This window comes from Delphinus delphis, chromosome 10 (genome assembly GCF_949987515.2).
Source record: "Delphinus delphis chromosome 10, mDelDel1.2, whole genome shotgun sequence".
In the NCBI taxonomy this organism is placed as follows: domain Eukaryota; kingdom Metazoa; phylum Chordata; class Mammalia; order Artiodactyla; family Delphinidae; genus Delphinus; species Delphinus delphis.
The window spans coordinates 62,384,628-62,498,760 of NC_082692.2; the positions used below are offsets into that span (position 1 = coordinate 62,384,628).

Here is a 114,133-nt window from a genome sequence, read left to right on the forward strand (position 1 = left end):
GTAATGGGTAGGAATCTCCTACCAGTTTTGTCTCCTCCTCAGGCCCTTGCAAAAAAGCCATGAATAGATGCCCACTTACCTGGTATTTTAAACTTTCTATAAATTATTAGCCAAATAGAGCTATAATGGGGTTGTATTTATAGGCATGTAGAAAGAACACACAAGCACTTCGTAGACCAGGATGAATAAGTTTGTTTTAAAAGGTAGAGCAGATAGCCTTGAGTTCCCTAGATGACTCGTGGACTTTAGATAAACAAGAATTATGGCCTGATTCCAGATGCCAAAGCCAGCCTCCAGCCTTCTCCCTTGCCTCACTTTGCCCTCTAGTTTTTTCTTGTCATTTTTCCCCCCCAGCCAGGGTCATTCAAAAACGGCCTGAGTGATCTGAGAAAAGCCAGGAATGCAGTTTGGCCTGTCATAGCAGGATCCTCTCTCTCTGACATTATCCTCCCCTCTGTGGTTGAGTAGAGAGTGATTCGTTCATTTTTCACACAGAAGGGCATTGAGTCCTGTTGGGTCATTGCCTGCACGTGGCGGCAGGACTTTCCATTTCTCCGTGGTTAGTGCTTGAGCGAAAGCCTCTTTCAGCTGAGTCCACTGAGGTTGTGCCACTGAGTCCTGGGTGGCCGGTGGGATTACCAAGGAGTTCTGATTGCTTTCAAGTGCTGCCATCACCTTGTTTCCGTGGACTTGAGTTACCCAAGATGAAAAACAGAAATGTTAGAATTTGAGAGAATGATCTGGAATTCATAGTCCTTTGCAGGCTGTTTTTGTGTGCCGTTTCCCACGTGTGTGAAAGTATGAGAGCTATGATGGCTGCTAGTGCCCTTGCGAAGAATGTGTGCAAGACTTGACCCCAAACCATTGTTGCTTGATGCACTTGTTAAAACTGTCGACCAGGAAACCAAGTGCTTTGTATTCTCCTTTGTGCCAGGAATGAGTCCTAATTTCCCAGTTACTATTGGAAGTAACTTTTAAAAGCAGTAGGAAAAAGATGAGGAAGATGTGTTAGCTATCAATTGTTCTGAGCCAGAACTGGACAGATATGGGAAATTTCTACATAGTGTATGAAAATTTCACTCTGCAGGGAAATTATTTCCCCCTGTGTCTCTTCTTTTACTTTAATTGATTCAAAATATTGTTCCTGTAAAATTATTCAAAATTTTACTGTTACTATAAAATTATTCAGAATATTGTTACCATAAAATTATTCAAAATATTGTTAACTATAAAATTATTCAAAAATTTACTGTTACTATAAAATTATTCCAAATATCATGACAATAAAACTGCCTTAATTTGTAGACTATTAAAGTGATCTCCAACATAATCATGTTTACTGGGTCTGCTTTTGTGTGTATGGAGTAAGCAGATGGGGCTTTTTGCTAACGGGATTTGGTCTTTTAGAGCTCTCGATTCTTTTTTTTTCTTTCTTTCTTTTCCATTATGGTTGATCACAGGACATTGAATATAGTTCCCTGTGCTATACAGTAGGACCTTGTTGTTTATCCATTCTGTATGTAATAGTTTGCATCTGCTAATCCCAAACTCCCAGCACAACTCTCCCCCGCCCCTTTGCCCCTTGGCAACCACAAGTCTGTTCACTATGTCTGTGAGTCTGCTTCTGTTTCGTAGATAAGTTCATTTGTGTCATATTTTAGATTCCACTTAAAAGTGATATCATATGATATTTGTCATTTCTGCCTTACTTCACTTAGTATGATAATCTCTAGGTCCATCCATGTAGCTGCAAATGGCGTTATTTCATTCTTTTTTATGTCTGAGAGCTCTGGATTCTTAAAGAAATATTCGGGCGTTGAAACTGTGTAGGGTCTCAGATTTTATCCTACTGGCAAGCTAATAAGCTAGCATGCCATGGTTTTGTGGATCCTGGCAGAAGTTATAAGACTCCTGGGTCAGAGACAAAGGACACTTTATTACTCACAGTAGCAGCAGTAGCGTTTCACACTGTAAGCCTTTGCACTAGTTGCCTGAGCTCCAGTTCCTACAGGGCCCCGTGAAGAGGGCCAGGTGATACCTGCATATGCGGTGGGCTGTGTTACAAGAGGAAACCCAAGCTTAGAGAACCACAATATTTTATAAATGGGCAGTAAACCTGCCTGACTTTTGCTCCAGAGAGAGATGCTATCTCTTGCATCCAAGTCTGTTTATTACTCAAACATCCTTAAAAAGGTAGTCTGGAAGTAAGGCAGTGCCTCCCTCACAAGGTGTGTAGGAATGTGAGAGACGCTTAGAGAATCGTCTTTCAGTCTTTCAAGCATCCAGTTTCTTCACCTGGGACCTTATTATTGAGACTTTTCAGGTCATGCTCAAAACGGTGGTCATTTTGTCTCCTTCCCTTTTGTGTATGTTACTGTTTTTTCTAATGAGGTTATGACCAAAGAATTCCAGAGGTGAGTGACCCTCTAGATTTAAGGCAACCACATACAGGAAGGCAGGACTTGCAGACGGAAGGGGCAAGCAATGAGAGAGTGGCTATTCCGATCTTACAAATGCAGGCTGCTGCTTTTCTATGACCCTGATGCTACAAGGGATGAAGATGTAGTCAGGGGAAATGTCGTCTGGGCCAGGGTGTGCCCAGGACTAGAGACGAGGTCTCCCGATTGCTAACTAGCATGGGAGAAGGGGTGAGGAGCCAAGGTATGTGATTGCCATCTATACCCAGACAGGGAATAGCCCTGAGTCGACTCATGTGGTCAACCCTCTGGTGCACAATAAGCCCTCGGGCGGGGTGGCTTTGGGGTCAAAAGCCTGGATTCAAGTTGTAACTCAGGCTCCACCACCAAACTGCTCAATGAACGTAAGCAAATTTAGTTCCCTCATCTGTAAAAATGGGGATAACAACTGAACTTACCTTACAGGACTATTGTGGAATTGACTGAATTAGTCCAAGTAACGAGCTTAGAGCTCTTAATTTTTCAATAATAGTCACAGGTTTTAAGACTTACTTGATCTTTCCATTGGGACAACTAACAAAATAAATTACAAATGGGTTAAAGTACATGGACAAAACGATACAAACACAATTTGAAAAGAGCAACAGAAGAAACCATAGGGTAAATATTGGTAAACTGGAATATATAAAAGTGAAAATTACTTGAGGTTCAAAAATATTATAAGGAAAAGGAAAATATAAAAGATAAGCTAAAAATTGCAATGCGTTCAATAGCTGAAGAATTAATATCCTTAATATACTTAAAAGTTTAACAAATCTATAAGAAGAAAATGAGTACATATATCAAGAGAAAATATATACATCAAGTAATACAAGTAAAAGGAAGTTCCGTTTTTCAGTTAAGAAAAGTGCAAAAAAATCATAATGAAATTTATAATACTCAGTGTTAGCATGCAAGGAAACTGATGCTATTGATGGAAATGTGTATTTGTTTAAATTTTTTGGCAGGCAACTTGAAAATATATACCAAAGTCTTAAAAAGTCCATGAAATGGACCTTAAAAATGTCTCTCTGATCATTCAACATCTAAAAATTTATAAGATATCAGAAATAATTCAACATAGCATTATTTTTAAAAAAGTGTTAAACTGACAACAACCCAGATTCCCAACAAAGAGGGTAATGTTTAAAATATCTAGTTTTTTTTATGGGTTATCTTCAAAGAATGTTTAATGAGCATAAATCTCAGACCCAAAGCTAAGGGGACAAAATGAGAACACAAAGACATTTGTGACAAAACCCCAAATTTGGAAAAAATACGTGTGTAGGTTTATATTAAAAAGTGTGGAAGAAAAGTAAAGTCCATAAGGAAAAAAAATTATGACGTTAATAGTAATGACGGCGGGGGCGGGGATTATGACGTTAATAATAATTATCTCGGGATGGGAATTTGCGTTTTTTTGATTCCCAGTACTTTTCTGTATTTTACAAGTTTCCTGTAATTTGTTCAGGAGGAAAAAACGTTATATTGGAGAGATTAATTGATCGATTGAATGATTAGTTATGGGCAGTGTCGGATGTTTCCGCCACTCTTCAGGTTTGACTCTCCTTTCCGCCACAGACCTTTCGGTCCTTCTCAGGTCTTCCACCCAGGCGCCAATAGAATGAGGGGTAATATATAATACTAGATTACCTGGGGTCTTCGTACTGCAAAAACACCCATGTGCTAAGGTTTCCCGATTCACTGGGGACCAGGAGCTCTCAAGGGACAGGGCTGCAGACTCCGATCACTTTGCGGACCCCCTCTAACGCGCGCAGCCGCACTGCAGCGTTCGCGTCTCCGGGACAGGTTACAGCCAGAGCTCACCAGATCCTGGTAAACTGGGACTGTGCCGCTTTTTACGTCACCGTAGGGGTTCTGCTCCACGGGAAAAAGGGCCAGAACTGCTGCCTTAAATGCGCTTTTGTGTCATCCGCTAGCTAACCTCGGGCCACAGCACGCCCCCCTACTGCAAACTACCACCATTCTAGGTGTGTTTTCCCACATGTAACCCATTTACAGAGTCTCCTCGTGTGCATCATTAACTAGGACGCTTTGCAGTTTACAAACCACCTCACACAACTCCGGCTTCCAAGCACAGCTTAAAAGATGACATTTCGGGCACAGTAGCGTTAAAATTCAAGATATTTAACCTTCACACCAGAGTCCTAAGGACGTCCTGTAACATCAAACCCAGTTGTGGCTAAAAAGCACGCCTCGAGCCAGCCAGGAGTCGAACCTAGAATCTTCTGATCCGTAGTCAGACGCGTTATCCATTGCGCCACTGGCCCCGCACTGACAAAAACACTACTGTAGCATAGATCACGCCTTACGCATCTACGACAGGCTCCCCGACACTAGCGCTGCGCTTCGCCCCTGCGCCGGGCGTCACGGCGCTAGTCCACAGCTCCCAAGGCTCCGCCTTTCCCCCACCATGCGCTCCGCCAATCCGCAGCGGTGACGTCACGGCGCTCTTCGGCGCACTCCCATCCACCGCATCGGACTGCGCCTTTAGCGTTCTATAGCGCGCGCGCTAAGTTTGTCCACGGCCGCCTCCCGTTCGGGAGCAGCCCGGCCGAGCAGGGAGAGGAGGTGGGACGAGGCGGGGCGTTGCGGCCGCCGTGCCAGGGTGACCGGTTTCGCTGTATTCGAGGTGGCGGGGCGGGCGGAAAGAGCAGGGAGGAGGCCGTGGTGCAGGATGGCGGCAACAACCTACGAGCGGCTGAAGCTGTGAGTTCCGCGGGCCGGAAGCTGTTGCCCGAAAGGGTCTGCGGGGCGGCGGGTGGGGCGGCAGGTGTGGGCCGCCGGCAGCGGGGAGGCTTCCTGAGTTCCGGGGCGGCGGGCCGGGTGTGGGAACCCCGCGCGCTCCCCGCCTTACTCGCCGGGCGCGGCCGCTCGCGGCGCCGCGCCCGAGTCGCCACAGGCCCGGGAGCGGCTGTCCCGCCAGCTTTTCTCCACTCAACTCGGCCTCAGAGGCCACGGCGGGGGACCGAAGCTGCGCACCGTCTTCCGGCGAGCCCGGCTCGCCGTTTGGATGCAGCCCTTCGGGGCACGCTCCTCCCCACTTTATTTTATTTTTTATTGTTTGGAGAGGTGGCGGCTAAATTTATCCTTATCGCTTAGGAGAGAAAACGAGAAGTTTTTTTCTTATTTCATGGACCCATAGCAGCACGGATAGCAGCATGTTAGAGGCCACACACAAATGGATAAACCTTTATCTGGGCATTGAAGCCTTCGTGACCGGTCTTGAGGATGCATGAAAAATTTAAAGTACAGTCAATACTCTTAAGGTCCTAAAAGGTGTACTTGGCTTTAAATATTATACCGCCCAAGCATAAAGCAGATTGTTAGGTCCACGTGGACAGCCAGGGGCTACTGTAGAGAATTTTGGCCCTGTAAATTGACTTTTCGGTAAAGCCAAGCTCTTGAGGCTCTGAGAAATAGGCTCTGGTTGTTAGAGTTGTAAATTAGGTATTTGTAGGGTTTGGGGTTCGTCCTGGGTTTAAAACAAAAGCAAAAACATGATTTCCCTTAGCATTACTATCAGCCCCTATGCTTTTCTTGTCTGTGAATAACTTGGTTCTACTCACTTTGTGTTTAATGCTTTACCTCTAGACTGAAAATCCAGTGACCACATCTCAGAAAGTCTTTGGCAACAGAAGCAGATGTGATTATTGAGAAGCTTATCTATCCCTAAATAAGTTAAAACATCTTGGGACTTAGGCACAGGTATCGCATTTCCTATACAAGGATATGAGGACATCAAGATGTGGTTTGGGCACTTCCTATGCTCCCCAGAACCTCAAGCTCACTTAACTTTCTGGAAGGTTCAGTTAAAAGTTAGGGCTGCAGAATTGGAAGTGAGGCCATCTCGACATCAGATGTTTTGCATAAAAGAAGATTACTTTTTCCTCAGTCCACCCCCCCCCCCTTACCACTTATCTTCACTGTAATTCCCTTGAAAACCCCCAGCTGCACCCTTCCCTCCACATTTTCCTTGTTAGGTTTCCTTATTCTCTCCCGGTTCCCCATCACAAGGTGATCACCTTGTTGGTGAATGAGTCTAGGAAAGTGTCTTTGACTGAGGTACTGGCGGGGCCAGTGTCACGTGTGCTGTGTTGGCTAATTAGGTTATTGTTGTCTACCTGATAGTCACTAAAGGGTTTTAATGTGATCCTACACCAGGTCTCAGTTGTGTTTAAGAAATATGGAGCCTTGGCTTGATTGCCGCTCAGCGTTAGGTTACGAAACGCAATCGAATTTTCCTGTGGCAAAGATTGAATGGGATGGAGAACTTGAGAGTTATGATGATAACTGCCAAGGAGGCAATAAATGCACCAGTCCAGACCTTAAAAAAAAAAAAAAAACTCTGTATCCATAAAAGAGAAAGGAAATTTGGCACTGAAGTGGTGACGCTGATGCTTTTGTATTGATTTTTGTGAGAAGTGGAAACTATAAATTTGTTTGGGGGAAAAAGTAAATCTGGGGTTATATGAAAGTCATTCTCTAATTTTTCAGTGCTTAACTTTTTTCCCTGAAAAAAAATAGTTCTAAATGCGTCTGTAAATGAAGATACAACTTTTTTACAACTTTGTTTTTCTTTGCCAAGGAGTTTGTGAGTTGGAGTCTCTGCTCATTTCTTTTGTTTGGCCCTTGCTGCTCTGAGGCGTGGTTTTAAAATGTGGCCTCCGACCTAAGGTGTATTCTTTTTTAGATGCATTGGAGGTGGAAGTGGTTTCTGATCCATATAAGAATTATAGGACATAATGGCCATTTTTAAAAGTGCCTAGAGATATGTTTTAAGGAAGATCCGTACAAGAGATAGTTTGATTATTGTATTATGAAAGTATTGTTATTGGGTTCATTTAAATATCGAAGTGCTTGGGATTTTAAAAATTTGTTCTGTGTTATGCCATACATTTTTTCCCGTCCATCTCTGTCCTGTGGTGTTCACCTTCCTAATGCCCTAAGTTTCATCCTCTACTCTCCCGCTTACAATCTCCAGTTCCATTTTATTGACTTACAGGAATAAGCCCACATTTCTTAGCCACCTGTATTCTAGCCTCTTCACAGTCTATCCCCTAACCTTATTTCCCATAACTGCCCAGTGCTTTTTTTCCTTCCTTTTTTTCCCTTTCACCAGACTTGGACACCCTCTTTTTGCTTCAAGCTTGGGCTTATTTTGATCTTTCTATCCAGAATGTTTTCTTCCTCTCTTCCCCTCTTTACATGCTGATCACATCTATGGTAGAGCCGAGACAACTCTGGTTTTTTAAGTCAGAACAGACTTAGATTTATTTAGACTTAGATTCACCTGCTATTTGCTTTGTGTCCTGACCATGTTACTTAATCTCTCTGAATGGGGTTTTCATCTGTAAAATGGGAACGTTTCTACTTCACAGTATTACAAGGACTGAAAGAACGTAGATGAAACCAGCATACTTAACAGATACTCCTCGTCTCTGCGAAGCCTTTTTTCCAATGTCTTTTCCTTCACTGAGCTCCCATAACAGTCTACTGTCACAGGAACTAGACACCAAACGTCTATATGAGTTTTCACATTGTCTCTTACGATTCATTAGCAGTGTACTTACTGTCTGATGGACACGAGGACTGAAAGAATGATCGAGCCATAGCACTGTTTGAACCACTCACTTTGCTGCCTAGAAATGATGAAGTCATTAATAAATACTTTGTTTCTCCAACTAGGTTACAAGTATGTAGAACATATTAGAAACACCTTAACATTGATTTCTTCTCTAGTCCTCAGTTCCTAACGTAAAGCCTGGTGCATTGCAGGTCCTCAGTGGATCACCTAAGTAAATGAAAAGAACTTTCCTCGGACATGGTATAGAAATGAGTTACTTAACAACTGAAAATAATTGACATGTTCATTATGGATTTTTGATGTAGAAAACAATATTGATTTGTTCAGAATTTAAAATTTATACTATTTAAACATCCAGGCAGTTCTTAATATTCCTATTTTGCAACTCCTTTTTTCATTTAAAATCATTTGTGTAAGCCTTTGTAATGTCAAACAGTGATAAGTTTGAAATTGCAAGACAATTAACAGAAATCCATGATTGGAAACCTTTAAAGCATTTTTTTTCCTTTTAAAGGTCAGGTGAAAAAAGTGTAAGGCAGAAAGTGAATCAGGTTGCAGCTTCTATCTGAAGAAACATTGTTTCCTCAGTTAAGAAGTGGACTTTCTTTTTAAAACATTGTCATAGCTGTGAGGTCAGCCAAGGGAGAGGTGATAGAATCCTGAGGACAGATGTAAACTAAGCAATTCTGTGATGAAGATATATGTAGTTTATACAGTCCAGTGAACATTCAGATTACTCACACATCTCTCTTCTTGACTGCCTTCATCCAATTCCACCTCTCCCGTCCACCCCCCCCTCCCGCCCATCTCTGATAACCACAAATCTTATCTCTTTTCTTTGAGTTTGTTTTTGAAGTGTAATTGACCTACAATGCTATGTTAATTCTTGGTACACAAGATAGTGATTTGGTATTTTTGTACATTTAAAAATGGTCACCATGATAAGTCTTGTTATGATATGTCATCATACGAAGATATTACATAGTTATTGACTGTATCTCCACAGTGTACATTTCATACCCTTGACTCATTTACTATGTTTTATAACTGGAAGTTTGTACCTTTTAATCTCCCTCACCTATTCCTTTCCTTTCCCTACCTACCTCCACTCCGGCGACCTCTGTTCTCTGTAACTCTAACTCTGCTTCTGTTTTGTTTGTTCGCTTGTTTTTTAGATTCCATGTATAGGTAAAATCATACAGTGTTTGTCTTTCTCTTTCTGACTTATTTTACTTAGCATAATACCCTGTCGGTCCATTGGTTGTTGCAAATGGCAAGATTTCATTGTTTTGTTATGGCTGAGTAATATTCTGTTGTGTGTGTGTGTATATATATGTATATATATTTCATACATGTTTTTTATCCATTCATCTATTGATGGGCACTTGGGTTGCTTCCATATCTTGGCTTTTGTAAACAGTGTTGCATTGAACATAAGGGTACGTATATCTTTTCTAATTAGTGTTTCGTTTTCTATAGATAATTACTCAGGAATGGAATTGCTGGATCATATGGTAGTTCCATTTTTAATTTTTTGAGGAAGTGCCATACTCTTTTCCATAGTGGCTGCCCTAATTTACCAACAGTGCAGTGTTCCCTTTTCTTGACATTGTCGCCAACACTTATTGTATTTGTTGTCTTTTTGATAATAGCCATTCTGACAGGTGAGAGGTGGCTTTGATTTGCATTTCCTTCATGATTAGTGGTGTTGAGCATCTTTTCATGTGCCTATTGGCCATCTGAATATCTTCTTTGGAAAAATGTCTGTTCAGATCCTCTGCCCATGTTTTACTCAGGTTGTTCATTTTTTTCTAAACTTTATTTATTTATTTTTTAATTTATTTTTGGCTGCTTTGGGTCTTCACTGCTGCGCCCGGGCTTTCTCTAGTTGCTGCACGTGTACTTCTCATTGCAGTGGCTTCTTTTTGTTGCGGAGCACAGGCTCTAGGCACGCGGGCTTCAGTGGTTGTGGCACGAGAGCTCAGTAGTTGTGGCTCGCAGGCTCTAGAGCTCAGGCTCAATAGTTGTGGTGCACGGGCTTAGTTGCTCTGCAGCATGTGGGACCAGGGCTCGAACCCATGTCCCCTGAATTGGCAGGCGGATTCTTAACCACTGCACCACCAGGGAAGTCCCTGTTCATTTTTTTTTGGATCTTGAGTTGTTTGAGTTCTTTCAATATTTTGGATATTAACCCCTTATCAGATGTATCATTTGAAAATATCTTCTCCCAGTCAGTAGGCTGCCTTTTTGTTTTATTGATAGTTTCCTTCACTGTGCAAAAGCTTTTTAGTTTGATGTAGTTACTTTTGTTTATTTTTGCTTTTGTTTCCCTTGCCTGAGGAGACATATCCAAAAAAAATATTACTAAGACTGATGTCAGAAAGCATCCTGCCTCTGTTTTCTTCTAGAGGTTTTATGGTTTCAGGTCTTATGTTTAAGTCTTTAATCCATTTTGAATTTACTTTTGTGCATAGTGTGAGAGAGTAGTCCATTTTGATTATTTTGCGTGTAGCAATCTCGTTTTCCAAGCACGCTGTCCTGGAGAATGTTCCATGTGCACTTGAAAGAAGTTCTTTCTTTTTGTTTATGTGTATATCTGTTATAGATTTTTGGTTTGTGGTTACAGTGCGGTTTATATATAGCAGTCTGTCTGTCTGTGATTATTTTAAGCTGCTGATCTCTTACGTCAGACACATTTTAACAACCCTGCATTTTTGCTCCTCTCCTCCTCCTTGCCCCGCATGCTTACTCTTTTGATATCATCTTTTATATCTTTTTGTTTCGTGTATCCCTTAACTACTTATTGTGGATGTAGGTGATTTTACTGGCTATATCCACTGGCTGCAGAGCTCATGGTGTCCCAGAGCTCGTGTTGGCCTGCTGGTGGGCAGAGCCCGGGCCCAGGGGGCTGGGCTCGGTCCTGATATGGCAGGCTGTGGGGCTGCGGTGGTCCTGGGGCTGTTGTCTGTCCACTGGTGTGTGGGGCGGGGACCTTGGGCATCCCAGGGGTGGTGCCTACACATTAGTGGGTGAGGCTGGTCCTAGGGCTAGTGCCAGACCACTGGTGGGCTGAGCTGGGTCCCAGGGTCTCTGGTGGCAGGGTCCTGGGGATCCTGGGGCTAGTACTGGGACCCTGGTGTCTAGGGGTGGTCCTGCGCCCTTTGGTGGACAGGGCTGGGTCTTGGGGCATAAGAGAGCATGTCTGCTGGTGGGTAGGTAGGGCTGTGTCTCTGCCTGGCTAGTTGATTGGCCTGAGGTGTCCCTGGTACTGATGCTGATGGAGCCAGTGTAGGCAGTGGGTGGGGCCAGGTCCTTGTGCTAGTAAGCTAGAAGGAGGACTCCAAAATGGCACGTGCCACCCCCAGTGTCCTTGTGGTAGAGTGAGCTTCTAAAGATGGCTGCCACCATCTTTGTCCCCAGGGGTGAGCCGGTTGCCTCCTGCCTCTCCAGGATCAGCAGGTGAATCTGACCCAGGCTCCTTTCATATTTTTGCTTCTGTCCTGGGTCCTGGAGCATGTGAGATTTTGTGTGTGTCCTTTAAGAGTGGAGTCTCTTATTTCCCACAGCCCTTTGGCTCTTCTGAAAGTAAGTTCCACTGGCCTTCAAAGCCAAACGTTCTAGGGGCTCATCTTTCTGATGTAGGAACCCCGAGCTGGAGAGCCCGATGTGAGGCTGGACCCCTCGCCCCTTGAGGAGAGCCTCTGCAGTTGTAATTATCCTCCCATTTGTGGGTCGCCCCCACTGTGGTATAGGTCTTGGTTACACTGGCTCTCCTCCCCTCCTACCCGTTTTGTTGTTCCTTTCTTATATCTTTAGTTGTAGAAGATCTCTTCTGCTAGTCTTCCAGTTTTTCTCATCAGTAGTTGCTCTGTAAAGAGCTGTAATTTGGTGTGCCTGTGGGAAGAGGTGAGGTCAAGGTCTTCCTGCTCTGCCATCTTGGCCACACATCTCCATGGGCCTTTATTTTCAAAGCTTAATAGGCTTTGAAGTCCATGGTCTCTGGGATCAAGAAGAGAGAGTGCAAGCTCATGCCTATTTTGATATATCTTCCAAAATATGTGTCATCTTAACAGAAACTAGGACTCTGGGTTGATATCAAATCCCCTGTCTTGAAAGAAACTAGGTAGTATTCCTGTTCTGTTAGTTAATAGTCGATACCTATTGGATTCTGATAACCTCACCAGTTTATTTTAGTATACAGTATTACTTTGAACTTTAGAGATTTGATATCAACAGCATAGTTAATGACCAGATAATCTTCTTGGAGGGAATTTCTTTAACTTCTAAGATCTATTTCATAAATAAGTAATGTGAGAGAGTTTTACTGAAATGAGAAACATCACACCAGTTGAGGGCCATTCTTTTTGCAACAGGGAGAAGATTTTGCCTAGATATTTGTTCATCACTGAGTCTTCTGTCTTGGTTTCCATGTACTTATTACATTGAGAACTTAGCAGAGCCTGTTGACTGGTTAATTTTGGAAAAACTCCAGGCAGAACTTGGTGTTAAGTGATACTTTATAGACTTTCTATTTAGAGAACACCCTGCTTCCTCTTTCTCTTCTTATAAGTTACAGTATAACTTCAAATCCAGTTAAAATTTGACCTCTCATGATCTTTCCTTAGCTAAGAGAAAAGAAACAAATTTTAAAATTCCGTTTATTCTGTCACTGAGCCAAAGAAAACATTAGTTAAGGGCCATATAGAAATAACAACTTAATGTATGTGTTTTCTGACTAATTATGTTCTATTCTCTAAGAAAATTGAGCTTTTACTATCTTGTGTGAGAATACCAATGGGAATGGATAAGCTTAGAGTCCTTGTCTGCAGAGGCTTGGTAGCCTGTTTGGTGAAGATTTTTTTTTTAATAAATAAATAAATAAATAAATTTATTTATTTATGGCTGCATTGGGTCTTTGTTGTTGGGTCTTCATTGCTGTGTGCAGGCTTTCTCTAGTTAAGGCGAGTGGGGTCTACTCTTTGTTGTGGTGCGCGGGCTTCTCATTGTGGTGGCTTGTTGCAGAGCTCGGGCTGTAGGTGCACGGGCTTCAGTAGTTGTGTCACGCAGGGTCAGTAGTTGTGGTGCATGGGCTTAGTTGCTCTGCGGCATGTGGGATCTTCCCAGACCAGGGTTCGAACCCATGTCCCCTGCATTGGCAGGCGGATTCTTAACCACTGCGCCACCAGGGAAGTCCCTGGTGAAGATTTAAAAACAAAAATAACAATAAAACCATAACCCCAGCAAAAATTATACCCTGAATGTTTACTCAGGTGTTTCTGACTGTAAGTGCTAGAGAGTTAAAGTTAATTTCATGAGCTTTTGAAATGAAACCTGGGAGCATAAAGCTTACAGAATAAAATTTATTACATAAAACACACTTCAGATCAGTATTAAGGCCAATTAAACAGTGGTGGGAAATGGAAGGAGGGAAAGGAGAAGAGGAAGGCAGCAAAGGCATATGTAGATAGCTGAGTTGGGATGACACTTGCTGTTATTAGTTGGATGAATTAGAGCGATTACTTGTAATTAGTCTTCTTAGAAATGTTGATTAGCTGGCAGTCACTGTTCATATCTCCAATTCTTGCTCCAATTCTTAAGCCATTTTCAATAACATTTATCAGAGCAGCCTGGTGGCAGCACCAGCAACTTAGATTCTAGCAACATCTCTCTGAGAGGTAAGATCCAGCAAAGGTCCCAGAGCCCTTAGGCTAGATAGAACTCTTTACGTTGATCCACAATTACTCTTATTTTTGTTCTTTTAACACCTTTTTAAGCTTAATTTTTATTATCTAATACGAGTATATGGTTTAAAGCTAAGTAACACAAAGCTTATATATTAAAAGAGCACTTTTCAGCACTCCCAACTCCCACTGTCCCAGAGGCATCTATCAATACTTTCATTTTTTTACAATGTTTATTTATTTAGGTTGTGCTGGGTCTTAGTTGCGGCATGCAAACTCGTAGTTGTGGCATGTGAACTCTTCGTTGCAGCATGCGGGATATAGTTCCCTGACAAGTGATTGAACCCGGGCCCCCTGCATTGGGAGCGTGGAGTCTTACCCACTGGATCATCAGGGAAGTCCCAGTATTTTCATGTTTTTAAGCAGTTTCTTCTGGTATTTTGCTTTACACTTCTAAACAACATGCTTATACTGCTATTTCCTGATTTGTTTTTCAGTTTCAGTCATATGATGACTTTTTACTTCAGAAGATGAGAATTTAGCTTTCATACCTCTCTTCCTTTCCTCTCCTCTCAGTGTGGTTATATTAAGATATTCAGTGTTCACATTATTATGGTTGTGTAGGTATGACTCAAAGGAAGTCAGTAATGTATTATAGTTACATTTCCTTATAAAAATGCTTTGTTTTTCCTTGAATTAAAAAGTTTGCTTGACTTTTCTTTAATGTACCTGTTGCTAATTAATCTTCAGTCTCTGGGACAGCAGTAAAACTCGTCTGCTGATGGTAACTGTCAATTCATCTTCTTCTGTGAGGCTTACCTCCAGGAGCCCTATCCCCTCTGCTTTAATCTGGACTGGCTGTTCTTTAGGCCTGTTGCATTGTCCTGGAACTTCCCTTTACCATCATCATGAGAATTTCTTTTACCTCTCTCCTGTTTTGGATTCCAAGTCTAACTCTTGATTTACTCCATGTCGATGAAACAGCTTTTCCTTCTTTCCAAGAAAGAGTGAAAGAGAAGTATCTTTTGAGATATTGCACATCTGAAAATGCTTTCATTCTGTCCTCACGTTTATTTGTTAGTGTGACTAAGTAGAGAATTCTCAGAAATTATTATCCTTCAGAATTTTAAAGACCTTGCTGTTGAATAGTCCAATGTGTTGCTGTTGAATAATCCAATAGTGTGGCTGTTGAATATTTCAGCACTTCTTTCTCTTAGTTTTTTTTTTTTCTGGAAACTTTAGGATTGTATCTCTATGGTATTTTGAGTTTTACACTTAATGTGCCTCTGTGTGTGTGTGTGTGTGTGTGTGTGTTTCATATATTTGGTGGGCCTTTTACATCTGGAAACTTGTCCTTTGGCTTGAGGTTTCTTCTTCGTTTTTGCACTATTTGATAAATTGTTTTCTTGTGTACTCTCCTGGAATTCCTGCTAAGTGGATGTTGAACATCCTGGATTGTGCCCCTCTCTTTCTTCCTGTCTTCTCTCCCCCTCCTGTCTCTTTCCATCTCCCCCTTTCTTCCTTCCTATGCTTTTCTGTTTTACAGCTCTTATCTTTTTATTCTGTTCTCAAGGAGAGTTCTTCAGTTTTATTTTCCAGTCCTTCTACTGAATATTCAAATTATTATTTCTGCCGTCAGTCCAAAAACATATTCTTGCTTGCTGAATCTCCTTCTCCCCCCCCCCCTTCTTTTTGGTATTTTTGTTTCATGAATGCAATGTCTTCTCTCTCAGGCTACCAGTTATAAATGTGTTTTGAAGTTTTATTCTGTTCTCAGCATAGTTTGTTTACCCAAAGTTATTTTTCTCTTTGTTTTGTTCTGTGTCTTCTGTGATGGAAGCTTAGCTCAAATATCTGGTGATCCTTGGTTGTCATTTCATGTTTAAGAATGAGGCACTAAAAAATGGATTGGAAGGGTCTGTTTGTGGGTCAGGATTTGTCAATTGGTGGCCTTCACTAGAGTGATTGTGCAGGAACTCAACTGTTTCTTTGGGGGAGGTGCCCTAAATATCAGCATTTGCAGGTCTTTTCTTTTGGGCCAGTAAGTTTCTTCAGAGACAGTATTCATAGCTCTTTCGGGAGTTGGGGGAGTGGGATGCTTGGCTTTTAGCCTTCTGGGAACCTGCCAGAGGAAGAGGGTGGATGATTTTCCCAATCTGTAAGCAGACCTTCTCTGTGTCTCCAGACTTTACTTGACTCACTGTGGTCCTCAGCTGTGCCTGGTTTCTGGAGTTCAGGTCTTCTCTTGTTGAACTGCTCTAAGCATTAAATCATATGGTTAGGGAGGTACCTGGACTCTAGGTTTGGGTAGGGATCTGATTGTTCCTTACACAGACTTTGAACCACCTTACTCTTACCCCCAACCCTGCAGTTAATCTCACTGCCCCACCTCATCCCCTACCCAAGTTCTTAGTTCTTGAGGCTTTTCAGCACTCTACAGCTGGAGTCTGCTTACTTTGTTGGCTCTCACCCCATAGGCAGTTAGATTCTGTAGTAACTTAATTAGCCCATTTCCAAGCACTTTTCTTCTTCCAGACCTGCATTTGAATGACTAGTATCTGCCCTACAGCCTGCACCCACCTCTTGGTAGTACCCAGATTCCATCTTCTGAAAGAATATCAAGGCTTTTTCTCTGGAGGGTTTTCACTCTTGGAAATTCATTTCATTCTACTTCGATTGAGAAGCTAATTTGTTGATCTTCTCATTTCACATGTACCTAGCCAGACTGGAAGTGTTATATATAGTATATTTCACCTTCATATAAAAGAAATTTTCATTTCTGACTTTGTAATTTTAAGGATTTTGAACACATAGTGAGGTTATTAACTTTGACTGCGATTATTAGGAATGTAACAATTAGTAAAGGCCTATTTCTGTGGCTGTATATTTTTTGTATATGATTTAAAGTCTTAATTCAAGATGTATATATATATTAAAAAAAATAAGTTGATTTGCAGCTGCATTGGGTCTTCATTGCAGTGTGTGGGCTTTCTCTAGTTGTGGCGGGCAGGGGCTACTCTTCGTTGTGGTGCATTGGCTTCTCATTGCGGTGGCTTCTTGTCGTGGAGCACGAGCTCTAGGTGTGCGGGCTCAGTCATTATGGCTCATGGGCTTAGTTGCTCCGCGGCATGTGGGATCTTCCCAGACCAGGGCTCGAACCTGTGTCCCCTGCATTGGCAGGTGTATGCTTAACCACTGCGCAGCCAGGGAAGTCCCCAAGATGTATGTATTTTTTCAGTGTTCCACACCCTTCCAGATCAGTTTTAAGTTTAAATGTCAAGTTGGGAAAAATTTTTTAATTGCTTATATTAGGGATACTTTTTGTTCCATGTATATTTTGAAATATATTTATTTGTGTATTTATATATATATTTTACATAATTATACATATTAAAATTTTAATAGGAGATTTTTCTGCTCCTATAAATATTTGATTTTATAATAAATTTCACTGACTAAAAGGTATCTGTTAGGTAACACACCAAAACTTGTATCTGGAAACAAGTATGATTTTTTTTTAATTCATTGACTTCATTCAAATAATTTATTTTTATGGTAGAAGTTTTGCAGGTGAGAAGCTTAAATACATTGGTTTTAGGGCCCTGTCAGTTACCAAAATTCAAGGATGCTCAAGTTCCGTATATAAGTGGCGTAGTGTTTACATATAACCTATGTACATCCTCCTGTATATTTGAAATCATCTCTATATTATAATACCTAATACAATGTAAATGTTATGTAAATAGTTGCAAATACAATGTAAATGTTATGCAAATAGTTGCTGGTGTTCAGCAAATTCTAGTTTTGCTTTTTTGGAACTTTCTGGAATTTTTTTTTCTTGAGTATTTTCAATCCACTGTTGGTTGAATCCACCCTTGTGGAACCCATGGATAAGGAGGGCCTACTGTATATAGATAAAAGAAGTCAAAGTATAAGAGGGTGGAGCTATTGAGGGAACACAGTATGCATTTCTCTACTGGCTGTTCATTTAGATGCAAGCTTTGTGTTTTTGTCCACTGTATTGAAAAAGTGGAAGAATTTGATTTCTGAGATTGTATGTTGATAATCATCTCTTATATTAAGAATAACGTTAGTTATTAAAGAAGTAACACCATTTGTGTGAAGTAAACTGTGGTAGCTTCCCCCCCCCCCCCCCCCCAAATACAGCTGTGAATTTAGAAGAGCTTAGGGCCCTGAGCAATATGAAGAAGATGGATATAATAAAACCCAGGGACTTCACTCGTGGTCAGAACTGTGTAGCATTCATCAGCCTTTGTCTCAAATGTAAAACTAAAGCAGCTGAGTAGGAGCAGTGGTGATGGCTTTGTCAAGAGACTGAGACAGCAGAAGAGAAAACTAAAGCTCAGTGGTCTGAGGTCATTTAGTAAAAAAAAAAAAATGATGCCACCATTTCGTGGAGTCTCTTCTTAGTGCCAGGCGTGTCACACATATTCTCTCATTTACCCTCACCGATCACTTACCACTTTTTTAATAGAGAGAAAGCTGAGCTGGGAAGTTCAGTGATTTGTTCAGGGACTCATGACAAGTAAGCATGGAGTTGGAATTCAAACCAGGTTTGTAAGAGCTTAAAACCTGTAACTTTTTCACCATACTGTGTTACTAGAATTTGAAGGCATCATCTTTTGGTAGGATGGCCCAGAAATTGATGTGTTCAAGATCCTAGTCAGTCAGGAAAACATTGACTTATACTTAGGTTAAGACATAAGGAAAAAACCTTGGTTTAATAAAATATAAATTAAAGACACTCCATTAAAAATGGTTTTTAAAATGTTTTATCACTTAGAAACTCACACACCAGGTATCAAACTCAATTGAAGGAAACATCTCTTTGTTTTGTTCCAGGAAGATAAAGTGTTTTTGTGTTTTGGCCAGGGGTTAATGTGGAGATTATTTCATTCCAGGAGGGATTTGATCACTGTAGTAGTTTTCTATTGCTGCTGTACCAAATTACCATAAGCTTAGAAACTTTAAACAATACAAATGTATTATCTCTTAGTTACTGTCGTTCAGAAGTCCAATATGAATCTCACTGGGCTAAAATCACGTTTCATAGTGGAGGCTCTGAGGAAGAATCCAGCTCATTCAGGGTGTTGACCAAATCCATTTTCTTGTGGTTGTTGGACTAAGGTCCCTGTTTTCTTGCTGGCTGTTAGCCTGAGGCCACTCTCCTGTCCCTGCACGTGACCTCAACGTCTCAGGAACTACCAACAACTTGTCACATCCTTCTCATGATTGAAATCTTCATTGTAGGAAAGCATTTCCCATTGTAGGAAAGTATTTCACATGACTCTTTCAGATCCTGAGCCTTTTTAAGACCTGGAAATGCAGTGGGACATCTGATGCACAGGCATTTAAACAGCATTTAAAAGATTGGGGGTTGTTAGGGTGTGGAGGGATTCTAAAGAGTGAGGCTTATAAAATGCCCTCTGATTTAGAGACAGAATTTTTTCCAAAGGCTTTTATAAAGAAGTCTTGTTTTTCAGGTCTACTTTTTGTTTAAACTTTTTGTTTCTATTTGGTACTTGTTTTTTTATTTATCACCTACCTCCTTGTCCCTAGTACTTGTGTAATGCTTAGCACATGGTAGCTTTTCAATAAATTTATTGACTTACTCCTGGAGTGCAACTTACCCTTGCACAAAACATCTTCTGCAGGTATGGACTGATGTGTTGGATTTTTTTTTTTTTAATGATTTGAGACTGGAGGTAACTATCCTATGACTAGATTGTCTGGAAGTTTTTTTATACTTCCTTTAGTTTGTTTCAGGACCTCTCACTTTGCTTTCTTTTTATAGGTTTATTGAAGCATAGTTGACATATAATAAACTGCACATATCTAAAGCATGCGCTTTGATACATTTTGATATATTTTACACCTGTGAAACCATCACCAGTATCAAATGAATACAGTCATTACCCTTAAAAGTTTCCTTGTCTGTAATTACTCCCGTTTTCCCTTCTTTGTGCAAGTTATACATACAACTACGATATGACCCAGCCATTCCACTTCTAAGTAGTCATCCAAGAGAAATGATGCATATGTCTGCCTTAAGACTTGTACTAGAATGTTCATAGAAGCTTTATTCATAATATCCTAAACTGGAAATGGCACAAATGTCCATCAGCAAGTGAATGAATAAACAAACTGTGATATATCCATACAGTGGACTACTATTCAGGAATAAAAAGGAACATATATTTAGTTTGAATTGAAGACTGCCATATTTGAAGCAGATTTGTTTCCTTTGTTGCATTTCTTATTTTGTATTAAAATTGACTTTCATTTCCTTGGCATACCCCATTCCCACCCCATGGAGGAAATATTAAGAAGTTAGTTATAGATGAACCATAAAAGGATGTAAGTTATATTTGGATAATTAAGGGTTGATTATTCCTCAAAAACTTACAAGTCAAAAATGGTCAGTATAGTTTGTTCTGCTACAGGACTTGTTTCTGTAACACCAAATAGCTTATACATGGTCAGTAAGTAAGAAATGATGGGGCTTCCCTGGTGGCGCAGTGGTTGAGAGTCCGCCTGCCGATGCAGGGGATACGGGTTCGTGCCCCGGTCCGGGAAGATCCCACATGCCGCGGAGCGGCTGGGCCCATGAGCCTTGGCCGCTGAGCCTGCGCATCCGGAGCATGTGCTCCGCAACGGGAGAGGCCACAACAGTGAGAGGCCCACATATCGGGGGGAAAAAAAAAAAAAAAGAAGTGATGTCAGTGATGGTGTGTGGGTTTATTATGTAAGATTTTTCATTGGCAAGAAGAGTAGAATAGAGGGAGTAGAATTTAAAAGGAAAGGAAAAAGCCCTCAGATTGGCTGCTGCACAGACAGATGTTCTTTTAAGTGTGGTTTAAGAACAGCAGAGATTAGTCCCTGGAAAAACGAACAAGCTAGTTCTCCCCCCAGCTCTGGTCAGCTCCTGGAGGCCCTCCATACCTGCCGGTTCCGTACCTGCAGGTTCCAACTTGGTTGAATCCACGGTTGCAGAGGGCTGACTGTACTGCACCATTTAATATGAGGGACTTGAGCATCCACAGATTTTGGTATCTGGAACCAATCCCCGGCAGATACCTGTACTTACTCCTGTGCCCACCTTAACAACAGCCTCAGTCTCCATTTTTTTAGTGCCTGCAAATCTTTATTTTAACTTTATTTAGTTTTTGTTGATTGTCATTTCCTGAGGCAGTCCCCAGCCATGCTGAATTGCTTGCCTGGAGTTATCCGTTGTACCTCGTGAGGAGCCAACTGTTAATTTTTGTTGGACTCAGGTTACAAAGTTGCATAAATTCTGAGTACTCTGCTAATTGTACCCCCTTTATTTTTTACTTTGCAGGATGAGGTTTTTTTTTCAAGAACACATCAGTGGCATTCAAACAAAATACAAAAATGTTAAAGTAGTTTATTTTAAACAATTTCCTGGAAATGTGTTTCTTAGTGTTTTTAGCTAATACTTAAATCTTGGTTACTATGTGTCAAGTGTTCTAAGTGCTTATCAAAGAGTATCTCATTTTATCCTCACAACAATGCAATTTAATGAGTCTGGTATTATCCTTATTTTATGGATAAGGGAACTGAGGAACACAGGGGAGGAGTAACGTGCCCAAGTTCACACAGCACAGTCTGGTTACATAGAATGTGCTCCTGACTACTGAGCTACATTGCCTTCTGCACCATGTTGAGTATAAATTAGATTTTAGTATGATTTTCTTACGTAAGTCAGAGTGGTAGTTTTACAGCGAATTAAAACCTTATCAGCATTAAATTAGGTGAAAAGAGTTGCAGTGAACACATAAGGACAGCATAATAGCTTTATCTATTCACTGTTGTGACCTCTCCCGTTGCGGAGCACAGGCTCCGGACGCGCAGGCTCAGCGGCCATGGCTCACGGGCCCAGCCGCTCCGCGGCATGTAGGGTTCTCCTGGACCGGGGCACGAATCCGTGTCCCCTGCATCGTCAGGCGGACTCTCAACCAGTGCGCCACCAGGGAAGCCCAATGATGTCAAATTTAAACACTGTTCAATTGTTATAACAGGTTTTTTTGGAAGTCTTCATTTCACTTCGTTATTTATGGTTTTAAATTTCTTCTTAGGCATATCACACCTGAAAAATTTTATGTGGAAGCTTGTGATGATGGAACAGATGATGTACTTATCATCGACCGTGTGTCCACAGAAGTTACACTCTCAGGTATTTCATGGCCAGATTTAGAAGTGTCTAGAAAGATTTTACACTTAAGTTGCAATAGTTAAATTAATGAGATCCATGTGAGTGTGTGGATATCTGAGTGTCTTCTTAGAAAATTTTAATTCTTGCTACCTCATTTGATTTTTATGCATTAATTTTATACTTTTTCCTTTTCATGAAAAGGAGAAATGATCTTGAAAATTTTAGGTAGCATTTTACTATTCATAAGGATTTAAAAACTTTCTTTATTTGTTCCCTTATCAGTACCGTAACAGGATTGGTTTTGTTGGTATGTTAGGTTCCTTTCTAGCTGTAAGATTTGAATTATTTGAGTGTGAGAAAGTTGTTTTAGCATTAAGTGTGTGGAATGTTAACAGCTGATTTGGTTTCGAAAATATTCATGACTATGAGGATAATTTAATAAATGAAAAATAATATATACATCACTGGGTAAAACTTGTGTTTTAGGCAGAATGATTTTCCTAAGCTTTATCTATCTATCTTATCTATCAATCCAGTTATAATTTAGCTTTGCTTCTCTGGGGTGTGAAAAGCAACTTGTTTTTCAATTGTGTGGAACACTGATTTCTGACTAGATTAATGTGAAGTAATTTTGGTAACGAATTAATGTATCATGTGATACCACATTTAGAATTTCATGTTTAAAAATTTACCTCTAGATAGTGTTCTGTATTAATTTTTTTCTGAAGGGCAGTATTTGAGTAACCATAGAGTAGGCATTCGGTAAATGGTAAATATCCTTTGAACGGATTAAGTGAAACATGAAAATATTTTGCATAGGATACTAAAGTGTAAGAAAGGTAGGACTATAAATCTCCATTTCCTTGGTTGTCTGCTTTTTCCGGTAAGCTTTTCCTTTGACCAAATAAAGTAAGAGCTGTTTTAGCTTGATAATTTGGCATTTCCTGTGACTGTTGCTTGGTAACTGCGCTCTCAGAATAGCTGGCTGATGTTGACCACCCTTAGTGTACTTCTGAAGTTTAGTCCCACTACTTCTTTATAACATATTGATTCAACCCAGTGTCTTTTTTATTTTTTTGGAGGGGAGACGGGCTGGGGGTGGTGGGCCTTGCCACGAGGATCTTAGTTCCCCGACCAGGGATCCATCCCGTGCCTCCGGCAGTGGAAGCTCGGAGTCCTAACCACTGGACCACCAGAGAATTCCCTACCACCTAGTGTCTCATAAAAGCTTTAGTATGGATGTATTTTCAATTATTTTTTGTCCTTTCAGTGACATTTTATTTGTAAGTAGAGAATGCAGACCCATTTGAGTGGACAAAGCTAAAGGTTTTGAATAGTTTGGATGTAAAAATGATAACCGAACAGTCATTGGTAGACACATGAAGAGATACTTTGACCTGAAGCTAGTGATGATGAGGGGCTGTCGATCACAGTTTCTCTGGTAGTTTCCTTTTACCATTGGGAATACAAACCATTGCCACCGAAAGAGGAATTTTTTTTCTTCCCTGAAAAACCAACATAGTCTTAGGAATTATCATAGTGTTATTGCTGTTACGCTCCAGTTAATGTAACTTACAGCTGTATCAGTAGTACATTTATGTTTATCAATGATCTCAGTATATTCAGAATCTTCTCTGAGCTTTAAACTGCACTGGTATTTCCATTTTTCATGGTAATTAATTATGGCATAGTATTGCTAAGTAAATTGAATTATTGAGAGAAACAAGTGAATTTTAGACCTTATTCAGAATTAGTTTATTTAGAAAAACAGGGCTGCCTTTAAGAAACAGGACTGGAGTTTACAGCAGTGTTTCAAAATGGGTCCCAGGCTGATAATTAAACTGTGACTGAAAGAAAAATTTTATAGCCACATAGGTTTGGAAAACTTTGAATTAAACAGTGGAACAGCTTTCGTTTACTGTAGGCCTTCTCAGAGCCTTTAATTTCCTACTGTGCATTGTGACTCTGGGAGAAGGAGTAGAGTTAGTATGGATATAGCAAAATAAGTTTCTTTGACTGGGAGACCCTACCTCCCCCCTTTTTGGGCATTATTCCCTAAACTAGAGTTGTACAAAATATGTTTTGTGAAACACATTGGCTTAAAGTTTAACAACTGTGAAATGAACCTTGTAATGTAAGGTAGTCTTTATTAATAACGGCATTATTGATAAAATCGCAGCTAATGGTATTGCCTCCCTGGATACCTGTATCAGTTTCTTTTAGACGTGAACAGGAGGCTTTTCCTTCCTCCTCCCCTCTTGAATCTTGGCCTCCATGTCTCACATTCTTATTAGGGAATTAGGCGAGTCTTTTTTTTGCATTCCATTTGTTGCATGTTGAGATTAAAATCTTGTTTCAACTTCCATTTACTTTCTAATTCTCTTAAAGGGGTAAAGATTTGGTTTCTGACAAGAGATTGAATAAATTTGGTTGAAAATTGGCATTGGAAATAACCCTTAATTTACGTCGTGAGGTTGCTGAAGCATGTTACTTTTGGCACCATATTCTAGACAGGCAGAGACCTTTATATGTAACATGGACATCTTTGTTTTATATTCTGCCAAAGTGGAGGTCTAACACTAATGAAGGAATATTGTTTTCTTAGAACAAAGCGTGCATATTGAAGTAACCATTGAAATGAAACTACATTTCTCTTTCAGTTGGTGAGCTTTTTCTAAGTGATTTTTCTTTACTTTCTTCCTTAAAGTCAAGAAAGATATTCCTCCTTCAGCTGTCACAAGACCAATATTTGGTATACTGGGCACAATTCATCTGGTGGCAGGTAAGAAAAATGAGCTAAGATGGACAAGAAGGTAATTAAATCGATGCTATTAGAGTATAAGATGAAGGCACACTTTATATCTTGCTTTAGGCAATAAATCTGTAGGTGTTTGTCATTAATTTATACCCCAAATAGCAAGTGGTTAAATTTGTAAGCCTGAGGTTCTATTTTTTTTTAATTAATTAATTAATTTATTTATTTTTGGCTGTGTTGGGTCTTGGTTGCTATGCGCGTGCTTTCTCTAGTTGCGACGAGCGGGGGCTACTCTTCATTGTGGTGCACAGGCTTCTCATTGCGGTGGCTTCTCTTGTTGCAGAGCACGGGCTCTAGGCACACGGGCTTCAGTAGTTGGGGCTCGTGGGCTCCAGAGCACAGATTCAGTAGATGTGGCACACGGGCTTAGTTGCTCCACGGCATGTGGGATCTTCCCGGATCAGGGCTCGAACCCATATCCTCTGCATTGGCAGGCGGATTCTTCACCACTGTGCCACCAGGGAAGTCCTGGACCAGAGTATTCTAAACCTTCAACTCCGTGGCTCTGTGTTATTAGGAAAGTGATGGTTTTTAATCTAAATTTTATTTCATTGAACTTTTGAAAAGTTCCTATCGTATCAGGCACAGTGCTGGATGTTATTTATAAAAGATGCAAGTCCCTTTTGTCCTGTAGCTTACAGTTGAGTGAGAGAGGCATTTAAATAGTAAATTACTGCAGAACAATGTAACAAGTTCTAGGAGAGAGATGTACATAGGAAAACTTTCAGGGAGGGCACTTGTGGTTAGAGCCTTGAACAGATGTGAATAATTAATCTAGTGGTAAAGGCTTACCCTGGTTTATTTGTGGGAGGAGGAGGTGGCCAGGATCAGGGTTGGTGTATTAATGCATGGTGCTGGGATCGCTTCTTGATTCCTGACCACTCATCTTCGGAATGTTGCAGTAGCCAGTTAGTTATACTGCCCCAGCACATTTCTCTACCATTTAGAATGACATGAAGGACATGGGAGGTGTAGATATCTGCAGTGGCCAGATATTATGACCTATGATGCTTTAAGCTACACATCGGGAAATGCATTAGCAGAGGCCCGTATGCTTTGGGGATGACAGGAGAGTGAGAGAGAAGCGTTTTCTGTCTGTACTTTCCATCTGCTAGGATCACTGCTCTGGTTACCAAAAGCTTTTACTTTTATCTTTCTGAGAAAAAATTTGATCTTTCAGTAAAAATTTGTCTAAATAATATGCTGGTCTTTCTATTCATAAATTATAAGATTGCTTTTCAAAAAGTATGGGTCCTTTATCTATTTAGCACAGCTCTCGCCTTTATTTATTTTGGCTGCGCCTCAAGGCTTGCAGGACCTTAGTTCCGTGACCCGAGATCAAACTTGCACCCTCGGCAGTGAAAGCGCGGAGTCCTAACCACTGGACTGCCAGGGAATTCCCGTAACTCTTGCCTTTAAAGAATAAGGACTGCTATTTCTGGCTTTACAGTTGCCTTATTTCTATTTATGTGTACTTGGCTCTGCTTTTTTGCAGGTAATTATCTAATTGTCATTACCAAAAAGAAAAAAATAGGTGAATTTTTCAATCATGTAATCTGGAAAGCAATAGATTTTGATGTCCTTTCTTATAAGAAGACAATGTTGCACTTAACTGATATTCAGGTAAGAACTGGAAGCACTTACTAATTGCAAAATCCAAAGAAGTCCCGTGGGGTGGATGGGGAAGGGAGGTGGAACACAAAGAATGTTTGATGGATTTCTTTTAAACCTAATTATTTAGACAATGCATAGAGCATGGTCACTCTACATACCTAGCCCTAAAGTGTATTTTTTTAAAAAACTGTTCATATATTTTATTGCACTTGGGTTTTTTTTAACTGACTCAATTCTTAGATATGAAATTTCATACGAGAGAAAAGGACAGACTGAAAATGCACGTGTAGTCAACACGTAGATTTAACTTCATATCATTTTTGTGAAGAAATAAAATATTAAATGTCTTTCCACCATTGAAAGCAGTTATACTCCAATAAAGATGTTAAAAGAGATAAAAATAAAAGGGATGCTCCTATATATTACTAAAAAAAAAAAATTATCTTTGAAGTTCCACTCATCCCGTTTCATTCCCTCTTTCCCTAGGGAGAAAGCTTTCTTCAGTTTTGCCACATGGGAATATAAGTGTGTGTGCATGTGTACACGTTCAAGCAGTCCTCTTTTTGCACAGTTCCTATATGCATGGATTTCAGTTACCACAGTTTAGTTAACACCAGTTCCCGACAACACAGTTTAAATTTCAGTTACCATGATATATTGACTAAAGAATTAGCTCACCAAAGATGAAAGTGCAATGAAACAAAAAATGACGACTCTAGAAGTGAAATTCAAACTGAACATGAATAGAGTATAGAAGAAATAGCTGATGGTGGGAATAAGAGACTCTGGATACGCAGCCAGAGGTCTCAGTGAAGGTGATGTTATCGACATGAATGGTCAAGTGGTTGTGATGAAAAGGTTGAACATGTCCCAGAGCAAGTGATGCCGGTAACAAACTTCACGTTAAAGGAACTCACAGAAGTGTTTCATGATGTTAATAGTACGAAGGATTAAGTGTTAGAAGCTAGTTCAGGCTTAGATGTACGACAGTTCATCAGGGTGTAGAAAAGATGGTATCATAAGTTACATGATGAGAAGAATGCAAGCACTGTTCAGGCTACTCTTGATAAATTTTGACCAGAAGTAAAATACTTTTAATTATCAGTGTTTCAAATGACAGTATACTAAACAACGTTTTACTATTTTTTCATTTCCCTATACATTTATAACTTACAGTAGGAGAGTTTTTAATGTGTTGATTAAAAAAATTTTAAGTCATGAAATGATCCTAACTTTCCTATTGATTATTAAGATAGTTTAAGATTATTAAGATTAAGATAACATCGTCATTTTTATAGTCCCACCCTATCATGCAAAGTGAAGATTGCCTGTATTCATATTCAAACAATATCTGTTTTTGCTTGCAGTATATTTTAAAACTTACATGAATGGCATTAACCCTGTTCTAGTTTTTGAAAATTACTTTTTTAAGTCAACATTATGTTTAGAGATTTACATCTGTTGAGTACTTGTTTTCTAAATGTACTTTATTTATAGTATTTGCTTTTTAAAAATTTTAAGCTGTATTTTTATTCCCAGGATTACAAAGTTTGTTTTTAAAAGAAAGCTAATTATTCTAAAATATGTATCCTACCTATGATAAACATTAAAAAAAAAATCAGTCCTAGCACTATTGTCTTATTGACTAAGTAAAGCTGTAGAGTATGGTTTTTATACTTTAAACTTAAAATTTCTTTCTTACTGTATATATATCTATCAATATATTAATAAATTAATTCTCTATGAGACATGATAATTTAAGGCAATAAAAATGGTTGTTTTCATTTAATAGCCTAGTAATATTTACTTGAACAGTTTCTTCTTTATTGCTATAGTTTGTTTTCAGGCTATGTAACTAATTTTAGCATTCCTTGCTGTATATGCTTTGCTTACTTATACCTTTTGTTTTTTTACAAAAATGGTGAGGCCAAATTAAAAATTTTGTATGTAGATTCGTAACATGAATTAACATGTTAATCATCTGCTAAACATTAAACGGTAACAAACATTAAAAAATATTTTTTGAAACAAGGATAAAAACAAATGTCAATCTTGGTATTCATTGGGAAAGCCAGCTAAAATGATTATCAGAAAATAAATAGATATACTGCTTTTACTGGATCTTCCTTTATTGCTTATTGAAGTATAATTGACTTACAATATTATATTAGTTTCAGGTGTACAACATGGTAATTCAGTATTTTTATGCATTTTAAAATGATCACCATGAGAAGTCAAGTTACCATCTGTCACCATACAAAGTTACTAAAATATTATTGACTGTATTCTGTATGTTGCATATTATATCCCCATGACTTACTTATTTTATAAATGGAAGTTAGTATCTCTTAATCTGCCTTACCTATTTCATTCATCCTTCCTACCCCTCCCTCCCCACTGGCAACCACCAGTTTGTTCTCTGTCTATGGGTCTGTTTGTATCATTTTTTTCCTCTTTTTAAATTTTTTTTATTGGAGTAAAATTGCTTTACAATGTTGTATTAGTTTCTGCGGTACAATGAAGTGAGTCAGCTATACCTATATCCCCTCCCTCTTGGACCTCACTCCCACCACCCGCCCCTATCCCACCCATCTAGGTCATCACAGAGCACTGAGCTGAGCTCCCTGTGCTATACAGCAGGTTCCCACTAGCTAGCTATTTTACACATGGTAGTGTATTTATGTCATACCTAATCTCCCAGTTCGTCCCACCCTCCTCTCCCCCCTGCTGCCCGTGTCCACATGTCTGTTCTCTATGTTTACATCTCTAATCCTGCCCTACAAATAGGTTTATCTGTACCATTTTTCTGGATTCCACATACATGCGTTAATATACGGTACTTGTTTTTCTCTTTGTGGCTTACTTCACTCTCTATGACAGACTCTAGGTCCATCCACATCTCTACAAATGACCCAATTTCATTCCTTTTTATGGCTGACTAATATTCCATTGTATATATGTACCACATCTTCTTTATCCATTCGTCTACCGTTGGACGTTTAGGTTGTTTCCATGTCCTGGCTATTGTAAATAGTGCTGCAGTGAACATTGGGGTGCGTGTATCCTTTTGAATTATGGTTTTCTTGTCAGTGTCTTACAGTTTTCTAATGAGAGGTCTTTTACCGCCTTGGTTAGATTTATTCCTAGGTATTTTATTCTTTTTCATGCAGTTGTAAATGGGATTGTCTTCTCAATTTCTCTTCCTGTTAGTTCATTGTTACTGCATAGAAATGCAACAGACTTCTGTATTTTTAAAATTTATTTATTTTATTTTTGGCTGCATTGGGTCTTCGTTGCTGCATGTGGGCTTTCTCTAGTTGCGGCAAGTGTGGGCTACTCTCTGTTGTGGTGTGCAGGCTTCTCATTGGAGTGGCTTCTCTTGTGCGGAACGTGGGCTTTAGACATGCGAGCTTTAGTAGTTGTGGCACGTGGGCTCAGTAGTTGTGGCTTGCAGGCTCTAGAGCGCAGGCTCAGTAGTTGTGGCGTGTGGGCTTAGTTGCTCCACAGCACGTGGGATCTTCCCGGACCAGGGCTTGAACCTGTGTCCCCGGCATTGGCAGGCAGATTCCTAACCACTGCGCCAGCAGGGAAGTCCTATTCTACTAGTTTTTTGGTGGCATCTTTACTTTGGGGTTTTCTATAGTATCATGTCATCTGCAAACAGTGACAATTTTACTTCTTTTCAATTTGGGTTCCTTTGATTTCTTTTTCTTGTCTAATTGCTGTAGCTAGGACATCTAATAATATGTTGAGTAGAAGTAGTGAGAATGGGCATCCTTGTTTTATTCCTGATCTTAGAGGAAATGCTTTCAGCTTTTCACTGTTGAGCTTGATGTTGGCTGTAGGTTTGTCATATATGGTCTTTTTTTTTTTTGGCCCCGTCACGTGGTTTGTGGGACTTTAGTTCTCCGACCAGGGATTGAACCTGGGCCCTCAGCAGGGAGAGCACGGAGTCCTAACCACTTGACCGCCAGGGAATTCCCTGGTCTTTATTAATAATGTTAAGGTATGTTCCTTGTATACCCACTTTGTTGAGAGGTTTTATCATAAATGGATATTGGATTTTGTAAAAAGCTTTTTCTGCATCTATTGAGATGATCATATGATTTTTATTCTTCAGTTTGTTAGTGTGGTGTATCATATTGATTGATTGGTGGATATTAAACTGTCCTTCTGTTCTTGGGATCAGTACCACTTGATCATGGTGTGTGATCTTTTAAATGTACTGTTGAATTTGGTTTGCTAATGTTTTGCTGAGGATTTTTGCATTTGTGTTCATCAGTAATGTTGACCTATAATTGTCTTTATCTGCTTTTGGTATCAGGGTAATGCTAGCCTCATGGAATGAGTTTGGAAGCATTCCTTCCTCCTCAATTATTTGGAATAGTTTGAGAAGGATAGGCGTTAACTCTTCTGTCAACGTTTGGTAGATTCACCTGAGAAGCCATCTGATCCTGGACTTCGTTGGTAGTTTTTTGATTACTGATTCAATTTCGTTACTGGTAATAAATCTGTTCATATTTTCTGTTTCTCCCCGATTCAGTCTTGGGAGATTGTACGTTTCTAGACATTTATCCATTTCTTTTCGGTTGTCCATTTTATTGGTGTACAATTATTTGTAATAATCTCTTATGATCCTTTGTATTTCTGTGGTGTTGGTTGTAATTTGTCCTCTTTCATTTCTGATTTTAGTTAGGCCCTACGTCCTTTTTTCTTAATGAGTCTGGCTAAAGGTTTATCAATTTCTATTTATCTTTTCAGAAAAACAGGTCTTAGTTTCATTGTTCTTTTCTGTTGTTTGCCCTGGGGTGTCCCGGCACTGGTGCCGGCCTGCCGGTGGGCAGGTAAGCCCCTGCACTAGTAGGCCAGAAGGAGGACTCCAAAAGGGCACTTGCTAGCACCAGTGTCCTCGTGGTAGAACAAACTCCCTGAGACAGCTGCTGCCAACATCTGCATCCCCAGTAGCAGTCCCAGTTGCCTCCTGCCTCTCCAGGAGGCTCGCAAAGATCACTAAGTGGGTCTGACTTAGACTCCTTTTAAATGCCTCCATGCTATAGGACTTGGAGCATGTGAGATTTTGTATGGGCCCTTTAAGAGTGGAGTCTCTGTTTCCTACAGTTGTTCTGCTCTCCTGCACACAAACCCTTCTGGCCTTCAAAGCCAGACATTCTGGGGGCTTGTCTTCTTGGTGCAAGATCGTTGGCCTCAGTAGCTGATGTGGAGCTCAGACCCCTTGCTCACTGGGGAGAACCTCAGCAATTGTGATTATTCTCCCCATTTGTGGGTCACCTACCTGAGAGTGTGGGTCTTGACTATACCAGGTCTCCACCCCTCCTACCCATATCATGGTTTCTTCTTTATATCTTTAGCTGTGAAAAATCTGTTCCACTAGTCTTCAGGTTTCTCTCATAGATAGTTGTTCTGTGAATAGTTGTAGTTTTGGTGCACCTGTGGGAGGAGGTGAGCTCAGGGTCTTCCTACGCTACCATCTTGGCCACTTCTCTCTCTCCTGGACTTTTCTTTTCAGTCTTTGCTTTTTTTTTTTTGGTAAAGAATTCCATTTTACTTCCCAACTAGCCCAAACCAGTAAAGTTTCTTAGGAATGAGGATGGTATTGTTCTCTCATTATTGACTCTCTGTTACTGGGCCCCTCATGAATTTATGTTTTTCTTCTGTCAAATGAGGATAATTAATGCTAAACTAGCAAGGGGTTGCTGTGAAGATAAAGGAGAATCTCTGTAAAGTGTCTGGGACGCAGTAGGTCATAACGTAAGGTGGTGATGTTGTGTTAAAGTAACTCTTCTGCCCTTTAAAGTAAAAATTGTGAAGGATACCAATGGGAAAGGAGGTCTCCCTAATCAGTTAATATAATACCCTATGGTGTGGAGCATTGTCCATATATCAGGAACTGTCCCAGGTCCTGGGGAAATGGTGAGCATCCTGCCCAGTCTTTGAGCCAGTGGCATTTAACAGGGCTGAACTTTCAGGTTTTTATTTTCACTCTTTTGTCATGTTGATAGATTCCTTTTCAAGTACAAGATAGACTGATTATTTGCTCTCCTTTGTTTACAGTTACAAGATAACAAAACTTTCCTAGCAATGATAAACCATGTCTTGAGTGTGGATGGATTTTATTTTTCAACGACATATGATTTGACCCATACTTTGCAGCGGCTGTCTAACACTAGTCCAGAATTCCAGGAAATGAGTCTCTTGGAAAGGGTAAGCTTAATCTTCAGTTATTATTACTTTTTTTTAATTTTAAGGAGCTTTTCTCTATTTCATCCATAAAATACATATTGATTTTTCTCAGTCCTGGCTCTATCAGGATCATGTATGGGGCTTTGAAAGTATACCATGTTTCAAATAGACATCTCATTTCCAAATTCAGGACCCCAGAATCTGTGTATGTTACACAGACAGGATTGAGAACCACAGGGGTCCATTTTTAGAAATCTAGCTTAAACATGAATGTTGGTAATTTCCTAGCTCTCTGTGTTCTGTGTTGTAACGGTTATTAGCATTAGCAACATAATTGTACTTGTAAAATTAATGTTCTAATGGATGATGTTCTTTCTGCAGTGGTGCTTTTTATGGTTTTTACAAGTAGAAAAGTAAAAACTTAAGAACTTGAAAAATATGCTTTTGTTTAGGGTGGGGTTTTTGGTTATTTTATTGACTTAAGTGTTTCTTTAAAACTGGACCTCAGGTGATTTCAACATAAAATTTCTGCTGTTCAGGAACCTAGATAATTGCTGCCTTGATTTTTTGTTAGCAAAAGTAGATACGTTTAGGGGACAGACAGCAGTTAAAAGGCTGCTGTCAAAAAAAAAAAGTCAGTTATCTGTTAGTTTGGACCATACGAAATTGCGACTAATTGACCATATTTGACCAATAAAAATGATCATTTTATATAGCTCAACCTATATCTTTTTTTTTTTTTTTTTTTTTTTTTTTGGCTGCATTGGGTCTTTGTTGCTGCGTGTGGGCTTTCTCTAGTTGCGGCGAGCAGGGGCTACTCTTCATTGCAGTGCACAGGCTTCTCATTGCGGTGGCTTCTCTTGTTGCGGAGCACGGGCTCTAGGCGCGCGGGCTTCAGTAGTTGTGGTTCGTGGGGTCTAGAGCACAGGCTCAGTAATCGCAGCGCACGGGCTTAGTTGCTCCGCGACATGTGGCATCTTCCCGGACCAGGGATCAAACCCGTGTCCCCTGCATTGGCAGGTGGATTCTTAACCACTGTGCCACCAGGGAAGTCCTAAATCGATATTTTAGTTGACTGGCTTTTTAAAGACTTTATAGTCTATAATTTTGTAAGATTATATGTAGGCTTCAATGTAAGTTTAGACGTAGGCTAAGCAATGAAGAAATTTGGCTTTTAACTGCAAAGAGACTCTTGCTTTTTTGCTACAGTCTCCATTCGGTATGAAATGTCTCTCAGATGCCTGCCATGTACCAGGCACTATACTAGCCACCGGCCACACAGGATGAAAAGACATGCCCCTGCCTCTCGGGAGCCTGCAGTCTACTGGGGAAGTGGAAGTCCAGGCAATCACAGAACAAGGGACAATTGCTGTCACAGAGATAGGTACCCAAGTGTGGTAGGATCCTGAAGGAAGGCGGGACTCACTCTGTCTGGGGGAGTCAGGGACGACTGTACAGAGGAAGGTGATTTTTGAGCCGAGACTTAATGATGAATAGGCCTTATTGATGAGGCGGCAGTGGGAGAAGGAGGGTTCCAGTCAGAGGCAGTGGCAGTATTAGGCTAAACTGAAGAAGAAGCCATCTCATCTGTTGGGATGGGAGGGAATTTTTTGTCAGCTAATCAGAAGAGTCAAAGTTACCATAACTTGGGGAATCACAAAAGTGATCAGTGAATCATATATACTATAAACATTTTATCTCAACTTAAAACATAAAATTTTACATTGGTCAATTTTTTGATGTAGGATCATAAGCTTTTCTTTGTTTTTGGTTCCTTGATTCCTAATTGTCTTTCCTGTATAAATTATATCCATAATGCTTTCCAGTTTGAGTCTCTTTAAAGATTTTGACACTTACAGAGCAGTCTGTTTGCAGAATACCATATATTTTTACTATGTTTCTCCAGTCTTTTATAGTTGCCATTTTTACTCCTAATTCAACAGAAGTTTTGTTTTTGGCAACTTGCCTTTTATCAAGTTCTGTTGTAAATCATTCAACTTTATAGAAAGATCAGTTTATTTTTAAGTCATATTTCATTGATTTATAAAATAGTTAAATTATGTTATGAATAATAAGAAAAACTGGCACAAACTGATTGGGAACACACAGTCTGAATCTCAGGAAGTGTACCGTTCAACTGGTTATGCCTGAGTGCAAGAGCCACTCCTCGTGACTTTCTGCTGGGGACGGGGGACAGGGGAGTGTCCGTTGCTGTGTTTTATAAAGAGAATGAAGAGAATTGGTTAGTCTACTGAGTTGTTGAGGGAGTTTCTTCTGTATAGTTTGAAAGTCAGAGTGGCCAAAGATGAGAGCAGAGAGTTAAGTAGGGGTTGCCAGATTCCAGGACTGGTTAGGCCATGTGAAGATTTGGTTCTTTAGATGACTGTGAACCAGTGAAGAATTTCCAGCAGACAGGAGACGTGTCATGTTAGACAACTGTTGGCAGCATGTGGAGGAAGGGTGTGAAGGGCCAGGCTAAGGCTTGAGGCTAGGGAGGCTGTTTTAGTAGTTGGGATGCAATCAGGTGTTAGCCAGGGGTGGTGAGAATAGATATGTAGAAGAGGAAATGGATCTGGAAGGGGATTTAGGACTCGGTGGTTGATTAAATATAAGAGAAAGAGCCTGTGGGGACTGTCAGGTTTCTGTATGGGCCAGCAGCACTGGCTTGAGGCAACGAGACAGGGATACCCGAAGTGTTCTTTTTGCAGCATGTCAAAGAGACCTGCTCCTAGCCACCAGGTGGAGACATTGATTGTTATACTTTTCTTTCTGTAGAAACTCAAATTGGCAGGAGATACTGAATACTAATTTTAAAACTTCTCTCTTAGGCAGACCAGCGGTTTGTATGGAATGGTCATCTTCTAAGAGAACTTTCTGCTCAGCCAGAGGTAATGTACACTAAATAAAACCAGCTTATTTGTTACAGTTCAAGTTTTAATTGAATACATGTTATAAAATGGCTACCTAATCGCCAAGGATTTTGGTAAAGAATTCTAATTTAACTCTGTTTATAACTTACGGACTTTGATCCGATCTACCCTCCCACATCATTGTAGGTTGAAGAAGCCTAATTATTTTACTCAGATCTTCTATAGAAGCCTTAAATAAAGAAAAAAATACCTCAGTATAAATACATTGCTTTCTATAAGTGAGAGAGAGAGAATGGGTCTTGGTAGATGAATAATGTTAGAAATCGGGCCAGAGCTAATTCCCCAGGCAGTGGAGAGCTTTGCATTTGTCTTCCTATGGGAACCTGACTCCCTTCAGTCACCCAGGATAGACATGCATAGGTGTCACCTTCCTCTGTTCTTGGTTTATACAAATGAGATGTAAACAAGGAGGCCACCTAGGAAGCATAATGTATTGAATCTAGGTAAACAGATTTGCCTAATGGCATTATCCCTTGGCATTTGCTTTGCTTTTTGGGAAAAGTAGTTTAAACTGCAAACCATTAATGTGGAGATATCTTTTCCCTGGAGCAGTGAACTTGTTGCGGGCAAAGACTGAAAAGGAGGGAGATAAACATTCTGCAACTTCATGTAGTTTTATTAGTGTTCCAAAATCTGGAAATGTTCAAGCCAAATGATTGTAGCACATACTTAATTTTTTTTAATTAAAAAGACAATGTTACACTAGAGAAATGTCTTTAAAATTAAAAGTTACCCATAAGCTTACTACTTTGTTTTATTTGTATATTACCTCCCCATCTGTAAATATATTTTATATAGTGCTTCTTTTTGTTTATTATTTTTGAAGTATATTTATTCCTAAACATAACATACATCTTCATTTCAGGTCCATCGGTTTGCTCTTCCGGTATTATATGGCTGTATCCTTACATATTACTCTTTAGTTTTCTAGCAGCCTTTATTTAAATATTATTAGAATTTAGATTTAAAGACAGTCTCAAATATTACATGAGGAGAGTATTTTAGAATTAGTAGAAATCTCTTTTGATAATAATATCAAACCATTAACATAAAATCTTAGAATACTGGTTGGAAATGACCTTTTTCTTTTAATAGAATAAACTCTTTAGACTGACTAATGCTCTCTGGGGCTGGTGTTTTAAAAGAAGAAATATGTCCACTGTGTTTTGGCTTTATTAGACTTTGTATCAATAAACAAGAATAGTTTTAGCCTATTGAAAATTTTCCTTAGCAATTAAAAAAGTTAGACTTAGGAACTAGGGTAACCAGCAAGTTGGAGAGGAGAATTACAATTAAAAATTATATTTTTCATTTGAAATAGCCACAGAAAAATGAAAATACATGGTGTACAAAGAATGATGCTTGGGGTGAGGTGTAGTACAAATACAAAATGAGTAATGGTTATCTAATTGTAAGTTCATTTTTAAAGCTAATCTTTATCATAGACATCATAATAAAAATAGGGAAGCAAAGTGAGCTGGCTGTTAAAGGGTAAGCACAATGGGCTGATGAGTGCCTATAGTCAGGACTCTGCCCTGCAGAAACTGAGGGGATCTTTCTATCACATACCCACAAAGAAGCTTATTAACTAACACACAGTCTGTGATTTATTTGTTCATTATGTTAGTATGATTTCCTTAAATTATTATGCTTGTTATACTTAAAAACAGAAAAGTAATGCAGGAAACATTTTCCACAGTTGCGGGGGAATAAAAAGCAGAAAATGTCAGGATAAAAGCTCCTGTTTATTCTGGTTTTTGTTTTTGTTTTTCCCTGGAGCTCTCTAAGTTCTCCTAAGGATAAAATAATAACAAGTGTACTATTTAGGTAGTGCTTTAAGGGTTTGGGCCAGTTGTGTGTATGTGTTTTTTTAATTCCAAAATGAGATTGTGAATGGGCAAATAATAACAAATGAGATTATAGAACACTTTTTCTAGGTGATTTTAGAAAGTTTATCTATTTAGCTTTAAATCTGAAGTTTTACATTGGCTTTTGTTTAGTGTAGCTTTTTGACTAGACCTGTCCTCAGATGTTTCCTGTACTTAGAGATCGGCAAGAAAAAAGGGCCCAAGGCGGGAGTGTGACTGGAGCAGAGAATGGACAGGGAGTAGGAGCTGTGTTCAGAGAGGCTGCTGGACCCACATTATGCAGGGCCTTAGAGGCTTTGTCTTTTACTTTAACTGTTAAGGGAAACTATTGGGATTTGAGTAGAGGATTGTCATGGTAAGACAGGATCACTCGGACAGTGATGTAGAGAATATGCCAAAGGTGAGCAGGGGAGGATGCAAGGAATAGCTAGGAGCAGTTGTAGTAATCAGGATGGAGGTGATGTTGCCTGGGACCAGGGCGGTAGCTGATGGTGATGAAAAATGGTCAGGTTCTAGATATGTTTTGAAAGTGCAGCTAAAAGGATTTTCTGACAAATTATACATGGGGAATGAAGGAGGGTTGAGTATGAGTCTTAAGATTTTTGGCCAGAGTAAGTGGAAGGAAGCCATGCATTGTGGTGGGGAAGAGCCGAGTTGGAAGGCAGGCCAGAGTATCTGGACTTCTATTTGGACATGTTGAGCTTGAGATTTCTGTAAATATCCAAGTAGAGATTGTCAAGAAGACATAGATTAATGGAACTGGAGTTTAGGAGAGAAGTCCATGTTGGAGACGTAAATTTTTTTTTTTTTTTTTTTTTTTTTGGAGACATAAATTTGAAAGTCCTCAGGGTATAGATGGCATTTAAAGCCATGAAGTGGGATGAGATCATCAAAGGAAGAAATGTATATGGAGAAGAAAAAGGTGTAGAGAAAGAAGACAGCCTGAAGGGGGTTCTAGATAGTGAATAAATGCTAGAGCCACGGACTACAGGCCTCAGGACAAAGGACTTCTGAAGTGGGGGAACCAAAGTAAGTGAACTAAAAGGACGAGTCATATAGAGTTACTCTAAGATTTGAAGTTGGAAAAATGAACCAGCAAAGGCAAGTGAGGAAGAGAAGAACCAACCAATTGAGAGTAGTGTCCCAGAAGCAAATGAAAATAAGGTTTCCAAGCAGAGAGTCTCATCAGCTGATATGCTGCTGGTTGTTTAAAAATGACCATTAGATTGAGAGTCCGCCTACCGATGCAGGGGACACGGGTTCGTGCCCCGGTCTGGGAAGATCCCACATGCCGTGGAGTGGCTGGGCCCGTGAGCCATGGCCGCTGGGCCTGCGCGTCCGGAGCCTGTGCTCTGCAACGGGAGGGGCCGCAACAGTGAGAGGCCCGCATACTGCAAAAAAAAAAAAAAAAAGACCATTAGGGAGGTTATGTTCCTGTTTCCCCCACTTCTCCCCAAATGGGGGCTGTTACCAGATGCTGGGAAGAAAGATTTTGGAGAAGGTGGGAGCACAGCCACATGCTGGAGCAATGTCCTTGAGTGTGTGAGGGGGTGGGGTCTAGTACACAGGTCGAAGGCCTGACATAGACAGCTTGTCCACCATCCAGCTCATCCGCCCTAGTAGAAAGGAAGCAGCTATGGTGGACGTGGAGGCTAGTAGGTAGATAGATGTGGTGGGAGCATGTGGATGGCTTTTATTTTCACAGTGAAATTGGAAGCAGTGCCATTAGCTGTGAGTAGTAGCTGGAGGTTGAAGAGAAAGTGTGAAATGGGCATCCCCAAGTGGGAGTGCATGGCCCTGAGAGTCACTAATTGATAAAAGATTAGAAGTAAATACATCGACATTTTAAAAGTTGTGTCATGGTGGTGGGATTCTGCATGATTTTTCTTTTTCTTTCGTTCCTTACATGCTTTTGGATGGATATTCATCTTGTAATCAGAAGAAAATGATTCATAAAACAGACATATTCCATGCTATACTCAGTTCTCTTAGAGGCAGATCCATGTCTGATTCATCTTTGTGCCCTGCTCCAAATGAATGAATGAGTAAATACGGCTTTGGAGTCTTCTCTAGTACTGTGGTTTTAAAGGTTTGTGAATTGGGAGCTCAAGATGACTCATTATTAAGTCTGATGATACCAGGTGATAGAGAGGGATGAATCACAAGAAATTCATATTGCTAGTATCATTTGGTACCACTATTTTGAAAATTATTTGGCATTTCCTTATGGATTTACCAGGCCTTCCCCTCTACATACACAATACATTTATACAGGAGGTTTTTCAAAAATGTTTACGGCACCACTGTTAGAGCAAACTCTGAGCACCACGAGTTCCATCAGCAGAAGAATTAGGGCTGTTGTGACATGGTTCTTATAGATTGCACACAACAATGAAGAGGACCAAACTACTGCTTCATGCAGTGCAAGGATGACTCTTAGGTACTTACTGGGGGCATAAACAAGGACTTGAAGTTTTTTAAGAGTGTTGTGCCATTTTTATAAAACTCAAAAGCAAGCTGTGTGTTTTCACGTCATGGTTGCATATAATGAAACTAAGAAGGCAGGGGGATCGTCTCCACAGGGCTTCTGGGGAAGAAGGCAGTTGGATGGGATGAAGAAGGAACAGATACTAGATTCAGGGCTTTGATACTTTTCGCAAGTCGGAGGTAGGTTTATAGATATTTATTTTATTATGCTCTTAATGCTTTATAATGGATGAATCAAATTACATTAAGCAAAATGTTATGTATAGGAAATAACCATAGGGCAAACCCAAACCTATGAGGAAGAGAGAGATACATTCTGTTTCTGAATAATCTTTAATTTACAGTTTGATCTGTAAATCTTTATATACTTAGCAACTGTTATTGGTAATTATAATTATGCATATAATATCAACTTCAGTAGCTTAGTCTTTTTCCCCCTTTTTTTCCATTTCTTATTGGAAGGTTAATCTATTTTAAATGTATAAGTCTTTCATTCAAAGATTTTTTTGTGATGTGGTTAATATTTAATTCTTTACTTTCAGAAAGTGGTTGAGACTATCTGGGAAAGGAAATCATATTATTTAAATAGAAACACTGTAATGAGCCACTTAAACACACTGACTGTATGTCATTATAGGGTTACTGACTTGACAAAACTTCACAATCAGTACTAAAGGGTTGTGAATATTCATGAGGAACCAAAAATTTGCATATTCTCCTTTTTATTTTCTAAAGGCAGAGACATTCTTACTAGGGTAGATAGATTCAAATTTCATTTGAAAATAATACATATGATTTTGCAATATGTTATATTTTTCTTAATGTAGTTAAGTTATTACTATGCACTCATGTTCTATTAATGGAAAATACTTTGATTGGATTCTCATCTCGAGGAGGAGTTGTTTCAGAGCTGGTGTCCGCTATTATGTAAGAGGTGAGATTAATTTTGTCAGCACGATTTGGTACTGGGTTATATCTATCTCTAATTAATGTTTGGCTCATGGTAACATGAATGTAACCTTTTGTATTTTATTTGTTTCATTATCATTTGATAGCCTTGCTAAATATTTATCTCCTGCTTCATTATGATAATTAGGTAGGTCTTCTGTACTTTACTCCAGCTACTGTAGTTACATTGCAGATGTTAATGAGACACTGTAGGCTGCTTCTTACTGCTTTAAGAGGAATTGATCATGTTATTTGCTGGATGTCTGAGAGCATAGCTGAACTCACTATAGCTTTCAATAACCTAAACTCATATGAGAAAGTATTTTCTTATATTGCTGTTGGTTTCTTTGCATGTATAAAGCTAGACATTTGACCTTATGCCTTCAACTTTGAAGATTTACATTTGAGCATTTATTCTTTAGGCTTTGTGCTAGCAACACGCTAATTTGCTTAAACGAAGCTTTTAAAATCTGTATTAGAGGTTACTGTCATTATGAAAATGAGTTTCCCGAACTCTGTTTTTTTTTTTTAAGCCAGAGTATATCAGAATAGAATCCTATGGACCCTTAGGTAAATCATAGAAGTTTTGGGCCAGGAAGTTTTAAAAGTCATTTGGTTAATCTCCTTTAGTATAGGTGATATAGCAGAGGAAGAAAGACATTTAGTTAGTGACCTGGCCAAGATCACACAACCAGGATTAGAGTTAGCAATGCCCTTGTATCTGGATTTTCTTGGATGGAGTCATATTTTTTAATTAAAAGTTTTGAATTGGTAATGCAGTCACATAGATCAGGCATCAAAGGTATAAAAAGATAGGCAGTTAAAAAATATTTCTCATTTCTGACTTCATCTGCTGCATCTTAACCTCCCGACCAGCTGATCTGTTGTTAGTTTACTTATCCTTCAGATAATTTTTATGCTATTCCAAGTATGTTCTCCTTCTTTTGCAGACAGTGGTTGTATACTGTGTACATTTTCTGGCACCTTGGGTTTTTTTTAACTTAATATATATTGGAAATCGCTTCATAAAGATGTCTCGTACACTCACTTGCTCTCACACACACACAATCTCACTCTTATTCTCAATCTCACTTTTTAAAATAACTACTTTAAAATAACTAAAATATTTTATTTATTTAAAATAATAAAATATTATTCCTTAATGGGAATTCTGGACAGAACCAAGTATAGCCCATGCTTCTGACAAGTAATTTTAGAACGTACTGAGAAGGCATTTTATTGCTGATTTGACTATAATTTTTTTCCCTTCTGTTAATATGTTAACAGAAACACTGATGTTATATGTTACACCTCAAAATGTTATATGTTTTAGAAGTACGTCAGATAGAAAGAATGTTAAGAAATATTTGAGATCATTAAAAATCTGTTGGGTTTTTTTTTTTTTGTCCTAATTGAGTCAGGGACTCGCTTGAAAGTTGCCTTTGCTTAGCAAGCTTTTCTTATGTAAACAAGATAGTAAGGTAATGCTTCAAACGTTTGAAAGAACTAACCAAATCAAGGCTAAATATTTAAGAGCAGTGCTTTTCAAATTAGTTCTTTTGGGTATATTCATGGAGTTGTAGAAATTGTAGGATCATATAGAGTTTTTGTGCTTTCATTTTGGTAATTAAAATTATACGCATCTGCTGGACCATTTGCATCGTTATAACAAAATACTGTTAACGTAATGGCCCACGTTTGCATTTAATATTGTGTTTAATGGTTTTAACTTCCAAAATTGGGATCTATGGGTATACTGTCAGAGGTTTTTGAGAACTTGTTTTGAGAAACACTGTTTTAGAGGGATTGTGTATATAAACAATTGATACATTAAACAGCAGCCAACATTACTTGTTTGTTACTAGGTCGTTAATACTACCTTTAAGCCTGTTTAAGTGAGTGAGCTTTGTGAGCTTTCTGATGGTGGACTATGCATTTGTTTGAAATTTAGTTTTATAAGTACTTTTCCACTAATTTGAACTGACTTAATTCTCTTCAAGTTAGAGTGAATTAGTGAGTTTCTGATGTTTTTCTTATGTAATAAATATAGTTAATTTTTTTCCAATTCAGGAATTGATTCTGAAGGCCATGCAGCTAACTTTGTAGAAACAGAACAAATTGTGCACTACAATGGGAGCAGAGCTTCATTTGTACAGGCAAGTTAACGTGTCTGTTAGGCAGCCAGCCAGTTGGTCTCTTCTACTTGGATTGTAATTTCCTGACATATTGTTGAAATTTCTCTCCTTTTTAAAGTAATATCATTGTCTACAATATGGAAAGAGTTCACCCCAAACAAGGATATTCCATTAATACCTGGCACTCAGTTGCCGACGTTTTCTGCCCTTGAATTAAATCCCTAAAGGAGAGGGTAGGGTAGGAGGTGCAAGGGTTATGGAAATGGAGCCACTGGTCTGCTTAACCCCTTAGACTTCTTCAGGGCAGTGATGACAGGACAAGCAGCTGGCTTATGACTGACTTTACCTGCCTTGCATTCATTGTGACATAATATCTGGGTTGTGGATCACTTACTGCTCCGGAGTATTAATGGCTAAAAATATTTTTAAGTTCATAAACATATTCTTTTGAGAATGAATAAAGCAATTTCTAGTTTTATTATAATGCCAAATTATATACCAGATGTAACTTGGTAATTTTTACTTGTAGATAAAAATTGATTTATTTTAGAATTTAGGAGAAACACAACTGTCTACTACACAAGTGCATGTATATAAAATCAGAAAAAGTCCTTTCCAAATGCATGCCCCAAAATACGAATTTTAGGAGCCAGTATGCATGGATTTCTTTCATAGTTAGTAGATTGCATTTTTATTTTTTCTTTTGCGGTCATTGATATTGTATATACCGCTGACAATAAGGTGAGAAAAACAAGTTTGTGCGTATGTTTCTTTTTACATATCTTTTCTTTTCTTTTAGACTCGAGGATCAATACCACTTTACTGGTCTCAAAGACCAAATCTCAAGTACAAACCACTGCCACTGATCAACAAAGTAGCAAATCATGTGTGTATCTTCCATGCTTTTTTCATTGGCTATAAATAGAAGCTTAGTGGCATTATAGTTTGCGTATAGAGCATGTATTTATTTCTTATAAGTCAGACTTCAACATCTTTGAGGCCTTTCTCCTTGGTTCTGGCACTTAGCGACCTTATAAACCAAAGGGCTGTGTATGTGGCATGTTAGAAATGTGGAAAAACAAACTGACACGGTAAATTTAGATTTTAGAGATCTCAGTAAGATTTTCAGTCTTACACTGTTTAGAATATTTAGTGTATTCTGTTTGACATGCTCAGAAATAAAATAGTAATTTTATTTTATTTATTGTAGCTCAGAGTAGAATGGCTTATAGTTACTACTCACTACATGGTATTTAGAATATCTAGAAGACATAGTCCATCTTAATGTCATTCTTTTGAATATAGAGATAGGACATTTAAGGAGACACTTTTTAACATCTTATAAGTATTCTTATAATGTAATCTGGTAAAGTATATAACTCTTTTTTTCCCCCTCTCTAGATGGATGGTTTCCAAAGGCATTTTGATTCACAAATAATTATTTATGGAAAACAAGTCATAATCAATCTGGTATGTTTCTTACATTTTGGGGGGAATAAAACCTTAGCATCCTTTTTTTTTAACAAAATTTATCATTTTAACATTTTTAAGTGTGCAACTCAGTGGCATTAAATATTTTACAGTGTTGTGCAACCGTCACCACTGACCATTTCCAGAACTTTTCGTCATACCAGACAGAAACTCAGTATCCATTAAACAGTAACTTCCTATTATCCCTCTTACCTCAGCCCCTGGTAACTCCATTCTACTTTCTGTCTCTATAAATTTGTCTATTCTGGGTATCCCATATAAATTGTATTGTGTAATATTTGTTCCTTTGCATCTTATTTCCCTTAGCAGAATGTTTTTGTTTATGTGGCTCCAAGTTACTTTGTAGTGTCCTTTCATTTTAACTTGAAGAACTCTCTGTAGCATTTCTGGTAGGGCAGGTCTAGGGATAATGAACTCCCTTAACTTTTGTTTATCCAAGAATGTCTTAATTTCTGTCTCATTTTTGAAGGACAGTTTTGCCAGATACAGAATTACTGGTTGACAGTTCTTTTCTTTCAGTACTTTAAATATATCATCCCATTGCCTTCTAGCCTCCAAGGTTTCTGAAGAGAAATTGGCATATAATTCTATTCAGAATCCCTTGTATGTGATGAGTCCTTTCTCTCTTGCTGCTTTCAAGATCCTCTCTTTGTCATTAAGTAGTTTGATTATAATGTGTTTGGTGTGTTTCCTTGGGTTCGTCATATCTGGGGATTGGGCACTTCTTGGATTTGAAGATCTATATCGTTCATCAAATTTGGGAAGGTTTTTTGACATTTTCTCTTTAAATAATCTCTCTGCCCCTTTCTCTCTCTTGTCTTTCTGGGACTCCCATAATGAATATGTTGTCTGTTAGATGGTATCCCAGAAGTTCCCCAGGCTCCATTCAATTTTCCGATTCTTTTTTCTTTCTGCTGCTTCAACTTGATTATTTCTTTTGTCCTATACCAGTTTGCTGATTCTTCTTTCTTCCTGCTCAAATGTGCTGTTGAACTCCTCTAGTGAATTTTTAATTTCCATTTTGTACTTCTCAGCTCCAGACTTACTGTGTGGTTCCTTTGAATACTTTGTTTCTTTGTTGATACTCTTATTTTTTTCATATATGGTTTTCCTGATTTCCTTTAGTTCTTCGTCCATGCTTTCTTTTAGCTCTGAGCGTATTTAAGACAGTTATTGTGAAAGCTTTTTGTTATTTATTTATTTAAAAATTTTAAAACATTTATTTATTTATTTATTTTTGGCTGCATTGGGACTTTGTTGCTGGGTGCCGGCTTTCTTTAGTTGCAGCGAGCGGGAGCTGCTCTTCATTGTGGTGCATGGGCTTCTCACTGTAGTGGCTTTTCTTGTTGTAGAGCGTGGGCTCTAGGCACGCAGGCTCAGTAGTTGTGACTCGAGGGCTCTAGAGCACAGGCTCAGTAGTTGTGGCGCATGGGCTTAGTTGCTCCAAGGCATGTGGGATCTTCCTGGACCAGGGCTCGAACCCGTGTCCCCTGCATTGGCAGGCAGATTCTTAACCACTGCGTCACCAGGGAAGTCCTATTTATTATTATTTTTTAACTGAGCCACGCCATACGGCCTTCAGGATCTTAGTTCCCCAACGAGGGATGGAACCCAGGCTGCGCCAAGTCCTAACCACTGGACCACCAGGGAATTCCCTGAAAGCTTTTTATAAATAAGGCTTCTGCAGGGATGGTTTCTATCAATTTATCCTTTTCCATTGAATAAGCTAAGCCTTGTTTTCCTGTGTTTTTTTGTATGCCTTATGATTTTGTTGTTGTTCTTGAAAACTGGGTATTGGATGTTTATAATGTAGTAACTCTGGAAGTTAGATTCTTCTTTCTCAGGGGTTTGCTATTGTTTTATTTTGTTTTTGTTTTGATTATTGAATGCTGTAGTAATCTATTTGTTTTGAGACTTTTCCAAACTATTTTTGCAAAGACTGTTCCTTGTTATGTATGCTCACTGAAGTCTCCGTTCTTTTAGCTTGTTTTCAGCTAATGTTTTGACAGAAATTTCCTTGAATACAAGGAACTGAAATAGACAAAGGAAAAAACAAAAAAGAGAGAACAACCCCATTCTCCTAATCTCTGCAGACTGCTTCTGTGTTGGAGCAGTCCTTCGCTTATTTAGTTAGGCTTGCTCTGAACGTAGGGATTAGCCTGAGGTGAAGGCTTAAGGTCTTTTCAGGACTTTTCTGAGCATGCATCTTGCTTGGGTATGCATACGGCTGTCTAAAACTCTCCGTATACATGGCTGCTTTTGAGTATCCTAATTTCTCAAAGAGTGTCACCCCAGCCGCTTCTGCAGGCTTTAGATGGTCTATTTTATGTCTCCACTTGAAATATCTTGCCCTAGGCGTCTTGGTTTATAGTCCTCTTGTAGCTTATATGAGCAGTGTGCAAATAAGGTCTGGTCTGCTCCGATTTGTGGAGGGGGGCTGAGAACTGTGTTGCTGCTGCTTAAGCTAAGATCGTCATTGCACTGGGGAAAGGATGAGATAAGGGCAAGAAAAGTGCTACAGAATTGTCCTACTATTTTGAGGATGGCTTTATCTTGATTGGACATTTGTCTGGTTGCTATAAACCTTTGACTTTTCTAGAGCTCCTACGAAGTTGGCTTAGACAGCTTCTCTTTTTTCTGATGTTTTTGTGAGGGTATAAGAGCTTAAAGCTTCCTAGTCTGCCATTTTGCTGATGTCACTCTGTCCTTCTAATTAAACTTAAAAGAAAGCTGTGGTGGGACTTCCCTGGTGGCACAGTGGTTAAGAATCTGCCTGCCAATGCAGGGGACATGGGTTTGAGCCCTGGTCCGGGAAGATCCCATATGCCGCGGAGCAGCTAAGCCCGTGTGCCACAACTACTGAGCCTGTGCTCTAGAGCCCGCGAGCCACAACTACTGAGCCCACGTGCCACAGCTACTGAAGCCCAGGTGCCTAGAGCCCGTGCTCCACAACAAGAGAAGCCACCTCAACGAGAAGCCCGCGCATTGTAATGAAGACTAGCCCCTGCTCGCTGCAGCTAGAGAAAGCCCGCGTGCAGCAATGAAGACCCAACACAGCCATAAATAAATAAATAAATAAACAAACAAACAAATATTTTTTTAAAAAGCAGGCTGTGGTGTTTTTAATTTTTTACAGGTTAATCAGAAGGGCTCAGAGAAGCCACTTGAACAGGCGTTTGCAACAATGGTGTCTTCCTTGGCAAATGGAATGATCAGGTACCTCACTAGAAATCTGTTGTAGGTATTTTCACAGTAGATGTGCAGTGCATATATACGTAAGTACATAGATCTCTCTAGATGTATTTCAGTTTGTTGTTTTCAAAGCATGATTTTGTTAGCTTGAAATTTTCTCTGGCATAATTCATGTTGCAGAATAACTTCTTAACAGTTGAATTTTAATTTGAATTTTGTAAAAGTTTAGCCCTTGATTAAAATCCTCTCCTTGAGGCTTTGTGTCGCTCTGCCCATTGGGTCTTGAATTTCAGTTACTCATGCTTGTTTGGTGTGGTCTGCCTGGTCCTGACCTCCACACGAGCTGGAGCAATTTACTGTTGCATGGCGGCCTTGTCTGGAGCAGCAGCTTGCCCTCCTGTAAGGCAGCAGGCAATAGTTACAAATTCTGTGTGGCCTTGTCAAAAGAGGGGGGATCCTAAAACATAAACAGTTGCCCTGTGGAAATGTGCAGGGTAATGAGTCAGCCCATTTGGAGCTTCTGCATTAGGAAACCGGGGTAGGAGGTGGGGGTATACTGTGGTAGGAAGTGGTCACAGGCATTGGGGGAAGACTTTAAAAGAAATGGTACTCGGTTATTTGGGGAGAATTTTTTTAACCTCTGGAAATTTTTAGACATACACAAAAATAGAATGATATAATGAACCTTTGAGGAAGAATTTAAGCCTATTGTCCAACTCAAAAACTCTAGCAAATTTATCAGACCCTTACTCCATGCCCATTTCTGCCTTCTCATAGTGGAACCTGCCCAAACACACTTGGATGAGTCAGAGAAGTGATTCCTATCCAGGATGTGCCTCAAAATCCTCAGAGGAATTACTCAGAATATACCTAAGACCTGAAAAATCAGCATCACTGGGTTTAGAGTCCAACATGTCTATTCTGGAAAAAGTCTATCTGCTGCCTCCTTTGTACACCCCTGGTTAAGCCCCTGTCTGTGCTTCAGAGGGTTTCTGTAGGTATACTCATCTCCAGAGTTGCCTCTAGTGCTTGTAGCAGCAGCTAACTTTGAGAACTTGAGGCATAAGTCAGAGTCTAAAGTTATGCCCTTGGTGTTCCAGGGCACTTGGAGGTTACATACTGCTAAGGAATAAACACCCTAAAGCTATTGTTACCAAAATATAGTGATGTAAGACATTCTTAGAAGATACAAATGTAATTTTAGAAGGATACAAGCTTAAGAATCCAAGTGCATTTATGTGCTAGTGAGCCACTTAAATTTTTCAGGCAAGTCTAGAGCTATGGTCAGAGCACTCCAAAAATAACTATCACACCACCACTTCTAATGGAGCTGCCTTTGAAAATGCTTCCCCCCACTCCCAGTCTTCCCAAAGTCTGGCGTCACAGTTGGCTAACTTCTGTTTTTATACTAATTTCTAAGTACCCCATTCTCCCCTGAGATAACCATTGAGGTGATAGAAGCCCCTCTCTTGACCTGCTGGAAGCCCTCCCTACATTGATGTCCCTTCGGCCATTGGAGCCAAGGCTCCATGAGAGCAGACACCTAATCTGAATTTAACTCTGTAGATGAGAGTGTAATGTTCTTCTAGTCCTCCTCCTTTATGACTTGACTTGATCCCTGAATAGGAAGTTGGGTAGAAGTGGAATGTGTGAGAATCTTCATGTACCCTGGTGCCCAGGTTCTCTTCATTCTTTCTTCCTCTCTTGACTTTTGGGAGTTGGTTAATGATGTTTCCCCCTCTCAAGGGGCAGGGGCAACATTTTCCAGCTCATAGTAGGGCACCTTCACTGTTAGATATGTTCTAACTTTGAGATTTATACCTCTTAAATATTAGATAACTGAAAACAGCCCATTACAGATTGATGGACAAGAAAATTCTCTCTACCACATGTATGTGTGATGTATGGATAGTGATAATGAATATTTTGGTAGGATGAACAGTAACTAACCAGAATGGGGACCATCCTGCTTCTGTTCTTCTCACAGCCCCTAATACACAACAGGCAGTCCAGTCCTCCTTGGACTGAATCGCATTTGACCATTTTGAACATCTTAATTGATTTGAAAATCAAAATAAGACCCTATTCTTTGCACATGGGGGTAGAGAATAAATATACAGTAGATATTCAGTTGGACAAGGCTACTTTATATTAACATGCCTGACTGCTGTTCCTGAGCTCACTTCTGTAGCATTTCGCTGGGCTTCTTTACTCCTATCTCAGGGCCTCTAGAAAAACATGTGAAGATAGAAAAGAGTGTGTGTGTATTTTTTTCCTTCAGTAGATATGAGCATGAGAAGGTGGGTGTGTCTGTGCATGCCTGCATGCATGTGTATATGTATAGTGGTAAACCCAGAGTGAAGGAGGCTCTCCTGTTCCCAGGCGATGCGTATGTAGAGAGGAGGATCAGCTTATGAAGGTATTATTAACAGAAAGAAAATGAATAATCTTTAGTCACTTTCTGAATATCTTTTCTTTTGGTAGATATATTGCCTTTGACTTCCATAAGGAATGTAAAAATATGAGATGGGATCGACTAAGTATTTTATTGGATCAAGTAGCAGAAATGCAAGATGAATTAAGGTAAGCTATGTTATTTCCCTACAGAGGTTGAGGGATGAGGTAGGTGCATATGTTAATCATGTATATTATGCATTATCTAACAGACTTACAGATATAGTTCACTAGGTTGATAGCACTTGTCTATACCCTCATTTGTAGTTTTTTTTTTTCCCCTGAAAGATGAGACTTGGTAATTTTTAAATATTTAAAAATTCTTAAAAATGACCCAAGCCCAGGTATTTTCATATTTTTATGTATTATCTTCTACGCATTTACAAATTTTTATATAATTGAAGTTAGATTGGTACTGTTTTATGTTCAGTTATTTTCACTAAACATTTTATCACATTTTGTCATTAGCCTACCAGGTCTTTGTAATGATAGCATTTAATGGCTTTTCTGTGTTCCATTTTGTCATAGTACAGTTTCAGTTAAATGCTTTTCTTTGCATCGGGCATCTGGTTTGTTTCCTTTTCTCTACCATGAAAGATTGTGCTGCAGTGAATCACTCTGGGTATAAATATATTTTTACTTCTGTTAAACTGTTTCCTGAAATAAATTCTTGAGGGTAGGATAATGGATCAAAGGGTCTGAATATCTTCATGGTACTTCTCATATGTGTTTACAGTGTTACTTACTGTGTGGGTTCATATATTCGCTGTGCTCTATGCACATGTCAGTCTTTACCTATTTTTAAAGCCAGAAGTAGGAATCTGGAAACCAGTCTCATTTTGTTCTGCCTGTGTAGTTCTAATGCACTGTGTAATTTCAGTTACACAGTAACATAGTAAAACTTCTGTAGACATTTGCTCAGCTTTTTTTTTTTTTTTTTTTTTTTTGCGGTATGCGGGCCTCTCACTGTTGTGGCCTCTCCCGTTGCGGAGCACAGGCTGCGGACGCGCAGGCTCAGCGGCCATGGCTCACGGGCCCAGCCACTCCGTGGCATGTGGGATCTTCCTGGATCGGGGCACGAACCCGTGTCCCCTGCATCAGCAGGCGGACTGTCAACCACTGCGCCACCAGGGAAGCCCTTCAGCTTTTAAAAAAATATTTTTATACATATTGTCATCAGCTATAGTTAATTAAATCTGCTTTTTTTTTTTTTTCTCTTCTATGAGGTTTTGTTTTGAGCATAGCTAGTGAAGGGGGGTTGACCTATATGATTATTGGGGTAGAGAAACCTTGTCAGAGGGGTTACTTCCCTGGGTTTATCTGTTAATTATTGCCCCACAGAGTGTAAGAAAGAAGGGAGCATTGACACCAGAATCTTTGTCCCTTGCTCTCACTATGTTCCACAGGGACAGTAGACGTTTCACCTGTGACTTTCAGATGACCTCTCTGCACATTTGTTTCCAGGGATTTGGGGGGAAGTGGAAAGAATGTGGGCTTTGGGGTCCTACACAATAAGTTTGAAATCTCAGTTTGCCTCGTATTAGCCATGTGACCAAGGAGCAAGTTAGTTATCTTCAAATCTTGATTTCTCCATCTGTAAAGTGGAGATAATAATACTTATCTCTTAGACTTGTATAGTTTAAGAAATAATATTTATAAAACATGTAGTATTTAGTTTATAAGTACTAATGGGGTGCCAACACTCACATGCACTCTATATATACATACTCTAATCGAACTTCACCAGTTTGGCATGAACCTCATGTAGAGTTTTAGTCTAAACACATTCTTATAAGCCGCCTTTTTTTTTCTCTGCCACACCTCACGGCATGTGGGAACTTAGTTCCCTGACCAGGGATCGAACCCATGCCCCCTGTATTAGAAGCATGGAGTCTTAACCACTGGACTGCCAGGGAAGTCCCTTAAGCCCTTAATTTTAAGGTCATGATTTTTAGCCCTTGGTGAATCTATTGTGTTTCTCCCTCACTTTTTGATTTTGGGGAGTAATTGCAATAAAATTAATATTATCTAGTATTCATTGTATTCTCTGTCCCATACACTCTGGCTAAGCACTTTATATGCATTTTACATTATCTCATTTAAACCTAAGAGCGGCCTAATGGTGATGCTGTCATCTCCATTTCGTGGGTGAAAAAAATTTAGGCTCTGAGAGATGAGGTTAATTACTTAAAGTTACACAGCTAGTAACTTGCCTGAGGAGCTAAGGGTAGCAAACCAGTTGTTTGCTGCCAAAGTCCATGCTCTTTACTGCCACACTGTGTCAACATTGTCAAATTTTTGAGTTCATAGAATAATCTGAACAGATTGTTAAAAATGACAGAAACACAGGAACTGGTAACCATGGTTGGCTCCAGTGCAGATATCTGGGTGGTTCAGGGGAGAAAGGAAAATGGATTTTTCAAATAATACCCTATTATACCTTATAAATTTAGTACTATTTGCATATATTACCCTTCTTTTTTAAATTAATTCATTTATCTATTTATTTTATTTTTGACTGCGTTGAGTCTTCATTGCTGTACATGGGCTTTTCCAGTTGCAGCAAGCGGGGGCTACTCTTCATTGCAGTGCATGGTCTCATCACGGTGGCTTCTCTTGTGGAGCGCGAGCTGTAGGCACGCGGGCTTCAGTAGTTGTGGCTCGTGGGCTCTAGAGCGCAGGCTCAGTAGTTGTGGCTCCCGGGCTTAGTTGCTCCGCGGCATGTGGGATCTTCCCGGACCAAGGCACGAACCTGTGTCCCCTACATTGGCATTCTTAACCACTGCACCACCAGGGAAGCCCTATTACCCATTTTAAGAAGGGATTTTTAAATATTTTTAATGCACAATATCCAGCCCTTGCTTCAGAGAGTCTTACTCAGTTTATTTCAAGGCCAAGCATCCTCATTTTTAACAAACACATCAGGGAATTCTGATACAGATAGCACAGGGGGCTGTGCTTCAAGAAATCCCGATGTAGGGGGCATAGGTGCAATAATTATGTCAAAGGAAGACCTCTTCTGGCCTTAGGGAAACACGGTGATGACCATAGCCGTCTTTACAGTACTCCCAACTGTCCCTTTTCACATCTCTTGGGTGAAGTGACCTTGATGCTACAGTTGTTTTGAGATAGGGCCTGTCTTGCCTCTTCTGTTCAAACTTCCTTTTGGTCTTTGGTAATCAAATATACCTGAGCTGTACCTTTCCCATGTGACCTTTTAATTTAGGTTTAATTCAGTTTTAATAACGTCTCTGACATGGACCTGTGTTATAAGAGGTCTGTCCTTAGTAGGCTTGGCTGACTTTGGTATGAGAGTGTTTATATAAATATGTTTTAGTTATTTTCTAGTGGACTCTGACGGCAAGGTGGTGACTAACCAGGAAGGCGTGTTCCGCAGCAATTGCATGGATTGTCTGGACAGAACTAATGTGATCCAGAGTCTGTTAGCGCGTCGTTCGCTTCAGGCCCAGCTTCAGGTACAAATGCTTTTTTTCTTTTATCAGATAAACAATATAGCAAAAAGAAACTTCATCTCTAAAAACCAATAACAAGAAACATTCACATGCCCCCATCCTAACCCAATTCTTTTTGGTTTTGTGTCTTGCCATCCATGGATGTACACTTTGTCCATAACCATGGTCAGTGTGTGTACAGTTTTAAATTTTGCCTTTTTACTCTAGCATTATATGTGATCATAGTTTTTTTTTTTTTTTTTTGCGGTACGCGGGCCTCTCACTGCTGTGGCCTCTCCCGCCGCGGAGCACAGGCTCCGGACGCGCAGGCCCAGCGGCCACGGCTCACGGGCCCAGCCGCTCCGCGGCATGTGGGTTCCTCCCGGACCGGGCCACGAACCCGTGTCCCCTGCATCGGCAGGCGGACCCTCAACCACTGCGCCACCAGGGAAGCCCATGATCATAGTTTTTAAGAGGTGCATTGTTGTGCTATAATTTACTAAGCCATTTAGGTTTCTATATTTTTGGCTTATAAATAAGGCTATAGAGAATATACCTATGTATATTATCATTAGCTTGAATTATTTCCTTTGGGTTAACTCCTGGGTTAAAGAGAATATATACTTTCCAAGAGGGTTATACCAGTTACCCTTAAGACTAGCCAGCAGTGAAAAGTGAATCTTGCCAGCATTAAATATTTTTATTTAGAAAGGTTTTATTTCTTCTTTAGTAGTACAGAATAGTACCTCAAAAGTTGTTTTCGTTTGCACCTCTTTTATTGTTTGGCAAGGGATATTAACTCCCAGGTATAAAGTTTCTCACACAGCTTTGCTTTACCAGTAAGACTGTGTTGTTGAGAAAGAATAGGTATAAATATTTTCTTCTCTTTATATTTGGAATTAAAAATATGTATATCCCAAATTTCCAGATCACATTGGCATTTGATGTAGGGAGCAAACAAAATGCATCCCAAGTGGTTTCCTGCCTAAATAATTCGTAAACATTCAACTTTGTTTATGACAATTTTATGGGACTCAGGGCAGAATTATGGAGGGAAAATACCTCCCCAAGTCCTCAAGTAGGACACACCAAAGGAGTGGTTGCCCTCTTTGAGCATTCTCTAGCTTGTATGGTACTGTGTCCTTGTCAGTCTGTTGGATTTATTGTACTTCAGAATATATTTTTCAATAGAAACAATATTAGGAATGGTTGTTTCCAAGGCTGATTAACAGAACTCTATTTAACTAGGTTTTGTAATCTGTATTTAACTAATTTACATGCTGAAAATAGTATTATAAAACCTAACCAACCTTCAGAGAGTCTTTGGGCAGGAACCTCCCTAGCCTCAGTGCCAGCTAATGTGGGGACTCCAGTTGTGCCTTTCCCCTTCCAGTGAGGGCAGGTCATTGAGCATGGGTAGGCCCCATTCTGAGGGAGAGAGAGCGAGATGTCATTTGAGCTGAGCAGTGAAGATGGTGGTTCTAAGAGGGTAGCGGGTCTGAGACAAAGACCAAGGCAGGAGTTCCTAATCTGTGGTCAGTGAACTCCAGTGGGGAGTCCATAGAGAGCTTCAGGATGCCCAGGAGTCCTCTGAGATGATATGCAAAGGGCTGTTTGTGGGGAGGTAGGTAGGTAGTATTCATCCCAGTTCTCAAAGGGTCCCAGGGTTAGGGGATAAGTTTGGAGGTCAGAAGTCTGGAGATGGTGAATTGTGAGGAGGTAGAGGGGTAAAGTCAGTGGAAGGTTGGGGGTGGCAGGAAAGGAGGTAGTAATGGCTGGAATCCTGCAGCAGCCTTCCCTCTCCCCCGTCCTTTCCCTTCTGCCCCTGTCTCTGAGTTTACAGTCTTGCCACTGTTCCTGCGGTGCTGGGGCTCAAGGGAGAGTGGGGGCTATGGGCAGAAGGAAGCCCAAAGAGAGGCTTTTGCAGCCTGGCCTGAGCGGGAGAGTGCTGTGGTCCCCATGTACAGGGAAAGCATCTCCCACCTACAGCCAGGTGACAGATGATCTGGGGACTCTGCTTTTTCTTCCTAAGTCATATGTGCTGAAATCTGTTATACATAAACATAGGTATGATTCTTATTCCAGAGACTAGGAGTTTTGCATGTGGGACAAAAGCTTGAAGAACAAGATGAATTTGAGAAGATTTACAAAAACGGTAGGTAATTTCGTTAACAGAGGCAAGGTTACTCAAAGTTTGAAATAAATAATTTGGATTTAGAGCATTGGTTGTTACTTTAATCATTATCAGCTGATTTTTACTTTTTCTCGCAGCCTGGGCTGACAATGCAAATGCTTGTGCCAAACAGTATGCGGGAACTGGTGCCTTGAAGACTGACTTTACCAGGCAAGCCATGCTTTAAAATCCCATTCCAGACCAGTGGTTCACAGTTCTGGTGCATAGTAGATCACTCGGGCAACTTTTAGACAATAGCAGCAGCAAACCACCAGTGCCTGGGCCTCATTTCAGACCGGTCAAGTCAGGACTGCAGGGAGATGGGGCCCAGGCACTGGTGTCTTCTTAGCATCTCTGGGTGATTCTGATGCACAGTGGGGGTTGAGAACCATGGCTCCTTAGCTTTTCTCAAAGCTTACTGTGCACCTGACTCACCCCAGTCCCACTCAGCAGGTCTGGGGCAGGGCCTGAGATTCTGTACCCAGGTGGTGCTGGTGCTGTTTTCAAGGACCACACTGGGTAGTGAGAGGTTAGAATGTTTTGAATTTGTTACACATGTGGTTGGGTCTTTTTCTGCTATATGGATTCCCTGGGAGCAAGATAAGCTTTCTAGTCTCTTTGCTGTTTCATGCCACTTAACCTGGGCTGTGTGTTTCTCTTCTTATTTCTTGTCTTTGCAAGTGGAACTGAGCATTTTTCCTCTTTGTGCCTACTTTGGTAGTATTTTAGAAATAGGATACACATTTCTTGGACCCGATATTGGTTTCTTTTGTGAGGTGTCTCCTTCATATATTCAGGGATGTTTTTAAAAAAAATCTTTATAATTCACCTATCTCCATACCACATACTTATTGGCTGTAAAACAGTGTGAGAATTTTATATTTTTGCATACTAATGCATAATTGCATTAATGCATAATTGCATATTAATGCAAATCTGTAACTCAAAACTTAACCTCATATTTAACCAGAACTGGGAAGAGAACTCAGTTGGGACTTATAATGGATGGCTGGAACTCACTGATACGGTATTACAAGAACAACTTTTCTGATGGATTTAGACAAGTAAGTTTGTTATTTGATGCTAATTTTTGGTCATTAGGTGGCTGTATCTTTGTACTGTTCTTCTGTAATATAATCATATCTAATTTGGGAGTTACTAATTTCCTTTTTTTCTCTTCTAGGATTCCATAGACTTATTTCTTGGGAACTATTCAGTGGATGAATTAGAATCTCATAGTCCTTTAAGTGTTCCAAGGGATTTGAAATTCCTGGCTGTAAGAAACGTTTATGTTTTTCAAGTTGTTAAAAGCATTGTGTCTGAAGTTAGAGATGGTGCCAACTCCCCTTGATATAAAACATTGTATGTTGTTCTAAATGGAACATAAATATTTAAGTGTCCCCAAGGAGCAGATCAGGGAGAGGAGTAAAATAACTTTGGAATGTTTGTCTTCTTTCAAACTTGACTGTCTTTGGCAGATCCTTTTTAAGTGAGAACACAGACGCATGGGGAGTGTGAGGGCTTCTCATTTCTGGAGACTACTCCCCTGAGGTTCAGGGATTGCCAGAGGCAAACTTGTGACCTTGAAGTTGACTCCTCTGTTCACAAGACTTTTCAAGAGCCTCTCTGGGGTCTCATTCCAGTGGGCAGGGTGTCCTGGAGTGGAGGGGCCTGGTGTCTGGGTTCTCATCTGGGCGACCTCCCTCTGCTTAGCACTCCCTGGTTTGGAGCAAAGCCATGTTTTTTCAGATCTTTTAACCTGTTCGAAGATTTGGGCAGTTATGATCGAAACTCTAAATAATGGTGTTTTGCTGAAAGAAAGATACTTTGTATATTAGATTGCAGAAGGGTTTTATTCTCTTTAAAGCAAAGCATGCATAACTGATTGTACAACCATTGATTAGCATCTTATGTGATGGTTTCTCTTTCCGTTTTCTTTTCCAGTTGCCTATTATCATGGTTGTCGCCTTTTCCATGTGCATTATCTGTTTGCTTATGGCTGGTAAGTCTGCCCTTGTTTCACATTCTTACAGTCATTTCTTAGAATGTTGAACTTTCCTGTACAGCGTCTTAAGTTTGCGCCTATTCAGTACTTGATGTTTCCCTATTGAATTGAATGAGTTAAGTGGGCAGGTGGGAGGATTAGTCCTTAGATGTGACAGAAGGAAAAATGTATACTCAGTAGCTTGATACTTTTTTTTTTCCACTTAAGCTTTTTTTTTTCCACTTAAGCTTTTTAAAATATTTTTTTCTTGCTATCAAAGTAATACATAGTAATTACAGAAAATACAGTTGGGCAAAAAAGAAGATAATGTTATTTATCCTCTTGCCTTTCAGAGATAAGCTAATTACTCTTAACATTTTGATGTTTTAATCTCTATAAGTGTGTATTCTTTTTTTCAAAAGTGAGATACAAATTTTTTTGTAATCTGTTTTTCACTGAGCAATATAAATATTTCCCCGCGTTCTTTATTTTTAATGGCTGCACAGTATTCCATTAATGGATGTATAATTTATTTAACCAACCACCTATGTTGGACGAATAAATTTTATTATAGATGAATACATTACTTCTTAAATTTTAATAGCGAAATTGCCTAAGAACCTGAGCTAACAAAGTCTTTATTGGTTTTCTTTTCTCTCTCAATGTTTTTCTGTGTTACTAAGTTAATGGAGACATTTTCATCTTAAATGCATGTTAAGCAGTGTTCAGTGCTCTGGGAGTTTGAGTCTGTAACACGTTGCATTGTGCCTCGAGGTGCAGCCTTAGGCACCTCCAGTCACATCCTCTATCCTGAATTCGCTGGGCTGACATTTCTCTGCCTGGCTGACTTCTGCCATCCTCAGGCTCTCCTCTCATGAAGTGTCTCTCTGTTCTCCCACACAGACCTCATCTCCCCCTTTCTGATTTCCACAGCATTTTGTGTACCTCTCTTATAGCACTTTCTTCTTTAACCTTGTAAGCACCTAGGGATTTCTTCTTCAGAGGCGCTGTACTCTTTGGGGTCCTGAATGCACCCAAGGTGTATTTCTGTTTGTGTGGTAGTGATTTGCATACTCATTCGTCTTTCTCACTGAATCAGCAACTTTTTGAAGGCAGAGATGGTGTCTTACTCATTGTTTTACCTCCTGTGTCTGGGATACAGTTTTGCCCTCCGTAAAACTTTGCTGAATTAAGGACTCCTCGCCCCCCACACCCCACACTAATTCTGCCAGCTTCTTGGGGGAGGCTCAGAACCTGTTCATCTCTGTAATCCCCTCAGTGTTCAGCAGTGTAGGTAGTCATGACACAGGGAGGAGCTGTCTTCTTGTTACTCTAGGGCAGGGGTTAGCAGACGTTTTCTGAAGAGTCAGATAATAAATATTTTAGATTTTGTAAACTATATACGGTCTCTGTTTGCACAGTTTGTTTTTACAGTTCTTTAAAAATGTAAAAACCATCACAGTGCAAAAACAAGCCGAGGACTCTCGAGTACAGCATCACTGTGCGGCATGACTAGGGGGTCTGTGTCACATTTGGGGCAGGAAGGAAGAGGACAGGACCAGCTGGCATGTGCTGCTCACGGTTCAGTTCACACCCTAGATCCTTTGACTTCTCTCTTTAAAACATTGCCCATTGGATGCCATTTTCTGGGAACCACTCCACTGCTGAATTAGTTTTGTTATTTTGGTCTTTTTATATACTTACATTTCCCTGTGGAACCTCTGGAAAGGCAGGGAGATCAAGACCAAGACTCAGCCTGAACAAATGGACCATTCCTTTGGGGAGTGTCCCAGAGTGGGCTTGTGAGGAACTGCTTTTTTCTTTATCCAAAAAGAGTTTTAAAACCCAGAGCTGTCAAAATTAGCAATTGTGGAAATTTGAATGTTTTCAAGTGAAAAGATACTGGATGCTGTGGTTAGTAACATCTCATGTCAGTTAATTGTTGTAAAGTAATGATCTTTGTGGTGTTTAGATATGACAGTGTCTGATTTCTAGCCCCTACTTTGGTATTTAAGAGAATAGCAAATAAATGCAAGCATGTTCTCTGACAGCTTATTAGGAAAGTGTCTACACCCTGATTTCCTTTCTGGCGTGCCCTCTTAACTGGCTGTTGACCTCTGCATGTTTCCCTGTCAGCAGGTGAGGCCAGTACTATTGCAGGAGAGAAGCAACACTGGGTTCACCTGTTCAAGGAGTTGAACAAAATAGACCTTTTCCCATTGGCCTGCTGCTTCCTTCATGTACTCTAGACTTTGAAAAAAAGTGCATCTCAGGAGAGTTGTGTTAAATATGTTGTATTTATTGAGTTTTGTTTTATACACTTTATTTTTTTTTTGTTTTTTTGTGCGGTACACTGGCCTCTCACTGTCGTGGCCTCTCCCGTTGCGGAGCACAGGCTCCGGACGCGCAGGCTCAGCGGCCATGGCTCATGGGCCCAGCCGCTCTGCGGCATGTGGGATCTTCCCGGACTGGGGCACGAACCTGTGTCCCCTGCATCGGCAGGCGGACTCTGAACCACTGCACCACGAGGGAAGCCCCTATACACTTTAATACATAACTTTTCTGAAGCATGTATATTTGTAAAGTTATTTTCCATAACAGAAAAACCCGAATGAACTTTTTGGCCCAGTATTTTTTGTGTTAGCATTTTGGTAGTAGCTGATACCTGTCATAGATAGGACTATGAACTAAACTATTAGTAATAATTTCTTATAATATTAAAGTATATAATCTAAAACTAATAATTACTATTTGCTTGATATAACCTGAAATTAGTTTAGTCAAGCGGTTCTCAAAATGTGGTCTCTCGACCCATAGCATCAGCATAATCTGGAAACTGGTTAGAAATGCAGATTCTTGGACGCCACCCTAGGCCTGCTAAATGAGACAGACACTGGGGTTCAGCCCAGCAGCTGATTCTTTATCAAGCCCTGAAGCAGATTCTGTTGCCAGCCAGAGTTTGAGAACCACTGTTTTAAACCGTAATTGAGAGGTTCTTATATTTTTCCTTTGGATGTGTTTGTAAACTTTAATGTTGTCAAGATGTGCTAAACGGCTGAAAGCTGGATCTAGTATCAATAAAATGACTTGTTATTTATCAGCTCTTTGTTTTTAAAATCAACAGGTGACACCTGGACAGAAACACTGGCATATGTGCTCTTCTGGGGAGTTGCAAGCATTGGAACATTTTTTATTATTCTTTACAATGGCAAAGATTTTGTTGATGCTCCCAGATTGGTCCAGAAAGAAAAGATAGACTGAATTTGTGTCTGTGGAAAGCGGCTTGGCTTGGAAGATTCCATTATGCAGAACTGGAGTCTTTACTGACCCGCTTTCCACGTCAGCCCAAGGTCTTTTTAAATCCTTTATCCAAAAGCACATCTTGCGCTTTGTGTGGGGGTGATGACTTAGAATTGATCTGATGTTACTGCCTTGATGATCTCTTTACTATTGGGATGGTTATCATTTGAAGCTATTCTATAATTAAAATGTAACCTCAATTCAGCTCACGGAATGGAAGGAATCTATTCATTGTCAGTTTAATCAGCTGTTGCAGAATAAGTAATATATTTTAAAAAAATCTAGCTTCTTTCCTTATTTAAAACAGTGAAATTATTTTTCTAGCTCAGTTTATTGTCACTGTAGAAGCAGTTTCTGTTAGCAAGCATACTTTTCCATACATCTTTGGACTTTTCTTTAGTTTAATAATAAGCTAAGTCTACTCTGTTTATAAAATGTCTTTTACATACATCAAGTAGTTGGACGAAATAGTCTGTGACTACATGGTAGGAAAGAGGAGACCAGGGTCTGGTGTTCCTTTGGAGCTTCAGTTGGGCTGCCTTATGAGTTCAGTCAGCTTGAGCTGTGCAGTTTAAGTGTGATGAAAAAGGTTCAGGTGTATTTTATCTTTTTTAAAAGGTGTAAATGAAATCAAAGAATGTGAAGTCTCTCTCTTATGCTAGAGGTCCAAAGCCTCCTCTGTTTTCAGGATTGCCCCAGTGTGGAAAATGCCCTTGGTTGGTCAGCTCCTTCATTCTGGACCTTTTGGTTTCTTGGGGGTCTTTCATGGAGACATGCAGGCCTCTGAGTGGGTCTTGTGCTGAATCCGATGTTGCACTTGGAGGCAGCAGCTGCTTTTCCATGCACGGTAGTGTCGATGCTTTTCCCTATTTAAGAGTTTTTGTTAGCTGTCAGTAAGTCTAAAATTTAGTGCTTCCAGGTAGTTACAGCTCTCCAAATCAAGGACCAACTTAAACTTTAATTTATGTGAAGAAATAAATCTGAAAAAATACACTCTAGAAGCTGTGCATAGTTCTAATTATAAGTCAGACTGTATATTCAAATTGTAATTATGAGGTTTAAAAATTAGAAAAGTATGTAAGGAAGTATAATTGCCACTATTTTAAAATAGTTCAATTAAATACTGCTACAATATTTGTGTTGTGCTTGAAAATATGTACAGTTTTTTCAATGGTAATACCTTTTCCTGTCCTTAAATATCTCTAAAGAGCGCCTTGATTTTAACATTACCTTTTTTCCAACATTATCTTTTATAAACATTAATAAGAGTTGTTGCTTTTAGAAACTTTAAAGGAAATAATAGCTGGAAAACCCTCTGTAGCTTAAAGTCAGTCATTAAAACTCACAATAGGGTAAGTAATTAGAACTACCTACTCTTAACTTGTAAATAAGCATAATTCGTTCCAAAGAGGAAATATCGAAACTTAGTTCATGTCTACTGTAATGTATTACTCAGATGCTACTGGGCATTTCACATTAAGAACTTATTTCAGCGACCACAACAAAGACCAAATCTGAACTGCTGATGTGGCTGTTTTGCAGTGAATGGGCTAATGTTGGTGTGTTAGATCTTAAGGTATCAATATTTCAGAACCCTGCAATGATTATATTTCTAAATTCATGTACTGTCCATCCGTAAGTGAAAATAAAATGTCATACTCTTTTCTAACTAATGTTGGTGTCATTCCTATACCTTGTTTTACAAAGGGATGTTCTTTTTTACAAAAAACATGCAAAGCAATGTGTGGTCATTATAGAAGAATTAGACAATGTAAGTAAGCAAGAAAATGAGTAGCTTCTGAAATTCTACTTTCCAATTATGGCCACTTTAAAAATTGTGTTTATCCTTATAATTATTTTTCAGTTACAGGTATTCCAGGGGAATATTTAGTATATTGTTCATTAAAAGATGTCCCCTGTATTCCCACCTCCAAATTGTAATTTCTTTTTCAAAATGATAGAGGCTCTCAACCAAGAAGTGGGACAATATGCTTATTAGAAAACGTCCTCTCAGGCCACAGGAAGATGTCAGGGAGCCCGAGGGAAATGCTGATGTAGACACCTCGGTGCCTAGGAGACCCTTGCACGTGTGTGTGTGGTGTGTGAAGGGTGTTTGGGGGGGAAGTGGCTTAAACAAGCATTTGGGGGTTTTTCCTCCTGCTTGCCTATGAGTCCTGATGTTAGAAGTTTTCCTACTACAGATAAATTACAGTTAAGTCTTTAAAATATTATGTTCTTTGGCACATGGACCTCTCCACCTTGGCAGCTTGGTTCACCAAAGCCAGCAAGATGGAAGTCACAGTCTTTTTTAACCTAATCTCAGAAGTGTCATCCCATCACTTGTGCCATATTCTATGCATTAGAAACAAGCCACTAGATCAGCTCACTCGGGGAGGGGATTACACAGGGCATGAATACCGGGAGGTGGGGCTCTCTGGAAGTCTGTTCCCATAGCCTGTAAGGAGAGAAAAATCCAAAGTCATGATTCAGAGCTGGTGCTGGAGGGAATCGGGTGTTTCCTGTGCTGTGCCTTTGAGGTCTTTTGCCTGTTTCTGTTAGATTGCTTGTCCTTAAAGATTTCTGAAATTCTTTATATATTCTGGAGAGTAATTCTTTGTTGCTTATATGTACTACATATATCTTCTTCTAGTTTGTGGCTTGTCTTTTCATTTTCTTGTGGTTACTTTTGGTGAAAGAAGTGTATAATTTCAATGGTGTTGAATTTACCAGAAATTTCCTACCATCCCTTGTGCTTGGGTAAGACAACATTGCTCAACCCCAAGGGACTTCTTTTCACATAATTTTGCTTTTTCACGTCAGGTCTTTTCTCCATTCTATAAAGTAAGGAAATGGTCCGTGTCAATCCAGGTAGATCAGATTATGCTGCGGTAACAAATGATCCCCAAATCTCAGTGGCTTTAAAAAAATGAAGACTTATTTCTCACTCATTCTGTGTATCCTTGAAGGGTCTGCTGCAGCTCTGCCACATGACATCTGCATCCTGGGACCCAGAGTGATGGAACAGCTTCACACAGGAACATTACCAGTTATCCTGGCAGAAAGAAAAGGGAGAAGTTTCTGCTTGAAGGTCAAGGTGACAATCTCTTCTGTTCACATTTCATTGGTCAAAGCAAGTCGCATGGCCATACTTGAAGTGATGGAGGGAGGAGAGTGTAGCCCCTGGGGAGGGACTGTGTGCTGGCATCCTACACAGGCTCCAGTTTTCTTTTCCCACTGGGTTAACGGGAAGAGTCAGCAGAGAGCCTTCCCGACTCCCTCCGTCCTGCTGTGCGGTGCTGCCACCGTCACACATCAGGCTCCCCTCCACTTGCGGGGTTTCGGCTTTCTGTTCTGTCCCGTTGGCCTGGGTGTTTTCACTGCTGAGAACTCTTCCTCACGTAGCCGTGTCTTGCAGGATGGCCTGGCTCTTCCCTGAGCTCTGGGCCCCCAGCTTCTCAGTCTGTTCGGCAAAGCATTGTCTTGAGTGTTTGGAATAACACGAGTCCTGTGTGCTCAGAGCTGTTTTTTGACAGTAGGGATCTGTGGTGAGAACCATTTGGAAACACTGGGTTAAACATAGTCAAAGACTTGTCTCAATTCTCAGACTTGTCAGAGGTTTGACTCCCCTAGAGGGTGTGTGCAACGCAGCAGCACCCAGACTTTTTGGTCTGTGGAATTTTTTATTTACAGAGCATCTCAATAGGACGATTCTGTGAAACTGATTTTGAATAAGGCTCGCATGAGGGCGAGCACTCTGGCCGTGGAGTTAAAGAAAACATGGGCTCTAATTTATATTTGGGCCTCACTTGTGTGTTGAACTTGGTCTCTTAACTATAAATTCTTGGATTCTCATCCATATGGCAGTTCCCTAGGATAACACATGCACACGGACACACCCCTGCTGAGAAACCCAGGTAAATCTACAGGCGGGAGCTCTTCCTTGATGTCCAGCTCTCATCCTCTGTGTTGGACATCACGCAGAGGCTCCATAAATGGGATTTCACTGCGGGGGTGGAGGGGGAGAGACAATTAAAAGGAGTTGTGACATGTTTAATTATTACCACGAATGCCCTGGTCCTGCGTGAACTGGTCAGATGGCCTGTTTGTTCTTAGCACTTCCCTTTACAGATTATTCTGAGCATAACTTTGTCTTTGCTTTTTGTTTGTTTTAGCCAAAGGCCCAGACATTCGTCTTTCTTCACCATTTTCAGTGATGCGTGCCTGTTGCCTGTTTATTTTTCTAGCTGTAGGAAGCTAAAGTTTCATCTATTAAAATATCATGTTACATTTTATGTCCTAAATTGAGCTCCTATTAGATTTCGGTTTAAACATAGACTCTGAGGTTAGGAGAAGTAGAAAGTACAGGTTGTAAGTCATGTTTGGAGAATTTAAGATGTCCTTCTCCTGACCTTTTGGGAGCACACATTCTCCTGGGTTCTGTCCAGCTTTACTCACAACTCCATTGCCTACTGATGTCTCCTCTCTGCTTTATCCCTGTTCTAGTTATCTATTTCTGGAAAGTAATCTCACAGTGTTGCGAGTTAGGAATGGAGCCTGGCACAGCTGGGTGATCTCTTCTGTTCCAGATGGCACTGACAGAGGTCACTCAGTGATACTCAGCTGACAGAGGGGCTGGTCTCTGGTCTGCGCTGCTTTGGTGCTGCACAAGGGTGGGTGGAAGGTGGACCAGCTGGTCCTGTGAGCTGGAGCACCTCCATGTGGCTTTGCAGCATGGCAGCCTCAAGGTCGTAGGACTTCATACCTGGTTGGTTCACGGCGGCCGGAGTGAAAACCAGGTGGAAGCTTGCATGGTATGATCTAGCCTCTAATGTCCAATGGTGTCCCTTCCGCCATAGTCTATTGGTTGGAGCACTCACAAACCCACTCAGATTCAGGGGGAGGGACAGACCCCCTCTCTCAATGAGAAAGATGGAAAAGAACCTGTGGCCCTGTCTGGACACATGTTGGATTTTTTTGTAGGCTTTGGTCCTAAGCCCTCCTCTCCATGTACACACTTACCCCAGGTGATGTCATTTAGACCCATGGTTTTAAAATAGCATCTTGATGCTGTGACTCCCAAATATATATACATCTAGATCGGCCCTTTCCAAAAGGTTCAGATTCTAATGTTCTGCTGCCTACCTGATATTCCCACCTGATTCACAGGCATCTCAAACTCAGTATGGTCAAGCAGAGCTCTTTTTTTTTTCCCCCCAGAGCTCTTGATTTATACTCTGCAGACTGGTTCCATGCCGAGTTTTCTCCATCTCAGGAAATGCCACCAGCATCCACCCAGTAAGTCAAACATTTCATCCCTCTCCTCTCAACTATGCATCCAGTCCATAAGCAAGTCTTGGCAACTCTCCCCTGCCAAAATATAACTCAGACCCACCTATTCCTCTCCATATTCATTTCCAAGTCTATGCCACCATCATCTTTCCCATGGACTTCCTAAAGTAGCTCCTGGAATAATTTTCCAAGGTCCCCATCTACAACCCTCTCCAGTCTGTTCTCCACAGCTACAAGTGATCTTTCAAGTGTAAACTAGATGATGCAGGGCCCCACGTTAAACCCTCAGGTGAGATTCTTGCTCTTTGAAGGAAACCGGAGCTCTGTTGTGGCCTATAAGGCCTTATATGACCTGGTTTCTGCCCACTTCTCCAAGCTCATCTCCCATCGCTCCCGTCCCCAGTCCAACCACAGGCCTCCTTTCTGCTCTTTCTCTCCTGAGGGCCTTTGCACTGTCATTGCCTCTGCCTGGACAGACCTTCCAGCAATTCCAATAACTAGTTCATTCTTCTTCAAAATTCAGTCCACGTATCTCCTCCTCGACCACCTGATTGAAGCACTGTCCCTCTCACACCATCACTTGGCCCATTTATTTCCTTCTTAGAAAAGATCACAGTCTGTAATTAATATCATTTGTTATCTATCATTGTCTTTTTCCCTTCCAGAATCTAAAAGCCATGAAGTCCAGGGACCAGAACTTTCCCCAGAGCCTACACAGACACTGGATTGTAATATACTCCATAAAGGCTGATCCTATGCAGGTGGGCAATACGAAAGGACACGTGATTCACATGTAAGAGACTGGTCAGAAAATTCTGGTTGAGAATTTCATATTTGTAGACGTACTTTTTGCCTTGCAAAGGATTGTTTAAATCGCTCGTTTTTTTTCTTCCTGACTGGATGCTGAGTAGAAAATGGTTGGGTGAATTAATTCTCTTCCCCAGCTTTTCTATCTATAAAGTGGAACAGCCATAAATTAATTTTTCTATGTAAAATAACTTTTACAGAAATCTAACACAATAGTTTACACGCTCTTTCCGCCCCAGGACAGTTCTGAGGTCACACCCAAACCTATTGTGTGGGTTCTCATGGCCTCAGCCAACAAGGGATTCTGAGGTGGGCAGACTGCCCAGGGCACCTCTCAAAAGGGTTGGAAAGATTCTGCAGCAATTCGGAAGAGCTCACATTCTGTTTAAATCCAGCAAATTAGAATTTTTTCTCCTAATTTCTCTTTTGGATGCTACCCTTCCTGTTATCATGTGATCCTCTTCTCATGTGATGGCCTTCATGCACTGCATTGGTGCGGTTTCACTGCATGTGAGGAAGCAAACAGAGAAGGCAGTAGAAAAGAGACCAGATGGATTCTCCTTTATTTTCCTTTTTTTTTTTTCAAAATTAGCTAGTATGTTTACGTAAGGAGGGAAAATCTTGTGTTGAGAGGTCTCAAAACAAAACTACATCTCATAAGTGACCAGAAAGACCTAGAGATGTATTTGTTTAGGGTTTTATTTATGACAATTGCTAAAAAAACCCAATATTTCCCTACCTGATTCTTTAGAACTAAGAGTAGGTGTGTTTTTAGTATAATCAGAAAGCTTTCTGGAGTCCGTGTCTGGCTCTAATGTCATTGTACTGCTAAGGGCACAGGGATGAAACGTGCCTTTTTCTCTCCAGCTTATTGGAAGAGGGTGGACAAATGTTAAGATGACTGCTTTTGTGCAGTCCCTAGAAAATAGTCAAAGAATTCAAAGAATTTTTTGAAACAGGACTGAGGATTACTATGAAATGTTCTGCTCTTCATGCAGTTCTCAGAAAGCAGAAAAAAACTGAACCCAAGCTGGAGACATTTTCATCTGGAGCACATTAGTCTATAATAATGGGACTTCATCTGTTTGACTTCTGTGAGCAAATATTATTCTGGAGAAGTAACTTTTCCATACAATTAGAAATGCTCAAAAGTGCTTTCAAACTTTTAAAGGTCACTTTCGATGTAAGTGTGCCTAAATGTATGACACATTTTCCTTCTCTCTTAAACAGGGCCCTGGTTCTCAGATTTGGCAGGTTCCAGGGCGTGGCCTGGACACCAGGAGTTTTAAATGCTCCGGGGTGGTTGGAATGGACACTGAGGTGGAGGACCACTGAAGTACAGCAACTGTGAATGAAGAGCTGCTCTAGAACAACATTTGTGTCTACACTCCTGAGGATACCTAGCATTCAGGGCTGAAATACCCAGGTGATAACCAACCCCCGAGGGGCGGCCCCTGTTGTAAGACAGTGACCTGGGCTGGGGGCTCGGAGACTGTGACCCGTAAGGATTCAGGAACAGACTCTGTGCTGTGTATTTGCTGTTGAGTGTGCTCACTCTCCAAGCCTTGATAGCCGAGGTTTTGTGACACCGAAGAACCCTCTGATGAGAAATCAGAGGACTGACTAGTTGTGGTAAGTAAATGCTGGTTCATGCACTTTAAAGCCAAGTGATTTTTTTTTTCTTTTCCATTATGGTTTATCACAGAATACTGGATATAGTTCCCCGTGCTAGAGTAGGACCTTGTTGTTTACCCATTCTATATATAATAGTTGGCATCTGCCGATCCCAGCCTCCCAATCCATCCTTCCCCCACGCCCCCTCCTCCTTGGCAAACCACACGTCTGTTCTGTGTGAGTCTGTTTCATAGATAAGTTCATTTGTATCATATTTTAGATTCCACATATAAGTGATATCATATGGTATTTGTCTTTCTCTTTCTGACGTACTTAGTATGATCATCTCTAGGTCCATCCATGTTGCCGCAAATGGCATGATTTCGTTCTTTTTTATGGCTCAGTAATATTCCATTGTAATATTCCATTGTATATATGTACCACATCTTTATCCATTCATCTGTTGATGGACATTTAGGTTGTTTCCATGTCTTGGCTATTGTAAATAGTGCTGCTGTAAACACAGGGGTGCCTGTATCTTTCTGAATTATAGTTTTGTCTGGATATATGCCAAGGATTGGGATTGCTGGATCATATGGCAACTCTATTTTTAGTTTTTTGAGGAACCTCCATACTGTTTTCCATAGTAGCTGCACCAGTTTACATTCCCACCAACAAACAGTGTAGGATGGTTCTGCTTTCTCCACACCTTCTCCAGCATTTGTTATTTGTAGACTTATTTTTTTTAATTTTTATTTGTTTATTTGGCAGGGGCTACTCTTTGTTGCGGTGTGCGGACTTCTCATTGCAGTGGCTTCTCTCGTTGCGGAGCACAGGCTCTAGGCACGCGGGCTTCAGTAGTTGTGGCTCACGGGCTCTAGAGCGCAGGCTCAGTAGTTGTGACACACAGGCTTAGTTGCTCCGCAGCATGTGGGGTCTTCCCGGACCAGGGCTCGAACCCATGTCCCCTGCATTGGCAGGTGGACTCTTAACCACTGCGCCACCGGGGAAGCCCTATTTGTAGACTTTTTAATGATGGTCATTCTGACTGGTGTGTGACATTTTGATTTGTAGTTTTGATTTGCATTTCTCTATTAGTGATGTTGAGCATCGTTTCATGTGCATGTTGGCCATCTGTATGTTGTCTTTGCAGAAATGTCTATTTAGGCCTTCTGCCCATTTTTGGATTGGGTTATTTTTTGTTGTTGACCTGTTTGTATATTTTGGAAATTAAGCCCTTGTTGGTAACATCATTTGCAAGTATTTTCTTCCAGTCCATAGGTTGTCTTTTTGTTGTGTTTATGGGTTTTTTTTGCTGTGTAACAGCTTAAGTTTGTTTAGGTCCCATTTGTTTGTTTTTATCTCTGTTCTCTCGGGAGAGTGAGCTAAGAAAACATTGGCACGATTTATGTATGTCAGAGAATGCTTTACCTATGTTCTCTTCTAGGAGTCTTACGGTGTCATGTCTTATATTTAAGTCTTTAAGCCATTTTGAGTTTATTTTTGTATGTGGGGTGGGGGTGTGGTCTAACTTCATTGACTTACATGCGGCTCTCCAGCTTGCCTAACACCACCAAGTGGTCTTTTTATGGGCATCAGGTGAAGCTGGAAGTTCAAGACTGCCTAAGACCTTTCTAATGCCTATTTCTTGTTATAGGGAAGTTTATGGCATGAAAAAGAAAAGCCATCTCTAGAACATCTGATGTTCCAGGTGAATGTGTAAGTGTCTTTAAAGATGTCTGTACAAATCTACTCAAAGAAACTGTGTGCTTCACTGAGAGCATGGAATTGAGGAGTGTTAGAGCAGTAAGGGACCTCCTCACTTCCGGGATAACCCTGACCTACTTATTGCAGTTAAACGACAGGAGACGTTCACAAGGTGGACTAATGCTGTATCATAAATATGGTGTCTTCACTTACTGGGTGTTCTGTTTGAGAGCCGTCTTTCTATACATTTTAGAAAACTTATGTACAGATAATTTAAAACTAGGTTATGGTCTTTCTTTCCTATAAAGAGTTGGTCATCATGTCCAAATATAACCTTAGGTCTATGGGAAAGTTAGCTTCACTTTCATCCTCATAGAGGCTCTGGCAGCTTTTCAGTGTCGTGAGACACCAGGGCCGAAGGTGGTTTGGGGTTGTTCGTAGAGAGGACTGGTCTTGGACCCACTGAGAGGCCTCAGATTAGGGAAAAGTGACTCCTTTTGTGAGCTCCAAACAAAGGCCTTCTTTCTTTATGGCCAGTCAATCCTATTAGCGAAGGAGAACACAGTGATTGCAGGTTCACCGTGACTGAAAAAAGAACTAATTAATTTTGCATTGATGACATTCAGATTAGTCATCTTAGTTAAAAAACTCCTTTTCAAAATTCTCTAAAAATGAATGCCCGCTAGTATGTTGGGATCTCACCAGAAAACATTCCTTAAATTTTATCCCATAAAAACAGTAGTCAAATTTCAGCTCCCGGTGTGCCCTACTTCTAGGACTTTGCTAGAGTCGAGCAGTCGTCTTCAAGACTGGCTGTGAGAATTCTGCCTCCGTGGTGACAGGGAGGAAGCACCGTGTGTGACTCTGGGGATGGCGGGTGGGGTGTGTGTCCTGCTGAGGGAGTAGTCTTTCTTTTCACCTTCCTAATCCTTTCTAGACTCGAGAAGACGATGGGCGAATGCTTCCGGAGTCAATATTTCCAAAAGCAGCCGAGGCGGCTCCATCTGTACGTAAGTGGCTGTAAGATAGCAGCTGACGGCAGTCTCGGGGGGAAGCCCAGCTCTCAGGCCACGGAGGCTGTGTCTCTCCGCTTGAGGCGGCGCACGATGAAAGTCCCCAGGGCCCCCAGGGGGATGCACATGGTAGAGGAGGCCACGAGCAGCCCAATGATGGCCAGTGCATACGGGGGGTAGTCTTTGGTCACAAGCTGGCCCTGAAGAAGGAACCTGAGTGTCAGAAGAAAGAACCTCCCGTGCGGAGCCTTCCGAGGGCACCACCCCTCCAGGCCTCAGGCCCTCCAGCGTGAGGAAGAGAGCATCTGCGGCCGGGCATCCTTGCACACGGGGCCGCCCCAGCTCTGCGTGCAGGTCACTAGTGGCTCTGCTGGGCAGACTAACTCCCCCTGTGCATACTGTTTGGAGCTATCTGGAAAAAGCAACCATGAGAACCCTCCAAGGCTTACGTTCAAGGCAGCAGCAGGGCACCTAAATGTAGGGGCTACCTGTCCAGTACAGCAGCCACCAGGCATAGGTGGCCATTGAGCACTGGGAATGTGGCCGGGGATGCGCAAGAAGTGAATTTTAAATATTGTTTAAATTTCAGTAGCCACATGTGGTTATTAGCTTCTGTGTCCAGCAGCACAGCTCTCATCTCAGGAGAAGTGTTGATGGACCTCAGGACTTACTTGGAAGAATGATGGATGGTTCCGTAAATGCAAAACTGATGAGAAACCAGTTGAGGCCCAAAAGCCACTAAATGCTACACTACCTTTCCACAAAGGAACCAGAGGACAGCTAAATCCAGGGAGCAGGTACTTGCTGTCAACCAAAGCACGTATGGTTTGTAAACCAAAATGCCAGCCGGAGTGTGGCCGCGGGAACCAGCCCACAGACTTCTGTTGCTCGTCTGTTACTCATTGTGTTCTGTGTGACGAGTACAGGAATTGGGAGGAAACATAAATGATTTTAGCAGTTTGACAGCCTATAATCCTGTGTCTGCTGAATCTGATACATATTTGGTGCTTGTATTTGCTCTACCTTTTTTTTTAAGGAATTCACTGTTAATTGCATTTTCCAAAAGTATCAGGCTGCAGGGACTGGAGGAAACACCCTGCTCCTCCACTGCGGGGTGGGAAGCCCTGCTCGGCACCACTGCCAGAACCAGACGCGGTGGCGCCTTCCCAGCCATGGTGCAGCGTGGAGTGTGTGGACTGGAGCACGGGGTGCACACTGCACACACACCATATGCTAAGGGGCAGCATCTTCTGCCCACAGGGAAAGAAATCCAAATTGGTCAGTTGTATTACTTTCCTTAAAAAGTAAATCTTTTTTATGAGAGTGTGTCTGTGCAAGGACAGCCAAGGCTGACCCTCAGGCCCGGTGCCGTGATGCGGCTGTCCAGGTTGTCAAAACACTGCTGTGCTGCCTCTGCTGGGTGAGCAGATGCAGCCCAGCCTCCTGAGTGCCCCTCTCAGTCCCCGGTTCTGTCCTAGCAACTCCAGTGTAAACGCCAGTCCCTGCCCCACCCAGCTCCTCAGGGGCCATGCCCTCCAGCCTTGCTTGGCCTTGCCTGAGTGGCCTCAGTGGAAGTTCTGGACGGAATCTCACTCTCTTCACTGCAGCCCATGTTGAAAAACTCAGCCCAGCTGCTGGGCTGAGTATTTTTACATACCTGGGTGATGTTTTTACATACCTGGGAGGCGTCCCAGGCTTGGTACTGCAGGGTCCCTGTGATGATGTAGTCACTCAGGTAGAAGACAAAGAGGCTGATGATGAGCAGCGGGCTCACACCGCCCCACATGGCCTTCCAGTACCAGTTCAGAGCGTGTCCAGTCATAGCCTTAAGGTCGCTTTCAAATCTGTTTGGAGGTGGGGTGAGAAAGCTTGGATTATCCATGCTGTTGGCGCCAGGCAGTCCAGGCCACACCTCCTCGTCTGCTCAGGAAGATTCTGTGCTGGGCACCACTGATGTCTGAACACGACCACTGGGCGGTCTCTGATTCCTTGTGGGGGTCTTGGGGGCAGGGAGGGAAGAAGGGCTGAGGCCGCCACAGAGGGGGCAAAGCAACCACCCATAGGCGAGTGGACATCAGAGGCCATCCTCCTGGTGCCGGCCTTCAGCTGGAGGCTGCTGCTGTACACCAGAGGGCCTGGCGGGATGCCTGTGAAGCCAGTCCTCAACACCAGGGGACCGCGAGGGCAGCCCTGCTCCACCCCTCCCACCCTGCTGTCTGTCAGCAACTCTCCTTCCCCCTAGAAACGCCCCCACAGGGGAATCGCTTTTGTCCCCTGAAACCAGAGCAGGTTTTCTGGGGCAGAGGGAAAACCTGAAGGAAGCAGAAGCACCTTGGCCCTGACCCGTTGGAGCTGGCATGGAGTGGTGCTTCCCAAGTGTAGCTGCCTGCAGCCCACCATTGTGATTCCCATCGTCTGTGGGCTTTTTATAATTGACTCATTTACCTGAATTTAGCAATAGCATGACAATATATCCGTTTTACCATGGATTGGATAGGCTAATCATATTTTTCTGCCCCCCCCCGCTGCAGACCACAAAGACCCACGTGCATAATGTGAACACTTGGGACTCTCGAAACTACATGTGGCAGAAAGTGTTGTGAGGCATGGCCTTCACGGGTGGGTTTCCTGGGCGGCTGGCGGGGCAGGCCTCCTACCTCCTCAGTCCGTACAGGTAGCACACGGCGGCCGCCTCCACCAGGACAATGAGCAGCAGGGGCAGCGTGGCAGCGTAGTCATTGAAGATGTCGAACCAGTAGTTGCCGGCCTCCATGGTGAACACCAAGCCAATGGCACAGCTGACGAGGCACACCAGACCTAGGAGCACAAGACCGCCTGCTCACCCGCCTGAGACCCCGGCCTGCGCACCCAGCTTTCTATGGGGCCCAAGAGCCATGGACCCTGAGGAGGCGCTGGCCGTTCAGTTCATCCTCATGGGCTGGGGGAGCCATCGTGGACTGGCCTCTCTGCACGTGTGTGCCACGTGTGTGTGTTGGGCAGCGTGGGGCAAAGGTGTTGCAAGGAGTGTCAGCAGGACTTCCTGCTGTTAATTCATGGGGCCGTCCAGTAGTGGGGAATCAAACTCGGTGGAAAAGAGAAACTTGTAGGCGTTGCTGTCTAGGGGAATCTCACCCAATCTATGGGTCTGGTGACTCTGTTTATCCCAGCAACTCAGCCACTAAGCTCATGGGAAGTGAATCAGGGGAGGAGATTTGAGCTGCAGGGCACCCCTCACAGGACCCCCTAGAGAGGATTCACATCTGACCAGAAGAGAGGAGTAGGGAGGGGAGGAGAAGAAACAAATGCTTACCCAGCTGCTACTGCGCCCCAGGCACTTGCCATGCAGTGGAGGCTTTAGCTTCTGGGGCAGCTTATCAGGAGCCCCCTTCTACAGAGGGGGAAGCCAAGGCTCAGAGATGTCGGGTAACTTTCCCAACATTCCACAGCACAGAAAGAAAGTTGGAATTCAGACACAGGCCCTTCTGTCTCCAGAACCGAAGCTCTGGCTCCAGTCTCTGCTGCCTCCCTTGGGCACCCCACAAAGTATTAGACTCTAAAGCTCCCACCTGCCCTTTCCATGGCCACAGCCTACACCACCAGCCAGTGAGCCCCACTGCTGTCCTGAGGCGGACACAAGAACAGGCTCTGTGCGGGAGGGGAGGCTCACATAATGCTGGCTCCTGAGGGCAGGGAGGCTAAGCGCTAGAGGGCTCTGGTGGGAGCTGGGTTTGATGTGGGCTGGGACGAGGGGTTCTGGATGTGGGGGTGAGGAGTCACGGTTCTCTGGACACTGCCAGGTTGCACTGGAGCAGATGGGTGGTGGAGTGAAGTGGAGAGGCAGGCCTGGATAAACAGGCTCTTGCCTTCACAAGGCAAAGGTCTGCCAGCTGCAGAATGGGTAGATGAATTGTGGTGTATGGTCTTAGGCTGGATTATTACACGGACGGGAAAGAGGACGGGGATGGGGGCGTACTGATGGGGCAGGAGCAGGGAGGGGCTCTCCGGTGTGAGAAATGTACGTGTTGTTGTTATGCTTCAGTCAACACAAAGACAAAAGCAGGTTCTCTGCTGGCCTGGAGAGCTTTGAGGGCCGTGCTGGGGAGTTTGGCCTTTGCGAAGGTTGGGGTGACCACTTCACTCCCCTGTGACGTGGAGAACCAGATGCATGGGGTGAAGCATGTGTACCAGGTCCCAGATTGCCCGAGAGGAGAGAGCCATGGCAGGACCCCAGTGAGGCTGCTGCGGCCTCTCGCTGAGCCCGCGGCCCCTGAGGAGACTCCTCCCTCTGCTCACCTCCCCGAGCCCCGCCGCCTTCGCTGGCCCACTCACCTGAGATTGCCTCCTTGGGCAGGTAGCTGGAGATGACCTTGCTGTCGGTCAGAGGGGTGAGGATGGCGGCCGTGTTCCCCAGCATGCTTCCAATGCCCAGCATCAGCAGCATGAAGAAGTAGAGCACCGACCACAGCTGGGACACCTCCATGTTTTTAATGGCCTCTGTGTAGACGATGAAGGCCAGGCCGGTGCCCTGGACGGCCTGCCCACAGGATGAAGACACCAGTTACACACCCGGGCGACTTAGAACTTCTTCCCCAGGTGCTAAGCTACTTGGGGAACCTGAGAATCAGCCACGAGAAGCCACATTCTGAGGTTGGATCTTCCACCTGCACACCAGCCCACTGAGGGTAAGCTGGGCTGGACAGAAATGCGAGCTGTCAGGAGCCCTTATTTGCAAAGTGTGAGGAGACACCTCAGTCAACTTGGAACACTGAGTTCCTCTCTCCTGCCCCAACTCACATCATTATGGATAAAATATAGTAGAATAATGGTTGCATAATTTCTGCTTCCTGTATCATGACTGACTGGGTGTTCCGGGAGCTGAGATGGTGGAGCCACAGCTACAGGGGCCAGAATGGTGGGGAGCTGGCCTGGCCGGCAGGCAACCAAGTGGGCAGGCTGCTCAGAGGCCAGATGCCTGCGGCGGTAACGCTGCTGTAGGGATACTGAACTGTGGAAATAGAGCCTCAGCTCCTGGTTGAAAGGGCTTATGGGTGGGGGTGGGGAAGCACCCCCTGGCTGCCAGCAGCAGAAGCAAACACTGGGGAAGGCTTCCATTGCAGGTCTGAATTGGGTTACCTGTAAGACCACCAGAGATGATCAAGCGGTGAGCTTGCAACCCGAGATTTATAAACTGACCAGAAAACATGCCACTGTGAGTGAAGAGTCAGCAGGAATAAGAACTAAGATTTCAGCACCCTTCCCCTGGAATGGCAGATGTTGGATTGTCAGATTCAAAATACAGGTCAGCTCAACAGCATACCAATGGGGACAATGGTATTCATCCGCCCTGGGTGCAGACCATAAGGGAGTGATCACTTGCAGAGAATTTAAAAACAACAGAACCTACTAAAGGTGGCCTGCTTTTTATTACCATGAGCCGACAGTGCTAAGCAGTGTCACTGATAATACATGCCCCCAGAAGACAGCTGGGATGCGATAAAGGTGAACAAATAAACTAGGAAGCATGCCGGTCAATACAGACACTGTTGTATAAAATAACAATAGCATCCAATTTATCAGTTTAAAAAGAATTGGGAACTTCCCTGGTGGCTCAGTGGTTAAGAATCCACCCGCCAATTCAGGGGACACGGGTTCGAACCCTGGTCCGGGAAGATTCCACAAGCCACAGAGCAACTATGCCTGTGCACCACAACTATTGAGCCCACGCGCCTAGAGCCTGTGCTCTGCAACAATAAAAGCCACCACAATGAAAAGCCCGGCCCTCATACCGCAGAGAAGAGTAGCCCCCCACTCACCACAACCCCACGTACAGCATCAAAGACCCAATGCAGCCAAAAAAAAAAAAAAATTTGTTAACCTTTAAAAAATAAATAAATAAGAATTGGACATAAAAGGTATTTAAAACAAGAGGGGTGAGTGAAAGTGTCTGAAAGTCCTTGTACTGTTTGGGAAGGAACTCAAGGTATAGTTTAACTTTAAACTTTGTTAAAGATTCATGGAAAAATTCAAGTGGAAAAAAGTCTAAATAAATCAATAACCACACAATTCTTGGGCACTGAGCCAAACTCAAAAAGTAAGTGAGGAAAATTCCCAGGTGCCAGAAACAAAAAGGAAATTTGAACTGAGCAGGAACACAAGTAGGCCTCAGAAGTCATCTGAACAGGATCCAGGCCTTAAAGGCAGGGGCTGAGGTCTGGGGATCTGCAGACACCCTGGTAGGGAGGGTCGTGCCACAGGTCAGTGTAAGCAGGGAGGAAGGAATAACAAAGTGTTGCCTCATCCACGAAATGACCTGGAATGGCTCCACCTATGAAATCAAAGGGCCAAAAAAACTCCAAGGTACCTTATTGGCAAGCAGAGCTATGGACCTTTACTGTTCCCTCTTCTTGAAAGGCATTCTCTAGAGACACTTTCTAGAAGCAGTCTCTAGAAGTATTTACATTAAATATAAGAATTAGACAAACATGCCCACTCTCATTTGCACTTCCACTGTGCTAGAAAAAAATTCCTAGGATCCGCAGGTGCCATAAGAATTACATAGAAAAGTAAAGCAAATATATAGACAAATATGAGAATAAGAGAATTCATCAAGGTTGCCAGATAAAGGACCAACACAAAAACTGTTAGCTTTTTTTTGCAACGAAAACCAGCAATGGTAGAAATTGGGAAATGAACACTATTTACAATAGGAACAAAACAATAAGGTTCATAGACATAAAGGTAAATCAAAGATCTGCCAGGATTTTGTGGAGAAAAATTAGTTGCAGAATATAAAAGAAGACTTCAGTGAATGATGAGAAAAAGCCTGCTCCTAAATCAGAAGTCACAGTTGAAAAAAATATTGATTGTTCCCAAATTATATTACAGAGTCAGTGCAATTCTAATAAAAGTTAAAGGGATTTCCCACCCCCCAGTGGAACTTGTCAAATTGACCTGAAAATTAATGTGAAAAAAAAGGTCCCAGGGACTTCCCTGGTGGCATAGTGGATAAGACTCCACACTCCCAACGCATGGGGCCTGGGTTCTATCCCTGGTCAGGGAACTAGATCCCACATGCATGCTGCAACCAAGGAGCACGTGAGCCTTAACTAAGGAGCCCACGTGCCGCAACTAAGGAGCCTGCCTGCCTCAACTAAGAGCTGGCGCAACCAATATTAAAAAAAAAAAAAAGTCCTAGAATAATGTTGCTAAAATGGCCACACTACGCAAAGCAATCTACAGATTTAATGAGATCCTTGTCAAATTATACATGGCATTTTTCACAGACCAGAATAATCCTTTATATGGAACCAAAAAAAGACCCAGAATTGCCAAAGCAATCCTGAGGAAAAAGAACAAAGCAGGAGACACAACCCTCCCAGACTTCAGAAAATACTACTAAGCTACAGTAAAGAAAACAGTGTCATGGTCTGGTCACAAAAACAGACATATGGATCAATGGAACAGAATACAGAGGCCCGAAATAAACCTACACACCTACAGTCAATTAATCTTCAACAAAGAAAGCAAGAATATACAATGGAGAAAAGACAGTCTTTTCAGCAAGTAGTGTTGGAAGCTGAACAGCCGCAAATAAAGTTAGCACACACCCTCACACCATACACAAAAATAAGCTCAAAAGGGATTAAAGTCTTAAATACAAGATATGACACGATAAAACCCCAGAAGAGAACATAGGCAAAACATTCTGTGACATAAATCATACCATTTTCTTAGGTCAGACTCAAGGCAACAGAAATAAAAGCAAACCTACCAATGGACCCAATCAAACATAAAGCTTTTGCACATCGAAGGAAACCATGAACAAAAAGACAACTACGGACTAGGAGAAAATATTTCAAAATGATGCAACCTACAAGGGCTAAATTTCAAAGATATACAAACAGCATGTACGACTCAACAACAAGACAACCCAATCAAAAAAAAAAAAGGAAAAAAGACCTAAAAACATTTCTCCAAAAAAAAAAAAAATATATATATATATATATGGCCAAAAGGCACAAGGAAAAAGTTCAACATATATAATTATGACACAAATACAAATCAAAACTACAAGTTGTCACCTCAGCAGTACGAAGGACAATCAGCCTGGTCAAAAAACCCCAAAAAGTCTACATACAATAAATAAGGGACAGTGTCTGGAGAACAAGGAACCCCTGGTTAGTGGGAAGGTAAATTGGTAACAGCACAATGGACAGCAGTAGGGAAGGTCCTTAAATAATGAAAAATAGAGCTCCCATAAGGTCCAGCAATAACACTCCTGGGCAAATATCTGTAGAAAACCATCCTTCAAATACACACATGGACCCCAACAGTCGTTGAGGTAAGATTTACAATAGCCGAGGCATCGAAACTACTGAAATGTCCATCGAGTTGAATGAACGGATAAAGAAAACGCCATACGTGTGCACAGTGGACTATTAGCCAGAAAACAGAAATCATGCCATTTGCAGCAACATGGATGGATCAGGAGATGATCTAACTAAGTCCAGTAAGTCAGAGTAAGACAAATATATGACATCACTTACAGGTGGAATCTAAAAAAGGATACAGATGAACTAACTGACAAAACAAAAACAGACTCACAGCCTTAGATAAGTAATTTAGAGTTACCAAAGGGGGAAGTTGCAGAGGGGGGGGGCGACAGAAATTAGGAGGTTGGGATTAATACATACACACTAATATGTATGTGTATATATAATTATAAAATAGATAATCAATGAGCACCTACTGGAGAGCACAGGGACTTCTACTCAACACTCAGTAATAACCTATGTGGGAAAAGAATCCGAAAGAGAATAGGTTCTTGTATATGTATAACTGAATCAAGCTGCTGTAAAACTCAAACACAGCATTGTAAATCAACCATTAATAGAAAATAAAACATAAATTATAAAAGAGGGAACAAATGCAGACTATATTGCCCTGAGGCCTCAGTGGCCAGGACTGGTGTCACATTCTTGGAGCCTGAGCAGGCTTGGGATCCACGGCTGGGCTGTCACGGGGCTGAGGGAGCTGGGGAGGATGTGCCAGCAAACGAGCCCCACCCTTGTATCTGTGGTGCCTAGTCCCCTCTGCGTGGGACCACAGTCTCCGGATCCACACGGGTCCTCCTACTGCTGAAGCAAGCCTAGTGCACCCAAAGGATGGTGGACCTGCTGGGAGGAAAGAGCTGTGAAAAGACACCGGATCTCCACGGCTCCTGCTGGTGGGGTTCCCACCTCCAGCCTCCTTCCTTAGAGACGCCCCACCTACGAACCATGGCACCATCAGCATAGCACTACTGTAGGGGTTGGGAATCAGTCTGCACGGTGAGGGGGGTGGGAAGTATCCAGACACAGGCCCTTGGGGTTTTCTTACGGCATTTTCCGTGTAATTTAGAACCCAGGAACACAGCTTTCCCTAAGCCTATGGTTGCCCGAGTTACCAGAGGGGGGCATGAAGAAGTGCTGCCGCCTTGTGGCCGCTTCTCATAACAACATCCTTAAAACACTGCTCATGGTCACTTAATATTCACAAGGCCTGCGGGGCACTAAATGATCCCTGCTCTCAAGAAATGTCCTGTTGTAGGTAACGGAAAAAGAACTCAAAACAGGGCCGACTTTCAAAACAATTTCAAGAGATTAACTTTACTCACCCTGTTGTGGTTTTTCGTTTGTTTTAAAGCACGTGAAAAGATGTTCAGCGTCGCCAACGAGTAGAAAAATGGAAATCAAAATGACAATGAGTTATCCCCTGGCACCAATCATCAAAAATTCTCCAAAGAATAAATGCAGCAGAGGACGTGAAGAAAGGGGAACCCAACAATGCTGTTGGGAGGAAGGTAAATTGGTAATAGCCACAATGAAGAGCAGTAGGGAAGGTCCTTAAAAACTGAAAAATAGAGCTCCCATAATCTCCAGCAATCCCACTCCTGGGCAAATATCCGGAGAAAACCATCTTTCAAATACACACATGCACCCCCAATGGTCATTGCAGTAAGATTTACGATAGCCGAGGCATCAAAACTACCGAAAATCCACCGAGGTTAATGAATGGATAAACAAGATGCACTACATATACACAGTGGACTATTTCCCAGCCAGAAAACACAATGAAATCATGCCATGTGCACCAACATGGATGGATCAGGAGATGATCTCACTAGGTCCAGTAACTCAGACACAGTAAGACAAATATGATATCACTTACACGTGGAATCTAAAAACAGATACAAATGAAATAACTGACAAAACAAAAACAGACTCACAGCCTTAGAAAAGAAATTCAGAGTTGCCAAAGGGGGAAGTTGCAGAGGGGGGAGAGAGAAATTAGAAGGTTGGGATTAACACATACACACTAATATATGTACATATGTATATATATGTATATATATATACACACACACATACACACACATATATATGTATAAAAATAGATAACCAGTGAGGACCTACTAGAGAGCACAGGGACCTCTACTCAACACTCAGTAACAACCTATGTGGGAATAGAATCTGAAAGAGAACAGGTACATGTATAACTAAATCAACCTGCTGTAAAACTCAAACACAGCACTGTAAATCAACCATACTCCAACAGAAAGTAAAAATTAAATTTAAAGAAAAAAGAGGGAAAAAACGCCTACTATATTGCCCTGAGGCCTCGGTGACCTGGGCTGGTGTCACATCCCTGGAGCCTGAGCAGGATTGGGTCCCAAGGCTGGAGTGTGCTGGGGCTGAGGGAGCTGGGGAGGATGTGCCGGCAAACGAGCCCCCACCCCTTGGACCTGTAGTGCCTGGTCCCCTCTGCATGGGACTACAATCTCCAGATCCAGGCAGGTCCTCCTACAGCTGAATCAAGCCTAGTGCACCCAAAGGACGGTGGACCCTCTGGGTAGGAAGAGCTTTGAAAAGTCACCTGGTCTTCATGGGTTTGGTGGTGGGGTTCCCACCTCTAGCCTCGTTCCTTAGAGGCGCCCCCTGTATGTACCACAGCACCATCTGCATAGCACTTTTGCAGGGGTTGGGGATCAGTCTGCGCGGTGAGGGGATGAAGTAACGAGACGAGATGTAAACCCTCGGGGTTTTCTTCGGGCATTTTCCCTGTAATTTACAACCCAGGAATACGACTTTCTCTAAGCCTCTGGTTGCTGGAGTTACCAGAGTGGGGCATGAAGAAATGCTGCCGCCTTGTGGCCGTTTCTCATAACAACATCTTTAAAAGGGGGCTTATGGGCACTTAATATTCCCAAAGCCTGCGGGGCAGTAAATGACCCCTGGTCTAAAGAAATGTCCTGTTGTAGGTAACGGAGAAAGAATTCAAAACAGGGCCGACTTTCAAGAAGCCAGTTTCAAGAGTTTAGCTTTACTCACACTGTTTAAAAAAAAAAAAAGCACAGGGATAGATATTCAACATCGCTAATTATTAGAGAAATGCAAATCAAAACTTGGACAAGGTATTATCTCGCACCAGTCAGAACGGCCATCAACAAACGTCCACAAAGCATAAATGCAGAATAGGGTGTAGAGAAAACGGAAGCTGCCTACATGCTGCTGGTGGGAATGGAAATTTGTGACAGCCACTATGGCGAACAATCTGCAGCTTCTTTAAAAAACTAAAAATAGAGCTACCATACGATCCTGCAATCCCAGTCATGGGCGTAATCCCAGAGAACACCATCATTCGGAAAGACACATGCACCCCAACCTTTATTGCCACACTGTTTACAATAGCCAAGACATGGAAGCAACCAAAATGTCCATTGACAGAGGAATGGATAGAAAAGATGTGAATCTATATGATGGAATATTACTCAGCCATGAAAATTGAAATAATGCCATTTGCAGCAACAAGGATGGACCTAGAGATGATCATACTAAATGAAGTAAGTCAGACAGATAACGACAAATATCATATGACATCATTTACAGGTGGAATCTGAAAACTGATACAAATGTACCAATTTACAAAACAGAAACAGACTCTCAGATTTAGAAAAGAAACTTAACAGTTACCGAATGGGAAAAGTGGGGTGGAGGAGGTATAACTTGGGAGGTTGTGATTAACATATATGCACTAATATATATAAAAGAGATACCAACAAAGACCTACTCTGTAGCACAGGGAAGTCTACTCAACATCCTTTAATAACCTATAGGGGAAAAGAATCTGAAAAAGAATAGATCTGTGTCTACGTATAACTGAATCAGGTTGCTGGATGTCTAAAACAAACACAAGAGTGTAAATCAACTATACCCCAATATAAAATAAAATTAAATTCAACAAAGTTTGAAAAACTAAATATGACAAATGAACTTATCTATGAAAGAACAAAAGACTCACATACATAGAGAATAGACTTGCGGTTGCCTAGCGGGGTTGGGGGAGGGTTTGATTGGGGGTTTCGGACCTGCAGATGGAAACTATACATATAGAATGGATAAACCAGAAAGTAGTATTCTACAGCACAGGGAACTATATTCAATATCCTGTAATATCCCATGACGGAAAAGAATATGAAAAAGAATATATATGTATAACTGACTCACTTTGATGTATGTAAGAAAGTAACACAATACTTCAATTATTTAAAAAAAAAAAGTTGCCAGCATAGCAAATATAATTCTGTAAAATATAAATAAAGGTGATTTCAGTAGCAAAAGTTTTTTGGAAAAACCCAAATGTCTATCAGTAAGGGAATCCATAGGGAACTCTCTGGTTGTCCAGTGGTTAGGACTTTGGGCTTCTACTGCCGCTGGCCTGGGTCCAGTAAATTGTAGGATATTTGAATGATGGAATAAAATGTAGCTCTTACAGGGCTTCCCTGGTGGCGCAGTGGCTGAGAGTCCGCCTGCAGATGCAGGGGACACGGGTTCGTGCCCCGGTCCGGGAGGATCCCACCTGCCGCGGAGCGGCTGGGCCTGTGAGCCGTGGCCGCTGGGCCTGCGCGTCCGGAGCCTGTGCTCCGCGGCGGGGGAGGCCACAGCAGTGAGAGGCCCGTGTACCACAAAAAAAAAAAAAAAAAAAAAAAAAAAAAGAAGGTTCTGGCCTCTGGGGAGTAGTGAAAGCTTTGGGGACAGTTACAAAAGGGATTTTACCTTTATCCTTGAAATGTTCTCTTTTACATAAAAAAAATCTGAGCCCAAAATGACAAAATATTTACAATTTTTCATTCTGAGAGGTGGATAGATGTGTGTTTGTTGTATTATTCTTTATACTTTCCTCTATTTTTCAATTTTAAAAAGAGAAAATTTAAAGGAAGAAAGGACACAGGGAACCCAAAGGAACTGTGTAGAGACTGGGATTCCCGTGCAGCACTCGGGGAGACTAGTGGGCAGAGTTCTCGTCCTCTAAGAGGCACAAGGAAGGAGATACATATATATATATATATTGTTGTTGTTGTTTTGGTTTTTTTGTTTGTTTTCACACCACGCACAGCATGTGGGATCTTAGTTCCCCGACCAGGGATCAAACCCGTGCCCCCTGCAGTGAAAGCGTGGAGTCTTAACCACTGGACTGCCAGGGAAGTCCCGAGTTTTCCCTGATTTTCACAGGGTGTGCATACCCCTCAAGTTGCACTTTCTCTAGAACAGCTCCCAAAGGGCCCGAGACCTTGCCAGCACCTTACCGTTTCCAGCTCCGATTCCAAGCTGCAGTTTTTAATCTGTGGGAACACCTCGCTGTACTTGCTGGGGTAGGCAGACGCCAGGTAACTTTTCACCTCCTCCAGGTTGCTGACTGTCAAAAAGCCATCTTCAAGGTCGAAAGAATTGGTCAGCAGCAGAATCACCCTGCAGAGCAGAGCAGCTGATTAACCTTCGCTGATTACAAAACCCTCTGCCTCTTCTGATTAGGTGAGGTCGCTCCAACAAAGGGAATCTGTTGACTGGTGAGCTTTTAAAGGGCAGAGTGATTGTGAACGGCTTTGAAGAAGCCTCAGATAGGAACAGTGATGATCAAAGGAACCAAACCCCTGCAGCTGGGCTATTCTAACCTCTGGACCAACATTGTCTGACAGAACTTCCTGCGATGATTGGAACGTTCTCCATCAGTGCTGTCCAATATGGTACCCACTAGCCACATGTGGCAACTGAGTACTCTAATGAGGCTAGTGCAACTGAGGAACTGATTTAAAAGAATTTACATTGAAATAGAAACCAATTTAAATCAAAATTTAAATCAATTTAAAATTTTAGTTAATTTTTTTAAACTTATTTATTTTTGGCTGCACTGGGTCTTCACTGCTCCACGCGGGCTTTTTCTAGTTGCGGTGAGCGGGGGCTACTCTTCGTTGCAGTGCACGGGCTTCTCATTGCAGTGGCTTCTCTTGTTGCAGTGCATGGGCTCTAGGCGTGCGGGCTCAGTAGTTGTGGCTCGCGGGCTCTAGATTGCAGGCTCAGTAGTTGTGGCACACAGGCTTAGCTGCTCCGTGGCATTTGGGATCTTCCCGGACCAGGGCTCGCACCCGTGTCCCCTGCATTGGCAGGCGGATTCTCAACCACTGCACCACCAGGGAAGTCCCCCAAATTTTAGTTAATTTTAAATCAATTTACATTTAAATGTTTACACTAGCCCCTTGTGGCTAGTGACCACTGTATTGGACAGCATACCTTCTGGATGATGTTTCTTGTATTTTGGGTGAGGGGCAGCAGAAAGTAGATCCTGCAATCTCCATGGCAAAGCTGGAGAGCTCTTGGTTACTTCTGAGGGGGGAGATGGGGTAGAAGGAGCTAAGGTTTATCTGTTGAATGCCCTATTGGCGCTAAGTGCTTTGAATACACAAAACTGCCCTCATTCCTTCAGGCAGACGCCGGCTTGCCTTATGCTCATCAGCTGCTGGTGGTTCTGATTTGAACCCTGGATTGAGGACAGCAAAGCCTGTGCCCTTTGCCCCACACCCCTTGACTTCTGGTGTCTGCCTCCTCCCAGAGACCCTTTCAGCTCGGGCCTTTAGAGGCTCACTGCCCCCCCCTTGAGGCCTGGGGCCCACCGGATGACCCAGGCTTACTTGTTCAAGCAGCTTTCGTAGTTGAAGGTGGCCTTGAAGCCATAGATGGAGAAGGTGACGACGCTGGCAAAGATGGAGGTGGAACTGTTGATGATGGACACGATGATGGCGTACTTCTGGCAGTTGTTGGAGGGCTCGTTGTAGCTGGCGAAGGCGATGAGGCTGCCGAACCCCAAGCCGAGGGAGAAGAAGATCTGGGTGGCTGCGTTGATCCAGGCCTTCGGGTTGGCCAGCTGCTCCATCTGGAAAGCCAGCAGGGACAAGGCTGGAGAACCCCGGGTGGGAATTCCAGACTCCCAGATCAGCAGGGGGCAGGAGGCCCAGAGAGGGGAAGGAAATTGCCCACGGCACACAGCCAGCCAGATGCAGGCCTGGGGCCCGAACCCAGCTCTCCTGGCCCCATGAGTGCCCAGCCCGGTCCTCAGCAGATAAACGCATCCTCTTGTCCTACCCTCCACTGCCTCTCACCCGCAGGAGGTGTGCAATTGAAAAGTGTAGGATAAAATAAGTTTTAAAGGTATTGAGCCCATGATCCATGACCCAGGCACTGCACGGGTCTGGGCCTCCAGAAATGGCGGTGCTGGTGTCTAGGTCTGGGTTGTACCGCAGCACTAATGTTAGGGGGCATTTGGAATGTGATGGGGGCACTAATGGCGGGGTGCTGCCAAAGTCATTTTGTTTCCAGGGACCAGATTTGCTAAATGAATAACTTGTCCTGCCCCAAATGCAATGGTGGCCTCCCTTGATTAGCATCAGCTATGGGGTGACTGGGGAGCGGGGCGCCTGGGACTGGATCACGGAGAGCCCTGCGGAGTATGGATGCACCCCTGTCGGGAGTGGGGTGCATAGAGGTGCGAGCAGGAGGGGGAGCTGACTGGCGTGGCGCTCCTGGTAAACAGCTTGGTCCACAGGCTGGAGGGAGGGTGTGGGGTGAGACTGGGGTGAAGGCCAGATGTGGGGCTGGGGTAGCAAGAGGAGAGTGGACGGAAGATGTAATGCCCCAGAATTAGCAGGGCATAGGGACTGCCTGTCTGAGGACAGAATCCACGCCCCTCCACTGCCTGGCGGGCTCACACCCACCTTCCCCGGGTCCACTACTGTTCCCCCAACCCTTGGTCTTCCCCCTTCCACCCATCCTGGAAGGTGGCAGGATGAATGGGGGTGCCCTCGGGACCCCTCCCCTCCAGCCCATACCTTGGGAGTGAACATGTATGCCAGGCCGTTGGTGGCTCCGTGGAGCGTGAGGCCCCTGACCAGGTAGACGATGAGCACGCAGTAGGGCAGCAACGCAGTGAAGTACACCACCTGTGGGCAGCAGAGGGCAGGGTCAGCCTCCTGGAGATGCAGTGACTACAGGGCCCTTTTGCCCAGGGCAGACCCGCCATCCCCACAAAACACCATGGCACTGTCTTGGCTGTTCGGGCTACTGATAGCTGGAAAGGTATCGAGAGTCTTGGTCAGGCACCGGTTCCGAGTTTGGGAAACTGGGTGGTGGGATGTGGATGCCCACGTGTGTGACCACCAGGAAATCTCTTATTTAGTGGAGAAGAGGGAACAGGTCCTAGAGACCTCTGTCCTCCACCCTCCCTTCAACCCGAACTTCTTCCAGAAAGGATTTGAGGCAGCCCACAAAAATACATCATCACATTAACATGTTAAAACTGCTAGATAAAGATATCTGTGTAAAAAGAAAATGTGGGCAATCCAGTAAGATAAGCCCAAAGAAAAAGGCAGCCCACAGAAGAGGTGTGTGAGGTGCTACCCAGTTTCTGAGCCAGATCGATCTCTGAGCTTCCTCGTGGCCCAAGCAAAGCAGGAAGCACAATCACAAGATTTATATTGTCTCTGCAAGGAAAAAAAAAAAGTCCAAGAGCTTGGAGGAAGGTCAGGTATCCCCAGGACTGGAGCCTGAGCGAAGCTTAGCCATGGGTGCCATAAAGGAAGAGTCTTGGCCACTGGTGTTCCTGTAATAAAGACAATGGAAATGCAGTGCTTTTTTACGAAAGGCCTCACTTCCAGAGGCTTTGAAATTGATGGAATGTTCTGTGAACCAAAACCTTTCCCCGCTGACATACGTCATGGGTTCAGTGATGTTTTATCTTTGCTTTCCGTGGTGGACTTAGAAGTAGCCTCTCGTATTCTGGGTAATTTTAACTTTTACAAAGGCTTACAATAGGGACCTTCAAGTGCATGGATGCCCATCCAGGACTGGAATTTCTTTTCTCTCTATCAACTTGTATGTGCACAAGAGCCCCATATATAAAGCAGTGAAATACTTTGCAAGTTCGTTTGTTTTTGGTGAGAGCAGTTCCCTTAATGTTTACATCCTCCTATGAGAAATATAGCTGGTGACCCAAGTCCAGATGAGCCTGAGTTGCACCTGGCCCGACATTCCCACTGAGGTGTGGCACCCATCTTCCCATGAATTTCCAAGGTCACCAGAGTGGTGCTCTGTCCCCTCACCCTGGGAATGGCAGGCAGAAGTGGGGTGTATTTTATGACTGCTTCTTAACTGAAAACACTGAACTTGAGAGAGTAATAAATCCACCTGAGATTACAAGAAAAACCAGGTCTGAGGTGGAAATGGATCGGTGGAAAGAGAAGGCATCCGGCCAGTGAGCTGAAGGAAAGCAAGAGACGACAGGGGAGGGGTGACCAATGTCGGTAACCACTGGACACTTAGAGGACACTCAGAGCAAGCCCTTGGAATCTCCCCCCTTCCCCTCAGGTGAACAAGAAGGCTCTCTGGAGTCGAGACCAGGCTGGCTCACTTCTCCCCCATCAGGGAAGCTGGCAGGTTTGCTGGACACATGATCCAGCCTGAACTATTGGGAAAAACCATTTCTAAATAATCTGAAAAAAAAAAACCATTTCTAAATAATCTGGAGGGGTAAAAAGCAGATTCCAACAGAGAAGGCCAGGATATGGCACACAGTCTTTAACAAAATTAATTCCCATAAATAGAGCTGTTGGAGCTCATACAACTCAACAACAAAACACAACCCAATCCAAAAATGGGCAGAAGACCTAAATAGACATTTCTCCAAAGAAGACATACAGATAGCCAATAGGCACATGAAAAGATGCTCAACATTGCTAATCATTAGAGAAATGCAAATCAAAACTGCAATAAGGTACCACCTCACACTGGTCAGAATGGCCATCATTAAAAAGTCTACAAATAACAAATGCTAGAGAGGGTGTGGAGAAAAGGGAACCCTCCTACACTGTTGGTGGGAATGTAAGTTGGTGCAGCCACTATGGAAAACTAGTGTGGAAGTTCCTCAGAAAACTAAAAATAGAGTTGCCATGTGATCCAGCAATCCCACTCCTGGGCATATATCCAGACAAAATTATAATTCAAAAAGCTACATGCACCCCTATGTTCACAGCAGCACTGTTTGCAATAGCCAAGACATGGAAACAACCTAAATGTCCATCGACAGATGAATGGGTAAAGAAGATGTGGTATATGTAAACAATGGACTATTACTCAGCCATAAAAAGAATGAAATAATGCCATCTGCGGCAACATGGATGGACCTAGAGATGATCATACTAAGTACGTCAGAAAGAGAAGGACAAATACCATATGATCTCATTTACATGTGGAATCCAAAATATGACACAAATGAACTTATCTACAAAACAGAAAGAGACTCACGGACATAGAGAACAGGGGAGGGTTGGATTGGGGGTTTGGGATTAGCAGTTGCAAACTATTATATATAGGATCAATAAACAACAAGGTCCTATTGGATAGTACAGGGAACTATATTAAATATCCTGTAATAAACCATAATGGAAAAGAATATGAAAAAGAATGTATATAAATGAATCACTTTGCTATACCCCAGAAACTAACACAACACTGTAAATCAGCTATACTTCAATTTAAAAAAATAACTAAAGAGAGCTGTTGGGACACTTCTGTCGTGGAGAGAGGTGTGGCTTAAGCAGAGGAAACAGACGCTAAGAATGAGTAAGTTTTCATGGCACGACATGTCCTCATCTAACAAGTTTCTAAATGATCTGGTAAAGGGATAGCCTCATTAAATCTCCGAGTTTGCAGACACTGCCCTCGGATCTTTTGGATCATGGTCATGATAATCTGGCATAGACCAACTGAAGAAATTTTATGAGCATAAACTATCGGGCAAGCTTCAAGACGGGACAGAGTGAGTTGCCGCAGACTCTAAGCTTTCCCCAGGAAGATTCACTAGTCCCTCAGTTCGGCGGTGAGATGGGGTGTTGTTAGGGCTAAGATGCTGGCCACCACGAGGTCTCGGAAACCAAAAGAAGATGTCCTACTAGGCATGGTACTGGGGCATCACAGGACACCTAAAATACCGTGGGTAGTTCTGGTCTTGATGCCTCAAGAAACACATGGTGGGGCTGGAGAAGGCAACTCAGATGGCCAAGAGGATGAGGACAGGTGGACTCTTAGGACCTTCAGAAGGGAAAAGCTGGGGGATTAAGTCATGAAAAGTGTCAGCAAACAGGAGGTGGCTCACCAAACTGAGATGATGGGGAGTTTCTGGGGCAAAGCTGGGTCTGCCTGGCTCCATCCTCACTACTTGGTGCCCTTGGGCAGGACTCTACCTCTCTAAGCCTCAGGGGAGTGGGACAGTGAAATCTACCATGAAGGACTGAAGACTGATACAATGTGCATGTCTAACCCAGGGTGAGAGGAGGGACTGAGTATGAGCAGGGCACACTGGGGGGTTAAGAGCGCCTGCTGCAGCTTGAGAGAGACGGAAGATGAGGGAAACTCTCCAGGAAAACTTTCTATGTGGAGCAGATTAAAGAAGTGTCTCAGCCCCAGCAGGAGTATAAACCTGGGGACACACCAAAGAGAAAAGGTTTCTATATCAGGCCCGACAGCTCTGGAGGGTCACTGAAAGCAGCTTAGACCAAAGCTGAGTTCTGAAACTCGGCTGCACCCCAGAATCACCTGGAGAGCTTTTAAAATCCCAGTGCTCAGGGGGGACCTCACAATGATCATTCTGGAACCTCTGACAGTAGGACTGAGACAGCAGAGTTTTAAAAGCTCTCCAGGTGGTACCACTATGCAGCTAGGGTTGAGAGCCGAGGCTGTCTTGGGGACATCTGCCAACGTGAAAAGTTTTCAAAGCAAGGAAAACTCTGTTTAGTTGCTTGGCACCCCTTGGGTGGTGCGGGTTTGGGGCTGGGACAGAAATGCTCATCGTTTTAGGAAATGGGAAGGTCCTCATTTCGAGATTTAGGGTTGTGACTTCGAGCACCGCTGGCCATCTCTAGAGTCACTAGCAGGTGACTCGTGCCAGCATCCCTGTCCTTGCCCTCCCCCCCACCCCCCCGCCCAGCGCAGCTTCTGCCCTTCGACTGCAGAGGCAGCCTTACACACACACACACACACACACACACACACACACGCCGCCGTCCCACCTTGCCGGTGGACTCCGTGCCCCGCAGGATACACAAGTACACCAGGAGCCAGGCCAGGATGAGGCACAGCGCCGGCTCCCACTGCACCGCCCCGCTCTCCTGGATGGACGGCGAGATGTTGAGGGTTTTCCGGTACCAGAAGTACTGCGTTGAGGAAGCCTTCTCACACTCCTCATCATAGCCCGTACGGTTGCCATTCAGTGGGCACACGGACCACGGCAGGGGATCCTTTGGGATCAAGACAAACGTTACACACAGAGGTGAGGGCTGAGGCCAAAGGTCGGGGTGGGGAGGACGGGAGGTGGCCCTGAGAGGAGGCTCTTGGAAGAGGACGCTGGTCCCCAAAGGGCAGGCAGCTGAAGCCCCTGAAGGCAGACAGGGAATCGAGGGGTTTGTCACGGGCAAGGATGGGGCTTGGGCAGAGGGGTCAGGCAGGGAGGGGCTCCACACTCCCAATCTGCCGAACTCTACGGTGGGTCTGAGAGACCAAATCAAAGGGACGATGGCCAGACCATCTTTGACAAACGAACTCTGCAGCCACCAGCCCAGGAACCCAAACCACAATTCCGGCAGTAATCAGCCCAGAGTGGACATGACTCGGTCACCGGCTGCAGCTTTCCAAACCTGTGTTCCCTCCAACTCAGGACCAAGTGGAAAAAGCCAAATACGCTCCCCTCACCAATCACACAGCTACAGTTTCCACGCCAGCACACTCCAATCAGGGCACACCTGCAGCCCTCCGTTTCCCACTAGCACGATTTCCCGCTCCTCTGCCTGTCCTGCCTGGAGTTTCTGCCAAATGCAAGTGAAGGTGCTGACCTCCTGCTAACGAGCTCCGGATAGACAGCCTCTGCTTGCTCTCATTTGGGTGGTCTGTTTATTTCCACAAGACCCTAGCGAGTCCTAGCATGAATAAGACTTGGGTCCTGCCCTCACTAAATGGTGATGGAGACAGGCGTTTCCTACGACGGGCACTGGGTTTGGAAGTTAGAGGGGGACGCAGTTCAGCCCCACCACAGCCGTCTTCTGCATCTAAGACAGAGACAACCCAGCACTGATGACTTCCTTTGAGCCTGAGTCAAGCTACGCCTGTAGCAGTTCCACTCCTGGACTTCGTAGATAGAGCCAGTAAGAGCCTCTTCTGCTTCCACTAGTTTGAACAGGGCTCTCTGTCACTTAGAAACAAAAGAGCCTAAATGGTGCATGTACAATGAACACGACCCAAGGCCAAGAGCTAAAGAAAAGCTTTGAGCTGAGTGGGGGTGGGTGGTAGATTCTGGCTTGGAGCGGGAAGGGGGTTGGGGGGTCCCACCTCTGCCCTGCCAAGACCAGCCCCTCGCTGATCAGATTTCATTAGACAAAAACTCTCCACTGACAGAAGCAAGTCTAACCCCATTGGGTATAATCCCTGTATTTCACAGGAAACAGAAATGAGCTCCAACGGCATCACTCCCTGATAGGCCAGGGCCACTCTGCCCATGAGTGGCTGGAGCCCAGGTCTGTCATCTGGAAAGTGCTTGGGGCCCATGCTGGTAGGACCCCTGGCAGCAACAGGGGGCCCCTCACCTGCTAGAATATAAGAGCTGGTTTCTAGCTTCCACCTAAAATATTTCCAAAGGCGACCACCAGCAATTCCTCCTCTTGAGAGGTGGCATCCACTACCCCTCCCTGTGAACCTGGGTTGACCTGTGTCTTGCTTTGATCAACAGAAAGCAGTGGAGTGAAGCTGTGTGACTTCCTGGCCTTGGCATCCCAAGGCCTTGCAACTGTTACTTTCACCTTCTTGGAAACCAGCTGCCCTGTACAGACACTCGGGCTTGACGGCTGAGCGAGGAGGACTCGTAGAAGGAGTGGCCATGTGGAGTGAACTGAGGTGTCTGGCGACAGCCAGCACCGAGCGCCTGTCAGGTGGGAGGGTCCCTGTGGACCTGAAGCCCAGACCACAGTCCCTTGGGTTTGCCTGGCCCGTATGGGACTGACTGGGTCCATTCACTGGACCACTGCTGTTGCCAGCCCAGCCCAGCCTGACTGCCAACCTTGGCTAACGTACATGACTTAATCACTCGCGGGGAGGGGGGGCTTTAAAAACTCGGATGCCTGGGTGCAACGCCAGTGACTCGGATTTCATTGGTCTGGGGTAGGGCCCGGGCCTCAGAATTTTAAAAGCTCCCCCAGGTGATTCCAGCAAGCAGCCAACATGGAGAAGCTTTAAAGTACAGAAGGACTTAAACTGACCAATTCTCAGCACCCAGACTCTCCCCCTCTGAATCAGTGGGTCAGGCAGGGATCCCTGCATCTGTGTTTGTAATAGCCCGGTGCTCCCGCAGGGAAAAGCTGGAAAGCCCAGCCTGGTGGGAGGTGGACAAGAGCACAGACCCTGTGGCTAGGCTGCCGCATCCAGCTTCCCAGCTACTCAACTCCCCTCTGCCTCTGGTACGCGCTGTGTCAGCACCATAGAGTGCGGTGATGATCACACAAGCGAATAGTTCTGAAGTGCTTGTGACTCCACCTGGTCCACAGCAAGTGAGTGTCTGTTGCTGCAGGTACTATCATTATGATGTGACCATGAAGGAGGCTCCAGGGCAGAGCGGATAAGGGAGAGGCCCATGGATCTCTGAAGGCTGGAATGAATAATCAAGTGATTTTCAGGAATCACTGATTTTCACACTTCTGAGGGTTAGGAAAAAGTACTCCCTTACTTGAGACACTTTATTTTTGCCTTTAGAAAACGGTCAGATTATCCTGATTTGTTACAAGACACACTGCTTCCACCTTTGGAAAACTGTCTTAAGTATGCAGACATATAGTGCCTGAGACATGTATGGCAACCCCTTAATTGGAATGGCATTGTGCAGTGCACAACCTGCCCAACCATACATGACAGCCCAGCACAGAGGAGGGAAATGGTTACCAGGCTGGAGAGTAGAGGAGCTGCCCTCCACCCAGAAGGCAGAGGACAGGCAAGGTTGTGGCTAGTCTTCATGGAACTCTAGGTTGAGCCAGGGAAAGGATGACGGGCTACAGCTATGCTCAGGGCAGAGTCCTTCCTGTCAGGGACATGCACAGGGCATTTTCCAGTGAGATGACCTGGGTGGGGTGGACTGGGAAGCCAGAGTTGGGTGTGGATGTGGCACCTTCTGAGCGTAGATGCTGACTCCTGATTATTGAGGTCATTAACCCAAGCATTCCTTGGGGCCCCAACGATTCAAGGCTGTGCCCAAGTGCTCCAGATACTGGCCTCACAAATTGGGGTCAGTTCACAGTCCATGACCGGCCCCATCTAGCTTTTGGGCCTTGGAGGTAGGGTCTGTCCCATGAAGGCTTGGCTCAGTGGCAAAGGGTAAGGCATCCAGCCCGTGAGCTCCTGTCTCCTCCCTCTCTTTTCCTATCTGGGAGGAGGCCGCAGGAGTGGGGTCCCTGATAGTGAAAGGCAGACTCTGAGGAAAAGACGTGAACATGGGCAGTTGCCATTTTGGATATGAAGACCACCTCTCGGTGTGGAATTAGGGTCCTCTCTTCTCTACATGTTCCATTTCCTTCCACATTTTCTACAATGAGCATCAGCTATGGTTATAATCAGACATGCATTTTTTAAATGTCTAATCTTGGGAATAGCTACTATTGTGTTACAGGGGTGACAGTGGTCCTTCTAGGAGAACTTTTGTAGAGAAAAGGAGGGGCCCAGCCTGGAGTCAGAAACCTAGAAGGACAAGTGATGAGAGGCAGGAAGGGGGAAGAGGAGGGAGGCCGGTACTGTTATGCTCAGTGGGTGGAGCCCTTCCCCATCAGTTCTCTCCACATGTTACCCCCTGGGCCCCCTCTGCAGTGGTTCTTAATATTTTTGGGGGGGTCACATCCTTCAGAGAGAACCCGATGAAAGCCATGGGCCTGTTCCCCCAAAATGTGCACATACATCACACACAACAGCAGGGGTCCATGGATCCCTGGCTCAGAAGTCCTCCGCTTGGTTGGGGGCGCCCAGCCAGCCCCAGCCCTTCGCACCACTTCCTGACAGCTCCTGACTCCCTCGAGGCTGCTGCCCCCACGCTCCACCCATGTGCCGGCAGTGTGCACTCTGTTGCCCTCCCCCTTTCCCTCTCTGACCCCTGCTCGGGTGCGCTCACCTGGAAGGAGTGGAAGAGGTACCAGAAGGCCCAGGCGTTGATGACATTGTAGTACATGGAGAGGAAGAAGGACACCACCACACTGGCCACGCCTGCAGGGACAGGACGCAGAGGGTGCTGAGCATGGCCCCTACCCCGCCTGCCTGGACGGGGCAGCAGGGGTCCCGCCCAGAGCCCCCAGGACATGCCTGCAGGGCCCGCCCTGGGACGGCAAAACCAGGTTTGTGACCTGGCACCTGCGAGCACTTCCTAAGGGTTAGGCTCTTCCACAACCTCTCTCCCCATCTTCTGGGGCATGAGGCCTGTGATGTTCCTTTGATGTGCTTAGGTCCTCACAACGATGCTGTGAAGTGCCAGGCTATGCCTGCTTCGCAGAGAGGGAAACTGAGGCACAGCACTCGCCCAAGACCACACAGCTATTAAGTGGCACGACTAGGATTCGCACCTAGTGTGAGAAGCACTTTGTCACTGATGCCAGACATAACAGTTGCTCTCTCCCTGGCTCACCTGAAGCTGGGTCACTTTGTGCCAAACCCTGCCCAGCAGTGGTGGGGAACATGGCGTGAGGAGGTGTGTCAGGAGTGGGGGGGGATGGGGGCTACCCCTGACCTGGTCAGCCCTGCGGGGAACCAATAGTGTCCTGGAGCTGGCCCTCACCAGCCCCGAGAGCCGCTGTGCACAGCTCTGCCCAACCCCAGGCTCCGGGACATCCCCTTAGAAGTCGACGGTGGCCGTGGTGGCAGTAGTTACACCACCAGTATCAGTAAATGCTACAACCAGGCCTTCCCCTCCCCCACCCCACCCCACCGAGCTGGTCGTTAAACATTCACGAGCATCCCCGATTGGCACCAACATCTGGTATTTTTCCTATTCAGCAAATGCTGCCTCAGAGAAGGCCTCTGTGATTGATAACTCGGGCCAGTTGTAAAACCACACACCTCTGTGTTAAATATTAACAGCCGTTCAAGATGAGGAGGCAGTTCAATCTGGAGGTGATTCGTGAGGCCCCGGACACATTTCTTCTGCATCTGAGACTAAGTCACATCCAAGTTCACATCCTCCTTGCTCCCGAAACTTTCCTGTTCCCCTTTCTGCCTGGGGGGTGGGAGAGGTGAGCAGAACAGACCGTGGCCACTGCTGGTCAAAGTTCCGCAGAGGAGCCCCGGCCCAAGAGGGCCGCACAGGTCGGGCAAAGATCTCCCGCGGGCACCCTGGACACTGGCTCAGAGTAACTCAGGGGAGGCAGGATGGAAAGCAGTGCCCCTCTTGCCATCCACTGTGCCTCGGCCTCCACGCACTGGAGATGTTAACGGCACCCACAGCCGCTCTGGTGTGATGAAGATTAAATGAGCTCACACACATACACAGACAGGCCAGCACCTTGCACAGAGCAGGTGCTCAGTGACAGAGGGAGCTGTTATACGGGTTCCCAGAATGGCTGCTGGCCAGGACACTGAGCTACAGCTCCTTTCTTGGGCAGCTGTTTCCCTGTTACAAATGAGCAAACTGAGCCCCAGAGAAGCAATGTGGCATCAGTTCCCCAGGGGGTGTGCGTCCTCCCTCTGTCACCGTCCCAAGGGTAAGAAATCCGGCCCCTCTCAGCGCACATTCTATGGCACCCCTCCTGGGCCTTCTGCCCGCCCCACTCAAGGGCTCTCTCTGGGGCCTCATGCTTGCCCCTTGCTCCAACAGCTTTGCCAAGGGACTCCCCCCACCGTCACCTTCTCCTGCCCAAAACACAGTCTGGGGGTCCACAGGTGGGAGAGGACTGGAAAGCACCCACTTACCAACGCCACTGAGGTAGGGGTTGATGGTCCTCCAGGCGCCGATGCTGCCCTGGCGCATGCGCTGCCCCACTGCCAGTTCCAGGTACAGGAGCGGCATGCCCTCCACGGTGAGCATGATGAGGTAGGGCACCAGGAAACTACCTGTGGGTGTCCAGAGCCGAAACCAGGCCATCACCCAGGGCTTGACTCTGGAACCCACCTAACCTCTGTGCAAAAGGCCTTCCATCCACCCTCCCGTCTTTCCACTAGTCTATTCATCCTTCTACCTTTCCATCCATCCTCTATTCCTTCCTGTATTTTATCTTTCCCTCGGAATCCCTCTTCCTCTTTCTACTCATCCTCCATCCTTCCACCCACCCACTCTTCTGTCTTTCCATCCATCCAGCTGTCCCTCTGTCCTTTTGTCTTTCTATTCATCATTCCATCCATGGACGACATGCAGCCACATCAGTTGTTAAGATCGTTAAATACGCCCAGCCTGGGTGGTAAATTGCCACCAATGCCAAGAGCCTTGAGCGCCTTCCTCAAGGCCTCAGCTGCCCCAGCCCCTCTGCCAGAAACCCCATTCCACTTCTATCGTAGCAACTAATAGCTGATCAGAGTCTGGACCACTGAGTGGTTAAACGTTTTGAACATCACCTCTGAATCCAGTCAGCCAGCCACCCACCTCCACACACTTCCTTTGGGCTTCTGACATGGCCCAGATGGTGCCCCACCACCTGGGTGGAGGTATTACACCAAACAGCTGTTTTACTAAACGCTTCCTCTGGGCCGGGCCCTGAGCTGAGTGTAGGATGGACGCGAGAGGAGCAGCCCTGCTCCCTGCCCACGAGGGATCACCTGGGCAGAGGAATTTCAGCTGCTTCATGATTGGAGCCACAGAATACTCCTCTGGGCCTTTGTCTTCAGAGATGAGGCAAGGGATGCCTATGTATGTGTGGAGACAAGGAGGTCCCCGATAGACCGAGCCCAGGCCACCAGCTCCCTTTACAGAGCACCTCTGTTGGATGTATATCCGTTTTATACGGTGGCCTTCAGCCTAAGTTTTCATTTTAATAAAGGGTATTATGACTAGTTCAAATTTTAAACCCACTGGTTCCCAAGGAACCACCTGCAGACAATGGCCCTCGGTGAGAGTGGGGAGCCAGGACGTGTGAACGGAGCTACAAAAGGCCCCCCACTGCCAGACACATGGACAGAGACGGCAGCCTGCGGGGGCGTCCCCCACCCCGGCTGCCCCACTGCTTCTCCTGCTGGTCCCGCCCCCTCCTCTGCAGCCCCTCGGACATCCCTCCCCCAGCTCCTAGCTCCTTGGCAGTGGACCTGAAAAACGGTTCACTGGGAGAGGAGGGCAGGACTTCTGATTAAAAGAAAACCCTGACTCTACAGCTGCAGGGATTAAAGGCTGGTTACAGAAGGAACTGCCTCTGGAAGTATTAAGGTAAACAACACGATACGTATGTTCACAGGAACATCTAATATTTACAAAAATGCCTCCATTGTACATATGTACTGTCCTATAACCCACTTTTCTCTCCCAACAGGATCTCACCGTCGTTCTCTCGACCACACCGTATACCTTCCCATCACCCCTTAAGAAGCTGCACAACATTCCACTGGGAGAATGAGCCTAGAATGTCTTTCATCACATCAGTCCTCAGGCACTTAGGCTGTTGCCAGTTTTCTGCCGTCCTAAACAAAGCCTGGTCCACGTGTTTGATTATTTCCTCGGGACAGAAATCCCAGAAGGAGAATGGCTGGCACCAAGGCCAAGCAGAGCCCCCGCAAGGCCCTCTCACGACGGAGAGAAAGGTGCCGGCGTGTGCTCGGGAGAGCGGGCCCCACATCACCAGACCTCCGCGCTCCCAGCTTCGTCCTCCCTGCTTACATCAAGGACTACAACGAATCCTGCCCCCTCATTTCTGGACCCTGCTTTGAAGACTCTGCCAGACCCTGCTCCCTTCCTGCCCAGCAAGGAGGTGTTGCAGCATCTTACCCGGCTCCTCTCAACAGCAAGGGGTCCACGAGGCTGTCAGGGGCTCCCACCCACCATATACCCATCAATATAGGTTGCGTTGGCACAACCTGCCTGGAGCAGCATTCGAACCCTCAGTGGTTATAAGAAAAGATTATTTTCACCCAAGATGTTAAACAGTAGCCACAGGAGGCCTGGCAAGGTCCACGGAAGGGTTTTCTCTTTCACAGAGCCTGCTCGATGGTCCACTGCCTGTGGGAAGGTTGGACATTCAAGGCCTGGTGCCCAGATGGGTTCCTTAGCGCTGCCCTTCAGTAACTTCTATCACCCCTCCCACTGCCCAACCATCCAAACACACACACAATCCCAATGGATCTGCTCTGTGATCACTTTCTCAACAAATTATGCTGGAACACTGAACATCCATATGCAGAAACAATGAACCTCAACCCATCACATTTTATACCAAAAAAAAGCCCTCAAAAGCCCTCAAAATTTATACCTCAAAAAAGCCCTACCACACAACATTTCAAAGGAACTTATTTAAGCCTGCTTCTGGGAGCCACTGATTCACAGCAGGGCAACTGGTAAGGCCTTATCCCAAGTCAAATTAGTATTCACTTTCTCAGTTTTCCCTGTTGATTGTGGTCTCCAGGATGAATGTAGTTCCAATGCCTTAATCCAAATCAGGGGATAATTTCCTCAAGGAGGGCTTTAACCAATTAAAGAGAACTGAGTTTAAAAACTAAGAACCTTACACTGCCACACACAAAAACAAATGGTCCACAAAACATTCTCCTTTCCTTCTGAAGGTTTTATGATGCACTGTTATCATTAACCAGTCTTTTACTATTAAACTTAAATGGTCAATTAGGACAAGCGGTTCTGAGACCATCCTTCCACCACTGATTAAGACTCGGGTGGCAGGTATCGGGGAATAATATTCACTTAGCCTTCTGAGCTTTCTGGGCAGACTTGGTGACCCTGCCAGCTCCAGCTGACTTTTTGCCCACTGCTTTGATGACACCCAAAGTAACTGTCTCTCATGTCACAAACAGCAAAATGGCCCAGAGGAGGAGAGTCAGAGAAGCTCTCAACACACATGGGCTTTCCAGGAACCATATCAATGATGGCAGCATCCCAGATTAAGAAGGGGGCGATCTTCCAGCTTGTCCCCCAAACGATCAATCTTCTTCAGCCCAGCAAACTTGCAAGCAATGTGAGCTCTGTGACAATTCGGTACAGGTGCACATGCAGCACTGATTTGGCCTTGATGGTTCAAGATAATCCCCTTGAGCTGTGGAGCCAGCTGCTTCCATCGGTGGGTCATTCTTGCTGTCATCAGCCACATTGCCACAACAAACACCTTTGACAGACACGTTCTTGACACACTGAGGCCCACACTGTCCCCAGGAAGGGCTTTACTCAAAGCTTCCTTTGTGCATTTCAGCTGACTTGACTTCCTGCAGCTCAAAGCATTTGAGTCCAGTCCTCAGTGGCGCGGGTTCCTGTGTTGGGTCCCCATCTGGGGAGGTCCAATAGCCACCTTTGGGTTATTTTTAGCACAAATCATGCAATTCTGAGTGACCTGCTGGATGGTCTTTTGTAGGTTAGGCCCCATTATATGCTTTCTCTTTTCTATGGCTGTGCTGAGTGGCTTGCAGGATCTTAGTTCCTCGACCAGGGACTGAACTAGTGCCCTTGGCAGTGAAAGCACCAAGTCCTAACCACTGGACCGCCTGGGAACTCCCCTGACTTTTGAATCCATTGTAAGGTGGCATCTCTCCCTAACGGACGCTATTATGAATGTGCCGCAGCACGGTGTCCAAGATGCCTCAGGGATCAAAACAATTCCTTGTGCACTACATTCCCAGCCAGCCGAGGTGTGGTCCAAGTGAAACCCCACTCTTGGGCCCTCACCTTGTCCTTTTCTGAATACACTGGCTGGTATTTTGACAAGTCTATCAATGGAAGAAGTGATTCTCTTGCCTCAGAGGAGATTGTCCCAGCATCCCTTTTTTTTTTTTTAATCTCTCAAAATATTTACTTCAAGTAGAAACGGGGAAGACAACAACATGTAAAATAGTTAAGTAAAAAGCCTTGACAAATACACTCATTTGGTCATCAAAGTATAAAAAGCTGAAAATAATATTACATTAGGTACTTTCATTGAAAACAGTGTTACTCTAGTCAAGTAGGAAGCCCCAAGTGGTCCCCAACTAAGAGTTAAAGCTCGTCTCCCTATTCATACACACAGCCCTTAGACAAGCGTCATGTGTTTTTATCCAGAATGGTCCCCCCCCAGATCCTTATCTTTTTATTTGTGTTACTTATACGGAAATTATTCAGTGTGTTTGTGTGCTTTTTATAAATAAGTTTTTATTTTTCTGAATGTCACTAAGCAACCACACCAGCCTTGGACAATATCTGAATCATTTTTACAAAAGTGGAAAAAGCCAAATAAAGGGTCTCAGGTTAAGTGAGAGGCGAGGGTGGGTTATTAATCGATATGGAATAATTTGTTGTTTGATCAGCACAGTGACATTGCTGAACATACTTTGAAAGTTGGCCCCGCCTGATAGCAATCCATGTGGATGCAAACCTCTTGGTCCTAGAATCCTTTCTCAAAGGTATAAATGAGGCACAAAGAATCACTAGGAGAAGGATTAGTAAAAGCTGAGTCCTTGCCACGAGTGGGGCGCTGGCCAGAGAAAGTCAAGTCCTTGTACACCCAGTTGAAATGCAAAGTGTCCTGCCGCGTCTGTCCCCAAGGGTTGTCCCATAGGGCACATGTGAGTTGGTCTGGTGCAGGAGAGACAGACTTATTTGGATGAGGGGTACCCAGCATCCTCCGGAGAGTCAGGGGGGTAGAGCAAACCCTTACCACTGAGGCCACTGCAGCCTCCAGGTTGCCATCCTGGGTTTGTCAGCCGGTCTCTGCCCTTTCCTCCTGGGCCATCGTGCGCCTCCTGACACTGAAGGCGGAAGGGCTGGGCTCCTTCCTCCTTCTCATCTGAATTGGACTCATTGTGATAGAAGTGAATGGTGGCTTGCACGGGGAAACTGGCCAGCACCTTCTCCCCGGAACTCTGCAGATACTCTTGATGCTTAGAAATGGGTAAATGGGGATCCAAAGGTTTGTTGGTCATACCCAGCCTCAAGCTGGCTTCCAGTTCTGGTGGGGTCAGCAACCTGGAGGGTCAGGATCCAAGGTCTCCATGGTGTTTGGCTCTCGGTCGTGGCAGTGGTGGTCCCGGGGGACCGTCCCCAGGGCAGTGACAGATGCGTCCCTGCGCCTCCCGGGCTCCGGCCGCTGCCTCGGGTCTCATGGTGCCCTCGGAGCCCGCGCCCCTCCAGCGGCGCCCGCGACAGGCCGTGCCTTTAACCACTCGGGCAAGGGCGCTCACCTCCCAGCAACCCTTTAATGGGATTCGTGTTGGTCATGTGTTTCTGGCCCTCCCTGGGGTGCCGTTAGCACACACTTCTGGTCTTACCTTTTCATTGACCTGGGGAGGGTGGGGAGCATGGGGGAAGAGCTGTCTCCCTTCCTAGGGTTTTCATGAGCACCATCTGTAGGCTTAAAGCCTGCTCTGGTGGGACTCGGATGTCAAGCTGTTCTGGTGAAAAACTTCAGGGTGAGGTCGATCAGAAAGTTAATCATCTCATTCCCCACTGTCAATTTCACCCGGGGTTCCTGTAGGGAATCAGGCACCTCAAGTCCAAGGGAGACCCTGGCCTCTTCATTCACCAGTGTTCCTTTCTATAGTATGAGAGGCTCTCATCTCTGTTTTTCTTCTTGTGTTTTAGCCTAGGGCAACCTGTTTTCCAATGTTCCTCCTCCTTACAGCAGGTGCACTGTTCCCACCTCAACGGTGACTTACCTCTCTCCCAACTACTCACCTTCAGGGAATTCAATGCCACTGCCAAAAAAGTGGCGTTTCATTTTGCATCTTCTTTCTTCTGTTGTTGTTCCCTGTTGAACACTTTTATTTTTTTCTTAATTTTATTTTATTTTATTTATTTTTGGCTGTGTTGGGTCTTTGTTGCTGTATGCAGGCTTTCTCTAGTTGCAGCAAGCGGGGGCTACTCTTCATTGCAGTGCACGGGCTTCTCATTGCGGTGGCTTCTCTTGTTGCGAAGCACGGGCTCTAGGCATGCAGGCTTCAGTAGTCGTGGCTCCCAAGCTCAGTAGTTGTGGCTAGCGGGCTGCAGAGCGCAGGCTCAGTAGTTGTGGCGCATGGGCTTAGGTGCTCTGCGGCACGTGGGATCTTCCCGGACCAGGGCTCGAACCGTGTCCCCTGCGTTGGCAGGTGGAGTCTTAACCACTGCGCCACCAGGGAAGCCCTGTTGAACACTTTAAAAAGCAACATCTACCAATTGAGAAGGGTTCATTTCAAATGAATCCTCTGATTTTTTCAACTTTCTCCTGATATAAGGCACTTTGCCCTCCGTAAAAAAGGTCAAATTTACAATTCTAATATTTTCAGGGGCCACACGATCTGCATTAGTATAACGTCTGTAGGCCTGATAAATCTTCTCCAAGAATTCAGAGGGGTCTTCATTTGTTTTTTTGCTGAATTTTGTTCAGCCTCTTTTTGCTTTGGCTCCCCTTTTCAAAGCCCTGCCAAGATGCACTGATAAGTAATGCTCTAATAAGTGCAGTCCTCCCTCACTGGGTTCCAATTTGGTTCAGCTGTTGGTACTGCCAAGTGAGTTCAGGTGTAGGAGCGCTCCCTATAAAGGAGGGTTGCAATTTTTTCAAATAAACAAGGCTGAGAAACCCAGCTGGCTGGCTGTTGGCATTTAGGCCCCCTATGAGATAACGGGGTAAGGGAAACTCCTGCCCCGGGAGCAGCTCCTCACCCCAACTGGGTGCCCTGTCGGGTCTTAGATGGCAATACCATACCAGGCCCCTGTGCCCCAGGAACTAACACAGGATTTTCTAGTTGATCCCTAGAAGGAGGGGCAGTCCCGAGCTCAGCTGGAGGAGTTAAGGTCTGAAGCAACCTATCCTCACTCTCATTCCTTTCTTTCTCTTATTTTCCCTGATGTAACAGCACAAATACTTGCACGTAAAGAATGTCATCATTCTTCCCCACTTCTTCACAGAAAAGCCACCATAAAACCATAAATAGCAATTCATCATCTCTAACAATTAAAAGGATGCCTTTTTGCCTTGGCATCAGCCAACCGGGAGGAATTCTGGGCTGGGGTTTTTGGTGATTTTAGGAACCAAGTGAAACCTTTCTCTTCTCCCTGGGAATGTCCTACAGACAGGTCTTCCCCCCCGCTTTTCTATTCCTTTCCTCCATCTGACAGCACTAAGAGTTTTAAATATCAGAAAATTGATTTGGCTGTAAATAGAGAAAGAGTACCAAACAAAATGAAACAAAAAACCCAAAGAACAAACAGAAAATCTAAATAAACCCTCAAGTTTGGTCTTGGGGTTTTACATACACCAACGACACAGGAGACCACAAACGACGTAATTAACACAGCAAGGGTAGCAGTATACGGTGCACGGGGTCCCAAGATAACTCTGCCTAAACCCCTTGTGGAGTTTCTAACAAGTACTGTGGCCACACAATGTTACAATAAAATATCATCATCTTCTACTCATGGGTCATGGCTGTAATCAGATCACTTATCCAAAACACACCTCAGAGGACTTTTTTTTTTTTTTTTTTGCGGTACGCGGGCCTCTCACTGCTGCGGCCTATCCCGTTGCGGAGCACAGGCTCCGGACGCGCAGACTCAGCGGCCATGGCTCACGGGCCTAGCCGCTCCGCGGCATGTGGGATCATTCCCGGACCGGGACACGAACCCGCGTCCCCTGCATCAGCAGGCGGACTCTCAACCACTGTGCCACCAGGGAAGCCCCAGAGGGCTTTCTTTAGGGATAGTTGAAACATTCTCCATTTTTAAAGACAGAAATTCAAAACAAACAAAGCACAAATGGCACATACCAACGCTAGCATCCAAAGAAGCAAACGAACCGGGTAAAAGTCCAACAACTCTTTCCTCTCTCCAACAGGGTACCCCACTCAAATACAAAACAAACTGGCTTATTTTGGAGAAAAAGCCCCAAATGGAGAGGAAATAAAGTTTCCGGCTGCACACACCGGAGTGACTTACCCTACCGTATGGAACCCGTCGGCTCCCAAATGTCAATTCCTTGTTCCAATTGCCTAGCACTGGGGCAGCCAGTGCCACTTTGGGGAATTTTGAAGGGCAGATTCTCTGGACAAGTGGTCTCCAGCAGCTGCTAGGGCCTTACCGGAAAATTCCCCAACCCAAAATTTGTTACCGAGTCCAAGCTTGTACTGCACGACAGGCCAATAAATCTAGAGATGAGCTGCTGGGGGAAGGAATAGTGACTTTACTCAGAAAGCCAGAAAACTGAGAAGATGGTGGATTGGTCTCCCAGAGAACCATCTTGCCTAATGAATGCCTTAGCATTCAGGGTCTTTTATACTAAAGGGGAGGGAGTAAAGCCAAGCATTTCCTGGTTCCGGTCAGCCTGGGGTGGGGGGTGGGGGGTGCGGGGATGCAGCCATTCACAGGTGAGCCTCGTCAGGATGTTTGCTGTGAGCTAAACAAAGGTATTTTAGCTTAATGCTCCTTACCTGGGCGCCAGGGTTCCCAGAGATGGGCCATTATGTATAATTTAAGCTTATAGGCAACATCCCTTTACTGATGAACTTGTGATAGAATATAAAGGTTCTTCCTTATTACAGGCCCAGCCTAACCCCAACCTAACCCTCATCCCATCTCTGCCTCAGTCCCGTGTCCACCCTACATGCGCCTGGCACATGTCAGGAGCCCAGGAGTGTGGCTGTCACCAGGAATGAATTTGGAAATCCCAGCATGAGCAGCAGATATGGCACTCCCGGGGACATTTTCTGACGGCTGGGACCCAGCCTCTTGAGCTTACTTTACAAATTGTGTTTGATACTTTACAACCTCTGAAACTCAGGTTTCTGTTCCATCCAGGAGCACTGCAGAAACACCAAGGGCCAGAGACTGAGCACAACACACACGTGCACACACTACACAAGGGGGCAGCCGTCGTGCTGCCCACCCGTCCATCTGTGGACCGGCCTAGTGTGGCTCAGTCCCAGGCTGGGTGCTGCCCCGAAGGGCTGTGGCTCCAGGCATGCCGGGGCTGGCTCACACCAGCTCTCAGGAGCTGCACATCTCCTCCCAACCCCACATTCCCAGACATTCCACTGGTTAGTCTGAACTTGGCCACAGTGAGAGTATTTACACCATGGTCATCAGCAAATGCTATAAATTAGGTCCTGCTCCTCCCTCCAAAAGCCAGTTGTTCTACATTATTGGCACCCCACCGCCTGCCTCCCAGCAGCTGGTGGTCTGGGGTGGGGGATTCCTCTAAAGTGTGGTCCATGGACCAGCAGCATCCATTGGCATCACTTAGGAGCTTGTCAGCAATGCAGAATCCTGCCCTCCCCCACAGTTCTCCGAATCAGAATCTCTAGGGGCGGGGCCAGCAGTCTGTAGTTTATCAAGAAGCTTCGGTGGGCAAAGTCTGAGATGCAATGACCTAAGCACCAGAGAGGAGCAGAAGGGGCTTTGAGGAAAAGTGTCATTGTCCCACTGCCTAGTCAGGTGTCTTCTGACTGCCCCTCTTTATGGGTTAAATATCATACAGAGAAAATTTAGGGGAAAAAAAGTCCACATTTCCATGAGCCACATCAGTGTTCTCATTCTTCCACGTTTCTTCCATGATTTGAGCACATTTATGTAAAAGTCAACAGCAGGTGCACTCATTTTCCACATGTTGGTATACAACACATTTGCATCCCAATTTCTTCCTGAACGACCACGGCCTTAGACTTTGACTTGGTCTCCAAGGCCTGCTGACTATCAAGCACAGATTTTGTGCAGTTCCTTCAGCTGCCTTTCCTTTGTTCTAGCGTCAGGTGCTGGCACCTGGAATGTAATCTTCAGAATTAACATTCCTGGTGCCGCCTGGCCCACAGAGCAGGAAGGAAGCCTCATGGGAAGGAGCACGGACCCCTAATCCTTTTTATTCTGGGAAGTATTTTGGCGCAGCCTGGCTCTGCGGTTTATAAACAAGCTCTTTGCTGGCTGGCGGGGGGCTGGGTGGTGGAAGCCAGGGCTCTGTGTAGAGGGAAGTTAGACGCCCCTCTGGGGCCTTTCATGATGCGGTTTGTTACCTGTCAGGTACAGAACGGGAGTGTAAACAGAAATCACTTAATGTAGGTGACACTGTTGGGCAGTGAAAGGCTTGGGAAAACCACCAGCACCCCTGCCTCACGAACTCTGCGGCTTTTCATAACAGACATGGCTTCTTCATGCAACAAATATTCATTGGGTGCCTCCTCTGACCGCACCACTTCACAGAGACGGGGCTAGTGGGCGACAGAAACTCTAGAACAAAGTGCAGGCCTTCTGCCCAGGTGCTGAAAGTGCCCCAGGCTAACAGTGGCATCCCAGTGGAGGAATAGCTTGGGCAAAGTGTGGAGGTAGAGAGTGGTCATTCACTAATGGACAACTGTTCAGAACAGCTGGCAGGGAGGGGGGCTGCGGGAAGATCAGTGACAGGAAATGAGGTGGAAACAGGGGCAGGTGTTAGGTGGTCAAGTCCTTACCAAGCCAGGATAAGCTGTTTGGTCTTTGTTCTGTAGACACTTATGACCGAGAGGACGCCACCCACCTAACCTACATCTGTCCATCCTGGACCCATCCATCCCATCCATCTGTCCATCCATGGACCCATGGAGTCCGTCCCTCCACCCACCCACCAATCCATCCTCTCCCCAGTGTCCATTTGCTGGTCAACCATCATCCATCCATCTACCTTTCCACCTATCAGCTTAAGTATACTCTGTACCAGGCACAAGATTTCTTCTTTCTTTTCCTGGGTGTTGAAGGTCTTGCCGTTTCCTAGCAATTTATATATACAGTTGACCCTTGAACAACACTGGGTTTGAACTGCATGGGTCCACTTATACGCAGACTTTTTTCAGTAGTAAGTACTACAATACTATATAATCCCCAGTGGGCTGAACCGCAGATATGGAGGAACTGTGGATACGGAGCGCCAACTGTTAGTCATATGCAGATTTTCAGGGATTTTCAACAGCGTGCAGGATGGACGCCCTTCACCTCCATGTTGTTCGAGCGTCAATTATATTCCACCTCAGAACTACCCCACCTTAACAGTGTCCACCTGCAGACTACTCAGGTAATGCTGTTGTTAGAAATAAGGAATTAAATAGTCATGTGACAGCAAGGCTCACCTGGCCTCATGTTTGGGAAATGTGTAGCAGGATAACGGTATCGTGGGTAGGTGTGCTGAATGCCGAATGATGTGGAAATCTCATCCTGACAAATAATTCTTACAAAAGTCAGTTATGAAGCTGTTGGAGCATATGGGAATACACGTACTTCACATACTTATGAGATATATATATATATATATATATATATATGCCTTTCAAATTAAAAAAAGGAGTTAGAGGATTAAGAATGCACTATTTTTTTTAAAAAACTGTACATTAATCTTCTGTCAAGTTTTTTTTTTTTGAGCTGGGAGGGGTGGGTGAGAGTGAGGGAGTAGTGTTTTATGTTGGTCTTCTTGAACAGGTTAAACCTAGTAAATACTTTGGTCTAACATCTTTCATTGTCCTCTATGGTGAAAAAACCACTCACGCTGAGTACAGAAGACACCACAACACACACACACACACACACACACACACACACACACACACACAGCCAAAGATAACTATTGTTTTATTCTCTTTGGTATGTTTTTGTTCATTCTCTTTTCTCTGCATACTTTAAAACATAATTGAGATCATCCATTTTATACAGCTTTGAATCTGACTTCCCTCCCTCCATTTAATGTATAACATGAAAAAATGCTGAAATACATTTTTTGAAAAACCTTCTTAATGGCTTCCAAGAGCACCACCGCGTGCATGTTCCATAATTGATGGAACCAATCCCCTTTAGGTGAGGGCTTAGGAGGTTTCCCATGCCTGGCTCTTATTAAAAGATGGAGGCCATCCTTCTACTGTCTACCGTCTGTCAGAACTATTTTCTTTATGTAGAGTGCTAGAAATAGAATAACTCAGAAAAAAATTTTTTTAATGCTGAGACTTCAATCTCTATTGCCACCTTGCCTTCCAAAAAAGCACTTTACCCTCACTGAGGTTCTCTGGCATGTCATAGAAGGCGTCTCCAGCTCCCTGGAAGGTATGCGAATGCTGTGTGGGTGCGTTGCTGTCTAGTGAGCGCACTGTGACGCTTCAGAGGAAAAATTTGTAAAAAACCAAAACAAACGAACAACACTGCAATAGAGTGATTAGCCTTCCTGCCCACTGTGGTCCCAAACCCAAATCAATCTTGTGATAAAAAATCTTGTGATAAATCTTGTGAATCTTGTGATAAAAAGAAATAGCTCAAAATCCTTTTATCCTGAGTTTCAAATCATGCTGCCAGGAATGTTTCTGATCTGAAAGTTGTATAATGAGTTTCTGTTGAACAAGACAATTTCCTGCTGTCAGACCCCTGCCATCTCTTCTCCCGAGGGAGGAAAATAGTGTACCCCCCACCCCGTGCCTCCTACTGCTCACAGAGCCGCAGCCTGACCAACAAGGGTGACAAGGGCGTGCTGGGGGGCTTGGCCGCCCCGGGGATGGGGTCGGGGCTGCAGAGGGCTCGAGAAGGCGCTCTGGATAACAGCTTCAGCTGTGGACCGAGATGTCCTAGGTCCGATTCCCGCCTCTGTGACTCTAGGCAAATCACTTCGTTCTCTGAGCCTCAGTTTACTGGCACGCAATATGGGGCTAACCCCAGCGCGCACCCCCAGGCCACTAGGCACAGAAGGCGACCCCGCGGGGTCTCGAGGGGACTGCGCAGCCCGGGCGCCGGCACTCACCTCCGCCGTACATCTGGCACAGGTAGGGGAAGCGCCACACGTTGCCCAGGCCCACGGCGTACGAGATGCAGGCGAACACGAACTGCAGCGGGGTGGCCCACAGCGGCCGCGCTTCGTCCATGGCCCCGGAGCTCGGCGCGCGGCGCGCTCGGTGCGCGGCCGCCAGGAGCGCCGTCCCGCCCGGCTCGGCCTGGGGATGGCCCCGCGCCTCTACAGCGGCGGCTCGCCCGCTTTTTAATTGCTAATCTCATTAACGGCGCTCGCGTCGGAGGGGCGAGGCTGGTAAATGGATGACGGCGAGCCCCACCCCGCCGCCGGGCCGCCGCGGCCGGGAAGGCACCCGAGATTGCGCCGTACGGGATGGCGCCCGGGCCCCTCCAGCTCGACGTGGGGTCTGGTGCGTCGGCTGTGGAGCTCCTGGGAGTGGTCAGGTTCCCTCGAGCACCTACCCAGCATTTACAGAGTGCCTACTGTGTGCCAGGCTTTGTCTGGGGACAGGGCTGTGAACACCACAAACATCCCCAGCCCTCCCGCAGCTAACATTCTGGTAAAGGGAACTGCTTAAATGAACTGGATGAAATAGCCCATTTTCAACTAGTTTTGACCTACAGAAAGGATAATTCCATATGGTTTACCCTAGTCCATATTTAAGACAGAGAGAGGCAAGGAAGGCAACTAAGGCAAAGGGGTTAGCAGTTCTGGGGGCAGGGGGGTAGGCTGGGGTGGTCAAGGAGGGCTTCCCAGAGGAGGGGACTTACACTTACCCAGAGACCAGAAGGAAGCAAGGGACTCCCCGCCCCCCCCTCCAGCGGAAGAGAAGTGATCCAGGCAGCCATCTCCTTCCATTCACAGACAGGTTGTATGTGCCTACTGTGTGCAGGGCCGGGAGTCTGGCTCTGTAGTGCAGGATGGGGCCAGGAATCAGGTTTCGAACAACCACTGTGGGAGATTCTACTCCTGGGGCCAGAGATTCTGGTTCACTAGGCTCGAGCAGGTGGGGGCTAAGAAACCTCATAGTTCTACCAGCCTCTCAGGTGATTTGGTTTAAGGAGGTCGCTAGAAACGACTAAGTCAGGTGATTTGGGAGTGAAGCAGGATCTGGCTTTGAATCTCAGTTCTGCCACCAACTTGGCTGTGTGACCTTGTACAAGTCATTTAACCTCTCTGAGCCTCTGTTTCCTTATCTATAATGGGAACAAATATTTTCCCCTTCCATGAGTTCATGTGAGAATTAATTGAGAATTTAGCTTACTATCGGGCACATACTAAGTGCTCAACAAAGAAGTCATTACTACAGGCTGAATGAATAACACACTAATGACATACTTTGAACAGTGCACCTGGTACAGAGTAAGAGCTAAGAAAATACTTGATAAATAAGTAAAATTAAAAGGAGATGAAAAGCAGAGGTGCCAGTGGGAATCTTAGTTGATGCCAAAATGAAATCACCACTGTGGCTCAACCCCTGGTTGGACCGTCCCAGGAGTTCCTGCCTGGCTAGCGGCACAGGAGAAAGCGGGGTGTGCTGAGGAAGATAGGGGCTCCTCAGACATACCACCTGTCCTCGACCTTCCTACCTCCAACAAGCAAAGGAGAAAAAGTTCTCAATGCAGCAGGGGAGACGATTTTGATTTTGAGACTTCGAATTCTAGGCAGTGTTTCTGTTTACCCCTCACCTCCTCCCCAGAGGAACCCACTATCCTGGTTTCTATCCCAGAGGTCAGTTTCAGCTGCTCTGACCTCTACAAAACTGAACTCATGCAGTATGTGCTCTTTGCTGCCTGGCTTCCTCGGTGGGATTTACTCACATTCTGGTGTGCCGTGTATGATGTCCTTTATCCCTGCCCCCTAGGGTTCTGAGGTGTGAACATACTCGAGTTCATGGCTGAGGGACGTTTGTGTTGTCTCCAGTTTGGGACTGTGATGAATAAAGCGTTACTGAACATCCTAGTACGTGTCCTTAGGTGCATGAATCCACTCATTGCTGGGAACTCCGGGCCATCAGGTAGGTATGTGTGCACCTTTAGTAGACATTGCCAAACTGTTTGCAGAGAGGTAGTACCAGGTTACGCTCCCGAGGGTTTCAGTTGCTGTGCATCCTCACCAACGCTTGTCATTGTTTTCAAAGTTCCACCCGGTCTTGTGGGTGTGTAGTGATAGTTCGCTGTGGCTATTAATTTCCCTAATGCTAATAAGGCTGCATACCTTTCCATAGGCGGATTGGGTCATTTGCATATCCTCTTTCATGGAGTGCCTGTTCAAGTCTTTTGCCGGCTTTTAAATGGCTTGTCTGTATAGTTCTTTATATATTCTGAATATGGGTCCTTTGTCAGTTTTATGTATTACAGATTTCTTCTCTCAGTCTGTGAGTTGCCTTTTTATTTTATCAGTGGTGTCTTTTGATGAACAGACGTTCTTAATTTTAATTAAGTCCCAATTTACCAATCTTTCACCTTAGTCTTCTCCTTTAGTTTTTTTTTTTTTAATGTCATTTTAAGAGATCCCTCCCTTACCAACTCCAAGGTCATGATGATATTCCTGATAATTAAAATTTGTGGCAAAATAAGTCTCAGAGACCCACAGAGAGGGCTGCCTTTTAATGCTGTCGAATAGTAAAGAAGGCATGTTGCTGCCTCTAGCCATCCGCCTGGCATGTTCTTGTTCTCATAAATGACTTCTCCCTAGACAGTACCTGGCTATGTGGCCGCATTTCAGACACTGGGCACCTTGGAGAGATGCCCAGCCTGTTACCTGGAAGAGGAGGTGGCTTGGTGTTTGTTGGTTTGACATAAGCAAGGCCCCTCTTCGATTCCCTCCCCCAGGGATCAGGCCAGCACCTCTGTCCAGTCACACTGGCAGACTCCCTGGGAGCCTGTTCATGCTGTGAGGCCCTGGATAGGGCTGTGGGTAGCACAAGGAGGCATCCCTGTAACAGGACTAAGTAACACCTCAGGCCTCCTGGTAACATCCCTACACTTTCCTGAACCCCATCTGACAAAACTCTAACCTGACAAGACCCAATGTGCTGCTGTGGCTGCTAGGAGAGGACAGAACAGGCCTGGGTGGGTGTGCTTGCCCAGGGAGCCAGCAAAGCAGGGGGGTGGACGTTAGTGGTGGTGGGCTGGCAGATGGCTAACAACTGGCTCTCTGCGGCAAGAGCTCTGATATGTAGGTTTACCAATTTCTATGGTGTAAATATTCCCACCACAGCCGATTCCAAGCTACCAACATGGTGTCACTGAACATGGAGTTGGGAGAGAAGTGCAGTAGCTCACCGTTAAACAGAACGTCCACCACACATATGCAATGATACAGATAACCTCAAGAACAGAGCTAATAGTGTAGAAAATAATTAGGAAGTGGTGGGCTTTGAGTATTGACTACCTCTGTTTTAAATAATTTGTTAGTTCATATAACTTAATTTTTAATAATGGCTGTGTTTACGGGACTTCCCTGGTGGCAGAGTGGTT

At 43.7% G+C, this 114,133-nt stretch overlaps 2 protein-coding genes, 1 non-coding gene and 1 pseudogene across 4 annotated transcripts; 1 reads left to right on the forward strand and 3 right to left on the reverse strand.

Moving 5' to 3' along the window:
* Positions 1 to 4,674: 4,674 nt before the first annotated feature.
* On the reverse strand, positions 4,675 to 4,747 carry TRNAR-ACG (transfer RNA arginine (anticodon ACG)). Its single transcript has one exon. It is a non-coding gene; the product is annotated as a tRNA-Arg (tRNA).
* Positions 4,748 to 5,076: 329 nt separating this feature from the next.
* SACM1L (SAC1 like phosphatidylinositide phosphatase) lies at positions 5,077 to 71,463 on the forward strand. Its single transcript, XM_060022333.1, has 24 exons — positions 5,077 to 5,186; positions 21,863 to 21,960; positions 24,647 to 24,721; positions 26,250 to 26,377; positions 32,441 to 32,590; positions 35,398 to 35,457; positions 36,365 to 36,398; positions 40,687 to 40,788; positions 42,873 to 42,958; positions 43,737 to 43,823; positions 44,339 to 44,407; positions 47,565 to 47,644; positions 50,105 to 50,203; positions 53,412 to 53,550; positions 55,612 to 55,681; positions 55,798 to 55,870; positions 56,670 to 56,763; positions 56,883 to 56,975; positions 57,644 to 57,701; positions 60,808 to 66,278; positions 66,938 to 67,033; positions 68,310 to 68,505; positions 70,351 to 70,412; positions 71,338 to 71,463. The coding sequence occupies exons 1-20, from the start codon at positions 5,155 to 5,157 to the stop codon at positions 60,942 to 60,944; spliced, it is 1,764 nt and encodes a 587-aa protein (XP_059878316.1). The 5' UTR covers positions 5,077 to 5,154; the 3' UTR covers positions 60,945 to 66,278; positions 66,938 to 67,033; positions 68,310 to 68,505; positions 70,351 to 70,412; positions 71,338 to 71,463.
* SLC6A20 (solute carrier family 6 member 20) lies at positions 71,464 to 110,784 on the reverse strand. 2 transcript variants are annotated; one of them, XM_060022334.1, is made up of 11 exons: positions 110,664 to 110,784; positions 97,756 to 97,896; positions 95,969 to 96,060; positions 91,845 to 92,072; positions 87,612 to 87,722; positions 86,418 to 86,659; positions 85,038 to 85,200; positions 75,743 to 75,947; positions 74,071 to 74,230; positions 73,092 to 73,257; positions 71,464 to 71,613 (listed from the first exon to the last, which is right to left on the reverse strand). In XM_060022334.1, exons 1-11 carry the CDS (start codon positions 110,782 to 110,784, stop codon positions 71,464 to 71,466), a joined length of 1,779 nt encoding a protein of 592 aa, XP_059878317.1. The 2 variants fall into 2 exon arrangements, with proteins under 2 accessions (XP_059878317.1, XP_059878318.1); XM_060022335.1 differs by lacking the exon at positions 87,612 to 87,722.
* On the reverse strand, positions 102,553 to 103,059 carry LOC132431648 (protein ripply3 pseudogene; annotated as a pseudogene).
* Positions 110,785 to 114,133: the final 3,349 nt, after the last annotated feature.

Bases quoted from the DNA above. Each gene is read 5' to 3' on its own strand.
- SACM1L (XM_060022333.1), top strand. From the start codon at position 5,155: ATGGCGGCAACAACCTACGAGCGGCTGAAGCT. The intron at 24,722-26,249 runs GTAAGAAAAATG...GCTTTTTTGCAG, and splicing joins CACAATTCATCTGGTGGCAG to GTAATTATCTAATTGTCATT. The intron at 47,645-50,104 runs GTACCTCACTAG...TTCTTTTGGTAG, and splicing joins TTGGCAAATGGAATGATCAG to ATATATTGCCTTTGACTTCC.
- SLC6A20 (XM_060022334.1), bottom strand. From the start codon at position 110,784: ATGGACGAAGCGCGGCCGCTGTGGGCCACCCCGCTGCAGTTCGTGTTC. The intron at 74,231-75,742 runs GTGAGTGGGCCA...TTGTGCTCCTAG, and splicing joins GCCCAAGGAGGCAATCTCAG to GTCTGGTGTGCCTCGTCAGC. The intron at 73,258-74,070 runs GTAGGAGGCCTG...ACCTCCAAACAG, and splicing joins TACCTGTACGGACTGAGGAG to ATTTGAAAGCGACCTTAAGG.